The following is a 143,375-nucleotide window of genomic DNA, read 5'->3' on the forward strand; positions in this document are numbered from 1 at the left end:
TGCCTGAGGCTTTAGAGCGCTGATGACCTTCACTGTCTGCCAGCCTCCAGCCTGCAGCCCATGCTAAGGTGCGGGGGCCTGCCCAACACTGTCCTCGAGGGCAGGGCAACTATGCTGGCTTACCAAAGATAACCTGACTACCAAAGCAGTAATCAGCCTGTGTTTCACGGAAGAATTTTAACTGCAGTGCTCCATCCAAAACGCAGATGCCTTTGGGCTTTAGTTGTCAGGTAGTAGTTTTATTTAAAAGGAAAAAACTAGGCTTTGGAATCTCAGTCCCATTAACCCTCTTTTCACCTGTTATGTGCCAGTTTCAGAGGTCAAGGAAACACCAGACATTTTGTTAAGCAGTAGGAATGGACGTGGGGGTCAGAAAGCCTGCCATATATTTTACCTTTTCTGTCCTTGTCCACTGACTTTAACATTGTTACTCCTGTGGGTGTTAACTGACTAGCTTTAATGTGATCTTTTAAATTAGAAAGTGAAGAACTGTACTTAACCTGAACTGAGCAGATAGATTTCTTTCCCATCTCAGTGGATGTATTCTGTTGCATGCCTGTGGAAACCCAGTATGTGTGGTTTTGTTTGTGTGTTTGTTTTGTGTTTGTTATAGGCAGAGAAGTATGTGAGTTCTGATGACATCATGAGTAAAATGCTGGTGGAAAAATATTTTGCTAAGATGAACCCCACCCTGTAGTCTGGAAAAGGAAAAATAAATGTGAGAATTTAAGGGAGATTCATGGGAGGAGAATTAACAGGTAATAAGAGAAAGAAAGCCCAATACATTATAACATAAAGGACAGTTTATTTCAGATTCATTTGCTAAGAGGGAGCAATAAGGTTTATAATGGGCACAACTTCTCGGCCCCTCCTGTTTAGATTTTTTACAGTGATAATCAGGACTAATTCAAATAAATAGATGCAACTTTTAGGCCCTTTGGTAAAATGACTTTCCTCTTGAATAAATGCCCTTAGCGTGGCATATTCTCCCAGCCTGCATTTGGCTGGACTATTACAAACTTTCAGTAGACTAAAACACCCTCCTTCCGAAAAAATGGCTTAGGTGTTCTTTTGTGTGGTTGAAACCAAAGTTCGAGTCACTGGTCTACATTGAATATGACCAGAGGGAGGCTAGGATGCCTTAAATATTAACTCAGTTGCTTTTAACTGGCTGGAGAGCTATAAATTCAGAGAATCTTTATTAACTGGAGTCTAGTTTATGACTTGATTTACTTAACCTTAAACACTCTGAAACTTTGTGGATCCTAGAGGGTGTAATTCTGACAGAGAGGGCTCACAGACCATCTGAGTAAAGAAGTAAAACTTCTGAAAGTAGAAAGCATTCCTTTGCAACATTTCCAGCCAGTGATTTGGACTTCCATAAATGGTATGGGAAGTAAGAGCTTTGGGCCTTGAAATTCTTCCTAAGTAGAGAACTTTGAATACAAATGAAGCAGAAACTGATTGGGGCAAGTTAGAGAATTTAGGAGAAGGAAGGCAAAGCAGTATTAAAGAAGAGGACACTACAGTGCATGTGTTTTGGGGTGATTTTACTTTGGGGATTGTGTAACTGAAACACATTATATTTCTGTTTCAGGCATTTTGTACTCTGCGGCTCACACTTGGGTTTTACAGAAAAATTTTGATCTGATACTAACCTAGGAAAAGTCTTTTTTTGCTAACCTGACTCAACTGCTTTAAAAACATTTTTTTCATACAGTTAGTAATCTGATCTTTGAATGGCTAATGTACCCTTCACCATGGAGATTACAGCAAAGTAGACTGGAATATTGGGAAAAAGTTAGAGACCATCTAGTGTGGGCTTTTTTTAAGCTTTTTTTTTTTAAGCATCAAAACGTTCTTCAAATGTAACTTGATTCTGAACTGCAATATATGATATAGATAAAAGTGAAACTGTTCTGGTTGTTGGGGGGAGAGGTGAGAAGGAAGGAGAGGTTTGTGAAAGAAACCATGTGTCTCTTGGCCTCATTTTTATATTCATGGCAGTGGAGACCAAGAGAAGAGGCGATTTTTCACATAGTCACACAATGGTTTGTTAGAGACCAGGGTGGCATTCGTACGGCTATCCTCCCACTGTCTCTTGGTTGTAGGGACCCAATCATAAATATGATAGCAGGCATGGTATACAAAAGATTTTCCATTTCACAGACAACAGGGAAAGTGGTTTAGCATTTCTTACTCTGGATAAGCACTTGATTCAGCTATGTAGTTCGGTGGGCAGTGTTGTGTGTGAATCGTATAGAATGTTGTAATGAGCGGCCTAGTATATTGTCTGCTAGGGCCGGCATGGTGGGGTTTCTCTAGGTTAATTCCTGGGAGTGGAATTGCTAGCTCATATTGTGCCCATTCTTTTTCACGTTTAGTTGCCTTTGGAGGGCTGTATTCCCATCAGCAGTGTTTGAAAGGACTCATTTTCTTATACCTTGCCAATGTAGTGCTAAACTTTAGTTTTGGCCTGATGGGTGAAAAATAATATTTTATTTTGCATTTGCCTGTTTACTAATGAGATTGCTCACTTTTTTGTGTGCTTTGGCTGTTGTGTAAATTGCATTACCATAACCTTTTTCCTAACGTGTTGTCTTTTTTGTTTATATTTCAAGGTATTTTATTTTAATTTATTTATTTATTTATTTATTTATTTATTTATTTATTTATTTATTTAACTATATCTTTATTGATTTCAGAGAGAGGAAAGGAGAGAGAGATAGAAACATCAATGATGAGAGAGTCATTGATCGGCAGCCTCCTGCATGCCCCAACTGGGGATCGAGCCCACAACCCGGGCATGTGCCCTGACCGGGAATCGAACCACATTCTCCTGGATCCTAGGTCGACGCTCAACCGCTGAGCCATGCCCGGCCGGGCAAGGTATTTTATGATCTAGATCAGCACTGCCCAGTAAACCGTCTGTGGTGGTGGAAATGTTCTGAATCCGTAATGTCCAATAAGATAGTTACTAGCCACATGTGGCTATTGAGGACTTGAAATGTGGTTAATATGACAAAGGAACTGAATTTTGTATTTTACTTTAAATATCTACATATGACCCTGGCCGGTTTGGCTCAGTAGTTAGAGCATCGGCCTGCAGACTGAAGGGTCCCGGGTTCGATTTTGGCCGAGGGCACGTTCCTTGGTTTCAGGGGCGAACCCCAGCCCTAGGGTCGGGACGCATGCAGGAGGTAACCAATGTGTCTCCCTCACATTGATGTTTCTCTCTTTCTTCCTTCCACTCTCTGAAAATCAATGGAAAAAATATACTCAGGTGAGGGGGGAAAAAAATCCACATGTGGCTAGTGGCTTTTGTATTGGACAGCACAGACCTAGCTATTAAGGCCTAACTTTGTGTCAGTTCTTTGTCTTCAGGAAGGTAAAGAACTTAATACTCGACCTGCATGTATTGGGTGCCTACTATATGCTACATACCAACAATAGATGAAAAGATGATCTCAGCCCTCAAGAACTTCAGAACTCAGTTGGGGAGGGAAACGAGTAGATCAGTGATGCTACCTGAGAGATGAGCATAGAGAAGGGGCACCTAACCAGAAGGGTTAGAGAAAGTTGGAGGTAGGAGATGGTCTTAGGTGGTAATGAGCAAGGTGGAAGGGAGAAGAAAAGACGCGTTCCTGGAGCATTCTCAGGGCAAAAACCTGAAGCAAGAGAGAACATCCAAGGGACTGCCAGTAGTTACACATGGTTGATACACAGCATATATTAGAAATGGAGGAAAATAAAGCTGAGAGGGCAGGCAGGGCCTACTGAGAGCATACATGTCTCATTCAAGAAAACACCCCTGCACGGTAACAGCTCCCTTAGTCGATAGTAATTAAGAACCAGGTGAGGTTCCTAGAAAAAGTGACAGTAGAGCAGTTTGAAAGAGGAAAGCTAAGCGTCTTAGAAAAATATGTGGAAAAGATAAGTAGATTTGGATAAAGAGCCCTTAAGCCAACATGTAGTGAGAAATAAGACCAGGTGGGAGTGAGCCTTGAAGTTTGGTAAAAATTGTTATTCAGTGGAAAACATAGTTGTGAACCACTTAGATTCAAAGGACTAGCACAGTAAAAAAAACACCCATTTAAGTAAGGGACAGCAGAGACGGCAGGAAGGCAAAAAACAGGCTGTTTGTAGATTCTTGACTTGGGGTCTGCATTAGTTTGCTAGGGCTGTCATAACACTAGCACAGAATGGGTGACTTAAATAACAAGTTTATTTTCTCACAATTTTTGAGGGTAGAAGTCTGAGATCAAGGTGTTATATAGCAGCATTGGTTTCTTTAAGGCCTCTCTCCTAAGCTTAGAGATGGCCATCTTCTTGTGTCTTCACATGGTCTTCCCTCTGTGTGTGTGTGTGTCCTAATCTCATAAGGAGAACAGTCTGTTGGATTAGAGCCTACCCTAAGGACCTCATTTTAACTTAATTACCTTTAAAGCCCCTCTCTCCAAATGTAGGCACATTCTGAGGTACTATGGGTTGGGACTTCAGTTTTGAGGGGGACTCAGTTCATCCCATAAAAGAGTCCTTGGGAGGGCTTCAGGGGCTTTGTGAGCCCCAAAGTTTGATGCTGAACTCTGTACAAGTCTGCATTTGTCTGAGGCGTGTCCACAGCATGTAGCTGATTCCCAAAGGGGTGCATGATCCCCCCAATTGGATATTCCATTAATCCACTCTGGAAGGAGTTAAAGCTTTGGGACAAAGGCCTAGAAATACCATATGCATCAATAAACATGATTTGATATTCAACAGTATACGGAAAATGAGAGTTGAAGCTGACTCCAAGACTGCGAGTCTTATGAGATACTGGAAATTCTGTCAAAACTGATATTGGGGGGAAAGGGAATTTTTATTTTGGAACCTTATTTGAATTTCATGGCAAATTATGTTATTTCCATGATTGTCAATAAAAAACACTGGTAATTTTCCATAACTAAGTAGATTCAACGAAACTAACCTTCTGCTTAGTATGTCCTTGCTAATATTTTCCTAAAAAGAAAGTCACAGAGCTACAAAACTGTCACCAGCTGCTTCTCATTAGTAATGTGGTTAGCAGATGTGGGTTTTCATAGCCATAAAGCATGAGATAGTTAATCCATTTTTGTGGGTTTCAGACGGATAGTGATTTATCTTGGCGGGATGGATTTTAAAATGTGCTTGCATCAGCTAAAGGATATATGCACCTTTGCCTATTTCACTTCATGTTTGTGCTGGAGAGAAAAATACATTTTAGGATATTTCTCCTGGAAGGCAAAGGAGTACTGCCCATTGAAAAGGACAATTGATCTCACTGTCTTCTGACGGGAAGTTATGAGTGGATAATTTTTCAGAGTTGGATGTTGGGTTGGTTATCTTATAAGCTTATTTCTCCCTTTGGCCTCCTTAGTAGCAATTGAGCAGCTCTTGCTTTTGTTCCTCTGGCATCAGGCCGCCTTTGTGGTAGTGACCTTCAGGCTTGCTAAGGGCTGCAATTTTGCCTGGGGCCCTCCTTCCTTATGAAATTACACAACACTCAAACCTTGGAACAAGCCCCAGATCCACTAATTCTTTCCTTTGACGGACTCTTGGCAATATGTTCTCCCTTTCAGCCGAAGTGTAGCTTTATACAAGATCTGTTTGTCACCGAAATTAATTTGGCCATTTGCCCTTTAAGCCTGGAATCAAATGGTATCATGGCAAACTCATTCCTAGATAAAGTGTAGACTCTCAGCTCCAGAGTTTCTACCAAAGGTTTTATTGTTGCTGCAGCTGAAGGTCAACAGGTAATAATAACAGCAGTGGTACTTTTTATGGGACTCTCACAGTGTGGCAGGTACAGGGCTCCTAAGCGCTTGGCGTACGTCATCCCAGTCAACCCCCACAACCACCCTCAGAGGCAAAAGGTATCTGGATTCTTCCAAAGAAGAAACTGAAACCCATGACCTCAGCCCCTTGACCATTGTCATATAGCTAGTAAGTGGCCACCTGTGATTTGAACCTTGTGCTCTTAATTACCATGCTATATTATGCATCTACTATGAAGAAGGAAAAACAGACCATTGGGTTTTGAGAGGGCACAGAATCAGAGCCCGAGTCACAGAGTTGTAGGAAATTAGGGAACTGAGAGCCCTTCCAACCTCCTCTTTTTAAAGTAGCAAAGATCCCTGCCTTGTTCTGAGAAAGGTAACAGCTTGAGCAGAGGAGATTACATATTGATAGGTGACAGAAATGAGAGGTTATTAGGAATTATCTCAGCCATTTCCTTTTTTTAGAGGTAGATAAAATAATGTGGCTGTTCAAAAATTATCTAAGCTTGTCTCACAGTCCCTAAGAAGCTGTGGATACAGATGTGTACTCTTTTTATTTCAGATTTCATTATCCACAGTAAGTAGGTTTCCACTGACTACTTGAGATTTCCTAGATGGTAATTTTCACTCTGCAAGGAACCAATAACCTTCAGAGGGATTATTTGAAATGACTGCAGCCCAGGAGGCACTGAATGTCAATCAATCACAGTTTAATGAGTTCCTTTTCTGCAAGGCAATATTTTTGGAATAGTAGAGAATAAAAAGAAGTCCATGGGTGGTCCCTGCCCTCTCCTGTATTTTTAAATCTATTTGGGCAAACCAGCCAAGCATAAAATAAAATTGTTCAAAGGAAAAAATCCCAATGAATTGTGTAGACAGGGAAAACTTGGATCTTGGTAGGTGGGAATCTCACAGCCCTTAGCAAGCCTGAAGGCCACTACCACAAAGGCGGCCTGATGCCAGAGGAACAAAGCAAGAGCTGCTCAGTTCCTACTAAGGAGGCCAAAGGGAGAAATAAGCTTATAATCAATCCAACATCCAACTTGGGAGGTAGGTAGTGGTTGAAAGGGGCAGGAAGTGTTTGGAAGGATGGACTCAGGCAGGAATTTGGAAGGCATCATTGGGAGACACTGACTGAATGGGTTTGGCTAATCTGAAAGTAGTGATGTGATTGTTGAAAATTCACTTAGGTTCTCATGGAATACCATGTATTGGTTCTTTGTTTTTTGTTAATCCTCACATGAGGATATTTTTTCCCATTGATTTTTAGGGAGGGAGGGAGGGAGGGAGGGAAAGAGGGAGAAACATGGATGTGAGGTCTCTCGCATCTACTGGTTGCCTCCTGCAGGCACCCCAGCCGGGGCCAGGGATCGAACCTGCAACCCAGGTATGTGCCCTTCACTGGGAATCAAACCTGAGACCCTTTGGTGGGCAGGCTGATACTCTAACCACTGAGCCACACTGACCAGGGCTTTATTATTATTATTATTTTTAGGAAGGGGGAGAGGGGAGGCTGGGAAGGAAATGATTTGTTGTTCCACTTATTTATGCATTCATTGGTTGATTCTTGTATGTGCCCTGACTGGGGATCAAACCCTCAACCTCGGTATATCGGGATGACGCTCTAACCACATGAGCTACGTAGCCAGGGCCTCTGATGGAATGCCTTGTAAAAATAGCTTCAGAGTTTGGGAATTTTTTATGGATATATATATATTTTTTAAAAACCCAAGTAATCCAAATATTAGTCTTTATTACCCTGTCTCCTCCCAGGGTTAAATATTTTGTTATATAACTTACTATCTTATGTAAGTGCCCTCATTTACTATTTAGTTCAAAGATCTGTGACTTCCTCCAACTCCATGGACCAAAAGGTCTTGATACTTTGGGAAAGAATTTCCAGCACTTCCTTTTTGGTAATAAAGGTGTCCTTAAGTGCCCAACCTCTGGGTGATTACATTAGCAAAAGTGTTCAAAATAGTGCTCATATGCTAAGGAATCAGCTGCCAAGTGCTCTCTAATAAGCAGAAATTTCATATAACTCAGACCTCTGGGGGCTCACGCCTCAGCTGGAGCAAAGCCAGAAATGTCTGGGACTGCAGGTGCAGTTGGGCACATCAGGACCTGCTGGAACAGCGAGCTGGCCTCACTGCAGTTGATTTAGGAGAGGGCTGGAGGGTTGAGCTTCTGCTGACATTTGCAGCTTGGAAAATCCTGTTCTATTAATTGCAAAGCAGATTCTGTTGTAATGATTTTTTTGTAAGATAGTTTTCTCATTTTGAATTCGTTTGGGCTCTGGGTGCTTTCCAGTCTCTATTTTTATTGTTTTAACTCCTGGTATAGGAGGCTCTTTGGAAGTTTTGCCAACACACAAATGTGAATTCATAGAGTGGTGCATGGGCATGGATTACGAGCTTCAACATGTACTTCATGAGCAAGCAGGTATATGGCCCCTTTTACAGGAATTGGTGTACACTCCCTCTTGCAACCTCCTCCCCCCAATGAAAACATGGGGATTTTGCTTTTACTGCTGAAAGAGGGCGCCTTGACCACATGTTTTTGCTGAGATCTTTCTTTCTCAGCAGTGTGATTTCTGGACCCTCATTTTCGAGGTCTGAGGCATGTAGTTTGTGTGTGTGTGTGTGTGTGTGTGCGTGTGCGTGTGCGTGTGTATGTGTGTTTAAACACTGGTCCAGAAGGCTGATTTCTCTACTTCCTCACTGTGGACTTTGGGCCAGGCTTTCTGGGGCTCACCTTCTTCAGCTCTTCCATCCCATGAAGCTGGGAGAAGCGGATGGATTGCATCACCCACGTCTTTGGATAAAAGCTGCTGTAGGCTCTGCAGCAGGCGTACAATTTCTGAAGGTGCCCACCTACACTTGCCCCAACAAAAGGCCACAGCCCCCAGGATAAGAAAGTCAGATCTGCAAACCCAAGTTCAGACTCTTTGATATTTGATTACATGAGTCTTTTCACACTCATATCTTGCTGCCTCCACTGATCTTATGCTCTGTTCACGTTGGAATTTTGGCATCTTCCTAAGTAACCATCATTCTGCAAATACTGTATCTTTGAGGCCTACCAATAGTGGCTGCAGGGCTGAAGCAGACACAGGTGATTACAAAGCACGGTGACAGACAGGTGATTACAAAGCAGGGTGACAAATGCTTGGAATCCTGTTTCTGGATCTTTGCCTACGCAGTTATCTCTGCTCCACCTATGCACTTTCCATTGTCACCTTTCTGAAGCTGACCCCAGGCCTAACGGAATGTTTCTTCTACTCTGCTCTCAGGGCGTTTTCTATCATTTAACCACATTGTATCACACCAGGTTGGTTGGGTCTTCGTTTTCCTCCCCCACTAGACCGCTAGCTCTCAGCTGTGGTACGTTTTCTTCAGCTCAGCCCCAGGCCTTAGAAGGAGCACACCCGCGGAGCCCTCAGTAAGTAAGGAATGAACCAATCAATGCAAGAATTAACGTGCAACCCAGTCTTGCGGGCTTGCAAAGTGCCTCTCGAAGCTGACTTTGCTTTCCGTGCCCAGGCAGCTCCGGTGAATTGCACGGTGTAAAGGTCAGGAGTTGGGGGTGTGGGTGGGGGTTCCGTCGGAGGCGAAAGGAAGGAGGACCTGAGTCGCAGCACCACATGGTTCACGCTGCCCACGTCCAGTGAGCTGCTGGGGACTGGACTGCGGGCAACTCCTCAACCTTCCGGAAGCGGCTCGTCTCCCCGCCCCTCCGGGAGGTGGGCGTGGCCTCTTATGAATAATGAATCACCACAGGGGGAGGGGCCGGGCCCGCCCCCTCGGGCGGGAAGGGGGAAGCGCCGAGGCTGCCTGACTGGAATGAGGGTAGCTGCGGCGACTGCGGCGGCGGGAGCGGGGCAGGCCATGGCGGTGTGGACGCGGGCCACCAAAGCTGGGCTGGTGGAGCTTCTCCTGAGGGAGCGCTGGGTCCGGGTGGTCGCCGAACTGAGTGGGGAGAGCCTGAGCCTGACGGGTGACGCCGCGGCGGCTGAGCCCGAGCCCGCCCTGGGGCCGGCGGCTGCCGCCTTCAACGGCCTCCCGAACGGCGGCGGCGCCGGTGACTCGCTTCCCGGGAGCCCGAGCCGCGGCCTGGGCCCCCCGAGCCCGCCCGCGCCGCCGCGGGGCCAGGCGAGCGAGGCGGGCGCGTCGCCGCCCGTGCGCCGGGTGCGGGTCGTGAAGCAGGAGGCGGGCGGCCTGGGCATCAGCATCAAGGGCGGCCGCGAGAACCGGATGCCGATCCTCATCTCCAAGATCTTCCCGGGGCTGGCGGCCGACCAGAGCCGGGCACTGCGGCTGGGCGACGCCATCCTGTCGGTGAACGGCACGGACCTGCGCCAGGCCACCCACGACCAGGCCGTGCAGGCGCTGAAGCGCGCGGGCAAGGAGGTGCTGCTGGAGGGTGAGCGGGGCCGGCGGGCGCGCGGGCGGGCGGGCGGGCGGGCGGCGGGCCCACGCTCACTTTGTTTCTGCCACCCTGCCCCCTTTGCAGAGCGAGCCCGTTCCCTCCCCCTCCGAGTCCTCGTCGTCCCCTTTGCTGGTGGCCCGGCTCTCCCCAGGCCCGCTTTGCTGGGGTTTGGAGTATGGAAAAACTGATGCTCCTTGCAGGAAAAGTTGGGCAGTCGCCGAAGTGTGGCTTGCAGTCGCTAGGAAGAGTCGGTTGAGATTTAGTAAAAGCGGCCGCACTTGAAAGCCCCGCCTATGCACGATAAGCTGACACTAAGAACTTGGAGGGCTCGAGTTCTGGAGGTCTCCGTTTGCCTCCTGAGAAGTACCGGGTTAGCGCTTTTTTCCCCCACTCACCTCTGGCTCTCAGGGCGGGCGGATTTGTTTAAAAAAAAAATAAAAATCCACACGGATGCTCGTGGTATGTTTGGGCAAACCACCAACACGCCGGTTAATTTATGGGAATTTAACCCATCATTGGCTCTCAACAATAACCAAAGGAGATCATAGCACTTCCTTGAAGCCAGAAAGCTGAAACAGCAAGTCTGTGTGGTTAATGAGCCTTGTTTAACAGTAGAGGCTCACGTGTTTGAACATTTACTGCCAACTAGAGTTTTTGCCCCTTTTGCAAAAGACTGGTGCCAGCTTCCTTCCATTCACAGGCGTGCTGCTGCTTGGCTTCAAGCTTTTAGAAGCCTGAAATGTTAAAATGCAAGATATGTTTGAATAGCCAGGATTAGTTACTTTTAGTATATACATGTATGTGGTCTGTAACCTGGATCTCTCACGGTGAATTATGCGACTAAGGCATACTAAATCTCATCTTCTTGAAGGACTCATGCATGTTGGAGGTGATGAGTAGTATCTGTATTGTAAATGCGATGTGAAAAGCCAGCTTACTTCAGAAGTTTTTGAGCGATTGGCTTTCTTTCACTGGTGATTCAGCCATTCAGGAAGCATTTATTGCTGGCCGAATATAGAAGAGAATATAAAGGATGATGTGTCTCTGTTTAGTCTCTAGTTGAGGAAGTAACAGAAAAATGCAAAACTTACAAGTTACTGGTTATGTAGTGCAGACTATATATATATAAATGCCAAGGGAATGTAAAGTTGGGAAGTAGTGAAAATCAAGATTAGTCACAGAGGACTTTTTCAAGGAGCTGAATCTTGAACCTGGTCTCCAAGGATGTGATGGACATAGGCAGGGATGACTAAGGAGGGTATTCCTGGCAGAGGAAGAACAGAGGGAAGGGGTGGTGAGTAGGGGTAGAAAGGGAGCAATCCTCAAACTGAGAAGCCAGAACTCCTGCTTGGCAAAGTGATTTTTACTTTTTTCAAAATCGCTGGTAAATATTTGGAAAAATATTAGTTTGCAAATACTTGGTTTGATGTGTGCCAGTTGTGCAATTCCATTGTTCCACCTCTGTAACAGCCTATTTGTAAATCTTATTTATATATTACTTATAGATGGGGCTAGACAGTGCTCAGAAATTAGTGTTAATAAAGCAACAAATGAACAAACAAGAAAAACAAAAACTCATAGACACAGACAACAGTATTGTGGTTACCAGAGGGAAGGGGGCAAGGTGGGGTAGCGTAGTAAGGGGTAAAGGGGGTCAAATATGTGGTGACAGAAGATTTGACTTTGGAATTATACACTTGAAACCTATATAATTTTTTTAACCAGTGTCACCCCAATAAATAAATAAAGGAATTAGTATTAATAATTGGAGTAAAAATATAATTGTGGCTTCGGTGGTATGTATGTTGAAAAATTGTTATCTTAACTGTGTACCTTGAAATTGGCCTAACTAAGCGTTTGATTATAAATTCTTCGAGCCAGAATGTTGAATGCAGTACTACTTATGTAGTACTCGGTAGTGACAGGCAGACATTCCAACTCTTTACACCATTTTTTTTAAAAAACCCAGTTTTAGTTTAAATATAATTTCAACCTGGTATTCATACCAACTAAATGAAAATCATCTAGTAAATGTTTTCATTAGTTTAAAATAGGCCACATATGCTTTTAGAAGGTTTACAAACGGTAGCATAATTACATTTACTGAATGCCTTTTTACACAGATTCTACTTTACTTTCCCGTTTTGTAAAAGACACGCAGTTTTTGTCTTTATATGTGTGGGGAGGTATAAAACTGCACTTTCAAGCCAAGGGATATAAAAATAAAGTTATTTAGAATAAGCAAAAATCACTGAAAACAATGATTTAATTGATCCAGTCAAACTATTTAAAATTGAGAGCTGCTGTCCCATCCAGGTAGGCCACTTTTAAAAGATAGATTTTATATTTAGCTTTGGAACTGTATTGTTCTTTCATTAGATGTCTCAAAACTTGAAAAGCTGCCTTAACATAGCACAGCGATGCTCTTTTGTGGTACGGGCAGGGAATTTCAGGCATGCCCTCGCCACCCCCAAGCAAGGAAAGCTGCAGTCTCTGGTTGCCTGTGGTTAGGAAACTGAGCCAAAGGGTTCCTATTTATCTCATGGATTTGTAGGGATTATTCATTCATACATCTAGCATTTACTCAACTCTGCCATGTGCCAGAGGTATTTGAAGATACCTAATTTCTGCCCCTCAGGAAGTTTGAAGTTGAGATAAATAAATACAGCAAAAGGCTAAAGCAAAGGGCTATAATAATAAAACTCTAAGAGGACACAGCACAAAGGAAGGGGAGATCTACAGAAAATCAGAGATTGAGGATGCCCAGGAAAAGGCTGATGGAGAACTTGAAGCCTGAATTGAGCCTTTCCCTAAGAAGGGAAAGCTGCTACCAGTAAAGACACACACAGTGAGAGACAGTAAAAAGGTATTCTGCCCAGTGAAGGTAGAGTGCAAATGAGGACTTTGTGGTCAGACAGACATGGGTTTGTTTCTGGCTAGTGGTGTAACCCCTAGGCAAGTTACTCAACCTTGCTAACCCTTCGTTCCCTCACCTGTAAAACCAGGATGTTAATAATGCCTCCCTCAAAGGTGGTTATTCATTTGACAATTTATGTGCTGGGCACCTTTTAGGGACTGGCATACAGGGGTGAACAACAACAATAACAACAAGAAAAACAAAGTGTGAATGAGAAAGGTAGGACTGGGTCATGAAGGTGTGCCTTGAGTTAACAAAGACATTCTCAGAATAGCCAGGATAACAAGTTGTTAAAATCCAAGGCTCTATTTTACTTGAAAAGAAATACGTGATAAGAATAGGAATTATTTTAGGTGAACTTCAGGTTAGGAATGAGTTTTCATTTCTTGGATGCAGACACCTTTTTTCTAACTTTTTTTTTTCTGTTTTCCTATCATCTCTGGTCTAGGCCAACTTTTTTATCCTTAAATTTTGCACTTAGTTTTCCATACCTCTGATTTTTCCTCTGTGCATTTACTACTCTGAACCTTAAAACTTGCTATTAACTGTGTGCTTGTAGTTTTGGCTAGTGATTCTTAGCACTGATATTAAGCTATGCAGAGTTATACAGATTGTAAGCATAATGGGTGACTACTTGCCTATCAGATGTTGTATGTTTCTGGAATTTATATTTTTAGGGCTATAAAATTGGCTAAATGAACATTAATTAGACTATACATCAAAAAGTGTTCCATCAATTGAGGGGGAAAAGGGGACACGTGTAGTGCCTTCAACAGTAAAGATAAATTAAAAAAAAAAAAAAAAGTGTTCCAGAAAAGGTTAGGGAAGACAGTATAAAGTGTCCAGTTTAGAGTTTGATATTTGAGAAAAGATCTACATTTTTAAAGCAGTTCTCATTAGAAAATCATCTTTTATTGCCTAAATATGGTTTTTAAAGTATTGCTATTGAATGTACTGAAAAGAAAATGTTTGAGTTTATAGAGAAAGTAGATTGGTGTGAAATTTAACTTCAAAATTGAAAATAACTTTTGTATCTAGAATGGTTTGAGATTTTGTGTGTCATATGTAATATGGCTTGTTGTATATGTTAGGGGACATGTAACAAATACTGATGACATTATTACACTGCTAAATTAAAGAAGCTAGTTTAGGTTTCTGCACTGCCACTTTCTTCTTTGTATGTTGGACAAATTGAGAGTCTCCTAGGGAAACCATTTTACATTTTCATGGAGGCTTTGTGTGCATATCATTAATCTGTTTCTTAAAGAACAACTAAATTGTCAGGACATCTGTGTTTCTGTGTTTTTGTTGTTGTTTAACTAGCCTCTTTATGTTTCACTTGAATGATTAGACAGACATGTTTGTATGAGAAGCTGTGTCTTTATAATCAGATTATTTAGTATAGATCCCCTTCATGCTAAAACGTGCCCTTTAAATTATCAAAATATGAGAATATTAGCCCGGACGGCATGGCTTAGCAGTTGAGCATCTACCTAGGATCCAGGTGATTGCTGTTCAATTCCCAGTCAGGGCACATGCCCGGGTTGTGGGCTCCATCCCCAGTGGGGGGGGGACATTTAGGAGGCAGCCAATCAATGACTCTCTCATCATTGTTGTTTCTATCTCTCTCTCCCTCTCCCTTCCTCTCTCTGAAATCAATAAAGACTTTTTTTCAAATGAGATTTTTATTGATTCTAATACAGAGTGGTTGTAAAAATTCTCAGAACATTTTTAGAAACCATAACCAGGCTTTAATTTAGATCTCAACTGCTGACTATGTAACTTCAACTGATAGTTTGTGTTGTGTAATCCTTCTGGGATAAAATTTACTTTACTTTGTGATTCAATGTGTGTCTTTGTACATTAAGAAATAGGGTACAACCTGTGGCTATAGAACAGTGGTCATTCAAAGAATCAGTCACTTTCCTTGGCTAGGTTTTAGCACGTTATCCTAACTGAACAGCAAATAATGCCCCTTGCTTACATTTTCCATAAAATGCCTTGCATTTTTATGAGGATTTTAAAATTATCTGTGCATTTTTATCTGTATTTTCTCATCTGACCTTTACACCGTCCTTTGAAGTGGTGGGCTGTTTTATGTTTGTCTTACAGATGATTACACTGAAGTTCATTAAAGTTAAGTGAGTTACCAAAGGTCTAAGAAAAAAATTTAATGTTTCCTTTGGGCAAGAAGAAAAATCTTACCTGGAATTTCTCAAGTGCACGTGGGAAATTCTCAAAGATAGACCACATGTTAGGACACAAAACAAGTCTCTACAAGTTCAAGAAGATTGAAATCATATCAAGCATCTTCTCAGACACTTACACCATGGAGTACTATGCAGCTGTAAGAAAAGGAGGACCCCTTACCCTTTGAGACAGCATGAAGGGACCTGGAGAGTATTATGCTAAGTGAAATAAGCCAGTCAGAGAAAGACAAGTATCGCATGATCTCACTCATATGTGGAATCTAATGAACAAAATAAACTGATGAACAAGATAGATCCAGAGACATAAAAGCATGGAACAGACTGATGAATCTCAGAGGGAAGGCGGGGGTGGGTGGGAGATTATGCATATATGCATAACCCATAAACACAGACAATAGTGTGAAGGCCTGGGGTGGGGGTTGCAAGGTAGAGAGGATCAATGGGGGAGAAAGGGGACATTTGTAATACTTTCAACAATAAAAATAAAACATTTTTTAAAAGTCGTAAAGTCTCACCTTCCAGATGAGAAATTTATGACTCAGAGAGGTTAAGTGGCATGTTTTAGGTCACCTAACTAATTAGTGGTGGAACTTGGACTAAAACCCAGTGCAGTGCTTTACCTCTTAATACTGTGCTACTACAAGTAGTCAGTCAGATCTTTTAGCATCTCCTGTGCATCATCATGTTGCAATGTGTTGTTAAGAGATCAGTGTGCAAAAGAAGTTGAAGGTGGTCCCTGGCAGTTTCAGAACTTAGACTGAAATTGGGGAGAGAAAAATACCAGCGAGAGAGTAACTCCTAAAATGCATCGTGCTCACTCTTCAAGAGTTCTCTGAAGGGACTGATCCATCAGTTGGGAGACAGAAGAGTTGAGTATGACTTCACAGGCAAAGGACAATTTGATCTGAGGTGTGAAGGACAGGTTGCTTCTCTATATGGAAGGCAGTCCAAGTTGAGGGGGTAACCTGAGCAAAAACCAAAATGAGCACGACATATGATAGGAAGTGAGGAGAACAGGAATGGACTTGGGGAACGAAAATAAAGCTGGGTAGATAAATTGGAGCCAGATTATGCAAGGCCTTGAAAGTAAGCCAGAGGAATTTGGACCTTTTTCATTCTGTCAGTCAACATTTATTTTATTAGGTACCTATTGCAAACAAGGTGCTATGGTAAATGCTGGGAATTCAAAATTGGGAGTAATCCCTACCCTTTAGGCTAGTAAGGAAACAGTTATGGCAGGTTGTGATAAGTGCTTTAAAAGAGGTGAGAGCATGGTGCCCTGGAAGCAGAGGTAGAAGCTCAAAGGAGACAGCATATTAAAAATAAGAAAGTGAGCCCAGCCACCGTGGCTCAGTGGTTGTGTCAACCCATGAACCAAGAGGTCCCTGGTTCAATTCCCGGTCAGGGCACATGCCCGGGTTGTTGGCTGGATTCCCAGTAGGGAGTGAGCAGGAGGCAGCTGATCGATGTTTCTCTCTCACTTCCCCTCTCTCTAAAAAATCAATAAAAACATATTTGAAAAAAAAGATAAGAAAGTGGTAAGTGTCTGGTGTGTTGAGAGAAGTAAAGCATGGTAAGATATGGGAAGTGTGTACCTGGAGAGCAGGCTGGAAAGGTGGGCAGAAGCCAGATCACCAAGAGCCTTGTGTGCAGTGCCAAGCACTGGTCTCTAAGTGGGGTTTATACAGGGTGGGGCAAAAGTAGGTTTAGAGTTGCTCATATGGAAAATAATACAATAATTAATAAATGACACCACAAGAACAAACTCTGTTTCGAATACTCACAACTGTAAACCTACTTTTGCCCCACCCTGTATTTACTTTTCAACCTGAAAAAAGGTCTCGAGCTCTATTGATATTTAATGTATAGATGCCACTGGTTCTCTCACTCAGTCTTATAAGACCATGCCATTACACATTCGGTACACAAGTTGATGGATTGAGAGGAGACTGGAAATTCCTCAAAGCAGAGAACTGAGAGTGGTGACCTCACTAATATCATATTGCAACTTACTGCAGTTTACTTGAGTCTGATTGAGTGGATTTACTTTATATTATCTGTTTTTAACTAAATTAATCTTCACACAACGAACAAGTGGCTTAAAGATTTGCACAAAGAAGCCATGAGTTGAAGATAATTCTAATACAGCAACCAGTAACAGAACGGTAGCGCTGACATTTCTCCTAGTAGGAGCTCTTTGTCACATTTAAAGCTAATCAAATCTGTCAAGAAGTCAGCCTATAGATTGAAATTGCAAGTAGACTACGAAATGTGGATTAACACATTATCATTAATAATGAACTTCACCCTGAGAGTCAGAGTAGCTAGTGATAGTATGACTTCATCAGGGATATGTCTGTGTATTTATTCCATCTTTATCTCATTCTTTCTTGATTTCTATACTTTATAGGTTTTAAAATATACATTATATGAATTAGTGAATATTCATAGATTGAGGGTGTAGACTCACATTTTTACTGATGGGTATGTACTATTAAAAGTGTTAGGCCTGGGGCCCTGGCCCACGGTGTTGCACAGTGGTTAGAGCATTGGCCCACACACCAAAGGGATTACAGGTCAAGGGCGCATACCTGGATTGCAGGTTCTATCCCCACACTAGTTGAGGCAACCAGTCAATGTGTCTCTCTCACATCCATGTTTCTCTCTCCCTCTCACTTCCTCTCTCTCTAAAAATCAATTAAAAAAAAAAAGTTTTAGGTCTGGGGAGCCACTCAGGCTTTGAAGTGTTTTAAGTGAGGAAGTGCTTTGAATGAGGGAGTGATGTCTTAGAAAGGTCAGAGTGGCAGAGGGAACGTAGGAGCTCAAGACATGTGGTAAGGGAAAGCAGTTAGGAAACTGTTGTGACACTATAAGGATAGTGGCACTTGACAGCACAGTATGAAACTGAAAAATAGTAAGGACATAGAAATAACAGGTCTAAATGATCTGTTCGTTTGGGGGCAAAGGGAGAGAGAAAAGTGGAGGATAGCTCCTAGATTTCTGGCTTGGGAAACTGTATAGCTATGAAATAAAAATGAATGAGGGAAGAACTAGTTTTTTGGGTGAAGATAAGAAGTTTGACTTGGGCCATGTTAAATTTGAGTTACCTGTGTGACATCCTGATACAGAAGGCCAGTAGTTGTTTTGAAGTACAGGTCTGTAGTCAAGAGAAATATCAAAGCTGAGCTGAAGATTTAAGATGTCAGGGTAGCCCGGCCGGCATGGCTCAGTGATTGATCCAGGTGATCGCGGTTCGATTCCCAGTCAGGGCACATGCCCAGGTTGTGGGCTCGATCCCCGGTGCGGGGCATGCAGGAGGCAGCCGATCAATGACTCTCTCATCACTGATATTTCTCTCTCTCTCCCTCCCCTTCCTCTCTCTGAAATCAATAAACATACATTTTAAAATATAATAATAATAATATGTCAGGGTAGAGAAGGTAATTGATGCTATGTGTGGATGTAATCATCAAGAGAGTGCAAATTAAAAAGAGTAGAACCAAAATGGACCCCCGCAGAATCCCTCCATTTAAAGTGAGAGTGGAGGAAAAAGAAGCTGGAAAGAGATGATCTAGGAGGGAGGGAGGAAGTCTGGAGAAAATGGTGCAGTGGAAGTCAGAGAGGCAGGAGTTTCAAAAGGAGAGGTGATCAGCATCTTCAGATGCTACACAGAAGCCAAGAACGTCAAGAATAAAAAAGTAGTCTGTTGGACTTGGTAATCAAAGAACACGATTGTTGGGGTTCTCATAAGAGCAGTTCCAGCAGAGTGGCAGGAGCAGAAGGCAGTGAGCAGACCACGCTTTTTTAAAGCTTCTCAGAAAAATAAAAGAAGCAAAGTTGGTAACTAGAGTTGAGTGAAGTGTCCAAGGAAAGTTTTACTTTTGTGGTGATTTTTATTTTGTTTTGTTTTAAATGGGAAAGAATTAGGACATACTTGTACAACAAGGAGAGGCGGCCAACAGGGAAGGGTAGAGGGTTGAAGAGATAGAAGGGATGGGGAACTGATGCAATCAATTTTTGAGCCAGGAAGTGACAAGATGGGAACAGAATTTGGGGTTGGCAGCAGTGGATGTATTGGATGCAATGCAAGGAGAAAAGACCAAAGGTAGGAACACTACAGCTGTTGCAGTAAAACACAGTCCAAATCAGAGGTGATAACCATTGAAGGGGATGGGGGGTAGTGGCCGTGGCACTGGGAATAGAGAGGAAGATTCAATTGAAGAAACATTTTTTTAAATTGATTTTTAGAGAGGAAGGGAGATCTCTCTATTTGAGAGAAACATCTATTTGTTGTTCCACTTATTTATGCATTCATTGTTTGCTTTTGGTATGTACCCTGACCCGGGATCGAACCAGCAACCTTGGTGTATCAGGATGATGCTCTGGCCAACTGAGCTACCCGGCCAGGGCCTCAAGAAACATTTTAAAGCAGGTGATTCTTGCCAGGGGACAGTAGAATCCCACCCATACAGCCTCCTTCCCTCTGCCTGTGCACCCAAAGATTTGATACTTGTAGAGAATCTCTGGCAGTGAACCTGTTGCTAGTGCAAGCGTTGGATCCCTCAGAGACACTGGGGTGGAAGATTGAGAAGCATTATTTTAAAGAAAGAAATGACAGGATATGGGGGCAGACTGGATATAGTGAATTAGTCCTGAGATTTCTATGTAGGGACAGTAGAAGATTGGTTGTTGCCTGTGTGTGTCGGGGGTGGGGTAATGGAATAATTGGGAGGGTGTTAAGTGTATACATTCAGCTTTGTTATAAAGTACTTGGGCAGTGTAACTGTGGCTGTGGGGACTGAGAAGAAAAGTTTTAGTCTATAAACATTACATAGAGTCACAAAGCATGAGAACATATTCTTCCTTTAAAGGGTTTTGGTTTTTGTTTTGTTTTTCTAGATTAGAGAAATGAGCTTTTGGCTTCCTCTGGAGAAATTATGGTGTGTTCAGATAAGTTTAAAATTTTGTGTCTGGAGAAATACAGAAATACAGTTGATTTAGTTACTTTAAGTGCTGTTCTAAGGAAAATACACTGCTTCCTTTATCAAATTTGTGTTTGATTTCAATTTAAAAACAAAACTTATGAAATACCTGTATATATGAACAAAGTGCCAGTGATTATAGTTTCAGTAGATTTGCCTTTTAGAAAGAGTAAAAGAGTTACAAAACTCAAATCTCGTTTCGTTTCTGTGACCGGGCTCCCAAGACATTGCTAGAATGCTTTTGACATGTGACTAGGTAAGAATATGTGAAGTGCAGATTTTTTTTATTCCTTTGGCTTTTCTGCAACATTTTTTTCTTTCTACCGTCTTCTGCCCCTCTTGTTTTTGAATTTGCAAATTATTTAAAATGCTTTATGAAAAGTAAACTGAATGGGAAAGATGAGAAAGTTGAGTCCTGTATCTTTCCATTCCATCTGTCATCTGTATAAAATGTCACGCCTCACACTTGGAAAATGGGAAGCTTTGACTGTTCATTGAAAGAGGCTCCGGCTCTGGCCCCTGGCTCAGTTGGTTGGAGCATCGTCCTGTACACCGAAAGGTTTCAGGTTCACTTCCCGGTCAGGGCACATACCTAGGCTCTGTTTGATCCTGGGTCCGGATGTGTACGGGATGCAGCTGGTCCATGTTTCTCTCTCTTACTGTCCCTTCTTCTCTCTCTAAAATCAGTGGGGGGAAACCATATCCTTGGATGCCGGTTAAAAAAAAAGAAGAAAGTGAATCAGAAAAATTGTAGATTTATTTATTTATTTTTAGTAAAATGAGTTAACAACAAAAAATGATAGTTCCCGTTCCTTCTTCAAGGCTCCTTTGGTTTCAAAGCACAGAAACCTCTTCAAGCTAGTTCACACTGAAGGATGGAGGTACAGTAAAGATGCAGACAGGTCTCAGAGCCCAGGGAAAGCTGAGCAGCCAGGCCTCAGAAATGTCGGGAGCCACGGCATGCTGAGGACTGCCGCACTCACTCCCTCGTGTCTCCTCCTCTCAGAGCTTTTCTTGTTCTGTCTGAGAATTTCTTTTACAACAGCTTTGTTCTAGACTTTTTATGGTTTCATTTTTTTTACATTTAACTCTTTAATCTATGTAGAGTTTATTTTGGCATATGGTGTGCAGTAGTGATGTAACTGTTTTCTCAAATAGCTGATTGTCTCAGCATTACTTGTCAAATAATCCTAATTCTCTTGCATGACTGTCTGTTAGATTGATGGGGCTGCCTGGAATGCCATGTGGGGAAAGATTCAAAGCCATATCTACATTTAGCAGGAAAGCATGCTAGTTGGTTAGTGATGCCTGCAGTGAGTGTGCCGTGGTGAGGTACGATACACATGCTACCTGTCTACCTGTCTGCCACCAGAGGAATGGCCTGTCCTTATTGATTTGAAATGTTCCTTTTTTTATACACTTAATTTTTTTATATTCTGTGATCTGATTTTGGATTTTCTATTGTATTCTATTTGGGTATTTTGTAACATACTACACTTTATATTTATGTTGTACCTTTAACATTTAATATGTGATAACTCAAGTGGACTATTACCAGTCAAGAAAAATTTGAAAAATAACAATAAACAATGGCAGGCTGGTATAGTTACTTATTTCTCCAGATAGGGTTTAGAATGATTTTATCATTCTTTAAAAAAAAAATCCTTTGGGATTTTTATTAAAATTACATTAAATCCATAAATGAATATGAAGAAAACTAATGTGTTTGTAGTATCTTTCCCAGTCATTCTGCTAGAAATCTGGACCTCACTCATCTGTGTTCCAATCATGTGGCAAGGGCTACAGGATGTTCCGATTGGCCAGGCTTAGATCAGGCACTCACCTTGGAGCCAGGGAATAGGGCAACCTCTCCTGGTTCCACATGGGCTGCAAGTGGGCTCTTCTCAAAGGATAATCAAGATAATGTTACCAGAAGGAGGAGCATGGATGCTAAGCAGACATAAGCAGCTGATGTCCACTACGATGTTCTAAAACCATCAGGAGACTAGTATTAGAGATTAAATGAGAAACTACTATATTAGTTAAGAGATTTAGAAACTGTATAGACAGCTGTAAAAGGAAAGCAAGAAGAATAAATTTGCTTGGGTACAGGTGAGGTAGTTGGAGCTTTTCAAAAACTTTTGACACTCCAAAGTAAATAATAAATTATTCCCAGCATTTATTTTAGTACATTTTGAGCATCACTTTTGTATGAATTTCAAACAACTTTGCAAATATGCATTATAATTATTTTATAACTAGGACAACAAAAATATATAGACCTCAGGGATAGGCCTTGAAGTTAGATTAGGATGGAGAAAAATCATTGTCTATTAAAATAGACGTGCACAATTTTTTAGTAAGAAGTATTTTGGTTGCAGACACCCAAACCAAACTAAGCAGAAGTGGAATGTATTGCCTCATATAACTCCTAAGAGTGGGGGTGGATCTAGGTTTAGGTCCAGAGGGATCCAAAGGCTCAAATTATCTTGGCTGCAACACCTCCTGCTGTGGAGTCTAATTCTGTGTAGTCAGCTAAGATGATGCCGGCAGTTCTGGGAATATATTGCCCTAACTTAGTAACCCTGTTAAAAAAGAAAAGTCTTTCTCTTCTAGCATCCACTTTTCAGTCTCTGGGAACGACTCTGAGTAGCTCTGCTTTGTCTCCCTCTTGGACCTATCATTATTTCCAAGATGGTGGAGACTGATCTAGGCCTGGGTCACGTGTCATCTCTGGTATGTTGAAATTGGCAGGCTCACTACACTATGAAATGTGGAATGGGGTGGTGGCTCAGCAGACTTACGTCCACTACAACAATGCAGATGTTGAAGCTATAGAGCTTAAAATATTTTTGTAGCTAAATTATAAATTAAAAAAATTAAAACAATAGAAATAATGGCATTATTGCTGCTAAGCTTTACATGTATTGTGACTATTATCACCTGTGTGGCATGTAGCATCATGCCCATTTTAAATATGAAGGAATTGAGGCCTCGAGAGAGTAAATAATTCACCTAAGGTGACAGCACTTAGATGATAAGGGCAAGGTAGTTACTCAGATTTATCAGACTCCACAGCTCTTGATATTTACCATTATAGCAGATTGCTTCTCTGGTGAATCAGTTTAGGTTAGGAAACTAGCAAGTCTAAAGACCAACAGGATTTATTTATTGTTAAGACAGGCTTCATGTACAGGAACTTGTGCTCTGGCTTCTGTGTTATTGTGTCTGTCTGGAGGTTATTGTTATGGTCTCCTAGTCTTTTTGTTTCTGATTTTTCATGCTGGGCACAAATAGATAGCTGTACATGATTAATCAACCCATATTGAGTACCTACACTCTTTTAAGCACTCTGTGTACTTTTAATAAGTAGCCAGATGAGTTTATAAATCTTAATAAACTACATAAATTAATCCAAATTATTTTCTACATTATAAGTGATAGACAAACGCTGAGAGTTCTTGGAATAAAGGAGCTCCTAATGTTTGCAATACATTTTGGGTCAGGTAAAAGAAGGGCGGGGCAGGGAATGAAGGTGGGAAGTACCGAAGGTGGAGGTATTCTATGTAAAGGGAATGGCATGTCCAAAGGCGAGAGATGGGAACAAGTGACGTAGGGACTCCAAATAGCTGATCTTCAAGGCTCTGGAACACTGACTTTAATAATTTTAATGTTTTATTTTAAAAAATTACACAGGTGACTTCTTAGATATTCTTTTAATAATTTTGTTCATCATCTGCTGCTTTGTAATGCAAAATCAAATTTTCTTTCATAATTATTCTAGCCAAACACTTTTGTTAGCGCTTCCTTTTTTATTTTATTATTCTATTCTATTCTATTCTATTCTATTCTATTCTATTCTATTCTATTCTATTCTATTCTTTCATTTATTTATTTTAGAGAGAGAGAGAGAAACATTGATTTGTTGTTCCACTTACTTATACATTCATTGGTTTACTTTTGTATGTACCCTGACCGGGGATCAAACTCGAAACCTTGGCGTATAAGGGCGACACTCTAACCAACTGCACTACCTCGCTCTTCCATTTTTAATTTATTACTATGTTATTTTACTTTTGGAAAACATTAATTTTAGCAAAGTAGCACTCTCCAAACTGTATCCACCTTCACAAAAAAATGTATGCCCAAATCAAACACAGTCTGTTTCATTGAACACTGAGTATCTTGGGTTTGCCTCCTTAGTCTACTGTAATCGTTGGCTAGTAAAGGTATTTAAATTGTTAGCTATTTTCATTGCAATAAGGGCAGTCTACATTTTAGAAAATCTCTAGTAACCTGTACTACATTTTAGAGTACTAAGGATAAATATTCTGTATTAGTATCTTCAAAGATTAGTAATTACATGCTAGAATAAAACTACATTTGTTTTTACAATGAACATAAAGTAAAAGTAATTGAAAAAATTAAGCTAGCTCTGAGCAAATATAAATTCTGCAGAAAAACAACAATGAAAAGCTGAAGTGAATTTCTGAAAATCACTGTTCACCACATATGTTTTAATATCAATCTGTGTCTTCTTACACTGTCATAGAGTTGATTTTTATACTTGTTAATTTTGTTTTAGGATACAGATTAAGGACAATGGTCACAAGATTAATATTAATCATTTACACTGGAAAATAAAGAAGTGAAATACTTTTAAATGCTGCCACACTGGTTTTTAGCAGCCAGGTCTGGTAGGTAGTATCAGACAGCTGTATTTGTATGTATATTTTACATATATATTTTGACAACAAAAATGCTTTTCGATAGTGCGGTGAAGGCCAAGGGAGGGAGAGGGCGGGGGCTGGGTGGAGGTGGGCAAAGGCAGGGAGGAATGGGAGACATCTGCAATGGTGTCAACAATAAAAATTTTAAATTGAAAAAAGCCTGTTCTTAGGTCTCAAAAGAAGTCTTTAGGCTCCTTAAGGCATCTCTAACCCTCAGAATGTAGTTATAGAAACCACCCGAGTCTTCTGGTACCAAAAATGCTTTGGTTTCAGACCGGAGAACGAGAGGACAAGATACTCAGGGGAAAATACAGCAAAGCATTTCAACAGCCATTAGCTCTTAATGTGACCTTGGAAAAAAATAATTTCAGCATTACAAGCCTTACATTCCTCATCTATTAAAAATAAGTTGCCTTCCAGTTCTCATATTTTATCATTCTAAATATGAGATAATCAGATAATGAAAAATTATAGTTAATATAAATTGACTGTATACAAATACATGGGTTGTCAGAGAATTAGAATATAATCAAATTCTTTTTAATACTAAAGGTATTTTAAATATAATTGAAGTTTTGATCATTCCTGTGGGACCTCAGGATCTGTAATACCTTATTGTGATTTTACTGTTGTGATAGAGATGCACGAAGTGCCAGATAAGAGATTTTATGTTATAGATTTGCAGATAAATCTGTTTTTGCTCTTCCGCCTTTCATTATAACTAGTAACTAATATTGTTAGGCCAGCACAGGCAACTTGTTAAATGATCTTTTTCTCCAAACAGAAAAGAATCACTTAGAGAAGAGAGAAATAGTGAGCGATCTAGATTCCAATTAATTTCATTGCTGATTATAGTGTAACTTGAGGTTTCTGCATTGTTCTTTAGTGAATGAGGGTGAGACTCCCTTACTGAATACTGCAGAGAAAGGTCAAAGTCTAGGACTTAGATGCTGAATAATCCCTTCTTTGCCCTTTTTAGAGTGTAAAAGCAGTAGAAATGTAGAAATTATTTGCATAAATATTGTATTTACTTGTGTTGGCTATCGTTGAGCAATTACTCAGTGATTTAGGAATTTAGATGCTAGGAATATTTTGACAAGGTGGGGAAACAATTTCTTTTGCCAAGAAATTAATATACATCTTGTTTAGCATTAGCACAGTGGCATGAAATTATTTTTACGTCAGACATTCTGCTCTAGACTGTGTTCTTGGCACCTAGCAAAGTGCCAGTCACATCGCTGGTATTATGTATGTTTTGTTAAATCAAAGAAGGATGGAGTTATAGAGCGTCTAATCTTAAGTATAGAAAGGGCATTTAAAATATAGGTGACTTAACCAATAAAATATAGGCGACTTAAAAATGTTCTTGAAATACAATTTATTTTTCAGGCCCATAGAGTTAAAATATAAGAAAAACAACGAATTTGTGATACATTAAGTTCAGGATATGATTACTGCTAGGGCAGGAAGATGAATGGATTCAGGGAGAGGTTCAGAGGGACTTCTTGTTAGGAAATAAAACTAAACAGATATGACAGAAGACTGATAAAGTTGGGTATATGAATGTTCAAGATAGTAGATACACTGCAAAATTTTGGAGATCCTTGTTCTTGTAATGTCCTCATTTTTGGTAAGTCTGACATTTTCATTTTTATTATTTAATATTTAAAAACAACTATCAAAATGATCAAGTACTTTTAAAAATTCAATCAGTAGGGAAGTATAGAAAATTAAATAAAGATTCCCGTTTTCCCCAGATATTTTTCTGTTTATACAATTTCCTTTACTTGGGTCCTTTTATAAGATAAGAGAATGTATTACTATACACTTACAGATATACATACCTGGTATAGCCTAATGATGGTAGTTATAGGAGAGCATCCTGTGTTTTCACAGTGATTATTTAGGGAGGTTTTACAGAGTCCTCTCATCTACTGTGTTATGTAGTTCTGTAATATGAAAATGTTTACAGAGTACCCAATTCCTTTTGTGGTTAAAAATAAGCACAATAAGGATAAAGAATGTTTTAAATCAATGAAATAAAAAAAAGAAATCTTATACTCATTGGCCTGAAGCTTAGGGTAATAGTCTAGGATACTTTGGAGGGAATTTGTTTCCCTTAAATTCTTCAAAACTTTTGTTTCCTTAAGTACATGCACTATTGTTTGGAATGTGTATGTTTATTTTAATGTTATTTAATTAGCCATTTCAAATGTAAAGATCCTAATACTATTTAATCATTCTTTAGCTACTCTTCAATATAAACTTGAAATGTAAAACAAGTTGAATTGAAAAAGATTTCCTATGTGGCTTTTATTGTTGTTGGTTTATTTTATGTGTATTTGTAGATTAAGGCTAAGGCCAAATTTGAAATAACCTGTGCATGTATTTTTGGAGCGCATAGACACAACCCCTTTTACCTGATTATATGTTATTACTTGAGGTCAAGAGCCCTGTCATATACACCTTACACTAACCTGCTCACAACTGAAGTGATTTTTTTTTTGTTTGTTTGTTAATCCTCACCCTGGGATATTTTTTTTATTGCTTTTCAGAGAGGGTGGGAAGGAGAGAGGGAAAGGGAGAGGGACAGAGAGAAACATTGATGTGAGAGAGACACATCAATTGGTTGCCTCCTGCAGGAGCCTCGACTGGGGCTGGGGACTGAACCTGCAACCCAGGTACGTGCCCTTGACTGGGAATCGAACCTGAGACCCTTCAGTCCACAGGGCCTGAAGTGATGTTTTTGATGTGTGAGTGAGATCCTTTCTTTACTCAAAAGCTATCTTTAAAAATATACATATAAAAGAAAAAAACAAAAATAAAAATATACATATATCTATTACGAAGTTTTTGGTCTGTGTTTTAGCACTGATCTTAAGCTCTGCTTTGAGGGAAAAGTCTTTTATACTTTCTAGGGTACTTGTTTCCTTTTATAGACTTATCTTTGTAGTTCTTGAATGAGAAATAATCCATAACAGCCAATATTACCTTTCCTGGTGTCTGATAACACTTAATATCAACAACCTTTTAAGAGCAGATCGCTGCTTTTCACCTTGAACCCTAAACTCTAGCCTTTCCTAGCCACTTACATTTCTCTGAGTGTTTCAAATGTTTCTCCTTGCCTCTGTGCTATAACCCAGCCAGACTCAGTCATTTCCACCTTGTCTGCCTGGGGCACTTCTGCTTGCTTGCTTGCTTGCTTGCTTATTTATGTATGTATGTATGTATGTATGTATGTATGTATGTTAGGGCTTCCATATATTTTATTTAGTTCACTTACATGCAACAAGTTGCACTTACATGCAACATTGCTACATCTTCCAAGGGAGATGGTTTAAGTGGTGAGGATAGGACAGGCTTCATGGAGTTGAGGGGACCACAGGTGGGCTTTTAGGATCATCAAGGGAGTGTTGGGTCAGCATAGACACAGTGGCTAGTTTTGGCTGAAGGGAGATGAGAGAACAGGTTTGGAAAAGAAGCTAAAGACTAGCTGGTGGGGGACCTTGGACATTGAGGGAAAGGCATTTGAGCCTGATTCTTTGTAATATCTTTTGAAGAGTTTTGACAAAGGAGTAATGGATATGGAAGATGTCTTTTAGAATGAAGAGTCTCGAAGGTGTAGCTGGAGGGATTGAAAGGGAAGGAGCGTGGCTGGAGGCTGGGAGACTAGTTTAGATGATGCTCTAAATAGTGATAAGGGTGCCTGGGTCAAGTGCTGGTACTGGAATGAAGTTGTGTAACTGTTACTCCATTCTTTCCTCTGTCAGCAGTTGCTTGGACTATATCCACTTGAAAGTAATAAGAGAATGTCATATAGTACAGAGAGGACATACAGAAGGCCAGTAGACAAATGAAAGGGTGCTCAATATCATTAATCATCAGAGAAATGAAAATTAAAACCACAATGAGATAGCATCTCCCACCTGTCAGAATGGCTGTCATCAATAAATTAATAAACAACAAGTGTTGGTGAGGATGTGGAGAAAAGGGAGCCCTCGTGCACTGTTGGTGGGAATGCAGATTGGCACAGCCACTGTGGAAAGCAGTATGGAATTACCCTCAAAAATTAAAAATGGAACTGCCTTATAACCCAGCAATTCCACTTCTGGGAATATATCCAAAGAAACCCGAAATACTAACTCGAAAGACTATATGCACCCCTATGTTCACTGCAGCATTATTTACAATAGCCAAAATTTGGAAGCAGCCCAAGTTTCCATCAGTAGATGAGTGGATAAAAAAGCAGTGGTACATTTACACAATGGAATACTACTCAGCCCTAATAAAGAAGGAAATCTTACCTTTTGCAACAGCATGGATGGACCTGGAGAGTATTATACTAAGTGAAATAAGCCAATCAGAGAAAGACAAGTACCATATGATTTCACTTACATGTGGAATCTAATGAACAAAATAAACTAACAAAGTGGAGACCAGCCTCATGTATACAAAGAACAGACTGACAGCTGTAAGAGGGGAGGGGGCTGGGGGCTAGGTGAGAAGGGTGAAGGGATTAAGCAAAGAAAAAAAAGAAAGACTCATGGACACAGACCACGATATGGTGATTGCTTGTCTCTCAACGATCAAGGTCTCCTATGTGAAACCTCTCCTGACTGACTCCATTCTACTTCTCCCTTCAAAGTTGAGCACTCTTTTTTTTTTTTTTTTAAATATATCTTTATTGATTTCAGAGAGAGGAAAGGAGAGGGAGAGAGAGAGATAGAAACATCAATGATGAGAGAGTCATTGATCGGCTGCAGCCCACAACCCGGGCATGTGCCCTGACCGGGAATCGAACCCTGATCGCCTGGATCCTAGGTCGACACTTAACCGCTGAGCCACGCCCGGCCGGGCAAGCACTCTTTTATGTTACCTACTTTGTGTAATATATTTATATATATATTTCTATAACAGTGCTTAATGTACTGAGTTGTAATTATTTGTTCATTGGTAAAATACAGTAGTAGTTACATGCTTGGTCTTTCTTTTCAGTCTTTGCTATTTAATGGCATGCTGGCAAGTGGCAAGTTTTTGCCTTCTCTGAGACTTCAGTTTCCATTTGTAAAATGGGAGTAATAATGTACCTATCTCATAGGGTTGTTGTGAAATTAAATGAAATTATGTACATAAAGCACGGAGAGTTCATGCATGTGACTGGCCATGTTCAAACATAGCAGATTGCAATTCTTTTTACTGAATAAATCCTTTTTGGTGACAAAAAATAAAGAAAACACGGCTCTGTCTTTGGCATATATTGAGTATTAAATAAGTAGTGAAGATGGTGATTGCATATTTGTGTCATCTGTTATATTTTAAGCTTCTTGAAGACATGGGATATGTTTTCTTCATCTTTTGTTTCCCAGTATTTTGCCCCTAACAGGTTTGATCAGTAGGTGCTTATTCAGTGGGAAAATAACTGTCCAAAACCTTGAGATCTTTATGCCTATTTTCTTTTATGTTCTTCTGTACTTTTTTCTTTTTTTCTTCCTTATTCCAAAAGGTTATACAATGAGATATACTGTTATTTTAGGGTTTTTGTACAGTGTGTTGTGGCTTCAACACAAATAGAACTCTAAAAAACATCTATTTTAACCTTCAATAAGAGTTACTTTTCTGTGGCGATTGCCGGGGGTTGGAGGGGAGGTGCAGGAGGTTATGGGGGGGTAAATGGTGATGGAAGGGGACTTGATTTGGGGTGGTGAGTACACAATACAGTGTGCAGATGATGTGTTATGGAATCGTGCACCAGAAACCTGTATAATTTTGTTAACCAGTGTCACCCCAATAAATCCAATAAAAAGGAAAATAGAGTTACTTTCCAGTTAATTATCAGTTAAAATATGCTATGTTTAATATTAGGATAGGATTTCATGATTTAAGGGTCTTAGAAATTATGTTTAATATCTTACGATGTTTTTGGATGTATGACATACATTCATTGTTTTTAAAGATTGAAAGTTATATGTGAGAACAAGGAACCATATTTTTGTCTCCTGAAGAGGGTGTAGATGGTTGAGAAAGAAAACAAGAGAAAAGTGACTGTACTCTTCTAATTTTGCATGGGCCTGGGGAACCCAATACATATGTTTTATGGGATTTCCAGTTCTTATTTTTAACCCACAAAAAAAGGGAGGCATTTCCTATTAAAGAACCCATTATGGTTCAGATGCATATGCTTTACTACTCATTCTAGACATCTTGTTTGCATTGTTGATGGGACAATATTTGTTTCACACTTTTCTACTTTTAGGGTTTCCACCATTAGAAAATAAAAACACTGTAAAATTAGAGCACTGAGGCATTTTTAAAGATTTGTGTGTATAGTATCAAAACATTTTGTTCATTCACCAAATATTTCAGCAGAATAATGCAAGTTTAAGAATTATTCAAACAATTTTCTCCACCTCCACGAGGCTGTTATCACTACTGAAAATTTCAGCTTTATTTTGGCCTTTGTGCTATTGATGCAATAGGCTTATACATTCTAGAATGATGGTACTGAGCGGAGCTTGTTTCCTCAGAGCCCTGCTTGCGTTATGAGCTTTATCTCATTAACCCTCACAGTAGTTCTCTGGAGTGTATTGGTCAGAATCAGAAAGGGATAGTGGTCATTTTTCTGAATTCTCACCACATGTAATCCATTTTGTTATACGTTAATGCCCTTGGGAGGAGGTCTAACCACTTTGTACACTTACTCATTTAACAAACACGTATTGAGCACCTGCTTTTTGCCATATACCATGCTAATTTCTGAAACTGAAAATGACTGTTCTGCATTAGGTAATAATAGTAATATCTCAAATTTGTATAGCTTTCTAAAATTGTATTTCATTTAATCTTCACAGTATCCCCCCTAAGGATAGGTTTTATGATTTTACATTATAAACAAGCTGAAATACAAAGAAATGGAATTAAGCCAGTTCTATGGATGTAAGTTCTAAAGGGATGGATGGATACATGGAAGCACAATCTTTTCTAAAAAGTAATAACTTTCTTTGAAAAAACAGTATTTTTGCTTTATGCTTTTTATTTAGTTTTGAGTTGGCTGGGACTACTCTGCTGCTTTTCCAACCAGCTCCTCTGCACACTGCTGCTGCCAGGCCCATGACAGGGAGGGAAACAGTGGCTATGACAGGTTAGGCTCCTCTGTGCTTCTCCTGGCTCAGAAAGCACTGTTTGCTTTCAGAGTGGGCATACTAGGGAGTTAAGTAGTGATCCCTGATATTTTTCAAAAAGCCTTGTGTCTCATACAGAAAAAGTGAATTACCAAGGAACCTGGCCTGAGTTTTTAAAATATGTTAATGGTAAAGTAAGAGTAATAAAATGTTCCCTGTGAGGTTGTTAGTCAGCACTCATGTTTTGCCCTTTTTTCTTTTTTCCCCATTCTTGAAAAATGAATTGAAATGCTCACTTGCTCTCATACCTGGTGAGATTATCATGTCAATCTTAGATAAGAACTGATTCATTCACCCTGGCTGGGTAGCTGAGTTGGTTATAGCATTTGTCCCGATAGCCAGAGTTGCAGTGCAGGTTCAATCCCCGGTCGGGGCACAAGCAAGAATCAACCAGTGGATGCGTAGTTAAGTGGAACAACAAATCGATGTCTCTCTCTCTCTCTTTCTTTCTGTCTTTCTCTCTCCCCCCTCCCCCACCTTCCCCTCTCTCTCTAAAATCAATAAGTTAAAATTTTAAAAAAGAACTGACTAATTCGGTTTTTGGCTACAAAGACCTAGTAAGCAAGTTTGAGTGCTGACTCATTTGTACTGGCTCCTGAGTAATCTATACAAATAGTGTTTTATGATTTTAAGCTAACTAAAAAACCAAATGGAAAGTTGAGGATGTATTCAGGAAAAGATGACATGGGGTTTTAGCCATGGCTTTGCCACAGACTGACTGTGACTTAGAAAAACCAAGTTTTCTAATTTCTTTGGGCCTCATTTTTCTTATGGTTTCAGTTTAACATTTTAAAAAATGAACAGGTTTGACTGAACTATCTCGCTAAGGTCTCTAGCTCTAAAATTCTATACATGACCTATTTTTAGATTAGTATTTGCACATAGGACACTCTGGATGGGTTTGTGTGTGGAGGGGACAGAACATAATACACTTGAAATTATTAGCTTTTTTTAAAATCTTCTCTAAATATTGTCATTTACTTAGGCTATCTTGAGAGTAGCTCTGTAATTCATGTGTACTTACTACACTGGTGAATCTTTCTCCTTTCCTAGAATAATCTCCAGGAGAGAGAGGAAGATTTAGCATGCAGAAGACAAATATAATCTCAAGATAAGCACTCTTACTGATTATAGGAAGCTAATATTAACACAAATTGGCTGTCAATTTCAAGGACAAACTTTCACGTATCCAAAGCTGCTTTATAATATTGCCTTAATATTTTTTGACCAGAATATTTGTCATGGAATTTTGGAATTAAATGTAGATACATCTAGAATGACAATATTTTTTGGTTTTGTCATTATTCTAACATCTCAAATTTATGCTGGCTCATTAAGAATGAAGTAAAAGTGGGTGGGGGAAATGAGAAGATACTGGTGAGAGAAAATAAAAGGATCAGGTATTCAGCATGGCCACTAGTTAACAGTATAGAGTGTACTTAGAAGTTACTAAGAGAGTAGATCTTAAATGTTCTCATCACAGACAAAAAATTGTAATCATTTGAGGTGATGGATGTGTCAATTAATAACCTAATTGTGGTAATCAATTTTGAATCTTCTGCATCATTTTGTAGAATGCTTACCAATTTGGATTTGTCTTTTATTTTGTCAAGACTGCAAATATCGCATTAATCTTTAAACTTTCCACTAATTTTAGCATTCAACATTCAGTGGGCCTTGCCTACAATTATTACTGTAGTGTTCTAATGATTATTTTCCATTTCTCTCATTTGTTTGGCATTTATTATTTGGAATTCTTCTATAAGAGCTGTCCCTTCACCCCCATTTATTTGTTTAATTATTTATGTCAGTATAGACTCATGGATATTTACTTGTTTTATAGGTTATAATCCCACACCGCTATTATTTCTTTTGATGCTCAGGTTGTTCCAGCTTTTGTTTTCATTACATTTTAATTTGAAAAATTAATGAGCCCTGGCCAGGTCGCTCAGTTGGCTGGAGTGTCTTCCCATACACCAAAAGGTTGTGGGTTTGATTCCCAATCGGGGCATGTATAGGAGGCAACTGATCGATTTTTCTCTCTCACATCAATCCCCCCCCCTCAAATCAATAAAAATATCCTCAGGTAAGGATTTAAAAATAATAATAAAACAAATTATCAATGAATACAGTTACTTGAGGTGAGGTGAGCAGTGTATTTCACAGTAGCTTAGTATTCATTAGCTGATTTCTATGAACTTGCACAGTTCGCATCCACTATTACTGAACTCCTTAGTCATGTGTTATATAAGAATGAGGAAGGAAAGAACATGAGCCCATCTTTGTCTTTTCTCCTCTTCATGAACCCAGCTAATTCTGCCAGTTTGGTCAGAAAATCCCTAATGACAACAAAAGCTTGGCAGTTACTAAGAGCAGTTCTTTTGTACAATTAAAAAAAAAAATTACAAAGTGTTTAAAGATATGGAAACTCGGTGGTGTTCTCATTCCCCAGTGGTGACTCTGTGACTGGGTGTTCAGGATGGAGTGCTTGCTGACCCCTGGAACACAGCTATTGTGCTTGGTTAATACTGTGTTTCCGTCTGTAGTTTATCACTTGGGGTGCCGATCCAAAATAAACCATCCGGTGTATCCATCTAGTCCAGGACATACCCACTTAGCAACAAAAATACAGCTAAGGATTTCCTTGTGCTTGAACTGCAAGAGTTTTGAGTTTGGTGTGTTTGCGTGAGTGGGTGCGCGCGCGCGCGCGCGCGCGCGCGCGTGTGTGTGTTGGAAATGTTTTTTTGTCTAGTGAGAAACATTACTTTTTAGTATTTTTTCAGTTACTTCATTTTGTTTACTGTTGTTATTTACAGTTATGTGTAACATTTTATCTATACTTCTCTTGCAACATTGATCGCATTTTGCCTTTTATAATTTCTACTTTATGAGTTGGTCTATTTTTGCAGGGTGCACGTCTTCCTTCTCCTTCTTAACTGAGCAACATGAGGACAAAGTCTGTATATCAAACATTTCAAATATACCACATGCTTTGCACACCGTCTCCTGAGTTTGTGAGGCGAGGATTTTCCTTACTTAAGAAGAAAGTTCTAATCCATAATTGACTCCTCATAATAAGGTTAAATTGTTATGTCACTGCAAGAGCAAACTGCTCATACTTAAGCCACGTGTTTAAGCTGATAATAATTTATTGAGAAGAATTTTGTTTTAATGATAGATTGTTCTGATAGCAAATTTAGCTGAAGAGAACAAAGATCATACATTCAGAATTTATGTGGAGAGAGTATATGGAGAGAGTGACCATGTCCCACGTAGTCAAAAGACACATAATGGTGTTGAACAAGCAACCCTTTATCCAGATATTTGCAAAATTTCTTAATCAAGATATTATCAACATTTTTTAATTTTTATTTTAGACGGTGAGAGGAAGGGAGAGAGAGCGAGATATCCATCAATTTGTCGTTCCACTTGTTTACACATTCATTGGTTGATTCTTGTATGTGCCCTGACCAGGCATCAAACCCGCAACCTTGGCGTATTGGGAGGATGCTCTAACCAACTGACCTATCTGGCTAGAACCTGTTAACATTTAAAAACTGGGTTTTATTACATGCCATAAGTATTCCTCATGATTTCACCAGGACAGGGAAATTAAGACTATAAAAATATATCTGTATTTGTGACAGAATTTTTCATAATTCATCTAACCAATATTTACAGTGTATCTTCTGTGTGTAGTGATCCTTGCTATGAACACTTTATCAATGTACTGCCTAGGCCTAATGTATAAAATTCAGTTATGGTACAACCAAGTATGCATATTGTTACAGTGTTGTCATGTCGAGTGGGGTACAACTCGCTCTAAAAGTTTAGAGCAAGTGTAATGTCAAGCCAGAGTCACAGAAAGATTGTGTAGTACTTGAAAACCACGTGGATTTTACCTCAGGAATGTGCCGGAGCGTGTATGCAGGGCCTTAAGTAGCCCTGCACGAACCGCGCCACAGTTCTGAAGAGCGACTGGAAGAGTGGAAGAACCGTGGGTAGGTAAACATGATAGAAGTGATGTGTTGTAATTATTGGCGCGTGTGGTGTTTTGAGTCTTAATTCCTTCAGTGTAACTTGGTGACATGGAAACGACGGACGAAACAGAAACGGTGACATATGACACGTGCCATAATAGCGATATGTGGAGTGTAAGAATATCAATGAGGGAGGCTAAGTAAGTGCTGTCAAATTTGGCCTTCTTCTGACGGGGACAAAACAATTAGCTTGCTGTCTCTCTGGAGATATCTTAGCTACCATGTCCAGATACTCTTCCACGTTGCGTAATAATCCCACTCCGTAGGGCACTTCTGTTCCGTGCTTACTCTCTTCCCAGCTCTCTGAAGCAGTTTATTTTGTTAGTCAGTCTTATTCAGGCCTCTCAGTTACTTGGTAAAGTTGCTATTAGGGTTAGTATGACAGTTTTATGGATTAGAAATTGAGATTGAAAAGTGAAATTATTGGTCTAAATTACAAAGTTTTATAATTCACAGAAGTGAAATTCAAATCTGGTTTGTTCAATTTCAAATCTTAGACTCTGCCTACTAAACTATAATTCCTCCAAACTATACTCTATACTGTATTAATTGTATACACACACACACACACACACTAATATCCAGTGCCTACAGTGCTCAAGCACAGGCCTAGGCATGTTTCAAATATCATCTCACTTAATCCTCACAACAGCCCTTTGAGGCTGGTGTTTCGTTTTAAAAATGAAGAGACTGAGGCTCAGAGAGGTAAAATACGTACTTCAAACCTCCCAAAAGGTAAATGGTGATATCAAGACTTGAACTGAGATTCTTTTGACTTTAAGGTTTGTTGCTCTGCATTTATACTTTAATGATTTTACAAAAGAGCAGCAACTGTAGGTTAATGCAAGTGCATTGTAGGGTGTGAGGTATAGATCTAAGATAATTCCATACTGATACCCTGTGGTTCTTTCAGCACTTATTGAATAGTGACTTTCCCCTCTTCTATTGTTTCTGCTACTGAATCTATTTCTGAAATTACTTTTCTAATCCATTTTTCTTTATTATTTGATGGCCTGTATTTAAAAATTAACTTTAATATTACTTATTATAGAACACATGCTGATTATTTAAAAGTTCAAACATTATAGAAAGTTAACTTCAAAAATATAAGTCCCGGGCTCAGCGGTTGAGTGTTGACCTAGGATACAGGTGATCGGGGTTCGATTCCCGGTCAGGGCACATGCCTGGGTTGCGGGCTGCAGCCAATCAGTGACTCTCATCACTGATGTTTCTATCTCTCTCCCTCTCCTTTCCTCTCTCTGAAATCAATAAAGATTTTTTTTTTTAAAAAGTCCCTCTAATTTCAATGCAAATATAACTCTTATTAGCAATTGCCATATTTTCTTGAACACTTTATGAACATACTAACTTATATATAATTTTAAAATATAACTGAGAACTTGCTTTTATCACTTAGCAACTCCAATATCCTTAGTTTTATCGCTATGAGCCATTATGATGCTTTTAAAAACCTGGTGGGATTCTTTTTTTTTCCCTCCAAAAAACTAGTCTCTATTTTAATATTTCAGCAGGGACAAAGAGGCAATATAAATTATTCCTAAGCAGCCTGTTTCTTCTTGAGAAAGGCCTTTCTCATTGCCTCTGCTTTATGTGAAAATGAAATTAAAGTCTTGCCTTTCTATTTTTTCTCACCCTATAAGTGGTCAAGACCTTTCTAGTGTTGTCAACAGTCCTCTCTACTTTGTACGTTTTGAAGGAAGCAAAGGGAACATTGTTTCACATTAAGCAATATTTCTTTTTAGGGGAGGGAGAAGTACTAGGAAATGGAATTGACTTATAAAAATAGGCATGGCATAGAAAATAAATATAAATCTCAATACCAAAAGGAAAAGAAAATTATGTAATTTGAAGTAATTTTTCACATGCAGCGTCTCTCAGTTTGGGGATTACTTATATAAAAGCTTATAAACACACATACTTAAGGTACCGCCATTTCCACAGGGAAATTTGCTGGTAGCAAATTTCCTTACAAAAACACTTAAAAATGCAAACCTAAGATGTTTAAAACTTAAAAAAAAACAACCTTTTTAAATAAAAAAGTTGAAAATCTTGCATATTCTTTTGCAGTTTGAGGAAACATTCCTAAAAGAAACACTTTTTAAATTCATTTTTTAAATATTTACTTTATAGCCTAGCTGGCATGGCTCAGCGGTTGAGCATCAATTTATGGTCCGGGAGATCCGGGTTCGATTCCTGGTCAGGACACATGGCTGGGTTATAGGCTTGATCCCCAGCAGGGGGTGTGCAGGAGGCAACCAATCAATGACTTTCTCTCATCGTTGATGCTTCTATCTCTCTCTCCCTCTCCCTTCCTCTCTCTGAAATCAATAAAGATATATTTTTTAAAAATAAAAATAAATATTTACTTTATAAATGACCCACAACTAGTTTTGCCATATAAGATTAGTAGTTAAAGAAGACTACCAAGGAGAAATTATATACTAAATAGTCCTAAGACCCAAATTGTTTCAATCTAGCTTGTTCTGTGTTTGTATATATAAAAGCATGAAAGCGAAGACTTTTGTATAAAAGTAATAGATATCTGTGTTAGAATTTGGTTGAGGCAAAAAAATATATCTTTTTTTCCAGTTTACATAATTTTATTATAAAAAGCCATAATTTAAAAATACTAACATTTTTATTACTGAGGGGAAATTGTAGAACTACCTAATTTCTGGTGTATTTGGACCTGTTCCACTATAGTTCAGAGGTTTAAAGGGAAACTTGAGTTCTACTTGTAATCCTAATAGTAATTTGAGATCCTCAGAAAGGATATGTAACTCCTACTTTTATTGACTTGGACAGGCCTTGGATTGAAATGGAGAAGGAACGATGGGTAATGAAGTGAATTGAAAATCCCAGGACCAACATAAACCACAGCTGTTTTGTTTTGTTTTTTAAACCCCAAAATGTTGAGATCACATCTATAAACACATGTACTGCTTCTGAGGACATGCTTGGTTTCCTTGCTGGGGATTTGTTTTCCTCCTGATGACTAGCAAGAAGAAAGGAGCTAACTTCACTAAGTTAGGTGATAAGGCAATAACGGGAAATTAAGTATGACTTTGGAAACGCTGGTACAGCAAATCCAGAGAATTGTAACTCAAATTTTTTATTAGATCTGAGGTGCTGGTGATCCTCCTGTAACTCCTCACTGTTATAACCTCACAAATCATTCCTCCCATGTCTTTAGATAAAAAAAGTATAAAGAGACAAGGATTTCCTGCTGTTAAAGAAAAGAAAATAATAATATCCTGCATTTGTTGAGGCAGGAGATCAAGATTGAATAGGCATATATACATAACATTTTTCACCCATTAAAATAGCAAAGATTCTTTTAAATAAGGTTAACTTGCTGTTGGCAAGTGGACTGACATAGACATCATACACTGCTGGTGGGAACATAAAATGGTACAATCCTATTAAGAATTTACAGTATTTATCATGAACCTTAAATGTTCCTTGGACCCAGTAATTTCTCTCCTAAAAAAAATATGTTCACTATCATATTATTTAAAGTAAGTGCCCAATAATTAGGGGATGCCTAAATAAAGTATGGTAAACACATAATGGAATGCTGTCTAGATATTTTTTAAATAATGCTTATGTAGAGTTTGTATAACATGGAAAAGATATGTGTTACTAAGGAAAGGACTAAAAAGTGGAAGGAGCCTGGCAGGCGTGGCTCAGTGGTTGAGCGTTGACCCATGCACCAAGAGGTCTCAGGTTCAATTCCCTGTCAGGGCACATGCCTATGTTTCGGGCTTATAAATTGCCCTTTTATTAATCCCGTGCCATTCGTTTCCTGTTGAGACCCTGACTGATCTTATCCAGTCTCATGGCTTTAAATATCAACCACATGCCAACAATTCCCAAATTTATAGTCCCAGCCCAGACCCATCTCCTGAACTACAGTCTCATATCTCGGTGCCTGCTAGATTTGATTGTCTAATATATGTCTTATTGATCTTTCCTCCTAAACCTGTTGATGGCAACTCTGTTTTGTCAGTTGTTTAGAACAAAAATTTCAAAATCATCCTCAATTTTTTTTTCTCAGCCCCCCCCCTTATCCAATCTGTCAGGATATCTAAGTAGGTCTGCCTTTAGTAGAGAATCTGACCACTTCTCACCACCTCCTCTCCTGTCTCCCTGGCTCAACTACTGAAATCTCTCATCTCTAATAACTTCTCAGTTGGTCTTCCTGCTTCTGCCTTACCTCTTTCACCCTATTTCCAGCATAGTGAAAATGATTAAAATACAAGTTAGATCATGTCACTCCTCTGCTTAAAAGCCCCCAGTGGCTTCCCACTTCAGAATAAAAGCCAAAGTCCTTAGGATGACCGAAAAGGCCCTACATCATTTGCCTCCCACACCCTTTACCTCTGTGACCCCATTTTCTGCTCTTTCCCATTACCCTGCTCTAGTCACACTGGCTTCCCTTACTCCTTTAACACTGTTCTCTGTCAGGAATGTTTCCCCAGATATCTGCATGACTAACTCCCTCACCTCTGTTAAGTCTTCATTCAAATGTTATCTTAACGGGGCTTACCCTAACCAGCTTATTTAGAATGGCAATTTTACACACGCACCCAGCACCCCTGATCCATCTTCCCTTACTGTTTTTCCTTTTCTGCATCACTTAACATCTTCTAACATACTATATCATGTACTTATTTATTTTTTAATTTTTAACTATTATGCAGTAAAATTAGTTTCCCCCCATTTTTGTATACAGTTCTGTGAAATTTAGCACATGTATAAATTTTTATGTCCATCACCACAGTCAGGATACAAGACATTTCCATACTCCAAAAAAACAATCACCTCTTCCCCATCCCTAACTCCTGGCAACCACTGATCTGTTCATCTTATAGCTTGTCTTTTCAGTAATGGGATCATGCAGTTTGTAACATTTTGACACGGGCTTCTTTTACTTAGCATAATGCCTTTGAAACTTATCCAATTCCCTGAGTGTATCAGTAGTTCATTCCTTTTTATTGTCAAGTAGTATTCTGTTCTGCGGCTGTACTGCAGTTTATCCATTCACCTACTGAAGGAAATTTGGGTTGTTTCCAGTTTTTAGGGCACTTACGAACAGAACTGCTAAAACATTCATGTACAGATTTTTATGTGAGCATAAGTTTTTGTTTCTCTGGAACATAATTTACTTATTAATTACATTCACCTTCTTTTGCATGTTTTGTTCACAGATATATTAGTCTAGGTTTCTAAAACAGTATACCTGGCACATACCAGGAGATCAGCAAATTGGTGAATATGCAATGTTACTTTAACACATCCAGGGTTACTCTGAACACATCCAGGGTTTACATCACCAAGCCCTAGACTGCAGTCTACTCAGACCTCAGGTGGCAGGAGACTTGAGTTGAAAGACATCTGCGAATTGAGAATGTAAAAGGCTTTTTACTGAAAGTAATGCCTTCCTAATGTTTTTGGTGGCCATCTATCAGATTCCTGATTTGAGGAGGAGCTTGGGATGATGTTAAGGAGAAACCTCTTGGGAGAATACTTTAACAGTGATGTCAACATAACTCATTTGTGAGCAAAATGAAAAGCCAACTCCCTCCCTAAGGAGAACCCAGAGACCAACTTGCTTGCAAGGCAGGGGAAATAATGGCACCATTCTCCCCATACAATAAAGGTCACTAGATGGGATAAGAAAAAGATAAATTTAGAGATAAAGAGGAAAATAATGATTATATGAGAGGTTGACATTTATAAGGGAAGCTCATTGATTTACTAGAATATTGGGGTTAACAGGCATAGCCTGTGTCTGACTATGAAGTATCTTTTGGATAAGCTTTTAAATGACATTTCATTTGCTGCCTAATGTCCCAAACCATAGCAATGTACCTCGTTAAAATACATGGGCCCCCTATAACTCTATTCTTTAGCGGATGGATTTCAGTAAGAATCATTTGGCTCTTAGTGCACTGTAGTTTTTGAAGGCTAACAAGATTTCACTTTAAGGTGGTTACATGTTTCAAATTTGAGCAAGGTTTCAGAATAAGTTTTCATTCTTTAAAATGTTTCTTTTGGTATGAATGATATGGACTCATAAAAATTTTAAATATACAGAACTATATGAAGAAAAAAAGGCAATCCTACACCTATATATAAGCACTATTGATATTTTGATGAAAATCCTTCCAGACATCTTTGAGGTGGATGTACAGTACATGTGTATGTTTTTGTCACTCTAAAGAGAAGGGGCTGCAGTGATGCTTTTAGGGTGGAATGCAGCCCCCTTCATTTTCAATAAGAGTGACCTGAACATAGAAGAAAGAAGATTAACTTCAGTACCTAAAACATTACAAACATCAGTGTTTAATTGAACATTTTTAAGATGATCTTTTTCAGGAAAAATGAAATAATTCTGAAATATATTGAGGGTTCCGATTTGACTTGAGTACATGTGAGGGTATAGAGGCTTTGTTTATTCCTCCAGGTATCCAGGTTAAAGCACTGTGGCAACTTAGAAGGTCTAAGTATAGGACTCAGACAGCACCATTAACTTTCTATGTTCCCTATACCTCAGGTGAGTTAGAAATAGATGTCTGTTCACAGTTCTTCAGCCACTGTGGATGGCCAGTTAGATGGGGGTGGGCTTCAGTGTCATCAACTCAAGTGAAACTCATTGCTCTCTGCATAAAGCCATGCAATAGGCTGTGTATGTATGTGTTTTATTTAAATATGTGTGCAGTAACCAGTTCAGTGATGCTACTGTGTGACTGAACTTCTGAGTATATCATGAAGGGTCCTTTTCTAACCAAGATTAGTCATTTAGAATGTCTTTAAGTTCCCCCGATTGGTAGCCCAATAGTTGGTATACTGCCTTAAATAGTTGAAAAAGCAAGTCTCTGCCATTGGCAGTGACTAGAAACTATAGGAATTTCTGCCAAAGTTTTTGTGATCTAATCCTCTGTTGGAAGTACAAAGCTAAAGCATGTATTGAAATGCCTGAGTCAGCCGCACAAGGGATATATTGGCTGCAACCCTGCTCATTTTTCTAGGATGAAAAAATCCCCTTGGTGACCTGAGACAGCTAGCTAGCTTTAACTCTCTCCACCTAGAAATACACGTATTATAACTATGCATAGGAAGCACACATACATATATATAAACACACATAAACTATATCTAAATGCTGGCATAATTTAAAAAGGACCCTTTATGATCTCTTATGTTTTCTAGAATTATGCTTCATTTCAGCAGATCTTGTTTAGTAACTTACAAGAAAATAACTTCCCCCTTCTATTGATTGCTGTTTAAAAATGTTAACTTCTCCAACTTTCTAATTTAGGGAAGGAAAAGAAAACCAACTACTATTTATTGACTGTTTAGTATATGCCTGGAATTTTTACTTGTTTAATGTTAACTCCCATTTTATAGATGAGGACCTCAGAACAGGCAAGTGCGGTCACATAGCTCGGAGGTGGCAAGCACAGTTAATATTTGAGCCAGATCTGTATGACTCCAAAGGCCTCTCTACCACCACATCATGCTGTAGAATGAACTGTAGAATGCTAGGCTTATAAAAGACTATTATCAATGTTATTAAGTAAAAAATACAAGATGCAGAACAGTAAGCATAATATGTTGCCACTGTGTGAAATGTATGTATACATATATTCACGTGTGTCTGTTTTACATATGCTTAGCATATCTAGTATATCTCTGGAAGACCATACAATCATTGCCCCTAGGGATGGGAACTGGGTTGCTAGAAACCTAGATTTTTTATAATAAAATTTTTTATATCATTGAATTTTGTCTTATGTGCATATATTACCTATTCAAAAAGGAAACTATTTTAAAGACTGTTGCTAGCTATGTTTTTAGAAACATTTGATTCTTTTTTAGATTTAATAATCTATTTGTTGGTAAAATTTCATAGGCTTGTAAAGCTTCTGATGCTATAAAATGTTAATGCTAGTAATTATGATACTGATAAGCATTGATAATGATCATATCTTTCTAGTTTCAATTCCCATGATGCTACTCTCATGACTTACCAATTTGAGAGGGAGGTAGAATACTGATATAACATATATTGATGTTAGCAGAGGTAATGGTGACTTGTTCATCTACATTCAGCTATTTATTTAGCGCTATTTAAGATTTTAAGAATCTTTGGTTTATCTACTTTTTGAAACAAGAACATCATGTCTCAAATGACAGTAGTTGCTAGTCATGACTGAGGTAAAAGAAGTATTTTATGTGATTCCTAAAATTGAACTTAAAACGTTTCCTATCTACTAAAAGCTATATTTTAATTTGGGGCTACCATTAATGGAAATACCTTATCTTGAATATGCTTATTTTTGTACTTGTTTTCAAAACTGTAAGGATCTGTTTACATAGCTTTCTTTCCTTACTAGATTGGTCATTCCTTGAGGGTAGGGTCCATGCCTCATATGCTCTTGTTTCTCAGTGCCTAGCCTAATGCTTGACACTCAGTAGGTAACTAAAAATGTTGATTGAGTTGAATCAAATTGAACTAGAGATGCTGACCTTAGTCCAGAGGAGAGAGAGAATCTGTCTTCAGATATTTGAAGGTGTTCTCATGTGCAAGAGATTGTTTGTTCTGTATGGCTTCAGTAGACAGAAAAACCAATGAGTGGAAGTATCAAGACATTTCTAAACGTTGACTCAACTAAAGCTAGATGGCACTGTCTCAGGATTTACTGAATCTATCATCAGGAGATTCTTTCATGGCTGGTCAACAATCAAGACAATTCAAAAATTTAATTATTCATTTGTTCCTTCCCTCATTTATTGAAACGTTTACTGAACAGACACTGTTCTAGATATTGGATGCCAACATGGAATAAATCATAATCCTTCCCTCTGGGAATTCAACAGCTAGTAAAGGATTACAACCCAGGGTTCTAAGAGGTTATTACAGAGGTGTAATGTAATACCCTGGAGAGAGCGGACAGGAAAGGCTGCTGAGGATATGACTCTTGAGAGAGTTGACTAGGCAGACAAAGGGAGAAAGGAGTGTCCTAAGTAGATAGAACAATACATGCACAAACTCAGAAGTTAAAATTTTTAGAATAGAATAATGCTATTTAATTTGGATTATGTGCCCTTAAAGGACCCTTCAGTCCTAAAATTCTGTGTGCTGGCTCTTTAACATAGCGTACTTTCTTTTTTAACTTCATGCCAGATATTGCATGAATGTGTATGTATTTTAGTTGTCATTTTTTATAGAAAGCAAAAATACTAATCTCCTTCTTTGGTTTTTGTTCATAGTCAAATTCATCCGGGAAGTAACGCCATATATCAAGAAGCCATCATTAGTATCAGATCTGCCATGGGAAGGTGCAGCTCCCCAGTCACCAAGCTTTAGTGGCAGTGAGGACTCTGGTTCTCCAAAACACCAGAACAGCACCAAGGACAGGAAGGTCATTCCTCTCAAAATGTGCTTTGCTGCTAGAAACCTAAGCATGCCGGATCTGGAGAACAGGTGAGCTGTACCTAAGCAGAACATCATACTTAAAGACATGTTGCAATATTACTTATGCATATTATTTTGCAATAATATGACTGACTAAATTACAAAGAGGAAAATATCAGTCTGAGATGAGAGAATAGTTTTTGGTGTCCCATATTTAAATTACTTCGACATATATGTACAGTACATATATAGAAAAATTTTGGACAAACACACATTTGGAAACTTAATGGTGGATATTGCTGGGGAGTGAAATGGGATTAGAAGGAAAGAAGGGGCTTGTGGTCTTCATTTTATACCTTTCTGGAATGTTATTATTACTTTTTTCACTGTGAACATTACTTTGTAATTGAAAAAATCTTACTAAGAAACTTTTCAAATGTTTCTTTAGATGGAAATTCCTTAGGCGAGTCAGAGATCTGAATTATAGATCTGACTGTATCAACTAATAATGTGACCCTGGCAAGGTAGCATCGGTTGACTTTAGTTTACTCGGTAAAATGAGAGAGTTGGATTGAATCATTTCTAATGTCCCTCCTAGTTCTATAACCATTTGGGTTCTATGACTTTGTCTTCATTAACTCCATGAAGTGGTACTGGTAAACCTATTGTTAGATTAGGAATTAGGTGGGAAAAAGAGATAAACTTGTCCAAAGACATAGGTAAGGACAGACTTTTTATAATGAGATTTCACTTTTTAAAATTTTAAATATGTCTTTATTGATTTCAGAGAGAGGGAGAGGGGGAGAGAGAGATAGAAACATCAATGATGAGAGAGTCATTAATCAGCTGCCTCCTGCATGTCCCCTACTGGGGATCAAGCCTGCAACCCAGGCATGTGCCCTGACCAGGGATCAAACCGCAGTCTCCTGGATCCTAGGTTGATGCTCAACCACTGAGCCATGCCAGCCGGGCCCTTTATCCATTTTCGTATTGATAGGCACCTGAGCTATTTCCAGTTTGGAGCTAATATTAATAAAGTTACCGTGAATATTTTTGTACAACTCTTTGTGGGCATACACTTTAGTTTCTCTTGGGTAAATTCTTAGAAGTAGAATTGACAGGTCAAGGGGTAGGTAGGTATATGTTTCGTTTTTTTAAAAAACTGCCAGACTTTTTCCCTAAGTGGTTGTGCCATTTTACATTCCCACCACCAATAAAGGAGAGTTTCTGTTGCTTCATATCCTCACCAATATTGGTGACATCAGTTTTTTTAATATTAATTCTGATGTGGTATGTAGGTATCTCTTTGTGGTTCATCTTTTACCTTCTAAATGAAAAACTTATTTGACCTGAGAGGGAAGCATCTTTTTCTTCTGTTTTACTATTTTCATTTAGTTTCATATTCACTATCCAGAGCTGGGGGGGGGGGGGGGAAGTGCTGACCATCAGAATGAGTAAGCAAGGAGGAGGAAGTTTATTCTCTTCCTCCACCTTGAGTTCTCAAGACCTAGAAGATGCTTCTGATAGTTATAAACAGTTCATTCTGGAAAGTGAAAGCTAAATAAATAATGATGAAGTTCATGGAGAGAACATGAGCCCATTCCTTAGCAAACAGCATTGTGGGCAGTGTGGAGTTTAGCAAGGACAAGGTGTTCTTAAACACTGCTTTCAGAAATGTACATCTGTTTCCTTTGAGCTGGTTCACAATGTCTTGTTCATCTTCCCATTGGCTGTTTTCCATGTAAAAGGTAAATTTTGGCTTTGTGACATATAAAACAATATGATTATTACTAAATTGAACACATAAATTATGTATAAGACTTTACTAAACAGAAAAAATAAGCAGGCTAGACTTACAGAATCCTGCACTTCTGTTCTGTACCTAAACGTTGATTTGATTCATATGATCAAAATGGAATTGCATTTCTCAGGAAATCCTGAGTGGTTTGACTAGAAGCCAAAACTCTTCACACTGTAGCTGTTTCCTCCTCTCTGCTGTGGACCCAAACAATTACTGGCAGACTGCCTCCAAATTTGTGTTAGAAGCGTTTTCATATGAATTTTTCTTTTAAAGCAGCAGTAGGCTTTAGGAAATACTTTGTCCCCTTTATCAGGTGTTGGGGAGCTTCCTCTTCAAAGGCAAATTCTTCTGCATCATAGGATCATCAGGACTTTGAAGTTTCTTTTCTGTTTCTTCTCACTTAATGTGCTACTTCACAATTCCTTTTTTAAAAACACTGCAAAATTTCTCTTTTCATGAAAAATTGGTGATCCTGGCCTGAGAACTAATTTACTGCCTGTTTTCATCTTTTTCCAGCCTACTGGACTTGTTAATCGAGTTTAGTTTTATTTTATTACAGATTTACTTTCCGTTCGTGCAGTTATTAATAACTAGGGTCTTTGGCATTGGAATTTTCAGAGTTTAGATTGTGTTGAAGGAGCTGTGTCTGAGAGACTGTCCCAGGAATCGAATGAGGTGAAAAGGCGTTTTCAGAAGGTGAATGTTTTGTGCCCAGGGAAGGGTAAACTGATTCCTATCTGTAGTGCTAAGTAGGCCAGGAGGAGGAGTGAAAGAAATTTCTTGTCATGGTTTTACGACTGAACTTTTAGCATGTGTCTAAAGGATGTTAAGCTGGTTACAGTGCCAGAGCAACCAGGTGGAAATAATTAGCCCTTATAGAAAACAATCAGCCCAATAGAGGGTCTGAAATAAGGACATCACCGGCTCTTCCTCCCAGTTAGGTAGGATGAAGGATTTTAAAAATTCTTAAAACTCAACAATAAGAAACCAACCGAGTTTAGAAATGGGCAACAGATCTGAACAGACACCTTACCAAAGGAGAAATACAGATGACAAATAAGCATATGAAAGGTGCTCAACATCATATATCATTAGAGAAATGCAAATTAAAACAATGAGATACCACTGCCTATTAAAATGGTCAAAAATCAGAGAAACAGGAACCTTTTTTTAAAATCCTCACCCAAGGATATGTTTCCACTGATTTTTGGAGAGAAAGAGAGCAAGAGAGACATCAATGTGAGAGAAACATCAATAGGTTGCCTCCCATATGCATCCCAACCAGGGATGGAACCCACAACCCAGGTATTTGCCCTGACTGGGAAGCTGACCCACAACCTTTTGGTATATGGGACAATGCTCCAACCAACTGAGCCATCTGGCCAGGATAGGGCAACAGTAACTCTTATTTGTTGCTGGTGAGAATGCCAAATAGTCCAGCTACTTTGGAAGACACCTTGGCAGGTTCTTACAAAGCTAAACATGGTCTTACCGTATGACCCAGTAATTGTGCTCCTTGGTATTTACCTTCAAGATTGCTAGATGGGTAACTCCAGTGGGAGGGCAGGTGAGTGGGTGAGTAGGTAGATGTGTTTATAACCTGTCTCATAGCATGATACCTGTTTGGGGGATGTGCCCCAGAGGTATAGAGGCCTCTATTGCAGTTCTGCTTTCCTACTACCATCTTGGGAGTGCCTTTTTAGACAAAAACTTCATAAGTCATCACAGTCCTTAATAGAAGCACTTTTTAACCTGTAATTGTGTATTAATTAATTGTTAATTTTCTGCCTTCTCCTTTAGACTACAGACCCAGTGAGGGTAGAGACTATTTTTTTTTCTATCTTTTTCATCACTGTATCTCTAATACCAGTACCTACCACAGTATCTGGTATATAGAAGGTGCTCAGTCAATGTGTATTAAGAAAGGATAGGCTGACCACAGTTCAAATGAGTATGAATATCTGCCATATTAAATGTGGCAAATTAAAATATTTGGTGAAAGAGAGGGATGCAAGCTTTAAGGCAGAAATGCTAGTATACATGTAAATTGCTTATCTTTGGCAGGAGGTGTTGGATCTGATGACAATGCTTCAAGGCAGCAAAAACTGTCATTAGAAAGATGAAAGAATAAAGGGATCTCTCCTTGGTCAGTGGCAATTTGTCAATTTCTAGCCTCCCCGGAAAAATGCTCCTAAGAGCTTTTTCTTTTCCATTTTGAAAGAACTGTTAGAACACGGCAGTGTATATATGTTAGTCATTTATTTATTTGGCTTTTTTAACTCATCTTGACAAAAACTTTGGCAAAAGCACAAAACAGTACCCTGTAAATTGCTGTGTAAAGAATTTGATGTACTTTTAAAAAATTTTAGCTAATTCCTAAAGGTTACTTTTGAAGTATATAGATTGTTCTCAGTTGATCATTAACAAATAATAGTCATAGAGTTGAAGATCTCTTAACTGTTTTTCTACTATGATTCAGTGGATGATTTAATCATATGTTACCCAGACACTAAAAAACAACTGTAAATTTTCATAAAGAATCATTCTTCCACTATTTTCTCTTTCCTTTATTTCACACAGTGGAAATTTCAGTTCACTGTTTGGCAGTAGGTTTATTTACCTAGCAATACCTTATAATGATATTTTATAAGGTACTTCCTATATATATATTTTAAATATCCTTCTTTACATTAACAATTCCTTCTTTACAATGTGCCTATCAGATTCAATAAGCATGCTTTCTATTTCTTTGACAGGGAAATTAAGGCAAAGTAAAGTGTTCTGTTATAGACTATACAACAAGTTTCCTCGTCTTAGGTTATTATATTAACAGATTGAAACAAGAGACCCAATGGTTAGTCTTTCTGATGATTATTTTACCCATGTGTGGTTTTCTCTGGAACTATGGAATTAGGAGAAAGTTCTCTATTCTGGAATGTAAAATTAAAGTAGATTTCCAGTAATGTATGTTAAACTCTGCCAGGTTGGATGACTTCTGATCTAGCTCACTTTTTCCTTTTCTTTTTCCACACAGATTGATAGAGCTACATTCTCCCGATAGCAGGAACACGTTGATCCTACGCTGCAAGGATACAGCCACTGCACACTCCTGGTTCGTAGCTATCCACACCAACATAATGGCTCTCCTCCCACAGGTGTTGGCTGAACTCAATGCCATGCTTGGTGCAACCAGTACAGCAGGAGGCAGCAAGGAGGTCAAGCACATTGCCTGGCTGGCAGAACAGGTAGGCTGAGAGGCAGGGCAGGGTTGCCATTCAGAGCCAGGATGGTTCCCCCATTTCGTATTTATCATGCAGTCAGGTTCTGGACATCTGGCTTGCAGAGTTCATGTATCTGTAATATTGATCATGCAGTCAGGTCCTGGGTACCTAGCTTGCAGATCTTGTTTCTCCTCCCTACCATTTAGCTATTTCTTGCTAATGATCACCTCCACCAGAAGAACTGACCATCATGATAATCATCATCACAACATAACTAAAAAGAGGTTCTTATCATCTCTGCTCTTAATGACAGAGAATCCTTTTCATAATTTTAGAACAGGGTCAGCAAACTGTTTCCGCAAAGGGCCAGCTAGTGTCGCAACTACTTGAGCTTGCCATTGTAGCAATAAAACAGTGATAGACGATATGAAAATGAATAGGTGTGGCTGTGTTTCAATAAAACTTTATTTACAAATACAAGTAATGGGCTGTATTTGGCCCACAGGTCACAGTTTCTCAATTCCTGTTCTAGTCTGTTGACAGAATTTCAGGGGCAGTAAATTTAATCCCTGCTCTGGGAAAAGTATAAAATATACAAAATATTTTACAGGCCAGTAGACAAACATCTTCCACAACTAAAAAATGAAAAGAAGAGAAATAAGAAAACCTAGGTGGATATTGGCTGAAGGGAAAGGAAGAACTTAATCCAAGTTCAACCTAAGGGAAACTAAAGGTTCTATGCGATGTTGTATATATATACTTTTCTTTTGGATCCTTCACTATCAGCTGGGTCAGAAGGAGTTGAAAAAAGAAGACTGGACTTGGGGTTCAAAGATGAGTATTTAAGTGCTCGTTCTGTGTTTCACTGCTTTTAGATCTTTTTAAAAGTTCCTTCATCTCTTTGAATCCTGGCCCCTTCATGTATATGCGAGGGGGCAGGGGTTGTGTCAGTATCAGCACAGGGTGCTTTTGTTCTTTTGTTTTTGTTTTGTTCTATGTACAGTTTTCCAAGCCTGGCCCCCCACCCTTCCACCTCAGCAGAGTTCTGACTTGGTAGATCTGTCATGAGGCCTGGCAGTCTTGCTTGGTCGCTTTCAGTGACTGTGTTGTGGACCACTTTGGACTTCACTCATCTATTTTTTTCAGCTCTGAAGTTTTGTAAACATTTCAAATGGTAATTATAATAAATTAGAACATAGAATTAGCACTGTGACCATTTCTAGGAAGCGTAATTAGAATGACTAAACAGAAGAAACGAATGACAATCATGGTATAAGTACTTAAAACTTATGGAAAGTTTTAGTGTTTTAGTTAAGTCTATCATTGTTTCTATTTTTTTATGCGCTAGTTGAAAAACTCGATTGAGTGGTAATTGTTTGGTGATCTCAGCAATGTTAGAAATCTTCATGATTTTAAAAAGGTAACACATTCACATGGTTCAAAAATCAGAATAAAAAGTTAAGAGGTGAAAAGTCATACTCTCTTTCCTGTCCCCCATCCACCTAATTCCCTCCTACCTTCTGTTTCCCCAGAGAGGTCATCAGTTTCATTCCTTTCTAGTGATTTGTTTGAGAGTTTCTCTATGGAAATAAAAGCAACTATGAACATATGTCCTTCTTTTCTTTTCTTATGGAAGAAGATAGCATATTATGCACATTATTTTATACCTTGCTCTTTGTTTCATTAAACAATTTATCCTGGAGATTTTTGCATATCAATGAACAGAGGGCATTCTTTTTTACAACTGTATAGTTTTCCATTGTGTGGTTATAGTTAAATAAGCACTCCCCCAGTTTTGTTGTTACAAATGATGCTGCAATGAATAACCTTGTAGTTTGTCCTTTTACACCTGGGCTCTCCTAACTCTGATTCTCGAGTTCCAATAGATCAGATAACAAGGAAACCCGCGTATCTGAATATATTTGGTTCTTAACTTTGTATTTGTGAGTAGTAAAACTTTGGTTAGAAAGGGATTTATCCAAAAATTTACATCAGTTCCTGAGTTTGGGTAATGACAGTTCAGAGAATAGGGGATATTTCTATATCTGTACGATAGTTCCCCAGAAGTGCTAAGTTAAAGGTTGTATTAGTTACGTTGCTATATAATAAATTACCCCAAGATTTAGTGGCTTTAAGATAACGAACATTTACCTTACACAGTTTCTAAGGCTCAGGAATCTGGTTACAATTTGCCTGCGTGGTTCTGGTCCAGGATCCCTCATAAAGTCAAGCTGTCAGCCAGGGTGGCAGCCATCTGAGGGCTTGACCGGGGTTGGCAGGTCCACATCCACCATGATTCATTCACATGGCTGTTGACAGGAGGCCTCAGTTTCTTGCTGCCCGTTGCAGAAGTCCTCAGTTCTTTGTCATGCAGGCCTTTCCACAGGGCTGCCTAAATGTCCTCAAGACATGGCTGCTGATCTTCCTCAGAGTGAGTGATCTGAGAGAGAACAAGATGGAAGCTACAGTGCCTTTTATGACCTAATCTCTTCTGCTTTATTCTTTTCATTAGAAGTGGGTTACTAAGTTCATTTAGCCTACATGCAAGGGCTTCGCCTCTTAAAGGGAAGAGGAGTCAAGAATTTGTGAATGTATCTTTAAACTACCACAAAGGGTATATGCACTTGTCATTTTGATAAATATTGCCAAATTTAGATTCCCAGCAATGTATGAGAGTTGCCAGACTTCTAAAGTAAACGTAATATGGTTTATGCTACATACAGATAAGCAGAAAGGAGAAAAAGCCACCAGTTCATCACAGTCTGTCTTATAAGGACTGTGTTATATGTTTCCTCCACACACTTTTTCCAAAACTTAATTGCCACCAGAGAACTTAGCCTTGTGCTTTCTATATAGTAGATGCTCAGTAATTTTTCTTTGTCTCTGTGTATGTATATATATATATATATATACACACAAAAAGCAAGCAGACAAGCCACTAATTATAAAATCTTGTCTACGAAACACAGCTTTAGGATTGGGAAATAATACTAAAGGAGAAAAGTTTCAATCACTTAAAAAATAGTACCACTGAACTCATTGGAAGTACTGTTTCTCAAATACTCTTGAATTTTCCTTTTCTGAGTTAGTTGTCTGGGTTACCCAAATTAAATATCACCCTCAGAATAAGATGTTCAAGCAAGACTGGATACTGTTTCTCAGACTATTATGAGCTTACATCTCTGATAAAGGTTGGACTAGGTAAATGCCAGAGCCTTCTCTCTCAGATTGTTTATGAGTGTGAAATGGTCAAGATAATTTCAGCTCCTGTCATCTGTTTAATATAGGTAAGCATTTCTTTTGGCAAGAGGTATAGCTCCTGAAAAACTTGCATATAAATAAAACTGTGTTCATTGTATTTAGAAAAAAATAGTTATGCCCTGGCCAGTTTGGTTCAGTGGTTAGGGCATCGGCCCTCAGACTCTGAAGGGTCATTGGTTCGATTCTGGCCAAGGGTGCAAGCCTCGGTTGCAGTCTCAGTCCCTGGCCCTAGTTGGGGCACATGCAGGAGGCAACCAGTCGATGTGTCTCTCTCACATCAATGTGTCCCCCGCGCCCCCATCCCTTGTACTCTCTCTGGAAATAAAAAATAATAAAATAAAATAAAATAAAATAAAATAATAAAATAAAATAAAATAAAATAAAATAATAAAATAAAATAATAAAATAAAATAAAATAAAATAATAAAATAAAATAATAAAAAAAATAAAATAATAAAATAAAATAAATAAAATAAAATAATAAAATAAAATAATAAAATAAAATAAAATAATAAATAAAATTAAATTAAAAATAATAAAATAAAATAATAAAATAATAAAATAAAATAATAAAATAATAATAAAAAGATGGCCAGTTGGGGCAAGTAATTTAAGAAATAATTTAAGAAAGGATCATTTAACTTTAAATGACTTCTCTTTCATTTATCCTTTTTTTTATTTTATGTTGTCATAAATTGAGTTTGTTTGAAACAGGGAAAACCTGTAGTACAGATATTTGGTAACTGATGAATAATCTGTTTTATGCATAGGGACTTCAGCCCTCTAGTGATACTGATTTTTATGTGACTGATAGTTTACCTTTTAGTTGGTTATATTCGTAGAGGGAATTTTCTTTAAGTGCACCAAATGGGGGAACATATTATCCATAAAACCAGCATTTTAAAGCATTTGAACATAGGTTAGAAAAACCAATAAAGCCAAAGAAAGCTTTGTTCCCACAGTTCCTACTTGGTCTCTGATAACTCCCCAAATGTATAAAGACTCAAATTAGTATTAGTGAAATGGTTTGTTTAGTGTTTGCTCTGTGTTTTCTATTATAAAAATAAAGAAAGAGCCCAGCTGGACGTGGCTCAGCAGTTGAACATCGACCTAGGATCCAGGAGATCGAGGTTCAATTCCCGGTCAGGGCACATGCCCGGGTTGTGGGCTCGATCCCCAATTGGGGGTGTGCAGGAGGCAGCCAATCAATGACTCTCTTATCATTGATGTTTCTATCTCCCTCTCTCTCCCTCTCCCTTCCTTTCTCTGAAATCAATAAAGATACATTTTTTAAAAAATAAAAATAAAGAACAGAAGTACATCACTTGTCAAAAAGATTTACAAGATTAAAAGATTTAGGGAATGAGTAATAACTATTAGTATTTTTTCCTCTTTAGTGCTATCCAACTTTATTTATTAGAAAATAAAAGTTGGCGAAGGCTCTTATTTGGCCAGTGTATGCATGCGTATGGATGTGTGGGTGTTGAAACACAAGCAAACAAGAACCCTAACATTAGTGTCCCTTTTTTCTCCAGCCAAAACCTCAGTAGTGGAGCCCCAAGGCTGCTTGCACTGATACCACAACTGAAAACACATGCTATATATAGCAGGCAGCATTTGACTTCAGTAAAAGCAAACAGTATTTTTATAAGTTAAGGCAAATAGGCAAACAGAATTACTTAAATTGAGGTTTTATTTTCCTCCAATGATAAGTGGAAGAGGGAAAAGATATTCTTCAAAAACTAAGGACTCAAAAGAGCTAAAGAATAAACACTTTTTAAAAATTTTTAATTGAACAAAAAATTTTCTCTCTTGAAATTGGATATTACTTTTATTGACATTAGCAGTTTTCCTTTAGAGCCTAAAATCTCTTCCTTGGGAAGAAATACATTTAATTTAGGTTTTCCAAATCCACATGCTCTGATTGAGCCTTCAAAATCTATTTCTTACAACTTAGGGGATAATTAATTTTTTTTAAATCAGATACCATTTTAACCCTTTGGGAAGATAGATTTTACATTATTTTCCCTATTAAAATAGTATCCATAACAATCTCAGAGACAAAGACTTAGTAGTGCACATAAACTAGAAATCCCTTTGGGGGCACCCATGACCCAAAAATGTAAGAATACAGAGAACCTCTTTAGAAATGATCTTCTCCCTCCAGATATTACAGAGTTACCCATGAACTAATACAGAGTCCCAGAAAACTTGGGTTCACTGATAAGAAAAGTAGAATTATTTCTGCGATACTCTGCTTGAATTGTGAACGTCAGGTCCTATATTTTGTGCTTTCAGCACATGGTAGAACAAGGATTACTTCGCTGGGTGGAATTCATTTCCCATTCCTGGAATCAGCTGGGGGCTCTAGCTAAGAGAAAAGAATCTGGGTGGTAGATGTTGTAACACTGAACAGAACCACTTAGGCCACTTTTCAGATTACAGATATGTTCATAAGGTGCTCTAACATGTCCAGATTGCCTTCAGAAGTCACTAAGGAGGAAAAAATAAAAAGTGGCTCTGAGACAACTCTTTTAAGAGACAAGTAATTCATCAATTTGGATTTCCTTAAAGCCACCCCTTTCTATGATGATAGTGAACTGAAGGATCAGTGTTAAAATACACTGTTGGTAAGCATTGTCTGTTTAAAGATCTTATCTCATTAGGGCAAATGTTTTTTTATAATTTATTTACTTACTGATTGATTTTAGAAAGAGAGGAAGGGAAAGAGAGAGAGAGAAACATCAATTTGTTGTTCCACTTATTTATGCATTCACTGGTCGATTCCTATATGTGCCCTGACCGGGCGTCAAACTTGAAACCTTGGCTTGTCGGCACAATGCTCTAACCAACTGAGCTACCTGACCAGGACCATGAGGGCAAATATTTTGATGATACCAGAGCTTTTCTTGAACATAGTCTTTTGCTTATGGGCCTTGGATCCTTGACAATATGGATAAACAGTGGTTGTTTTCCTACATTTTAAAACCCTCACAGAGAGAACTGAACTTTTTGCAAGTAAATGCAGTGGTACGTTTGAAACTAAAACATAAACTTCCTAAGTATAATAGGACTTTGACAGTAGTTTATATGAGTGTTTTCCAAAATACAACATAGTGGGTCATCAGCATTTTTAAAAAAATTATCAGAACACTACATAAAATATAGGGATTGTATTGTTTTGGAAATTTTTAAATTCAGTTATTTATATATGTTATTGGGTTACAATGTAAAATGTATTTTTTTTAAATATATCTTTATTGATTTTAGAGAGGAAGGGAGAGGGGGAGAAAGAGATAGAAACATCAATGATGTGAGAGTTGTCATTGATCGGCTGCCTCCTGCACGTCCCCAACTGGGGATCAGGCCCACAACCCGGGCATGTACCCTGACCAGGAATCGAACCACAATCTTCTGGATTGTAGGTCGATGCTCAACCGCTGAGCCATGCCCAGCCAGGCTAAAATGTGTTTCTTATAAAAATATTTGAAAAATACTGATGTTTAGAGTATATGGATGGGGAAACAAAATGGAGACTGGAGACCTGCTATGTTAGACCATCACTGAAGGGACTTTTACAATTACATGCCGTTATAGTTAGCTCTGCTTTCTGGATTTCATCATTGTAACAGGCAAAACTAGATGGTGGAAGACAACATTGGAGACCTGTTCTCATGGCTGTGACTGAGAAGGATTTGCTGCTTTATGACTGTATGCCATGGACAAGGGATGCCTGGGCATCACCATGTCACAGCTACCCTCTTGTTGCCACAAGGTAAGACAAAAGATAAAAAAAGAAAATTCTGTCCTACTCTAGATCTTCTAAAGAGTTTGAAAGTGAAATCTATTGTCTTAGTTGCCTAAAATAGGCACCTAAATAGGATTTAAGTAGCTGAGATAGTTGATTTAGACAAAAACTTTTCTTTTACAACCTTATTGATTATTTTGCTTCTCCTAGCTCAGAATAAATGGTTTCTGTCATTAGTATTTCTGTGTGCATTTTTTAAGTTGTTGAAGCAGCTTCCTAACTGCTCCCTTCAAGACTTGCTTAGTCATGAATATAAGTAAATAGTGTGTGTTTTTTCCCTTTACTTTATTGACTGTGACTAGAAAACCACTGAAATTGTGGCAGCCTTTTGACTGAGTGATGAAATCATTTAAACCAGAATGTGGTACTGTGGATAAACCACACAACTCAACAAAAATATTCTTCAATTTCTCTTTCTGATATAAGAGCACATAATTTTTATTCCATCAAATAAACATTGATTTGACCTGAAGCAATAGGCTGTTTCTAGCATGCTAGAAGTGGAGAGTTGGAAGTACATAGAACAGAGAAATGTAGATTTGGGTGCCAAGATGTCTTAAGAGATAACTGGAAAGTAGTTATCTAGTGTAAAACAAGAAGAGATACATTTAGTTTTATTGGGGCTTAAAAAAGAATCAGGTTTTGATGTAACTCAAAAACTACACATTAAAAAGGAGCCCCACAGAAAAGTATTTGGTAGTCAAAAAAGCTAAATTATGAAACCACGTGGTATGTCCCACAGGGATCAGTATGGGGGGGTAGTAGTTCCTGCTTTAAGCAAACAAAGATTCATGTGAGGAAGGGTATTCTTTACATTACAGGAAGACTTTCATGTTATATAGGATTTCCTGCAACTTGCTCAGGTCTTTTACATAGTTTTTCAGGAGTTTCTCTGTAATTTAGAGCTGGAGCACTTAGATCACAGAATAGAGACAAGGGATTTGTTGAGCCTCAGAATTAGAGAGGTGTGCCCTCATTAATTCCTTCAGGATGTGTAAGGGTCCTGCAGGATGACTGGATGTAACCGTCAGTTTCTCTGTTTTTGTTTTTTTAATCCCCACTAAATTATAACCTTCTTGAGTTCAAGAACTTTGACTTAGTCATCGTAGCACTTCCCATAATGCTTTGCATATAGTAGGCCTCAATAAATCTTAGTTGAGTTGAATTTTTTTAAGTTATAGTTTCTTTGTCATGGTTACATTGGGAGCATGGCAGGAATCCCATGAAAACATGTGGACATGTCTCAGTAGTTAAAGTAGAGCAATTAAATTTATATTTTCCAAAGAGTTAGAGCTTATGAATATAACTGTAGAGATCGCTTAAGTTTAAATTTCATGGAAAAAGCTTGTTCTCTAGTTATGATCATAAAATGCAAGGTGGGCATTTTATCCTTAGATGTTTCCTTAACTGTGTGGCACTAGAGGGATGGAGCAGAAACCTGTGACATCCCAGCCTTTGTTTAATACTTGAAATCACAGTCCCATGAACAAATAATTTCTGGCCATAGACCAGACGTGGCCTAGACCACCAAAGCACTTTGGTACTAAAGTAAAAATGGGGTGGATGTGTTTATACCATCAGTGTGGTATTAATTTGCAACTAGAGAAAAGATACAAGTAAGACTTAAGAGTTAAAACTATAACAGGAGTAGATCTTCATGACCTTGGCTTAGGCAGAGCTTTCTTAGATAAGACACCAAAAGCATAAGCAATAAGAGAAAAAAGTAAATCAATTGGACTTCATCAAAATTAAAAAATTTTTGTGCTTCAAATGTTACCATCAAGAAAGTGAAAAGCAAAAAACACACACAAAAACAATAAGAAAGTGAAAAGACAACCCAAAGAATGGGAAAAAATATTTGCAAATTATGTATCTAAACTGGGACTTTTATCTAGAAAATATAAAGAACTCTTACAACTCAATAATATAAACATAAAAAGGATCTGAACAGACATTTGTCCAAAGAAGATATACAAATAGCTAATACGCACATAAAAGGACGCTCAAAATTAGCCATCAGGGAAATGCAAATTGAAACCACAGTGAGATACCTCTTTCTATCTACTAGGATGGCTATAATTAAAAAGACAGATAATAACAAGTGTAGACTCGGATGCGGAGGAAATGGAACCCTTCCTTATACACTGCTAGGGGAAATATAAAACAGTGCAGTCGATGTGGAAAACAGTCTGGCAGTTCCTCCCCTATGTTGTATACCCAAGAGAAACGATAACTTATGCCCACCCAAAAACTTATACATGAACATTTATAACAGCATTATTCATAAAACCCAAACAATGGAAACCACCTGAGTGTCCATCAGCTAATGAATGGGTAAATAAAATATGGTATATATCCATTCAATAGAATATCCTTCGGCAATGAAAAAGAATAAGGTTTTAAAAAGCTCTGCAACATGGATGAACCTTAGAAACATTATGCTAAGTGAAAGGAGCCAGACACAGAAGGCCACGTATTATATGATTCTATTTGTATAAAATGTGCAGAATAGGCAGATCTATAGAGGCAGGAAGATTAGTCATTGCCAGGAATGGGGGTGGGGGATGGGAGAAATGAGGAATGACTGCTAATGAGTATAGAATGTCTTTTGGGAGTAATGAAAATCTGCTAAAATTGCCCGGCCGAGCGTGGCTCAGCGGTTGAGCAACCTAGGATCCAGGTGATCGGGGTTCGATTCCCGGTCAGGGCACATGCCGAGGTTGCGGGCTCAGTTCCCAGTCAGGAGCGTGCAGGAGGCAGCCGATCAATGACTCTCCCATCATTGATGTTTCTATCTCTCTCTCTCCCTCTCCCTTTCTCTCTCTGAAATCAATAAAGATATTTTTAAAAAAAAAAAAAAAGAAAGAAAGAAAATGTGCTAAAATTAAATGTGGTGATGGTTGTATAATTCTGAATATACTGAAATCCATTGAACTGGACACTGTAAATGGGTAAGTGTATTGCATGTGAAATTATATCTCAGTAAATATGTTACAACTTAAAAAAGGATACGATTTAATAGAAGGGACTCAGGCCAACCCTTAATAAACTTGAGTTTGAATCCCTATTCTGCCACTTTTGGAAGGTGATTGGGAGCATGTTACTTAGCCTTTCTGTGCTACAGATTCTTCATTTATTAACGAAACCCTAATGAGCCCCAATGAGATAGGGCAGGTGTGAGTATTAAATGAGTTAATACTTGTAAAATGCCTACAGTTGTATCTGACACATTGTTAGCTGCTTTAATTATTATAATAATAATTTATGATTAAGTGAAAATATGTCAAAGAAGAATTCTATGTAAAAAGTATAATTGGTTTAATTTGGCTATTGTTAAAAGAGGAGCTTAGTTCTACAACAGTTTTTACAAGGAATGAAAGCTTCATATTAAATGTGAGGAATTCGAATGTATTATTTGGATCAACCTAGATATGCAATTGAAATTGACCATTAATAAAATGGATGGGGCCTGTAGCTCCCTGAGCATATTTCTTACTGAGTTTAATTAATGTAACAGCAGGGAATTAATGTAGCTCCTTGTTCAGGAAGTACCAGTGGATTAGGAACAAAGATGACAGGCAGATGAGAGGTTTAGTTTTCCCATGTGGCCATGTCTGCCAGGTGGAATTGATTTAAGTCACTACATGATAGAATTAAGTGGGACTTAATCATCCTCTGCCTCCCAGAGGTGGTAGAGTGTGGCCACTGAGAGAGGCCAGAGGATGGAACCAGACCAGGAGGTTTGCCACAAAGAAAGGCAAGACCAGAAAGTGGTGTGCTTGTATCTTTAGTGTGGGGCAAAGAGAGGGTTTGAGATTTATATGAGTAATGAGAAAGGGCTGAGTGTTCACTTTTTACTAATTCTGTCTCTAATACTTTGGAAGATGTTCTTATGAATGAATGGATGAAACGAAAAAAGATGACATAAACACATAGGGAAGAAAAAATAAATTAAGGACCTTGATTATCCACAAAAGTAGATAGACAAAAATCAAACAGCATTGTTAGGGTGCTGTAAATTAACATGAGTTATCATTTATATTGGCCTGCACCTTTACAGATTCTTGGAGCCAAGGGGGGTTTGTGTGTGTGTGTGTGTGTGTGTGTGTGTGTGTGTGTGTGTGTGTGTGTGTGTGTGTGTTAATAGCTGATATTTCAGGCTGGTGAAGAATTAGGTAAAGTGTGAAAGTGGTAAATGAAGAAGATTTTTTATTTTTATTTTATACATGTCTTGAGATTAAAGCCAGATACTTGATAGAGGTGTAGAACACATTGGTTTTAAAGGTGCTGTGGATTTTGCAGGATGCACATTTTGTCTTCCAATAAGCTTTCTTTGACTGGAGGAGAAAAAGATTCAAAGGAAGTGTGACTGCTTTACAGTGTGGAAAAGTGAGTGGTGTTGTGCTTAGGGGACTTATGGGGCAAAAGCTGCTAAAACGCCCTTGCATGAGCTCAGCTGGCCTCCCCACTAATGGGGCCTTTTGGCGGCGTGTGCTAACCAACTGCTCACAGCAAGACTCCAGCAGCTGGTTTGCATTAGATTCCCTCTGCCAGATATTTCATAATCACATCTGTAGGAAAAATTTTCCTAGACTTTGTATTTTTTAATGTCTCACTTGGGATTAACAACCAAACTGAATACGGTAGACTACACCCTGTCACTTTCCCCATGCTCTGTCTTACTTGGATCATATGTGGAGTAATTTTGAAACTTATTTAACTCTTGCTGAAATAGCTAGTGTTTAAGTGGCCTGTTGGTTCTCTGGGAATCAGCTTGGTGAGGTGGTTCTCAAAGTCCACTTTCACGGACATCTGGGGATCCCCTCTTCAGGGGATCTGTGAGTTCAAAACTGTTACTAAGATATAACTTGCTTTTTTTCACTGTTGACATTTGCCCTGAGAGTTGGTAAAATTGCTGCCATAGCATGAATCAAGGCAGTTGGCACCAAGCTATATGGACTTGGAAGGAATGGGAGTGGTGCCAATTTAACCTCAAAATGTCTTTGTTGAAGCAGTAAAAATTGTTAGTTTTATTCACTCTCAATCTTTGAGTATTCATCTTTTTAATATTGTGTAAAGTATGATGGTTTTCTCAAAGGAAAAGCACATGTGTATTTGAGATGTGAGCCAAACTAGCTGTTTTTTTCATGGAACACCATTTTTTACTTGAAATAACAACTGACTGACAAACTATGGTTAATTAGACTTGGGTATTTGTCAAACATTTTTCTCTAAAATGACAAAAATGATTCTGTCACTTAAGAAAAAAAAACACTGATAGTATTTGTTGCCAATTATAAAATTCTAGTTTTCAAACAAAAATTAGAAGTCTGGAAAACTTGTATCTGTCACTGTGAGTTGACAGCTTCCCAATACCTAAAGAATTATTTGATGACATCAGTAGTGGTATTAGCAAATGTGACTTTTTGATATTGTATAATGAGATGCTTTAAACATTTGGAAAACCTGCATAGCTCAGTGAAAAAATATTTTCCAAGTGACCAATACATGGTGTTACAAAATCATGCAAGCATATAAAAAAGATCCATTCAAAGTGCAAGAGAGACCAGTCAATTTTTAAAGTAACAGGATATTAACTTTATTGATAAAGTTTCAGATCCTGCATTGCAGCTGACCTTTAAGAAACCACTTGAGTTTTGGTTTGGTGGACAGGATATCCACAAATATCTCAAAAGGCTATTAAAATACTTCCTTTTCTAACTACATATTGTGTAAGGCTGGGGTTTCTTCATATACTTCGGCTACATACTGCAACAGAATGCAGAAGCAGATAAGAATTCAGCTATCTTTCATGAAGCTGGATATTAAAGAGATTTGTAAAAAATTTAAAACAATGCCACTCTTCCCATTAAATTTTTTTGTTTTGGAAAATATTTTAATAAAAAATAAGTTATGTTGACATGTAATAGGTTTATTATTATTATTATTATTATTATTATTTGTTGTTGTTGTTGTTGTTGTTGTTGTTGTTAATCCTCACCCAAGGATATTTTTTCCATTGCTTTTCAAAGAAAGTGGGAGGAGGAGGGAGGGAGAAGGAAGAACATCTATGTGAGAGAGACACATGGCTGCCTCCTGCTCATGCCTCCACCGGATCCGGGGATGGAGCCTACAACCAAGGTACATGCCCTTGGCCAGAATCGAACCTGTGACCCTTCAGCCCAAGGGCCGATGCTCTAACCACTGGGCCTAACCGGCTAGGGCTCCATTGATTTTTTTAGAGAGTGGGAGGGAGGGAGAAGGGAGAGAGAAAAACATCGATGTAAGAGAGACACATCAATTGGTTTCCTGCTGCCCCTGCCCTGACAGGCCAGGAATCAAACCTGCAACCCAGGCATATGAACTTGACTGAGAGTTGAACAGTGCATCGATGTGGGGAGCCGATGCTGTAACCACTGAGACACTGGTCAGGGCTATTATTTTTATTTTTAAATTAATATTTTTAAATTTCTCAGTTTTAATTTCTAATTATAATTAATATCAATAAATATGACTGATATAAACAAAAGCATTTTAGAGTACTCAGTAGTTTTTAAGAGTGTAGAAGGGTACTCAGACCATAAAGTTGGCAAACTAGTAGTTTAGTGCTACACACTTGAATCATCTGGAAAAATGTTAATAAAATAAGGTTGAGCCGCACCCTAGTCCAGGTAAATATGAATTTTTAAGGATGTGAGCCAGGCATCAGTCATTTTTAAAAGCTTTTATGTGTCAAGGTCAAGAATGTTTTTGGATGAGATTAACATTTAAATCAATGAATTGTGAATAAAACAAATTATTCCCCCCCCAAAATAAAATAAAATAAAAGCTATGTACCAGGTGATTCTAGTGTACAGCCAGGGTTGAGAACTATAGTAATTAACTTGACTAAACCAGTTGGTGGATTAGAAGAAATTGTCTTTTCTCTGAGAGAGACACTCTTGCTTTTTATCTGAACCAATAGTGACTCCCTGACAACTAAAGGAAATGTAAAGGAGCATCCACTTGTTCTTAGATGTGTTCTTGCTCAGGTTGTTATTAGAGGAGTGAAGGAAGGCACCAACACATTTGTAGAAAAATATTATAGGTATACAGCCTACAATTAAACCAACAAGCCATTTTATTTATTTCTCTTTGCTGTACATTTCTCAGCCAAGTTTTTAAAAATTCTGTATGGAAAACGTATTCTGCTGGATTTCTAATAAGTGAGGAAGTATGTTTGTTCTGTTATACTGATCTACTTAGAGCTTCTTAAACACAGGGAAAATATTTTTGGAAGAAGTTAATAAATTGAACTATTTATTAAGTGGTTGCCATGAAGCAAACTGTATTAAGTGGTGGCCATGAAACAAAATGTTGAATAGTTTAATGACCCTAAGGAAAATTACTTTTCTCTTGTTTTGTCCAGATGTGTACTTCACTGTTTTGTTTTTTTTAGCAGTTTCATTGAGATATAATATACATACCATATAAATTACCCATTGAAGTTTTAAATTTAATTATTTTTGGTATGTTCACAGAGTTGTACAACCATTGCCACAGTCAATATTCGGACACTTCAGTCACCCCAGAAAGAAACTCCTTACCCATTAGCAGTCACTCCTCATTTTCCCTTCCCTCAGCCCTAGGCAACCACAAATCTACTTTCTGTCTCTATGAATTTGCCTGTTCCTTATAAATGGAATCATACGTTTATATCTTCAGGGTTCACCCATGTTGTAGCAGGTGTCACAACTTCATTTGTTTTTATGGCTGAATAATATTCCATTGTTTGGATATACTATATTTTGTTTATCCATTCATCAGTTGATGGACATTTGGGTTATTTCTGCTTTTTGGCTATTATAAATAATACTACTATGAACATTTGTGAACAAATTTTTCTGCTAACATGTTTTTAGTTTTCTGGGACAAACCTAATATCTAATACCTACCCTAGACTTAATATTTCTTTAAAAAAATCTTGTGTTTCCCTGACAAACCTGTTCTTCCTGCACTCTTTTCCATTTACTAAATGGAAAAATCTTTTCATGTGCTTATTTGCCATCTGTATATTGTCTTTAATGAAGTGGCTGTTTAGACCTTTTGCCCATTTTTTTTTTCAGTGTTGTTAACTCCAAAGATTTTTTTAAATTGTTGTAAAAACTACATAACAATATTTACCATCTTAACTATTTTTAAGTGTACAACAGTAATGTTAACTATATGGACATTGTTGCACAACAGATTCCTAGAACTTTCTACTCCTGCAAAACTGAGACTCCCATTTCCCCATTCAACCCAGCCCCTGGTAACCACATTCTGCTTTCTGTTTCTCTGATTTTGACTACTTTGGATACCTCATATAATCAGAGTCATGCGGTGTTTGTCCTTTTGTGACTGGCTTATTTCACTTAACAGTGTCCTCAAGGTTCATCTGTGTTGTAGTATATGACAGGATTTTCTTCTTTTTAAGACTAATAGTACCCTATTGTATGTAGTCATTCATGCGTCAATAGATATTTAGGTTGTTCCCACCTCCTGGCTGTTGTGAATAATGCTGCAATGAACATGGGCATGAAATACCTCAAGAGCCTGGTTGCACTTATTTTGGATATATACCAAGAAGTGAATATTTGCCCATTTTTTAAACTGGGTTTTTTGTTTTCTTACTGTTGAGTTTTAAGAGTTCTGTGTATATTTTGGATACCAGTCATTTATCAGATACATGTTTTTCATATTTTTGCTTCTCTGTGGCTTGTCTTTTCATCCTCTTATCAGTATCTTTCAAAGAGCAGAAGTTTTTAATGAAGTCCAACTTACTGATATTCTCTTTCATGGACTGTGCTTTTAATGTATTATTTTAGATCACCTACATTTTCTCTTAAGACGTCTTCTAGAAATTTTATACTTTTGCATTTTACATTTAGATGTAAGATTCATTTTGACTTAATTTTTGTGAAAAGTCTAAGGTCTTCCAAAACAGGAAGCGCCAGACCCAGATAACTTCACTGGTGGGTTCTACCAAACATTTAAGGAAGAAGTTTCCTATAATCTCTTTCAGAGGATAAAAGCAGAGGCAATGCCCTGGCCAGTGTGGCTCAGTTGGTTGCGTGTCGTCCCATGCACCAAAAGGTTGCTGGTCCAATCTTGGTCAGGGTTCGTGCCTAGGTTGTGGGCTGCATCACCAGTAGGGAGTGTGCAGGAGGCAGGCAATCAATGTTTCACTCTCACATCGATGTTTTTCTCTTTCTCCCTCTCCCTTCCTCTCTCTAAAAATCAATAAAAATATTTTTTAAAAAGAAAGCAGAGGTAATACTTTCTAATGCATTCTATGAGGCTGGCATTGCCGTATTACAAAAACCAGGCAGACATTACAAGAAAAGAAAGCTAAAGGCCAAGGTCTCTCATAAGCATAGATGTAAAAATCCTCAACACAATATTAGCAAAGCAAATCCCCAGTAGGGAGCATGCAGGAGGCAGCCAATCAATGACTGTCTCTCATCATGGATGTTTTTCTCTCCCTCTCTCTCTCTCCTTCTCCCTTCCTCTCTTTGAACTCAATAAAAAACATATTAAAGAAAAAAAGAAATGAGTTATCAGGTCATAAAAACATGGAGGAAATTTAAATGCATATTACTAAGTGAATGAAGCCAATCTGACGAGGCTTTATACTGTATGATTCCATCCTGGAAAAGGCAAAACAGTGGAAACAATAAAAAGATCAATGGTTGCTGGTGGGAGAAGATGAATAGGCAGAGTTCAGAGGATTTGGGGGGCAGTGAAAATACTCTGTAAAGTATTATAGTGATGGATGGATGTCATTATACATTTGCCCAAACTATAGAACATACAATACCAAGAGTGAACTCTAAAGTGAACTATGAACTTTGGGTGATTATGATGTGTTAGTGTAGGTTCATCCTTGGTTAAAAAAAAAAGTACCGCCCGGCCGGGCATGGCTCAGAGGTTAAGCGCCGACCTAGGATCCAGGCAATCGGCGTTCGATTCCCGGTCAGGGCACATGCCCGGGTTGCGGGCTGCAGCCAATCAATGACTCTCTCATCATTGATGTTTCTCTCTCTCTCTCTCCCTCTCCTTTCCTCTCTCTGAAATCAATAAAAATATATTAAAAAAAAAAAAAAGTACCAATCTGGTGAGTGATGTTGATAATGAGGGTGGCTATGCCTGTGTTGGGGCTCATTGTTTCCTAATAAAAATTGAATCTATTATTGATATGCATAACCTCTTGGGAGCATAAAAATGCCAGTGGGAAATTGGGACCTTGGCCCACCAGCCCAGTATTCTGCCTGTGACATCAAGGGTCATTTTATGGGGAAAAAGAATGGTATCTACTTAAAAGGCTATAATCTTATTTTGAAATGTACTTTTCCAAACATTGCTGACGGCTTTTATAATTATCTGCGTATCAATCAGCATAAATTGCTGACATCTTCCTCTAATAATACATTAATTACTTTTAAATTTTGCTTTGTTTGTGGTCCTAGGTTGGTTCATTCTGGCTCTGGATGTCGGTCACCCTCACTTGGTTCTGACCTTACATTTGCTACCAGGACAGGCTCTCGGCAGGGCATTGAGATGCATCTCTTCAGGGTGGAGACACATCGGGATCTGTCAACTTGGACCAGGATACTTGTTCAGGGTTGCCATGCTGCTGCAGAGCTGATCAAGGAAGTCTCTCTAGGTATAGATTCTGGCATTTCATTCTAATAGTCATTAAACAGAACTGTTGTTATATGTAAAGTAAAAACCATTATCATGTGTACCAGACTTAAAATGTTCTGAAATTTGGCAGCTTAAAGTGATAATGATGGGAAGAAATCTGGTTTGTTTCAGTAGCAAAGTTTTTCTAAGCCTGTACATGGCTCTGCACACATTCATGAAACCCTCTGTACAAGATGACAGTTTTACTGTTCATCGTTTTAATCTGAATGATAATATAAAAGGGCTCATTTACCAAGTACTAGATGCATTGACCCTCTAGTAGATTTGGAATCTAAGATATGGGTAGATACCCTTAAAATAAGAGTCTCTGGCAAAGCTTATGGCTAGAGAAAAGTTTGGAATAGGAGTTTCTCTTCAAAAGTTTCAAGATGTATGCCCAATACTTACTGTAATAATCTAAAGGAATTAATTCTGGTGGTCTCTTTCCATTCTTGAAGCGCCCTCTTGTGGCTAGCCTATCTGAATTGGGGTATGGTTTCATATGTATGTATGTACAGTATTTGTGTATGTGTTATGTGCTGTATATACAGGGTGTCCCCCCAAAATGTATATACACTGAATAATTATAAAGGCAGTGTTTATTAAAATACATTTTATTTCAAAATGTAATGGAATCAGCTGTTAAAGTCTGCTTTTTTTTGGACACCCTGTATGTATAGATATTTCCAGATTGCTTTCCATTTTAATAACAGAGAATAGTCAAAATTAATATACAATTATAGTTTCTAGTGTAGTTTAAATTACTTTAAATATCTTGGTTTTAAGTTAGTTTACTTAATTTTGCTTCTTTTATCTATGATTTTATTTTATAAACCTAGTTTTATAGAATTTATAAAAGGGAAAATGTTTCAAGAACAGAATGTCTTGTGATCTATCCTTCTTTCTTTATTGCTTTTTGAAAGTGAGGGAGCTCCGTGGCTTTAGAACTGCATGAGCAGCATTTCTATGGGTCACCATCTAACATTGGCACAGGGACAGTTTTTTGATGTTGTCAGACAGCGCAAATCTTTTCCATCTATTTAGGACCTGCTTAGTATTTTCCTCACAGCCACAATGACGATTCAAGTAGTGACACCAATGACCAGTAAGAACCCACCGTGGATTTTGACCAAAGCCACCACATCCACACTGTCTTTCTCACTCATCTGTCTCCTGCCTGTTTCTCTGTGAAGTGGTTGATTGCCACATTAAGGGCTGTGGGGCCCTGGTTTTCATCTTGACCATAGAATGTGCTTTCTGGGATGGGCCATTCCACAGTTTGAAAGTCTGTGATGCTCTGTGTTCCTGTGGGGAGCCAATCAGGCCAGCACACCCATCAGGCCCTTCACCGGCATCTGGGGTCATCATATCTTCAGGGATCCAAAGAGATATGCTTCCCAAAGAGTTCAGCTTGGATTTTTAACATTTTTTAGTTTTGGTTTGTTTCTGTGGTGTCTGGCAGCTAAATTTCATATCGCAGAAAATAAAAATCTATCTAGTCCCTGGCTTGCAGTTGTTTAAATAGAGATGGCTTGAGGAGAGGGAGCATAGGGACCGGCTGGTTCCTTATATTTTTAAGTAGACAAAAGAAATATTTTTAGGTAATTTTGAACTTTTTTGTTTTCATTCACAGCTGTATTTTAACAGCTATATTTTAATATTGCCGTTGTAATACTTTCATTTTCACGATTCAGGTCAACTGATGTGCTGTACCTGTTAATCACTTACTCTGTAGCTAGAGCTGTGCCTGATATATTAAACTGGCTGAAGGGAAACCACTCTGATGAAAGTCAGAGTTTCTTTAAAACGTGTGTGTATGTGTGTTTCTGTGTGTACATGCACATACTCGTGTGTGCACACTTAGTCTGTTATGTCTTAATATGTGTATGCTTAGTGTGCACATACACATTTGCACATATACACACACATATACATAAGACAAGCATGTCCTTCAGATACATGTTACTACCTTCTGTTCCACTGTGGGAGATTTAGAAAGGTTCATTTAAAACTGTAATTATGGCATGTTGTACCACCTACCCAAATATATGTGGCCTAAAGAAAGTTAGATAGTTGACCCAAAAAAATCACTTAAGCTCTGGTTTTTTATGTCCTATGTGTTTTGGTTATTGATTATCCATTTAGAAAAATTTCAGTGACTACCTACACGATTTGACTAGTAAATGTAATATATGATCTTCATAATGTTCATTTAGTTTTAAACCTTGATTATAGTTGCAGTAGAATTGATTAGTGATCCTTCTGGAACGCAAGGACTTTTTTTTTCTAGCAAAGATGAACTTCAAGATGACTAAGCAGAGAATGCAGTTAACTCCCTCGGGTCAATAAAACCATTTCCATTAGTCACAGGAATTGAAAGTATGTGTGTAGTTGTTTGAACTTTAATAAGTATCCTTTTAAAGGCTTAGTTTCATTATACCAATTACCCAAGCTATTAGAGTTTTTAAATCATGCAAGAACTTTTTGAAGATACTTTATATTTCTGGAACTTTGGTGATATGGACTAAAAAGTCATAGCTATAGGTAGTAATTGCATTAATAAATCTGCAGAAAATCTGCAAGAGGAAAAGAAACGTGGGCATTTAAAAGTATTTATATTGTTAGATTATGGGAGTAAAGAATTTGCTGTAACCATGTTCTTCTCAGTTTTGTAGAAATTTTCTAGTCCCTTTTTTTCATGTACTCAGCAGATATTGGTTGAGTGTATTCTCTGTGCTTTTACTGGCTATACTAAAATAAACAAAACAAGGTAGAGCCCCTGCCTTTGAAGTAGGAAGGACAGAAACAGAAAAAACAATAGTACAGATCAGGGTTGTCATAAGCCATAAACGAGATACATGTTATCTCACCCTGACACACAACCCTCTAAGGCAAATTTTATTACCTCCATTTCCAAGACGAAGGAACTGGGTTAGTGTGGCTGGGACTTGAACTGGGGAATTTCTGACTTCAAAACCAGTGCCTCTAGCCCCTGCATTAACCTCTAAATGACTCATTCTTTTTTTTTAATAATTTCTTTTTTTAATATCTTTATTGATTTCAGAGAGAGGAAAGGAGAGGGAGAGAGAGAAAGAGATAGAAACATCAATGATGAGAGAGTCATTGATTGAGCCCACACCCCGGGCGTGTGCCCTGACTGGGAATTGAACCCCGATCGCCTGGATCCCAGGTCAACTCTCAACCACTGAGCCACGCCTGGCCGGGCTACATGACTCATTCTTATGGCCAAGTTAAACTCCTGGTGGCGTATACATTATCGGTTTCTCTTAATTCATTAAATCAACAAATATTTACTGAGTATTAGTTACAAAGCCCTGTTTGTTAATGAGAGTAATAAAAATAAATAAACCTCATGCCTTTGACCAACTAGCTATAAGAAAGGAATATAGTGTCATGTTCTTTGTAACCCTGGGTATGATTAGCCTGATGATTATACTTGATGGACTGGCTTTTGCTATGCACAGTAATGGAGAATGTTGCCACAGTCTTTCTCTGAGAGAGTCCTGAGCAGTCCCGCCAAGTTGAAGCTGCAAAGCCCATTCCTTCTTGGTGGTTCTGAATGCCCAGAGGAGCCCACAAAGTCCTATAGCTGCTAAAGGGTCTTGCTGGAAACATTGGAGCCCCCAGAGCCCTCTTCCCAAGTAACTTACCGCAGAGCAGCAAAAACAGGATTTGCAGGATAGAATTTATTTGCCATCAGGGTCTTTGTCCTTCATGATACACTGGTAACCACCAGCAGTCTCTCATTTGGAAAGACACAAAGAAGACACAAGTTGTATTTACCAGTATTCATCTTGGTGTAACACTAATAGATTTATTATTAATTAATGAGCTTTTTTTTCCCTCTTAGCTTAAATTTTTTTTTTCCTATCAAGGGAGCTGCTTAGAAAGTTGTCTTTAATGTATGTCATTATGCTCAGCAATATCCTTGTGGTTTGAAAAAGCCAGTGTCCCTTCCACTTAGCGGATTGTGAAGTAGTAGCCAGAGCAGTAAAAGGAAAACCAGGGCAGGTGGTGACAGTAAGTTTCACGGAAGTCAAAGGAAGAATATTCAAGGAGAGGAATAGGCAGTAGGGGTAAATGTATCAGTTGGCATGATTTAGGGTGCAGTTAACAGAAAACACCCTCTAAAACTACATTAAACATTGAAGAAATGTATTCTCTCACATAAAAGAGAGTAACAAGTAAAAGGAGGGCGGGTGGTATTTTCTCTTCTCAATCATAGTTCTTTTCAATCTGAGCCAGTTTGGTTCATATGCACATCCTGGACCAATGCCAATCACCAGGAGAAAGCCACGCTGTCTGCCCTTGACGTTGAGGTCACCCTTCCCTAAAACACATTAGGAGAAAGTAGAAATCTGAATAAAATTGGGGTTTGGCTGTAAAGGAAGAATAGATAAATAGAAGCTGTGTAGACAGCCAACAGTGTGCACTACAAATATCAAGTAAGACAAGGGCTGAAGAAGCAGGTCAGATTTAGCGACATGCAAATAATTGGTGCCCTTGGGGACAGGCGGCTGGTGGTGTGATGGCAGATTGCAAAGGGCTGAGGATTGACTGGGAGGTAAAATGTGGATAAACTGAGTGTAGACAGCTCTTTCAAGAAGTTTTGCTGTGAAAAGGAGGAGAGAGGGGACTGGTAGAAAGAGGAAGGTAAGGAGTTGTATAGGAGGTATTACTTTTAATGAGAGAGACTTGAACATTTTTAAAAGTTAATGGAGGGATCTGGTTTAGAGGGAAATGTTGAACATGGCAAGAGGAAAAGAGGAATAATCAGTCTTGTTCAGTTTTTGAGAAGGTGGGAGTGGATGGGACCCAAAGCACAGGTGGAGGGATTGGCCTTAGCCTGGAGAGGGACAGATGGGAGAGGGGAAAGGCTGGGTGGAGCTGTGCATCCACATCTTAGCCGTTGAAGTGGGCATTGCCTTTTCCTCCTGAGTAATTTGTGCCATAGACATCCTGGCTTTTACTCCATCCCTAACTGCAAGTGCAATTACAGGTTACTTTTATATTGTTTGAATTTTTAAAGTTGCATCTTACTTGTATAACAGGACAACTTTTTTTGCCTAAGAAGCCATCAGTTAGTCCCATATACCAAAACCATCACTACAAAGAATTTTACAATATAATACTACTGAGAAGCTGGGAGAAATAGCAGAGTTTTAGTTTGAGGATTTCCTGTGAAGTCTAGGGCTGAAAATAATGGATTTTGCTAGGGCCCAAATATTGGTCCTCTTGTCCCAATCCCAGTGTCTTATATTTGCCCAATTAAATAAGGTTAGCATAATCATCAGGAATGGTACCCCCCAAAAAAGCCAGGTATTAATGCTTCAGATCAGTGGTTCTCAGCCCCAACTGCACAGTGGGATAGCCTGGAAAGCTTTTTAATCATTTCGATGCTCAAGTGCTACCTCCACACGTTTGTTTTGGTTTTTTGATTGATTGATTGATTGATTGGAGAGAGAGAGAAGAAAGGAGAGAGAGAGAAACATCAACTTGTTGTTCCACCTATTGATACATTCATTGGTCTGACTAGGGATGAAGCCATCAACCTTGGCATATTGGGAGACGCTCTAACCAACTGAGCTACCTGGCCAAGGCTACCTCCACAGGTTTTAATTCAGTTGAACAGGGTGTTAAAAGGTCCACAGATTATTTGAACCTTTAATGGTTTAAGAACCACTACTTTATATTTTGAAAATAAATTTTAAAATTTTAAATTAAAAAAAAAAAAAAATATATATATATATATATATATACACACACACACACACACACAATTTTGAATGTACTAAAAACCACTGAGTTGTATCCCTGGTCGGTGTTGCTCAGTTGGGCATCATCTCGTACACCAAGAGGTTGCAGGTTTGATTCTCCATCAGGGCACATGCCTGAGTTGCCTGCTCGATCCCCAGTAGGAGGCATGCAGGAGGCAGCTGATCAATGTTTCTGTCTCATCAATGTTTCTATCTCTCCCTTCCTCTCTCTCTAAAACCAATAAAAACATATATTTTTTTAAAAACATTGAGTTGTATACTTGAAATGGGTAAATTGTAGAGCATGTGAATTATATATCAATAAAGCTTTATTTTATTAAAGCTTTATTTTATTAAAAAGATAAATCAGTTATAATAATTGAAACCTTAAAGGTAAAGTCAGAATTTCAAGTGCAGTGATTCATGATACAGGGAAAGACTCATCAGGGAACTATGTTTAGAATGATTGAGCTTGGATGAGTACATATGGTAAACTCAAGATTCCTGGTTTTATGTGGTTGGTCTGCACATAGGCCTTGCTTCCCCACTATCTCTCACCCCATCCCTGGTCACCACCTTGTCCTTGACCCCTACCCCAGTTTGTGGGTGGGTGTTGAAGTAGATCTCAGCAATGAGATGTATCTTAGGCAAGAGTTGAGGATGTCTCTTTTGCATATTACTTGGTAATAAATTTTCCCCCAAACCCTGAAAGCTTATTATTTTAATTTTTAGATGAGTTAAAGGTTATAATTAATTTTGGTATACAGTACACACTTTACAAAGTATCCATTGTTGTTTGTTGTACTTTTTATTATTGTTTAAGACTCAACTGAAATAGCACCTCTGTTAAGGCTTTTTCAATTTCCCAGAGTTAATCCACACCCCCCTCTTCTGTCCTCTCACGGCATTTGGTCCATCTTTCTGTTATAGCACTTCTTTCTGTATTCGTATTTCCTTTTCTTTCTCTCTCACTTGTCTGAATAGAAGCCATCTTTTATTCAGCCTGTATCTCCCATCACCTAACACAATGTCTGGCACATAAGTGCTCAACACAATCCAGTATAGATTGGTTGTGATTAGCCGTCTGTCTTCCCTGCTACCCTGTCAGAGCAGAGAATTTAAAACTATATGAATAAGTGAAATAATGAGCAAACAAACCAATGAAGTAAGACATAATTCACGATTCCACTGGACAGTCACTCTTCACGTATGTTTTCTAATTATTCTGGATCCAGGCTCATGAAGTTGCTTCCCTTTATCTTCAGCTCTGCCCACCATCAACGCACGTTGTACGGGACAGAAGGAACACAAAGCACCCAGTGCTGAGTGCTGAGTGTTTATCTCCCTCCGCTGATTACCTCAAAAACTGTAGTTTTCTCTTTTAAACTTCAGTAACTGAAGTCCTGAGATTGGCCCTGAATGCTGCTGTTGTGTGTCTTTTTCTATTTCTGATAACAACCCTGTTAAGCAAAATGAGTATATTAAATTTTTTACTGACTTATCTATAAATTGAGGTGGATTGTAGTTTTATAGCCATCTGAAAGGATTTTAGTTGACTCAAAACATCAGGATGGTTATAATAAGCCACCTGGACCAGCTCAGAGTTTTGCTAATAATTAGTCCCAGATCCTGCCCTATCAGAATAGGGCCACTTGTCACAGGTGTCTGCCCTACACAAACACACATATGTGCATGTGTGCTGTCTCTGTCTCTGTCTCTCATTAAATCGGCGTCAGAGGCTTATTTATCTTTGGTTCATTTCTCCTGCGACCCAGTATGGGTGAGGTGTGTCCAGTACTTGATCAACATCGCCTCACTGGTTTTTCCTACTACTTAGGGAGAAACCATTTAGCCAAGACTATTAGGCACAACAGCTTTATGGCCAGTTCATATTCTCATTCAAAACTGTCTGGTATTGATTATAAGTTTTAGACTAAAACAAACTCAATTCTAAACCTAAACATATTCAGTATGACCTTTACTTACTCCTTCTCAAAGGTGAGGTAATCATAAACAATATTCTGGTTTGTTTTTTAAGTAACACACACAGACACTGACATTTCAATTTCTTTCCTTCCCTCCTGAGGGGAAACAGTCCTGAACAGAACATTTTAAGAAATCTCTTGCTAGACAAGCTTGTTGAGGGGTTAGTGGCCTGGCTTTGCTAGCTGTGATGGTGGATCTTGCCCCACTGGGAGTGCACCTGCACTGCACCTTTTTCAGCCGGTGCTGCAAGAACTTGGGCAGGTCCTTGCTCTTTGAGCGTTTCTTTTCTAGACTAGAGCTGACCCCTCTCTTCTCATCAGATCTCAATTCCCTTGACTATGTTATATCTTCAGGGATGTTAATAGAATACAATTCTCTTGAAAACTACCCTGGTTGCCTTGATTGGGATCTGTCTGTTCTTTCTCTAACCCCCTCAGCTATTCATTTAGAGATTGTTGCACTGAATTACTTCTACAGGGAGTTAATTTTATCCATGTGCCTCCCCAAGGTTTCCTTTCCGAGGGCAACTAGTGTTTAAAGTCCATTGTCCAAAACTCTCTTCTTTGAGTAGGGCTGAGAATGGACAGTGCCAATATTTATATTATTCATTTTCCTTATTTCCTGAACACACCAGCTGCCTTGACCAATTGGATGTTTTTACACGTCCAGTGAAAGAACCTGTTTAAGTGTGAGCACTTGCTTGTTTGGGAGCCATTCTTTCTGTTTAAGTGACCAAGCATACTCGACTCCGATCCTTCAGATGATGTTTTAAGTTCAGCTGTCAGAAAGCTGTGTTAATTCCCAGGTCTTACATGTACCCCTGTACTGACAACAAAACTGTGCTCAAGCGTTAGTGAGACAGGGATTTCCCCAGTCTCTGACAAAGTTTTTTTATCCTATCAATTCAAATGTGTCCTTTGAATTTTATCTCTGATAGGACGGACAGTACAGCTTTTGCTAACGATAGCCTTTATGTTTGATAAACATTATCTTTACCCTCTTCCCAAAGGCCAGCCAAACCGTTTCTGCCCAGGAAAGGCGCGTCCGCCTTTTCCTCGGTTGTCCCTTCTCGCCCACAGGAAGCTCTCTCCCTCGCCCTCACTGCCTGCCCAGTTTGGCCTGTTCTTTAGCACCTGCTTGGAGTCCCATCTCCCCCAGGAAGCCTTTCCCTGGCTCTGGCCCTACTCAGTTTGGTGGTTAGTCATGTTCTACACGGTCTACTTTGCACAGTTAGGGATTTCATGTTTATGCCTATTCATTATGAGGCCCTCGGGAGCAGGCGCTGAGCCTCTTACTCCAGCGCCACGCACAGGCTCCTGCCAGCCCAAGTGTCCAGTCGATACTCGCTGAATTGAACTGAATCAGGTCGGATGTCAAGGGGAGTTAGGGCCATTTCTTCCTGATCTCAGTCAAGATGTTGACTTGAGTGACCAGAACAAGCCTTGCTTTCGGAGGCTCCAAGTAGGTTAAGGATCACATATTCTTCAGAAAAGATTCCGTTCCCTATTTTGAAGTCAGAAGAATCCTTTTCCACTTGATAACTGAAGTAGGAACTTTATTCATGTTTTTGCTTGTCTTCAACAGGCTGCACGTTAAATGGCCAAGAGGTAAGACTCACTGTCCACTACGAAAATGGGTTCACTATCTCCAGGGAAAATGGGGCCTCCGGCAGCATGCTGTACCGCTACCCCTTTGAAAGGCTGAAAATGTCTGCTGATGACGGCATCAGAAATCTCTATCTGGATTTTGGTGGTCCCGAGGGAGAACTGGTAAGAGAGTTTCTGAAAAACATGTTTATTCTAATAGGTATTCTCTTTCTTATTATTGCTTCTTACCCTCTTGTATAGAAATATTATGGGCTGATATTCCATTTTTCTTCAGTTTTCAAGATGCATTAGGTTTGGGTTCTTTTCTTTTTCTTTTCCTCACATTAGGAAATCATTCCCTTTTTTAGAAGTTTTGTTTGAATCTTAGAAAGAAAAAGTAGCCCTTCTAAGAAATAGGCTTTTATAAAAAATAAGATCATAAATACTAAACATATCAAATACTAAATTCTATTAATTGCTATTTAGCAATTTATTGGAATAAGAATTAAAATAGGATGACTTGGTTGCTACAGAAATTCTGCTGATCAGAAAAAAAAAGATGAAGAGCCCAGGCTAGCATCTCAGTGGTTACAGCATTGGCCTTGAGGGTCCTTGAGGGTCTCGGGTTTGATCCCCAGTCAAGGGCACACACCTGGGCTGCAGGTTCCAGTTGGGGCATGTTTGGGAAGCAACCAATCGATGTGTCTCTCTCACATCAATGTTTCTCTCTCTCCTCCTTCCCCCCCATCCACTCTCTTTAAAAATCAATGGAAAAATATCCTCACTCCTTGGGCCAGGATAAAAAATAAATTTTTAAAAATGAAGAGGTATGTGCATACAGCCATGATTTTCTTTTATATCTCCTTGTCCCTTAAAGGAAATATCAACAGGAATTCATGACTCCCCTTTAAAAACTAGAGAAGTGTGTCGAGTGTACTTCAGAAATCATACCTTGTGCTAAAGAAGTAAAACAATGCCTTTCTCTTTTATCAATATTGAACCAGTAGTTCAGGTCTTATATGTGAAATCTGACGTCCATAGGCAGTCACAACAGGTGTAAATTGGAAAACAGATTGTTGACATTTTAGAACTGAAATGTATCTTAGATGAGAAAACTGGCTAGAAACCTTATTTTAAGTGATGAACCTTTGGGAGACTATGGATAGGCCATGGACCAGGGCTTTTCAAAAGCCTGAAGCATTAGAGAAAGTTAAATGCTTTTATTAAATTAATCAGTTATTAATATCAGTTGCCATTTAGCAAGCAAGGTGTTAGATTATCCCTGGCTATTTATATATTGTTAATACCTGCAGGTTTGATGATAAATTTGGTACTTATAACTAGATTCTCCATAAAAGTTGTTTTTTTCTTTGCAAGGCATAATTGAGCTATGTCCTATTCCTGGTTTCTGTTATCAGTGCCAATGATTGATGACCCACTCGACTCATGCAGTGAGCCAGGTCTCCTGTTCATCTGGTGCCAGGTGTGCTTAGGAAGGTATAATAGCCCTCCTTACTGGCCTCAAGAGTTGTCATTCCCACCACAAACATATATGGGATGTCAAAAACCGTACCACAGATGGTCACAGTTCAGCTGGGTTTACTGTGGTTCCCGCTCAGAAACGGTCTCCATATAGGCTATTCCTTTTTTACGTCCTCTGCTTTTTAGTTCTACCAGGCGTGGTAGAACCCAGTATACCACCAAGTGCATCCCAGTAGTGGATGTGAAACCTCACACTGATGTTTAATTATAACGCAGAATAGTCTAACTTTCATTTGTGGCTTTCAGTTCCCAAGAGTTTCTGTAGCTCTGGCACATTCTTTATCTATGTTCTTTTTAAAAAGTAGAATATCACGCCTAAATTTGTTTCTTTTACCTGTTTGTTTATGAACGCATCTATATGTGGTCGTAATAAATAGTATCCTTTCTCCACAGACCATGGACCTGCACTCTTGTCCGAAGCCCATTGTATTTGTGTTGCACACTTTCTTGTCAGCCAAAGTCACTCGCATGGGACTGCTTGTATGAGCAGCAAACAATCAGAAAAGAGCCTTGAATGTCACAAGAAGTATTTCCACCTCAAAAAAAAAAAGCACAAAAAGAAAGCTCTTTGCTCTCCTCCAGCACAGTGCCTTGATGAGGACCTGACCTGCGAATCACTGCTGACCCATAACCGTGTTTAAAGAAGAGCCTACCTTTCACAAGCTACCTTGGCCAGAATTTCTAGGACTCTAATAAGCTCCAAAATTAAGCTGTTGATGTATTGTTAGCTTTCTAATGTGGTTTTTAAGTAATTCAGTTTAATTCTTCTGTTAAGAAGGGTGGCTCATTGTTTTTCCTTTTGAACATAGTCAAATATCCAAGAAGTTAGGGTTTCTTCCTGTAGGATTTATTTCAGACTTAGCTTTGATCTCTTGCTTAGGATGACTATCTCTTCCCAGGTGCTAGTTTGCAGCAACCCATGCTTCTTGGTCATTCCAGATAGGTTGTACATCGTGTTGGAGTTTACTGTCCTCACTTGCTCCTTCCACCCTAGGAAGTCCTCTAGTTGGATCACCAAAGCATTCTCCCATCTGTCCTGGCTCTCGCTACGTCCCACCATGGCCGTCCCTCCCCACTGCCTCACCAGCTTCGCCCCTCCTAAGTGCTAACTGTAGACTTAGAACTTGCAAGATTTGATTTGCCTGGCCATCCACTCCCTTTCTGGTGGTGACCACATTGAAAAGCAAGTTGGAAACCACTGTTTTGAAAGAAAAGTTTTACTTGTTGGAGGGTCTTCTGATTTTTATCTTTGGTAGGAGCCAGGGAATGTGGTAAGATTTATTTTAAAAGAAAATCCTCACTCTATTTTTTCCCCATCAATTAAATATAATTGATATTTACTTTAATGAGAAAATCCTCATTTTAGCCTAAGCCATTTTTTATTGCTTACCAAATGTGCCTTTGGTTAGGGCTAGGAGCTTTATTAGCCACTATTTGAATAACTGGATATCACTGCCATTCCAGGGAGGTCATCTGTCCTAGTTTTGAAGAACAGTCTTTGAGGCAGGTTTCCTTAGTGGCATCTTCTCTGATAGGCAGATATCTTTGAGGAAGATAAATCCTGGAGAGCAAGCTTGTCTCAAGAGGAGAATTTGTGGATGAAGCCAGCTTTGCAACACAAACAAAATGTTGAGTTGCTCTGGGCTTTGTGCACCCATGTGGGATCCTGGCCCTGGCATCTCCCCTTGTGGCAGCAGAGTGGCGTGGACGAGCAGCTGCTAATCAAGACTCAGTGTAGCTTAGTAACACATCCTACAGTGAACAGGGTGACGACATCGCGGGTTTTGCTAAGCATTGCCAGATGTCATCTTTAGGACACGTTAGCAGTAAGACTGCTGGTTTCATGGAGAGAACACATTCAGCATGTTATTTCTAATATGAAGGAGGTGTATATCTGAAAACATTTGAAGTAGTATAATAACTATATAAAATGTCAAGATGAGCACAGTCCTTGGAACTGAAAGAAAAGGTAACATTGACTTGGATGTTCTCTGTGTTCTCTGAAGAAAGGTCTGGGTTAGTTCTCATTTACTAGATTTATCAAGAGTGCCATAGAGGCTGTGAACACTGCGGAGGCTGGAAGAGGGCGGCACTCCAAGGAGAACAAGAAGGCGCAGCAGTACAGGCAGCACATGAGCTATTTGGTTTGCGTGCAGACTGACGTGGAAAAGCTGCCTCTTGAGCAGAAAGTTCTAGTCAGGCATTCTAACCCCATTGTCTTCACTCCTGCCCTGTGTGCAGTGAGATTAACCACATACAGAGGCTGGGAGAGATGTCTCTTCTCCCCCCACCACTAGTCCCAAAAGTGAATTGTCTGATCCACTTGAAACTGGAAATTGAAATCTAGACTAGAATATGTCTTTCAAGAGCTTTTGTTTTGCAAATTCATAAACCCAAGTTTGGTTCCACCTGGAGTAAGTTTACAAGTTAGGGAAAGAAAAAAAATATCTTGAAGGTACAGCTATGATTTCTGGAAGAAGAATTTGAATACTTAAGACCCTCAGATAAGGGAGCTTAGACATTCTTTGCTGTGAGAGTAGTAATCTGAGATGAATGATGTAATCACAGACTTTTGCAGCAAACCATTTGGTTGAGGTTTTCTGTGTTAGTGTGAGAGGCTAAGCCACTGAAAAGATTTTCAGAGGGTTACTTTTGAGCCACCTGCTCATTAGTAATATGAAAAAGTTCTGTAAAAAAGGTGTGTTTAAAATGTGGGCAGGAGAGATAAGGCAAGTGTGCATTTCGACTCCTTTTGTTCAGCCTTAAGCTGTCAAGTGTAGCCCCAAGGTCCATAGGGTTTTAAATATTTAATAGGATCTTGAGTCTTGGAAATGAAGTTGATGGGAGGTTCCTGTGACCACTAGTGCCCCCAAGAGCAAGAGCCCTTGAGCTGCTTGTTTAACATACTTCAACAGCTTTTCAATCACAGATGACCAGGTGGTTCTTCAATTTAGTGTGTTTGAAGTACTTTTTATGAATGAGACAGCCTTGATAAATTCGTGCGTATTTTCAATCCACAGTTGGGAATCTGCATATGAGGAGGGCTTACTGTATCCATTGTTCTACACTGTTTCATGTAAGGGACTTGAGCATCCGTGGATTTGGGTATCCATGGGTGGTCCTGGAACCAATCCCTTGTGGATAACAAGGGACGACTGTAGTTAAGTGTTTGGGGAGTCAAAAGTTAATATGTGGATTTTCAACTGCGTGGGGAGTTGGCACTCATAATCCCCATATTCTCCAAGGGTCAATTTGTACTTTGTATTTAGATGCCAAAATATGGCAAATTATTTTCAAATGATAATTAAAAATGAGCATTTTTCATATTTCACATATTTTACAGAACAGCTAATTTTTCATTTCTTTTTTATTTTGAATTAGGAAAATTATTGAGAATGTTGTGAGCTTCTATGTGTAGAATGTAGAGGAATTGCAGAGTAGTGACCCCTCATTCCGATGGACCACTTTCTGTGCCCCTGAGACCTGGGCTTAGACATCTTCTCCATACTCCACACATATGCCTATAAGAGAAAAGGCTCAGTTATTATTTTTCTGAAAAAGGTAAGTCCTTTTCTGAAGTCACCAAATGAACCTTACCTGGAAATTAGTATCTAATATTTTATATGAAGAAATAGTTTAATGTATGTTTATACAGTATTTATTAGATAGTTGTAACTGTAAACTTGCCTACCTAGTAGACAGAGTTTCAGGTTAAATATTGGGACATGTACAGGCAATCAAAAATATTACTTTAAATGTCACTCTCCTATTTTAAAGCTATGTTTTAGCACTTTTGGGGCTAGGTAAAGTCTGACAGTGCCTGTTTTTATCATCTGTAATCTCACAAACTTTGTTACTGAAAATTATTGCATGGCAGGAGAGATTGAATTATTTATTTCTTATATTTTTATAAGTGGAAAAATCTCTCTAACCAACAAATGATAAAAGTTGTTACTGATTTGTTTTCTTAACCTCCTAAGCAGAATGGTAACAAAGCTTTCTTTTCAGCTGATTAAATGCACTTAGCTAATAAACCAAAATTTGTTCTTTAAAAAAAATTGAGCTGTGTGGAATCTGGATAAGATTATGTTTCTCCCAGAAAGACAAGTTTTACTGTAAATGCTTTTGATGGACAAAAGTGTGACCACTTTTTAAGAAAAGGTTATGATGATTTGTTTTTTTTTTAAATTTCTGAGAACCTCCAGGTCTTCGTGTTTAATTTATATGCATGTGGATAATTTGTATGTTTTCAAAAACATAGAAGAATCTCCATATTTTTTAATGCAAATTTTATCTTGTAAGCTGCTATGCAAATTGTATTAAAAGCCCTACCTACTTAAAGAGTTTAACATTTTCGAAGCTTTCAGGGAAGACCTGTAGACGTAAGCACTTTCTCTGCTTTTTTTGTATCTTATCTTGGACACTTACGCTGAATTATGTTATTGTTTTCACTGGTTATAAGCTATTGATTGTACATAATATGTAAACCATCCAAATATCCAGCATACGTTTCCATGTCGCTGCCATCCACTATTGACACCATGAATGAAATGGCTGGTTAGAAAGCCAAAGGTTGTGTTTTTTCCATCCTTAATGAAGAAGTAAAATACCAGATCTCTTTGGTCTCAAAACATTGTTCTGGTCTGATCTGACCATCTGTATAAGAAAAGAGACTTATTTAAATTTGGGATGCTTAAACTTTTAAGTTGAATTTGACTATAGTCATATTCTGTTTATATATCTTTATCAGGTATATTATGTGGCAGGTGATACTATATTCTACCTTGAGTTTGGAAATTTCTTTCAGTTAAGTTTGAATTGTTATAGTGGCTGCTGAAGATGGAAAGCAAAGGAATCTGCCATCTGCTACTATTCTCTCTCTGTGTCCCGCCTTTAATTGCTCAGAAATCTAGAATTATTTTCACTTTCTGTATACTGTCTTTAAAAGCAGACAGCAGAAGTCTTCCCCCTCCCTCTCCCCTTTTTAAGCTACATCTTTGTGCTGAGTATATAGACACCCGATAAATGTGTGATGATAGACTGTTCTAAAATAATTATGCTTTATATCAAGATGATGTTTTCTTGAGCAGTATAGCTTATTCCTATGGAGAGATTTATTTTACTCTAGTAATAGACTGCTTACGTGGCTGATTTGAAACCCTTTCTCTAAAGAACAAAAACATCTGGCAGATAAGCACTTCCAGTTCATCCTATTAAAGGATCGAATCCCAAGTCAAGGTAAGGTACAGGAAATAGGCACGTAGAGCATATCTGTTCCCTTGTCTCTCTTTGACACCAGCTAAACTGCCAACTGGAAGAATGATTGTTGTATATTAACGAGAAGAAATATTTTAACAAGATTTCTTCTGTTGTTTCAAAGCTGATAAACTTGAACTTAATGTTGTGCCACTTACTCCTTTCCCCTGCAGGTGGCTGAACCAAAGCATAGTCTGGTTTTTAAAGTGAATCTACATTTGGTATAATACATAAATATGCTATTTCCAAATGACTGCTTCTTCTCCAGTGAGCACTTGGTTATAGTCAGCAAAAATCTACCATATGAACGCTGAGCCTTGAATTCCTCAGAACAGATTAGTCGAAACTAAAAAGCTATAATTTATTGATACTTTGTTATACAGGAGTGGACAGAAGTAGATTTACAGTTGTTTGTATGAGAAATAATATAAATAATAATAGAAGCTTAGCCCTGGCCAGGTGGCTCCGTTGGTTGGAGTGTCGCCCTATACGCCAAAAGCCTGTGAGTTCAGTTCCTGGTCAGGGCACATCCCTAGGTTGCGGGTTCAATCCCCAGACAGGGTGCATACGGGACGCAACCGGTCCATGTTTTTCTCACATTGATGTTTCCTTCCCTCCCCTTTCTCTCTCCCTCCCTCCCTCTCTCTCTCTCTTTCTCTCTCTCTCTCTCATTCCTCCCTTCCTCTCTCAAAAAACAAAAACATATCCTTGGGTGAGGATTTTTTAAAAAAGGAATAAACTCTGTTTCACATACTCCCAACTGTAAATTTACTTTTGCCCATCCCTGTATTGTGAGATTAGGTGTCCTGATAGATTTCTATCTTCTGAGTCCTCCAAGTACTTATTCAGTTTTGCAGTAATCTTAACCTCCATGCCATTGACACCAATGCTTTTTTAGTTTCTGAGTCCCTCTGAATCCCAGTCACATACACACCCGGAACCTGATGGTTCTGTCACCTCATCCAAAGTGATAGAAGCCTCTTGTGAACAGACAAAAGTTTCTTTGGAGGCTTGGAGAAATTTTCAAATTGCAGGGCTAATTAATGATACAGTAATTCATGTAGTCTTTCATCTAACAAGCATTTATTAAGGTATGGTTCTTCACAGGCACGCTGAAGGGCCCAGAAGAAACTTCTTGCCCTCAAGTAGCACATAACCCATTACTTCTCGTTCACGCCACGCCACCTATCAGTCAGAGGTTGTCACTAACCACTCCATATTTTTACCAAGGTACATCTGAAGGTCTCATCTGGCAAACTGGAAAATGTTAAAAGGTGGCTCGGCCTTTGGTCCACGCCAGCATGAAAGAATCCCAAGCACATTTAAGTAGGCTGGTCTTTTCATCATGTATACTTTTTTAAGTGCAAAATTAAGATTTTAGTTTGGGAGAGAGAACACTTCAGAATATCCTTAGGAAGATAAATCACAACAGCAGTTAAGCTCTGTTGCCCGACGTGGATCAATAGGAAAGTCTTTTTAAAGAAATGCTCCTTTAAACAGCAAAGCTAAATGTATATTTTCATCTACCCCCCATTTCTAAGTTGCCCTGACCAGTTCACTTCCACACTTACACCCTTGAAACATCTCATTGGCTGAAAGTCCTTAAACATGGTAGGTGGAGTATTTCTTCATAATGAGAGATCAAAATGAAGATATTTAAAACTTAGTAAAATACCATTTATCCCAGACACTCTGGCATTCAAACTCAGTAAAAAGGGCACCTAAAGAAAATGAAAGATGATTAGAATGTTTCCATATTTTTTGTATAGTAACCGTCCTTTTCGATCCAACTTGCCTTCCATTTATCACTAGGGTCAGCCTTTCAGGTAACATCCTTCGTCGTGCTCAGAAAGTACCTGAACTATGTGATTGGAGTGGCGTAACAGACTCTCATGGGCTCCTTCCCCTTTGTTTTCAAACGTCCTGGAGTTGTGCACACAAATTAGGTCATGCCTCCAGTGTCTTGGTCTTTCCTTTAAACCTACCCTTTGACAATCAGGTGCTAATGATTATATATTATTGGAACCAGCACATAAGTATTGTCATGTAAGTGTCCGCTCTTCCTAGGTTGGAAGAAGTGCTTTCCTTCTGAGTCCTCTTCAAGCGGATGTCAATTATATTTTTACCTGTTTTGTAAATTAATAGAATCTGGGGGAGAGGAAATTATTAAAACTAAGTTCTGCGTTTGGCACAATCCTCAATCTTGATGCTACACTTCACAACTTACAGCAAAGCTGCCCTTCTCATGAGATCCAGTTTCAGAATTTGTTTTTGCTCCGGTATGGGACTCCAGTATTAGGCTTACAACCTGTTGGATGGGTTCAACATGATACGACCTTGGTACCCAAAGAATTGTTTTCCTCCTGGTATCAGAGCCAAGGCCTTTTAGAAGAGAATGAGGCAAACTGCTGCCCAGGAAGACCTATTTTGGCTAATCTCTGCAAACTCTGATTAGACCCACTTGTTTGTATTCTGTCCTATACAACTTTTATTTTTTGTTAAGTATTAAGACTTAGAAAGCTAGAATAATACTTCTACAAAGAATTAAAAGTATGTGGTATCCGGGGGGGGGGAGGGTACTTCTTTTTAGAACCCTGTATTTAAACAAGACTTCTTTTTAAGTATTGTTTAAATTTTAAGTTTCAAGTCTTCTGGCATCACCAGACTACCAAATCGAAACCTGGGGCGTAAAACAGGGCAGTATTTGTGTTCTTAATTAAAAAAAGAGAAAAAGCTTTATGTATGTGTGCTCTATAAATACAAATGCATAGACAACACTTTCCCTTGAGTTGCACATCAACATATATAGCATTGTATATTACAATGGAAATTTGTAACTTAAGGGTATTATATATATAAATACATATATACCTTTGTAACCTTTATACTGTAAATAAAAAATTGCTTTTAGACTTGTATTTTTTCTTTTAATGTTAAAATAGTTCCAAACCTACAGGAAAGTTTTAAGAACAGTACAAAGAACTCCTACATCCCCAAATTTCCCAGTTGTTAATATTTTAGCACATTTGTTCCATCTTTTTCTGACATGACGCCCTGTCAGCCTTAAATTCTCTAGCGTGTACCTCCAAACACAAGGACGCTCTCCTGCATCGCCACCACACAGCCCTCCCAATGAGGAAACCAACATGGGTACGACACTACCTCCCCACCCAGACCCCATTCAAATGGTACCAATGGTCCCAGCAACTTCCTTTTCCTTTCTTACACAGGACCCTATCCAGTACCACATGTTGTGTTTGGTTGTCATGTCTCATCAGTCTTTTCTGGTGCCACTTCTAAGCAGATTTAGGGCAAATCCAAACACTTTAAAAACTTAATTTTGGTTCTCATCCCACCAGTGACTTTCTGTGTGATGGGAGTTTAATCATTGGATCAATCTGAGCTTTATCATACTTTGAGTCACACAGAGGAGTGAGAGGGGAGATGGCTTCCCAGGAATCAAACTAAGAATCATCAGTGCTCCATTTATTTGGGTGTCAGTCACTCACTTCGTGCAATATCTTAGCAAAACTTTGCCCTGGCCCTACCTCTCCAAAATGTTACTCACCTAAATCTGGTTTTTGTTCACAAATCTGGTTTTTGTTTTGGGTGGCTCTTGGCCCCACCCAAGGGGTTCCCTAACAAAGTGTTAGGAACGCATTCCTTGGCACAAGCCCTAGAATGCTGGAGTTTGTACAGTCTGATTTTACTAGGTCGTATTGCTAAGCAGAGTTGATTCACTGGTCCAGGCTTGGGTTTACAACAAGTGCCACAGTCTGAGCATCATGATCCCATCTAGAAGAGTGCTGTGCGAGAAAGAGCAAAAGGATTTGAGCATTTAAATATCAATGACTTTCACCAGTTGGGTGTGGCTCAGCGGCTGAGCATCTACCTAGGATCTAGATCACAGTTCGATTCTTGGTCAGGGCACATGCCTGGGTTGTGGGCTCCATCCCCAGCCTGGGCGGGGGCCTGCAGGAGGCAGCTGATCAGTGATGACTCTCACCATTGATGTTTGTATCTCTCTCCCTCTCCCTTCCTCTCTCTGAAATCAATAAAGATACTTTAAAAAAAAAAAAAAATTACTTTCTACCTAAAGTGTAGAAGCTTACAGTATGGGAACTGAGAAAGTTAGAACATAAAGGTACTGATCTGATTCAGAATCATCAAGCCTAAACATGCTCCATGTGCCAGCCCACAAATAACAAATTGAGTGCCTTTATTTCCCCCTCTCCTTACTCAACTTACTCCCCCATCCCCAACAATGGCAACACCACTGCAGAACTGAGGGGTTCTCAGAGTCTGTTTTCAAGCTCTTCCAAGAAGAAAGTCAACTGTGGATGATCAAGTGAGAGGGGAGGAGATCCCATTACCTGTCATCAGAAGCAGCAGCTCAGGACAGAGCTTCTGGGAAGCTCTACCTTGGAAGCAGGGTCAGTGTCTGGATGGCAGGCTTGTGAAAAACAGAAGCAGAGCAAGAGGTCCAAGAAAATTGAATAGGCAGAACAAAGATGCACACAGCCAGTGGATCGCAAACCCGGCCCTCATTACGGGCTCAACTGTGTGCTGCCAACATTCGTATGTTGAGTCCTACCCCCAGCACCTCAGGATATGACTGTATTTGGAGATAAGGCCTTTAAAGAGGTGATTCAGTTGAAATGAGGGCATTAGGATGGGCCCTAATCTAATACGACCGGTATCCTTACAAGAAGAGGAAACTTGGACACACATCCCGGGGTTTGCAGGCACAAAGGAGGGACCCTGTGAGGATGCAGCAAAAGTGTGGCCATGTGCAGGATGCAAGCCAAGGAAAGTGGCCTCAAGAAACCACCAATAACACCTTGATCTTGGACTTCTAGCCTCCAGAACTGTGAGAAAATACATTTCTATTGTTTAAAGCAACCCTGTCTGTGGTATTTTGTTGTGGCAGCCCTACAAAACTAATATAGCCCTCTTCTAATTGTAGGGACTTTTCATTTAATTCCATCTTTCAACTCACACAGCCCATCTAATAGGTGGGGTTAATGCGTTCTCAAGTTCTCTGCCTCACTCTCACCCACCAGTTAAGAGTCCCTCTCTTTTGTTTGCTCATTTATTAATTCTGAGTAAGTTAATTATTAATTCTCCCAGCACATATTGAGTGTGCTAGGCCCCTGGAAAAGAACCAGCCCTGCCCTCCCAGTGACACAAAAAGGCAGTGACTATGCCGGGTGCCATAACAGCAAACAAAAGCTTCCCCACTCAGCTCCGTCACTGTCTAATCGAAGACTGGAAGGTTCAGGGTAGAAGCTAAGAAGTCACGACTTACAGGTTGTGTGCCCCTCTCTCACCCAGACTCATCAAAGGCCTTGCCCTGCCACTCCAGTCATTATCCTGACTCCAGTCATCAGGGATGCTCAGCACTTGGCCTTTTGGTTTCTTACCTCCCTGTGTGCGATGATGGGCCCCTTCGCTTCATCTCACCATCTTCCTGCTCCCATGGTCACCCCCTGGGCTGCATTATTGCTGAAACAGCCATTTCTGAAATCAGTAACTGAAGCATCCCTCTCTGGCAGACTCTCAGCATGACTATCCTTCAACCTTCTGAGTTCTCAGTCCGTAAACTCCTACCTTCTCCCTCTGCACTTCCTACCTTACCTGCCCCCTCTCCGACTTCTAAGACATTCTTCTGGCTACCCTACCTCTCCAGCTGGCTTTCTGAGCTGCTTTTGCAGGCTCATCCTCTGGTTGTCCAACAAACCCCCAAGCTCTGTCCTGGGCTCTCCCCTACACTCTGCTCTTCCCTGGGAGGCCTTCTTCACACAGCTTCCATTCCCACCTATACCCAGATGTCTCACAGATGTGCATCTCCAGCCCTCATCTGTCTTCTGAATTCCAGATGCATATATCCGACACTCGATATTTCAAAGGTACTTCAAACTCCTCACCCTTCCTCCACACGCCTCCCCCAAACCTGGTCTTTGTCCAGTATTCCCCATCGCAGTAGCATTACCACTGGTCCAGGTACTTAAGCCAGTAACCCAGGAGTTATCTCTGCCCCTCCTGTCCTCACCATACCCCATATCTAATCCACTTCCAAGCCGGTCTTCACACACAGGCCTCAACATGCTTGTTACATAATTTTTCCTGGTGTACATCATCTCCCTCCTCAGACTGCAGGCTCCCCCTAGAGCTGTTTTGATCATTGCTGTATCCCCAGAAACTTCACAGAGCTCTGAACATAGTATATATTGATGAAATGTTGTTAAATGAATGAACGTGGCTCAGTTGGTTGGAGCATTATCCCGTACACCAAAAGGGTTTGACTCCTCAGGGCACACATCTACGTTTTGGGTTCGATCCCCAGTCTGGGCACAAACAGGAACCAGCCTGATCGATGTTTCTCTCTCTCCCTTTCTCTCCCTCTAAAAATCAATAGAAACATATTCTCGGGTGAAGATTTTTTAAAAAACTACTTCTAGACAGAGCCACAGGCATCAGTTACCAGGAGCTGATGGTGCTGTGGACACTCACAGCTAGCTCATTCATTACCCTGAAAAGCCAGAAAAGGCAGATACTGTTAGCACACCCTATTAAACATCAGGAACAGAAAGCTCTGGGAACCAAGGTTTAGCTAAGGTTTACTGTGCCCCTAGAACTGCCCGACAGACGCTATGTTATTGGAAGTGGGGTCCAGGACTTGAGGATTCTACCCCGCCCAGCCTCCCGCCCGGCCCCATTGTTCCGCCCCGCTCCTGGGCCCCAACGCAGCCCCCGCTGGGCTCTCGGCCCCGCCCCCGACACGCCCCCCGCGACACGCCCATGGCCCAGCTCAGGACTGGGCGGCCCGCGGCCGCGGAGAGCGGTGCCTGCAGTGCGGGCCGTGGCCGCCGGGGGGCAGCCGCGCTGCTCGGGCCCGACCGCTCTGGGCCGCGCTCCTCGCTCGTTCTCCGGCTCGGCTCCGGCTGCCAGCGGCCACCCTTCCCCGCGCTCCGCGCGGACCCATCGGGCTCCCCGCGCCGTATCTAGCACCTCGGCTCTCCGAGGCCGGACCGAAGCCGCAAGCAGCACCGCGGGGTGTGAGGCGGGCCCAGGAGATGAAATGACAACGCCAACCCTCCAGGTATCTCGGCGCGGCCCGGCCGGCTCGCGGAGGCCGAAGGAGGCGCGGCGGGGCCTGCGGACCGGCAGCCGGGCGGGCGGGGGCCTCCTCAGCCCAGGCGCCCCGCCGCCGCCCCCGCCGGTTTCTGTGTTTACGCGCTCGGAGCCGAGGGCCACCTCCGGTCCAGAACGCCCGGGCCCAGTCGCCTGGCCGAGCCCCGAGGCCCCTGCGTGCAGCCGGCGCCCGAGTTCGGCCGTGGGGCTCAGCCTGGCGCGGGCCTCACAGGCGCCGCCCGGGAAGCTCGGGCCCGCGGGCCGGCTGCTCGCTCTCCCTCCTCCCGCCTCCCTCCCAACAGCCCCTGCTTCTTCCCTGGTCTCCGATTTCCTCTTCTCGGCCAGCGACCCTTCATTCATTCCCTCTATTGTGCTGGGTGGTGCCGGGGTGGCGCCACCTGGATGCATGACTGACCCGTCCTCCAGGTGCTGCCAGTCCTGCTGGGCCCGAAAACATAAACATGCTCGGCCTCAGACCTGGGTTTGAATGTCGACTCTGCCACTCACTAGTATGTGACCTTGGGTTAGTTACGTGATCCTGGAGTCTGGAGTAGGGTGGTTGTGACGGTGGCTCTTGATTAATTCTGGTAAAGCATTCTTAACATGGTGTCAGCTACATAGCAAGTGCTCAGTAAGTGATGGCGGGCGCAGTGCTTGCGGGAGTTAGGCAAGACTTCATGGAAGAAGTGGCGTTTGGCAGGATTATCAAACCTGTACTTTTGTTCTGAGCCCCACCTTTCAAAAGGACAGACCTAAGCAAGAAGGCATTCAGATTCCTGGAGGTGGAGGAGGGATGGCCTCCACTTCAGGTGGAGGAAGAAGTGGCAACAGTGGGTAAACTTCCACCTGTAGATCCCACCTGCCCAGTTTTTGTATGGCCTGTGAGCTAAGAATGCTTTTTTTTACATATTTTTAAAAAAAAACCATTTATTAAGGTATAACTTACACACCATACAATTCATTCATATAAAGTGTACAGTTCAATGTTTTTAGTATATTTACAGTGTTGTGCAACCATCACCACAATAACTTTTAGAGTATTTTCACCACCCCAAAAAAGAAACCCTGAACCCTGTGGCTGTCATTGTCCCCAGCCCGCCAATCCCTCTATCCCAGCCTCTGGCAACCACTAATTTACTTTCTGTCCCTACAGATTTGCCTACTCTGGGCATTTTATATAAGTAGAAATTATTCAATAATGAAGTCCTTTGTGACTGGCTTCTTTCCTGTGACGTAATGTAGGTTTTCACATTTTTAAAAGGCTGAAAGGATATTTCATGATACATGAAAATCATGAAACTCAGATTTCAGTGTCTATAGATAAAGTTTTATTGAAACACATTCCTGCTCACTCATTTATGGCTGATTTGGGGCTACCAAGGCAGGGATGAGTTGTTGCTACAGAGACTGTGTGGCCAGGAGTGTCTAAAATATTTACTGTCTGGTCCCTTGCAGAAAGCTGGCCAGCTCCCTGTCAGCACACCGCCGCAGCCCTTTCACCCTTATCCTTTGCGATACGTGTTACTAGAGATGAAGCTGGGCTGGCAGTTTTGTCACCTTACTCTCCTGTTATGCAGAGTGTTCCTCTCCAAATTGCAGCTGAGGCCTCTTGCACTTGAAAAGCTGTATGTGGTGGCCGGGAAAATCTTAGGCGCATTAATTATCAAGATGTGGGGAAGGGATGGGCCTGCTCTGCCACATGGAGGACAGAGCGTACCTGGTCTTTTGTTCTGAGCCCCACCTTTCAAAATGACAAACCCTAAGCAAGAAGGCATATAGAGCAGAGATTTTCAACCTTTTCCATCTCATGGCACACATAAACTAATTACTAAAATTCTGCAGCACACCAAAAAATACATTTTTTGCCAGTCTAACAAAAAAAATAGGTATAATTTTGATTCATTCATACTGGGTAGCTGCTGTTGTGTTGGCTGTTGTCATTTTTTAAAAATATATTTTTATTGATTTCAGAGAGAGAGAGAGATAGAAACATCAATGATGAGAGTCATTGATCAACTGCCTCCTGCATGTCCCCCACTAGGGATTGATCCCACAACCCCAGCATGTGCCCTGACCAGGAATTGAACCACGATTTCCTGGATCCTAGGTCGATGCTCAACCGCTGACCGGGCTGTTGTCATTTTTTTATTTGACAGTATAAGAGAAAAGAGGTCAGTGCCCCTGACTGAAGAGTCAGGTATTGCATGTTTTAAAATTCTGGTGGCACACCAGTTGAAAATCGCTGGTATAAAGTGAAAAAGTCCAAGGAACTGGGGGTGTTTGTTATAGAGAAGGGAAGCCACCAGGGACAGGAATACCCCTTTCATGTGTTATCTGAAGGGCCGTCATGGGGGAGAGGGTAGACAAGTGAAGCTTGTGTTTAAGCTAATCATTCAGAAGGTCCAGGGCTCCTAGCCATTCTCTATTTGTAGGTAGTAGAGGGAGCTGAAGTTTGAAAATTGTAACCTGCACTCTTTCACCTTCCCTCATCTCTTTAACCTGGTGAGTTAACATCAACCTGGCCTAACCTACCCATTTGTTAGTTTTGTAGAACTAGCTGTATCTTTCTTTCTGAGACTCCTTGCTTTCACATGCAGAAGGGCTGCGCAAATGCCTGGGCCCTGCCAAGAGCTGGTCAGTAGTTTTATTGTTTGCTGTGGACAGAACTGTACATATAACAGTGAGATCTGTCCGCCTGGTGTCTAGTGCTGTATCAGCTTGAGGAGGATAATTCTGGTAACGCTCCCTGGGTGGGTGAAGCCATGGTTTCTAAAACTGGACACGTAGGTGTGGGGCAGCTGCCTGAAAGATCCAGCATGCTTCAAGTTCAGTCTAGAGCACAGGCCTACAGGATTTATAAGACACACAAAGACACTCTCACAGAGTTCTTGAAAGATTCCAGAGGGCAGCACGAGTATGCGTGTGGGGTAAGCAAGCACTTTTTGTAATGGAGATACTGGCGTATTGGCTCATGTGTCTTAAGTAGTCTTTCCCTAGGTATCAACTTGATTAAACTGTCTTCTCTTTTGAGCCTAGAGAGGCAGGTTGGGCCAATAGATCCCTTTAAGTCCGTCTCATAAAACCCAGGTCGATGAGGGACTTTCCTAGCTGACTGGCTCTTCTCTGGCCCTTGGGGTCAAGTGCTATTTCTGGCCTCCCTGCTGAACATCACAGGAATCAGTGGGTTTTGGTGTTTCCCTGTTTCAGGCTCTGAGTCAGGGTCTGTTTCTCTTCCCCTTGAGGCACAGAATAGAAAGCGAACTTTCCCTTTGAGCCCTAGCCTGAGCTACTTCACCAGGTTTTCACTTGCTGAAATCCAGAGTGAGGACTGAGAAGAAGGTTGCTTTCATTGTACTGAGCGCATCATGAGGAGGGATGGCTGTCTTTTAAAAGCATGCTTTAAGGCCTTTCTAGTTGCTGTTGGAAAAGCAGGCCAACGTAATGGTCTGCGACTCACTAACTCCCAGGCCTGGCAGCACCTCTCATCAGTGTATTCCTCCCTCCTGGGATCCCGAGGGCTTTCTGGGCCCCTTGGGAAGCACTGAGCTATTTGTTTTGCCTTTCCAGAAAGCCATTGATCTGGTTACCAAAGCCACAGAAGAAGATAAAGCCAAGAACTATGAGGAGGCGCTCCGGCTCTACCAGCATGCTGTGGAGTACTTCCTACACGCTATCAAATGTGAGCCACACCACCTCCGGTGCCGAGGCCCGCGCCACGGGTGCGTGCCCCGGCGGCTCACGGGCCCCTCCGGTTCCCCTCTTGCAGATGAGGCACACAACGACAAGGCCAAGGAGAGCATTCGAGCCAAGTGCATGCAGTACCTAGACCGGGCGGAGAAGCTGAAGGATTATTTACGGAACAAAGAGAAGCAAGGCAAGAAGCCAGTGAAAGAGCATCAGAGTGAGAGCAAGGGGTGAGTACTGAGGAGTGGAGAACCGGCCGGGGCCAGAACCCCCACGAGCATGTGCCCTTTTCCTTTGTTGCTGTTATTTTTGGTGCTAGTGCAGCCTTGGACTTCCACGGCACCTTCTTTTGGGGAAGTCTACTCACAGCAGCCCATAGCTGCTTTTGTCAAGCACTTTACAGACTACTTCCACGCGCACTATCTCATTGGGTCTGGGATGGGGAGCCAGTGCGGAGGTTACTAGCCTTGGACTCTGCAGCCAGACTCTCCGGGTATAACCTGGTTCTGCCACTTCCTAGCTGTGTGACCTTGGACAAGTGCCATGACCTCCCTGTGCCTTCAGGCTTCACATCTGTAGGAGGAGGAAGATAGTGGGGCTTCCCTCCTAGTGTTGCTCTAAGGAGCAGGTGAAATGATAGGGGGAAGCCCTGAGACTAGAGCTTGGTGCACGTAAGGATTAAACAAATGTCAGCTACTGTTGTCATCAGTTATCCTCTATCTGATTTATGAGGCAGCAGACTAGAGGTTCAGAGATTGCCAAGGTCACAGAGCTGGGACTTGATGGGGTCTGGACCCATACCCAGGGTCAATGTTTCTGACTCCAAAGCCAGTGTTCCCTCTGCAGTTTTCTCCTCACGTTTATGGTGTGCCCACCATGGAGATTCCAGTTATCTGAGCACAAAGTCCAGTGGTGTCCTGGAGGTGAGGGGAAGATCCTGGGCAGGAAGGTCATGGAGTAGGAGAGAGGTGGGTGCTGTGTCAGCTGCATCACCGGAGGTGAGAGGCTCTGCTCCTGGATGGAGAGGATTCCCTGGAGTGAGAGACACACCAAGGAAGGGGCAGAAGGCCAGACATCTCCAAGAGAGCTGCAAAAGTTTTGAGGATGGTATATCACATCCAGACAGGGATTGGCCAGGGACAGGTAGGGGATGGTCAGTGACTGTTCCTTTTCCAGCTGCTCCCCTGTAGACTTCAGAGGACTTACCCCTTCTCCAAGTCAGAGCCACTTGCTATCTGGTTTTGAGTCTGTATGAGAGCTGCAATTGATTGCCTTGCCTGGCAGCTCTTGAAGTCCGGCCAAAGCACATGTCCCTCACCAGTCTCTAGAAAGGGCATATGTCTCTATTCTTAGTCCTTTAATGAAAAAACGAGGATGGGTTACGAGAGTTTCCTGGAGGATCCACTGTAGGCCCTGAATGTCCTCGGGGTACCTGTTTGTGGATCTCTCACCATTGTTGAGAAGGGAAAGCATCCCTTTATCACTGTGCTGGCAGCCAGAGCCTGGCCTCACTCTGAGAGCCTCCTTACCAACCTCCTCTTGCTCCAGCCTGTCATCTTCTGTCTCCTTTCCCAGCAGTGATAGTGACAGTGAAGGGGATAATCCAGAGAAAAAGAAATTGCAGGAACAACTGATGGGTAAGAGGTTGGAGGCCCCATGGCTATGGGAGGGGGATGTGGTGAGCGCCCCTGGTGGGTCGGGGCTCTGGGTCCAAGGCTCTGCCTCCTTCTTCAGGTGCCGTTGTGATAGAGAAGCCCAACATTCGGTGGAGTGACGTGGCCGGGCTGGAGGTGGCCAAGGAGGCCCTCAAAGAAGCTGTCATTTTGCCAATTAAATTCCCACACTTGTTCACAGGTAAGAGTTGAGCCACTATAGGGCCAGATGTAAAAATAACAGGCATTTACAGAGAGAGCAAGCTCTGAGCTCTCACTCCGAAGATGTCCAGGAGCAGGTGGCGACTCGACTCCCTTTGCCCTTAATGGAGGAGGCCTGGCCTTCCCATGGGCTTCCACTTGGGAAAGGCCCCAGGGCCTGCCCATTGCAATCATCTAATCCTTGGCTTCTCTCTGGTGTCAGAAACACCTTTATAACTAGAACTTTTACTTGGCCATCCCAGTGGGTGGGCAGGGTCAGGAACCAGTGCCAGCCACTGTCACTTTGCAAGGTCACAGGGGTCATGAGCCAGGGCTAAGACAAAGCCTAGGCAGGTAATTTAGTTCCCTTTATTCCTTTGCTCTTAGAATCAGTTTTCTTGTAGAACTTTTCATTTCCAACTGTATTTACAGTGACTAAGGCCCCTCTGCTTTTTTCTGTTCCTCTTCCCCAGTCAGAAGGAAGCTCAGTCCAGTTTATTCTTTCTTGCAGGGAAGCGTACCCCTTGGCGAGGGATACTGCTCTTTGGACCCCCTGGCACAGGGAAATCCTACCTGGCTAAAGCAGTGGCAACAGAAGCCAACAACTCCACCTTCTTCTCTGTGTCCTCCTCAGACTTGATGTCTAAGTGGTTGGGGGAGAGTGAGAAGTAAGTCAGCCACCAGGCTCTTCTCTCTGGGCATCCCCAGCACTCTCTGCTGGTGGTCCAGCTTCCCTGGCCTTGGAGTCACCTCCCAGAGAAACTGCTCTTGGATGTCAGGGAGAAGTAGCCAGCAAAAGGGTATCTTGCTAGCTCATTGGGTGGGACACTGTCCTGACCAAGACAGCTGAAATTGGAAGGGAACTTGGGAGAGATGAGTCTTCATGAAGGGAAGAGAAAGGCACTCCCAATAACTGGGTATCAGGTGAGTATTCGCTGTTGGGGACTTTATATAGTTAACATATTCCCCACACCAACTCCCATTTTGAAGATGATGAAACTGAGGCTGAGAGGAAGGAAAGCAACTTGTCTTAAATCCAGAGTTAATGAATGGGGTTGCCAGGATTAAAGCTGATACCAGGCTTGCTCTTCCTCTTGGTGTAGTGCTGCCAGAGGATTTGTCACTACTATTTTTTCTGAAATCCAAGCATGACTATAGTCTTGACCTCATGGCAAGGGCGAGAGAAGTGGTGACTGGGACCCTGGCTGGGCGTGTGTGTGGCTGTCCAGGTCCCAACCCCATTTTTCACCTTCACAGGCTAGTCAAGAACCTGTTTGAGCTGGCCAGGCAGCACAAGCCTTCCATAATCTTTATCGATGAGGTGGATTCCCTCTGCGGATCCCGCAATGAAAATGAGAGTGAAGCTGCCCGAAGGATCAAAACAGAGTTCTTGGTCCAGATGCAGGGTGCGTGTGCTAGTTCTGGGTTTCCTCCCTGGTTCTTGGTCCACCTAAAGACAGCCCAGGGTTTTGTTAGTTAGCTGCAGCTGGATATGATTGTCCTTGGGGTGGAGGGAAATATCAGAGAAACAATTCTCAGCTCCATCTCCTCGGGCCTTCATGGTGGAGAGGTCCCTGCAGTCTTTGCCACCACCCCTCTGCCCCTCCCAAGGCAGTCAGGGTAGCCAGGCTTTTTGCTCCAGGAAAGCTGGTAGGCCGCTGCTGGAGGTGGCACAGGGATGGCTTCAGGTCAGGTTAAGACACCTGAGGGTCTTCCCAGGAGGTCTGAGCGATCCTTACAGGTGTTCTGAGTCAGCATCTGTTTCCTTGTCCACAGGAGTGGGGAATAACAACGATGGGACTCTGGTTCTTGGTGCCACAAACATCCCATGGGTGTTGGATTCGGCCATTAGAAGGAGGTGAGTCTTCCCCAGTAGGAGCCAGGGTCTGAGGTCTTTTCCCGCCATGGTCAACCCCCTGCTAGCAGCCAGGGATGCAGCCTGACCCTGTTTCTCCGGAGGCTCCTCGTGTCTGCATAACGAGCAGAGCCCTGAGTGAACCTAGCTCTGGAGGGCCCCCTTTGTGCCTTTGCATTAAGACTGCTCCTCCGTCTGCTCTCAAGTCCAGCCATGTGCTTGGCTCTCTAGGTTTGAAAAGCGGATTTACATCCCGTTGCCAGAGGAGGCTGCCCGTTCCCAGATGTTCCGGTTGCATCTGGGTAGCACTCCCCACAGCCTCACGGACGCCAATATCCACGAGCTGGCCCGGAAGACAGAGGGTTACTCAGGTGCCGACATCAGCATCATTGTGCGCGACTCCCTCATGCAGCCTGTTAGAAAAGTACAGTCAGCAACACACTTCAAAAAGGTGAGTGAGCCAGCAAGAAATTGCTGAGAAAGTGTCGCAGGAAAGGGGATACCAGCTTTCTTTGCCAGCTGACACATCGTGGGTCTCTTGGAAAACCAAGGGCAAGAGCAAAGTGAGCCCTTTGGCTCCAGGGGCTGGGGTGGTACCTGCTCTCCCCTTCCCCGTAGTTCTTCCTTGAGTCTGATAATCTCAGATTGTGTGAACCTAGAGGACAGCACCATGGCAGTGACCTTTGCCACTCCCGCAGTCAGTGCTGTGCTGTTGTGTGTGGTGGGCCCTACTCAGTGTTTGAAAGTGGTGGGTACAAAGTCACACACCCTAAGGAGGAACTCCATTCACACAGATCTCTGTCAAGTATCACCAAGGGTCCTAGTATGTGTCTGATCTCGTTCTAGATGCTGAAGAGACATTTGTAACTGACCACAGCAGACAAAAGTCCCTGCCCTCCAGGAGTCTCCTTTCTAGTGGGCGAGACAGGGAACAAACAAAACAGACTCATTTCTCAGAGGGTGGTGACAGGGTAGAGCAGGGAAGGGAGGTCTAGCATTTCTGAGGTTTGGAGGGGGTGGAGCAGGTTGCACTCTTCAAGGAGAGGCCACACTGGGTGGCATTTGAGTCAAGAGTTGAAGAAGGTGAGGGAATGAGCCTTCAGATATTTAGGAGAATGTTGCCAATGGAACACATTTCAGTTGGAAAAACATTTTTAATGTCACTGCATTTGTGGTGAGATTTGAGTTAATGAGGAAGAGGAAGATACCAAGATATCTGGGTGCCACAAAATGAGGTTCTGGAGGACCAGTGGCTAGAATTCCATAGTAATCATGAGATTCTGAAGTCAGACTTCCAGCCACTTTGACTACTTAGCCCGAGAGTTTTGAAGGAGCCCATCCCTCCTCAGACTTATGACCTAGAATCCCAGGCATTTGTTCCCATCCTGCCATTACCTTCTCTTCAGGACTCAGAAATCTGAGGTGTTTTGCTCCTTCCCCAAAAACCAAGCCAATCAGATTTCTCTTTGGTTTCAGGTCTGTGGCCCTTCCCGCACCAACCCTAGCGTTATGATCGATGACCTCCTGACCCCATGCTCACCAGGGGACCCAGGGGCTATGGAGATGACTTGGATGGATGTCCCTAGTGACAAACTCTTAGAGCCCGTGGTTTGCATGGTAAGTGGCCAGCTGGCAAGGACTGCACAGTCCAGAAAATTGGGGGCTTGCATCCAAAAATAAGCTTCTCCTCTTTTCTGTCCTAGGCTGTTGTGACTCCTAGAGAATGGCCTTTGGGGCTTTGGGTAGCTGAGGCTCCTGCTGTTAGACTCAGTGAGGGCACAGGATGGAAGCCTTAGTAATAGCATTGTATTTTCTTCAGCAAAAAGAGAAAAGGCTAGGTTATGTGACTGCCTCATTCCATGGATTTGGCTTGTTTTGTACACAGGAAGAGCCAGCGAATGTATGTCAGCACGTTGTGATTTGATGTAGTTGAACAGGCAGCCTCTCCTGGCTAGTCTTAACCTCTCCTTATCCTGGTCTTGCCGATGGTCTTGCCCATTCTATATGGCGAGTGTCTGCCTTTGTGGCTGGTGTGGTGGGTGTGCAGTTAGAAAGAGCTTCTCATGAGAGCAAGATCATTGGAGCTTAGATTCCCTTGGACCGGCAGTAGGCCCATCTGGAAATGACAGAAGCTGCCTCAGGAGGGAAGAGATCTGTCACAGGAGGCATTCAGGCAAAGCCAGGCAACCAGAGGGAGATCTGCATTTGGGGTAGGGCTGACCTCCCAGGCAGGCCTCTTCCCTCCCTAGACTCCATGGGTGTGTGATGCTGGGAGGCCGAGGACCTGGAGCCTGGCTACTCCTTAGCCACATGCTCTTGTCTTTGCAGTCGGACATGCTCCGGTCTTTGGCCACCACCCGGCCCACCGTGAATGCAGAAGACCTCCTGAAAGTGAAGAAATTCTCAGAGGACTTTGGACAGGAGAGTTAAAAGCTTCTTCATTCTGGTGACGGTGAAGGTGGAAAGTTGATTGTGGTAAATTCATGCACTCCTCATGTCAGTGGCCAGACGGGTCTCCAGGGCTCCTCCTAAAGTCACTCCAGTGTCCCCTGTGCTGTCTGGCCACCAGCCAAGGAACAGGAAGGAAGGGGCTCCCTGGCCGCAGAGACGCAGAAGCACGCTCCGCAGCCGGTGGAATACTGGCTCTTCCTACTTCTACTCCTCTTTTGGATGCTCGCCAACTCCTTGTCCCACCACACTCCATGTTTGTTTTTGTAAAACCTTTTTTGTTCCCCTAAATTAATGCTGCTTGGATTTTCCTCTTGTTTATAAATAAAGTTAAAATCACCTGGAAGCATCAAGGAGTGGGAGCAGCCCGTGCTGTGGGGTTGGTGCAGCAGACCTGCAGAAGTCCCCATGGCCTGTTCCTTTTAGACCCAAGTTTTGCTCCTTGTGAACTGAATGGCTGATGCCCTGGATCCCCAGCCCAAGCTCTGCCTGTCAAGGCCAAGAGTAAAGCCAAGCCATTCGCACTCCTAGGCCAGCATCCTGAGCCCTGTGGCCTCCCTGCAGGAGGAGAAGATAGTCTGTGAGCACCAAGCTGTGTAAATCAGAACGAGCGAAGGCAGTCAGGCGGGTCCCACTGCTGCCTTTTCTTCCCTCTGAATGTGAGAACGCCGCACCCAGCCACCAGCCCACGTCCCTGACCTGGAGGTGGGCCAATAAACCCTTGTCCCTTCTTGAGCCACCTGAGTGATTGCCTCTTTGACTCTTGGGCTCTTTGAAAGCATTGCTTGCTTCCCATAGAAAGACCTGGTTTTCTCTGCTGTCTTCTCTTCAGCAGACTAGGTGGTAGGTTATGTCACCAGCTGCCACTGTGCCTAGGCCTATACTCCAGTTAGGTTTGTGAGAACTTTCTTCCCCCCAGAGCCTCGAAAGTGTGGCCAGGGGTGTTTGAGGGGCTTGGGCATTTCTTTGTATTGTCCAGCCTCTAGATCAGAGTCTCAAACTGGGAGGCCTGTGGGCCAGATGTTGCCTGCAGCTGTTTGGTTTGCTCTGCTGCCAACATTTAAAAATCAAGAGTAGACATAAAAATTCAGATTAGGTAATGCTGGGCCTGGGTCCCCATGAGGCAACTTACCAGCTGCAGCTGAGCAGGGGTGGCCCTATTCAGATGACAACATGCTCTGCAGCTCACTATCCCCATGTGGCCAGTTCACACATTTGCATTGTCTGCCTAGCCCCTCTGGCCATTTGAATTTGTGACCCCTGATTCTGAGACACTCGGGTGTCCAGAGCTGGCAGACCTGGAAATGCTGCCTGACAGAGCAGAAGCAGTAGAGGCTGTCACATGTTGACCATGAGAATATGAACACAGAAAAGGCCTGGCACAGGTGGTTCAGCCTTCCCCTCCCTCTGGTATTTTCAAACCCGAGTGGTCTACAGCTGAGTGTGTGACCACATGGCCAACTCTTAGATCATGTTAGCCTTGCACTGTGGTCATGGTGTTTTGTTTGGTTTTTAATCCTCACCTGAGAAAACCTTTTTCCATTGCTTTACAGACATAGTGGAAGGGAGAGAGAGAGAAACATCAGTGTGAGAGAGACACACTCATTGGTTGCCTCCTGCACACGCCCTGACCCAACCGGGATTGAGCCTGCAACCAAGGTACGTGCCCTTGGTCAGAATCAATCGGGCCCCGTCAGTCCTCGGGCCAACTCTCTAACCACTGAGCCAAACCTGCTAGGGCACTGTGGTGTTTCTTTGATCTGGTTAGGAGTGCTGAATTGAGCCAACTTTTGCTTGGTTTCTTGAAGGCTTAGGCTCGGTGCTCCTCTCCATTGCTGGTGGGTTAGCCCCACTTTGTTACCTGGAGTGCCAGCCAGCCTGATGCAGCAATTGTGACTGGAATTTTTGTTGCTTGCTCTGGAGTTCCCACATGTGTCTTGGTTAGTTATGTTCCCTCAGCCACCAATTATGTTTGTAAATGCTGGACTAGAAGCTAGGATAGGACACTGCCTCCTGCCTGTACTTTATGTTTAGTCTCACTTTCTTTTCTTTTTTTAAAAATATCTTTATTGATTTCAGAGGGGGGTGAGGGGAGAGAGAAACGCCAAGATAAGTCATCAATGATTGGCTGCCTCCTGCATGCCTCTACTGGGGATCAAACCCACAACCTTGGTATGTGCCCTGACCCGGAATCGAACCTTGATCTCCTGGATCCTAGATCAACGCTCAACCGCCGGCTAGTCTTATTTTCTTACTCTACCTCCAGTTACCTTTATTTGAATCAGGAGGTCCTTGCTTTTTTTTTAAAACCTGCTTCCTCATTTCTGCTGCTTGAAAACCTAGACAAGCCACAGGGGTTAACAGAAACCTTATGGCTGCTAGGGTTCATCCCCATAACTCTAGTCATAGCTTTCCCAGAGCCCCCGAGGCTGAATTAACCTGACTAATGCTGTGGCCTTATGGTTTCTGTTAATTAATATGTGCAGAGGAACTCCCTCCCCTAAGTGCTTACTCTGAAATCCACTTCTTCCCCACTTGGAATTCTTTTCTAAACTTTCTGCCTATATTGGCTTTCACTGTGGAAGTCGACTTCCATTCTCATTAGCTCCAGATGCTGATTTGTGTGTGTGGTTTTTGTGGCTATCTGCCTGAGGTGGAAGAGATTTTATTGGAAATGGAAGGATTTGCCTTTGGGCTGTAGTGTCTTAACTAGTAGACCAAATCCTTCCTCCTATGTGGATTTGGTCACAACAGTAAATCTCATATATTGTCAGCAACAGATAGTCTCTGGCTTTCTCCAAGGCCCACTCTGAGCAGTCATTTACTCTCGGGCCTTCAGGTCAGGAAGCTGAAGTCAGATGCTACTGAAGTACATTACAAAGGCATTACTAAGGGTTGTTAACCTCAGAGCACTGTAAGGAGGCATCAGAATGTTCTTTTTTTTTAAATTGACTTTGCGGTGGGGGGGGGGAGTATGACAGTGGGAGGGAAACATCGATTTGTCATTCCACTTATTTATGCATTCACGAGTTGCTTCTTGTATGTGCCCTGACTGGAGACCCAACCCGCAACTTTGGTGTATCCAGATGATCTAACCAACTGAGCTACTGGCATAGGCCCAAAATGTTCCGAGGCCACCCTGCAGGAGCTTCTGAACATTGTCTAAAGGAAAGGAGGCTCATGAATTCTATTTTCCCTAAGGACCCATGTTTTCAATATTAATGAGAGCTTTCTACAGACTTCCCTCATGGCTGGGTGTCTAACCTCACCTTGGAGTAGTGTTAGCTCCTGTTCCTCTCCAAAGTTTAATGCACAGAGAGCCAGTTCACTTTTGCTTAGCTTCATAAGCCCCCCAGACTTGGGCTGTTTAGAAAAAGTGGTAGAGGAGAGTGGGTCTTTCCTGGGTTCATTTAATGAACTGCTGTTTAAAATTCATTCTCTTTAAACAACTTACTGGACTTCTTACTATATGGGTACTTGTACTTTAAGGACTTTGGTTAAGAGTACCAGCAATGCAAAACAACATAAAAATGAGGTAAGACAAGTACCTAAAGAAACAAATTCCTTCACCTCTGACAGCATCTTAAGGTTAAACACTGGTTAGTCAGTGCGATGCTAATTTATTTTTCCAAAACAAGTGTGGTGACCAGGAAGCACAAGATCTGCTTTCAGGAAGAGGCTCATTGGCTTTTTCTCAACTTCCACCCTCCCCCTAGCCCTGCTCCATGGTCTCCACCCAAAGAACAAGCCAGCTGCCCAAGAAATCTCAGAAAAATCTTCCCTAAGTCTGATAAAGGTAGAAAGCAAAAGGTGGAAACCTAAACTGTATCTGAACCTGTTAAAACATGTGGGTACTCATTTATGTTGATATTCTCACTAAACACTTCCATGAACTGGGGCCATTCTGTCCTGTGTTTAATTCCACAAGCACAGTGGTGTCCAAGGTAAGAGGGAGGGAGTCTGTAGATAAGACACACAAATCCCTTGTAAAAATAAGAATTTGGTAAAGAAGGTCAATCACAGCCTTAACCTCCATTTTTAAACACAGCTTTCAGATATTTTGGGACTACATTTATTATCAAATCTTGGCTTTGGGAATAGATTGCACAGGTCTTACGAAGTCATGTCTACTGAGCTACTGAGAGTGGTTATTGCCCTGCTCATCCTCCATACAGAATTACCAGGAAATACCCACTCCTTTAGAGGAATTCGTTTTCTTCTCAGTTTGAAGGCAATATTTCATAGCTCATTTTGGAGCAATCATTTTAACACCTTCTTCCAACTCAGTTCAGCATGCTTTGGAAGTCCATTGTTTTCCGTTGGAGCCAAGTCAATGCCAAGTAAGACATGCCCAGCTCAAAGCCAAAGTGTCTGTCTCCTGGTTTTCAGAATCCTCAGATGTAGCACGAAAGCTTTAGTCATTCACCTCCATCCAGTGGATGTTTGTAAATGTCTTGCTATCCATTTTGTCAATGAACAGGCAGCCCTGCAAGTGGTCCATCTCGTGCTGGATGATGCGTGCTGCCCACCCACTGGCCTGCCATACCATCTCATCTCCTCTGGGGTCCAGCCCTGCAAAGGAAGTTACAGTCTGGGTGAGGACATGCTGAACTGCATCATTCTCAACCTCCTTACCAACTTTCCCTGCCCTTGGATGTTCCTATTTACATGTGGCAACATCAGAAAGGAACTTAACACCTCTTCTCCTTCCTGGAAAAGATGCACTCTGCCTATTATCAAGTAGTTAACCTGGTTCCCAGGTTGCTCTGCTTACTATGGGGATGAGATGAGAAATAATCTTCCTAATAAGGTATTTCTCTTCTGAACACTCCTCCCACTTCTGAAGTATTGCTTGTTTGCTTTCAATTCCTAACAAAAAGTACTTCAGGTTGGTACAATATAAAGTAACAGATACCACTGATTTCTAACCCTCTTGAACCAAATGACTTGCTCAGGAAGAACAACCATCCCAACCCTAGCAAAGAACCACATTCCACAAAACATCCTGGTATGACAGGGAATGACTTGTCACCCTCACCGGGGCTGGGCAAAGCAGGTCCCACTTCTCCCACTCCACCATGATAGATCTCAATGGGGCAGAAGTGTGTGTGTGTAATAGACACAGAGTGAGCGGAGGCATAGAGCAGAGGGCCAGCATAGAACAGCGAAATCAGGCCACCCTAACTAGGCCACCCTAACCCCCACTCTACACCTCCCTCCCACTCCCTCGGCATGGCTGTGCTCTCACAGGGGCTTCATTCCCATCCCAGTCAGTCAGTCCCGAGTCCTGTCCATTCCCAGGTCCTTTGTTCATGCCGGGAGGTTCCACTGACCAGCCATCAATGTGTTTGCACTTGAACTAGAGCTTTACAGAAACTTTCGTGGGATCCGAGGCCGTAGCCTCCACTGGCAGATGAGAGGCAAGCGCTTACCCAGCCGCCCCAGGGCCCCTGCCGTCCCGCACCTGAGATCTGCACGGCCTGGAAGCGAGGCACGCAGGCCAGGAAGCCGGCGACGCTCTCGCAGCCCTCGGGAAAGGTGACCAGGCGGCTGTCCAGCACCCGGAGGCTCGGGTTCACGAACACGCGCAGGGGGAAGGGCTCCATCTGGCGGGCCTCGCGCAGGCGCGGCGCGCAGGCGCGGAAGAGCGCCTCGGGAAACTCCAGGGCCAGCACCTGCAGCGGCACGCCGAGCTGCGGCGCGCTCAGCCCCACGCAGTGCCGGCGCCGCATCACCTGCACCAGCCGCTGCACCAGCCGCTGCAGCTCGGGCCCCGCCAGCTGCGCTGGATCTACTGGGGCCGCGACGGCCCGCAGCGCCGGGTCCCCGACCTGGCACACGCGCGGGTACGGCGGCTCGGGCGCTCCCTGCACCAGACGCCGCAGGTAGCGCCAGTAGGAGCGCTGGCGCGCCGGTCCCTCCAGGCCGTCCTGGGGGAGCGTGGAGCTGCAGGCCCGGGCGCCGCCGCCCGCCAACCCCTCGCCCCACGGTAGAGCCGGCGCCACGAGGCGATGCGTCCGCGCCAGCAGCGACCCCAGCAGGGGCCTGGCCGCCAATCGGCCCATGGTGCGCTGCAGTAGAGCCGCCCGGCCGTATGGGTTCCTCTCTTGGCCCTAGTAGCCAAGCGTTTCCGCCGCCAGGGACGCCGGGAAGTGTAGTTCTCACGCGCCTTCCCGCCTACAGAATGCTGTCCGCTTCTAGGTAACCATAATTAGCTTTATTATTTTATTTCATTTCTTATAGTGTAAGAGGAGTGACTAGGAGGTTTCCCCCTTTCATTTCCTCTCATGCGTGCCTTGGCAGCCTCTCCCCTGGGCTGTCCCACTGGGCGCTGCAGTAAGCTCCCAGGCCTCCCAGACCCTGGGTGCTGCGCCTACTTCTGGGAGCGGGGAACCCCTGTTAAGTGCTCCCACTGGGTACATCGTCCTTCAGTGGTTCCGTTGATTCAACCTGCTCTTGCCCCTCCTCAGGGAAAGCCGGAGTGGTGGGTTCGAGGTTTGACTCCTCGGCCAGGAGTTCTGGTACTGGAGCTGTGAGCTCTGGCACTGGCTCCTTTTCATCTAGACAGAAGACCATCTCTTTCTTCGGCAGGATAAAGGCGAGAGGTTCTTGGACGATGCCAGTGTTCACATGCCCAAGGTTTCCATACTTGGAAAGCTGAGTGGGTGGAATGCCTGACCCAGATGTAGACAAAGTGAAATGGAAAAAAAACATTTAAAAAGTGTAAATACTGATGTGTCACAGGAAGTAACAGTCACAATTACCATATTTCAATATATAAGTCATCTTTGTGATACGAGACACAAACCTATACTGTAAAGCGAGACTCTGAAGGTAATCCAGAACAGCACAGTTCAGGGCGGATAAAGTAAAAGTCAAGAGAACCTCAGTAGGCACTGGCTTTCTTGTGACAGGCCCAAGAGAAAAGCTGGAGAAAAAGTGGCCAGCCGTTTGCTGGTGTGATTACTGGCCCATTGCCCTTGGGAAGTTCTGTCTCAGAGTGTGTGGATACAGGGAAGTGAAGGCAAATTGGAAAATCATACAATATGTGGTTCTTGTGATTAGCTTCTTCCACTTAGCCAGATATACACATATGTATGATTCCATTTATATGAAATGTCCAGAAAAGGCAAATATTTTGCATCGGAAAGTAGATTAGTGGTTGCCAGGGGCTAAGAGTGGGATTGGGGAATGATAACACTGGGCATAAGGGATCTTTCTGAGGTGATGGAAATGTTTAAAATGGAGTGGTGTTAATGATTATATACCTCTGTACATTTACTAAAACACGCTGAATTTTACAAATGGGTGAATTAATTAGTATATGAATAATATCAAAAAGTAGTTTGAAAAATCTTTTCTCCTTTCTCTTACCTAAAGTCTGTGCTATCTGAGCTGGTGGAAAAAGGACTTGGAGGCAGCGATTTAAATAAGGAACGAGGTCCTCTAGGAATACAGTGCAGAACTGGACAAAGAGCTCTCGCTCCCCATTGGTGAAGGCAGCCTCTTCAGCACGATGGAAGGCCAGGATTACTTTGGTTACCTAAGAAACAAAGGTACCATCAGTCACTGCAATAGCCCATCATACTATGATAGTAGTATGTCACTATCAGCAGTGCATGAAATTAAGCACAAATGTGCAGCCCTCAAGTTTTCATGAAGAAAGTCATTCCAAACAGTACATTATATTACTGTCTTGTTTAAATTCAGAATTGTGGTCACTCTCCACAATTCTGTCACTTCATTGATGTATTTCTAACCCAACTTGTTTCATTATTGGTGCTTTTTCCAGTGGAAGAGTATACATGGTTCTTGACTCCCATGGGAGACTGTCCAGAACTATGTTGGATCCAGGAAAATGAAGCAAAAACTATAAAAGGTTATTAGTGAGTAAGGCCTGGAGGTTCCAGGAAGCTACATCAGTAGAAAATTGTAAAGAAAGGAGGAAACAGAGCTGGAAAAGAAGTCCCGAATACAAAGAACAGAGGGGCCTAGCTGACATTACAGACAGGTGTCATGCTAACAGGGTTAGTAACAGACTCTGGTGCTAGATGTCCTGGTTCAAGTCCTAGCTATGCCACTTATGGGTTCTGTGACTTCCATCTGATTGCTTAAGCCCTCCATGCCCTCTCTGTCTCAGTTTCCTCATCTATAAAGTAGAGTCAACAACAGGATCTAGGTCATAGGGTTTTGAATCAAGTCTTCATGAAAACTTGAGGGCTGCACATTTGTGCTTAATTTCATGCACTGCTGATAGTGCATGGAGTAAATTCTATATAAATGTTAGCTGGTTACTATTACTTGAATTTTATTGATGTGTTGTGGAATTGTGTCCCTAAAACCTATGTAATTTTGTTAACCTATCTCATCTCAATAAATTCAATAAACAGTAAAAAAGAAAAAAAAAAGAATATGACAAAGGTGAAGGATTTTGCAGTTGTAATTAAAGTCCCTAATCAAGTGACTTTGAATTAATCAAAAGGGAGATTATCCTGAGTGGGCCTGACTTAATCAAAGAGCCTTTTAAAAGAGGGCTGAGGATGTCTCTAAAAGAGATTCGTGCAGGAAAGACTCCTCCATTGGCCCTGATGCATCAAAAAGCCACAGTATGAACTGCCTATGGAGTGGGGTGGCCTCTAGGAACTGAGGGGAGGAACAGAAATCTGCCAGTGAGAGTGAGCTTGAAAGGGGACCCAAGCTCCAGATGAGACCACAGCCAGACCAACACCTTGATTGCAACCTTGTGAGATCCTGAGCAGAGGACCCAGTTATGCTGTGCCTGGACTCCTGATCCACAGAAACTGGGAGATGATAAATGTCCGTGGGAGTTTGTTATGCAGCAATAGAAACTAATACATTACAGAGACATTATTATAGGTGAGCCACTTCATGGATTGTTTTAGGTTCCATGAAGGGGGACTAACTGGTTAAGAGCTGCTCATCTATTAAAAACCTCCAAAACCACCTTAAAGCTCTCTAAGTCAGCAGTTACCACTGTCATATGGACTCATTTATTACCAAAGCCTGGCCTCCTGTAACCAAAGAAGACTCCAATAGAGAGCCAACAGTATGGGCTCACCTTAGCAAGGGCGTCCTCCAGGGCCCTAGTCACATCCTGTGCCAGAGCTATGGGGCAGCAAAGGCGAAGATCATTGAAGGCGACCAGAATATTGTTGAGGAAGCAGGCAAGGGGTGGGAAGTCTAAGAGCACCATGGGTGGCTGCAGGGTCCCTGGCTGAGTGACTGGCACAGCAGCAGGCAGGTTACTGCTGCCCAGGATGGCTGGAGCCAAGATGAGGGTGTAGGAGTTCATTTCATCTTGGAACTTCTCCACCGCTTCCTGAATTGCTTTCTGGAACGTACTGATAGCTACCCGCTGGAAAACAGGAGCCAACTGGCCCCGGAAATCAGCCCCCACCCGGCTGAAGGACAGCCCAAAGTACATGCACTGGCCCAGCAGAGAGTCCAGACGGCCACCTATCCCCCGGTGAAGGTCAGTTTCCAGCACCTGCAGAAACTGAGAGACTTTCTGCAGTACCCAGCCATGGAAGATGGCACTCTCATTCACCGTGTGCTCACCCATGGGAGGGGACAGCAATGGGTCCTCGTCTGAGAAGATGGCACGGTACTGAGTGATGATATCAAAAAGGTGGACACGGCAGGCCTCGATGGTTTTTGTGATATGGAAATAGGGATCATCATTGGGGATGGCAGTCAGGATGGAACGGAGCCATGCATCTCGGGCCTGAAGAAACTTCACCCTCAACTCAGCTTCAGTGAAGATGTCCATGCGCCTCAGGAAGCCAATGACACGGAGGCAGGCAGGGAGCTGGATATTGGTCCTCAGTTGCTGGATCAGCTGGCTCAGCATCAGCTGCATCGACTGGCGCACTTCATTCACAATACCCTGACAATGCAGAGAGTGAGTCACATCATGCTTGTAAAGACACAGCCTGGAAGCCATTCCACTAACCCTAAATATTATAGATCAGTATTCCCACTGCTTTCCTGACATACGAAGTACATTTCCTAAAGCTGATACGTACAGGGCAACTGTGGCCTATAGGCCCTGTCTGCTTCTCCTACCTCACTGGCTTCCTCCCCTTGCTCACTGCAGTCCAGTCCCACTGGCTGTCTTTGTATTTCTTAACACTCCAACTTCCCTCCTCAGCCTGCTGTACTTATTCTCTCCACTTTCTGGTTTGTTCTCTCTCCTCACATCTGCGTGTGGCTGGGTCCTTATCATCATCTGGGTCTCAACTTTAATGTTCTCTCTCCAGAAGAGCCTTTCCTGACCACCCTCCCTAGAGTAACTCACCCTGGTCTCCTCCTATCCTGTTCCCTGGTTTGTTTTATCCAGACACTTAATCACTATCTGAAAGAATCACATTGTTTATGTTTATTTGCCAACTATCAGCTTTCATTCATGAGAGCCAGGGCCTTGGTTTGCTTTGTTCACATTGCATACCCAACACCTAGATCAGTGCCTGGTACACAGATTCACATTTCTCAGTTGAATGAATGAATGAATGAATGTATGTTTTATGTTCAAGCCTGTCTGGCCAGCAGAAACTGATGTGAAACATGCAAAGAATTTTCCTAAGGTTTCTGCCTAAAGGTTCAGTGATGATCACAAAATTACTGATTGCAAGAATATCAGTTTGAGTCATCTCTGGGGAGATTGGCTACCTGGATGACAGGGATGGAGGAGTATTTCCTTTCCAGTCGGCGTACGTAGGCTGCAAGCTCCAGGGCCTCTTCATAATAGCTGTTCCGGACACAGGTGTCCATGAGCTGAGGAATCTCTAGGATTTCCAGGATTTCTGTGTGCCGGTTTAGAGTCAGTGTGTTCATCCGACGGTTGGAGCTGATCTCCTCAGCCTCTTTCACAAAGTTCCTAGTAGAATCAGGAGAATGTTGGTTGCTCACTGCTCTGCACCCAAATCTTAAACTGAAATTACCCAGCATTTACTATGAACTGGGCACTGGGATGGATGGTTTATCTGACTTAATCTTCACACCAAGTTATGAAGTAAGTACGGTCGAGGAAACTTTAATCTTAGAGAGGTTAAGCAATTTGTGCAAGATCACACAACAAATAAATGATTAAAAAGATCTGAACCCAGATCTGCCACTTAACTGGCTGTGGCAGGGTACTTAGGCTTTCACAACTGTTTCCTCATTGGTAAAATAATAGGACCCACCTCATAGGCTGTGAGGATTAAATGAGATGATATGTATAAAGTAGCACAGAATCTGACTCAGAGTAAATGTTCCTTTAATAATAGCTATATTTATTAAAAACTATTGTCAAATATCCAAAGACTCAAAAGAAAACTTAAAACTTTTATCGTGAAAGGCTAGAGGGCAGAATTAGGGATAACATGTTGAGGATCTAGGGAAGCAGAACATGACTCAAAAAGGAGGGATTTTTTAAAATAATTTCTGCTACCCCCAAATGGAAGGATTTCCTTGTCAGCTTCCTATCAAGGAAAGTTTTGGAGCAGATGACTCCTGGTCTAAGCTGTTGTAGGTGTTGTGTCTATGTGTGTGTTTATGTATATTACGTAAATGTGCATCTATATTAAGCTGCCAGTTGTTGATAGCTAAGCATGTCAGGCCCAATTCTTAGTGCTTTGCACGGATTCTCTATTTAGTGTTCACACAGCCCTCTGAGGGAGGGACGTGCTGCTGGGTTCCAGTGCTGACTTCGAACCTTACTGGCTGTGTCCCTGGACAGTCGCTAACCTCTCCCTGTCTCCACTTCCTCTTATATAAAATGGGAAAACCAGTACCCACCTCCAAGAGTGTAGTGAGGTTTAAACGGATTAATAAAGTGCTCAGAGGAGAGCCTGGCACCTGGTAAGCGCCACGTTAAGTGTTCGCCGCCTCTACCACGGGAAATGTCACTTACTACCGTTGTTTAAAAGCCCCTTTCGCACCGGGCCCACCGCACCTGCAGCTCTGCTGGAAGCCGGGCAGGCGGTCCAGCAGGCGACCGAGCGACGCCTCCACGTCGCCAAACAGGCGGTGGATGCGCTCGGTGCACTCGGCGCCGCGAATGAAGGTCTTGTAGTTGGCGAAGGCCAAGTCGCGCGTTTGCTGCAGCAGCTGGGCCCGCTCCTCCGCCAGGCGCTCGGGCTCGCGCCGCAGCCGCTCCAACCCGGAGCCGCTCAGCTCCCGGAGGTAACGACCCACGTCGGGCCGTTCCCGCCACTGGGCCTCCGGGAAGCGATCCCGGAACAGCGATGCCAGGAGCCCTTCATCCTCCACCTCCCCGAGAGCCACGGCGGTGGCCGTGGCGGACGCCGACGGGCAGGACGCAACCGCCGCCATCTTCTCGGCAGCAGCGTCACTTCCCCCTCCGGCCCAGAGAGGGCGCTGACTCCGACGCTGGGAGCGGAAGCGACACGGTTGCGCTTTCGCTCACGGCGCACTCTCCCCGACAGTCCTCGAGGCTGGGGGGCGCTGGTGTGGGGAACCAATGGAAAGCGGCTAGAGAGGTGGGCTTTGGGGTTGCTAAGGAGAGGCTGGCGGCTGACTTCCGCTTCCGGCGGCTGAGGCACGAGGATCCGGTGTTCCAGCAGCGGGAAAATGCGGCCTTTGACTGAAGAGGAGACCCGTGTCATGTTTGAGAAGATAGCAAAATAGTAAGGGCACGCGGGCCAGGAGAGGGAGGGTGTGTACGGTGGGAAGGGCGGGGGTGGAGTGGCGCGCAGGGCCCGGACCGGTCCACTGGGACGCGGCCTCCAGTCCTCCTGTTGCCTACAGCATCGGGGAGAACCTTCAGCTGCTGGTCGACAGGCCCGACGGCACCTACTGTTTCAGGCTGCACAACGACCGGGTGTACTACGTGAGGTGAGGAGGGCCCGGGTGGGGGCCTGCGTCCCACCAGCAACCTTATATGACCCTTGTTTTGCCTTCCCCTTTTATGACACCTCTTTCTTCCTTACCCTTTTAGTGAAAAGATCATGAAGTTGGCTGCCAACGTCTCCGGTGACAAGCTGGTGTCGCTGGGGACCTGCTTTGGGAAATTCACTAAGACCCATAAATTCCGGTTGCACATCACAGCTCTGGATTACCTCGCACCTTATGCCAAGGTTTGTGGGGTGGTTTCCAGTCGGCCGCTGGGGATGGAGGAAGTCAGGGATGAGGGCCACCTGAGAACGCGGATAATTGGGCAGCTTCTCTGCCACGGAGCCGCTGACAGTGCTTGGAATCAGTGCTAGCACGTGGAGGTGCTTGTACCTCTTGCTCTTTGGGTATGGTTAGGGCTCTGGAGCAGCAGTGCTGTGAATACTGGTTGTAATTATCTCCAGCAAAGTAGAAAAGCCTGTGCAAACCCAGCTGAAGATCGAAAAGCAAATAGGTGACTGATGAGGAGCATAGTGTGTCCAGAAAAAGAGCTGTTTAACTGTCCATGGGAGAATTGGCCTGTAGAGTGGAGGAAAGAACCTGGCAGTTCTGTTTAGGGGGTGAACACTTTGAAGGAAACATGCATCTTTGAAGAAACTAATAGATCCAGCAGCTAGCTTATCTGCAGGGATATAAGTGTTAGCATTTTTATGTTTCTTGGATTTGATTCTCTTTTTTTATAGTACAAAGTATGGATAAAGCCAGGAGCAGAGCAGTCCTTCCTGTATGGGAACCATGTGTTAAAATCTGGACTGGGTCGAATCACTGAAAATACTTCTCAGTACCAGGGAGTAGTGGTGTACTCCATGGCAGACATCCCTTTGGTGAGTACAGATAGTAGCTGTTAGAAAAGTTAAGGATCTTTTTATTTTCAAGAACGATGTATTTTCAGTCTGTGGGCTGGAGAGATTAAATCCTGAGCACCATTTGAGTTTCTCAAAGAACTGTACTTTCTTTGTTATTTCCAGCCTTCGGTGTGTGCTTATTGAATGATTTGAGTGAATCACTGTTTCTTCTTTTGAATCCCAGGGTTTTGGGGTGGCAGCAAAGTCTACACAAGACTGCAGGAAAGTAGACCCCATGGCGATTGTGGTATTTCATCAGGCAGACATTGGGGAATATGTGCGACATGAAGAGACACTGACTTAAAAGAAATCATCGCAAAGACTTATGGTTGTGTGGAAGGGCCTAGCTTTGTTTCCTGTGTCTGTGTAGGCTCCACCATCATGTTGAATTTTGTCAACACTTTGACCTCTCCAGGGACTTCTTAGTTTAATATTCTCTCAGCTATGGACAAATGCAGGCTGGATTCTTATTAAGCAGAAATGGGTCAAAAATGGCATTTCGGATGTTTGTGTTTGTTACTAAATAGAATGTTGTGTTTTATATTTCAATTAGAGGGCTTCTTATTTTCAGGGAAAGGTTCTAAATCATTGGAATTGACAAGAATAGCTTATTGTTATCTGTGATAACACTGTTTTCAAACTCATAAGAACACAACAGGTTTTTTTATTTATTAATACTATGAAAGATAGATATTGCAGTATGAGAATAGTAGGCCATGTCTAGGATTTTACAAATGAAATTTGGATAAAATATTAAAAGCAATTTATTCTGCTAATTTTCCTTATGGTAGGTGCTGTGTGGTTTGGAAGAAAACTTGGATTCTAACCCTAGTTTTTATACCTGCCAGCTCTATGATGCTTTAGATGAGTCATGAGTCATTAAGCTTTAGTGTGCTTCATTTTCTTCTGTTTCAAAAAGCAGCTTTGAACATCTACCTGAGAATGGTTTTTGGAATTAGAGATCGTGATTGTAAAGCAGCTAGCACAATGCCTGGCAAATGACAGGTATGGAATAAATGGTAAGAACTATTTTTAGGTTGCATATACTGAGTGTGTCTGCTACTAAGAGTAGGATCTAATATGCATAATTTGATTATATTATTTTTGTTTTTCTAAGCTGTTTTCTTAGTCTTTCTTTCCCCTGGATGGTAGGATCTCAGGTTGAATGTTATTTTCATCACCTTTGTTTCCTAAAACATTTTCCTTATGAACCTTTACTTACTTTACTTGACTGGACAAAAAGCACTAATCAGAGACCCAGAAATAATTTTCCTCCTTCATTCTCCCCCATGCTTCTCAAAATCATTTTTAGAATTATTAAAAAAATTTTTTAATGAAAAACATTTCAGAGAAGTATTTTTAAAACTATCTGTATTGAAAAACAGTGTCTCTAATGAATATACTATTTATTTTAGATTCCAAAGGTGACATCTCTAAAAATAAAACCCTTTTTAACTACCAAAAAAGCATTCTACCAACTCCTGATTTTGTATGCAACATATAAAACCCATATAAAAACTGGGTTTTATATGTTTTTGTCCTATTTTTTTCAACTCTTCGCCCTTCCAAGGTTCTCTGTTAACCTCTAAATGGACTCTAAATAGGTTAAAGGACCACTATATGATGAACAGTATTTTGATGGTAGCATTTAGTGCATACTTTAGAAATAGCAAATGTCAAAACTTACACATTTTTACTCTTTTATTGCCATTTTGCCTCTGTAGATGAGGGCAATAGACTAAAACTTTCTAAGAGGAGAAATAGATTTTTCCCCCAATAACTTTACAAAATTGATTTAACCAAAGCTTTGACAAGCTTCTGCCCAGAGGCGGCGCCAGGGCACTGTAGTTATTTTAGCTTAGCATTTTGGCTTCTTTGTGTCTGTAGTCGTTGGGACATTGAAGAGACGCTTCAAGAAATGCAGTTGCAGGATCCCAGAAAGAACTATAACAAGGCTTTGGGCCATCGACCACCAGTTCACATAGTTATAGTTTGATTGGAGAAGGAAAAAGTCAGCCATTTTCCTCATGCGGGCAAAGTTGTAGTAACGCCACATGTGAAAGATATTTTTCTGTACCTTTCGTGTACTTTCCTGTTGGACAGACAATGAGATAAGGAAAGGGCTCCTCCCTGCCTCCCTTCTAGCTTCCCCTGGGTGCTCACCAGTACTAACCTAAGTTATTTGGAAGTTGAGTAACATGATTTTGTGATAAGTAGTAAGTTAACTATTGTAGTTGTTGATAAATGGTAATTTTGCTGTATATGAAGAAATGGCCTGGACTTAAGGTTAATTTTTTTTTTTTTTTTTTTTTAGTGAAAAACTTCAATTTTGAAATTAGAGAACTCTTCCAGGCATCTCTAGGTTTAGATACGCACTCAACACATCATTTTCCTAGGTAGTATCTTCAGCTCTTGTACATGATAGAAGACAAGGGCCTGCAAACTTACAGAGCCAGATAGTATAGTAAGTATTTTAGGCTTTGCAGTCCTACAGTCTTTTACAACTACTGAACTCTGCCATTGTAGCACAAAACAGCCATAGACAATATGTAATTGTCAACTGAGCATGGCTGTGTCCCAGTAAAACTTCATTTACAAAAGTAGGCAGTGGACTTCAGTGCATCGAGATGACTACCATGAAAGTGCAAAGGCATCCCACAGAATGGGAGAAAATACCTGTAAGTCATTTATCTGATAAGGAACTTATATCCAGAATATATTAAACTCTTAAAGCTCAAAAAACAAAAAGACAACCCAATTTTAAAGTGGGCAAAGGATTTAAATAGACATTTATCCAAAGGAGATATACCAATAGTCAAAAAGCACATGAAAAGATGCTCAGTATCATTAGGGAGACAATTCAAAATCAGAAGATACCATTTCACACCCACTGGGGTGGCTAATAAGACAGCATGTTGGTGAGGATGTGGAGAAACTGCAACCCTCATTCACTGCTGGTGGGAGTGTAAAATGGTTTAGCCGGTATGGAAAACAGCATTTCTTACAGTTAACCAAAGTCACTATATGATCCAGCAGAGTACACTACTTCTATATACACAGAAATGAAAACACAAAAACTTGTATACAAATGTTCATATCATTATTCACGATAGCCAAAAACCAGAAATAACCCAAATGTCTGTCGGTTGATGGTTGGGTAAATAATGTACATTCATACAGTGGAATATTATTCAGCCATAAAAAGGAATGAGATGCTAATACGTGCTACAATGTGCATGAGCTTTGAAAACACTAAATGAAAGAAGCCAGAGATAAAAGGCCACATTGTATGATTTTACTCACATGAAATATACAGAATAGGCAAATTTATAGAGACAAAAAGTAGACAAATGAGTGAGTGCTTAGAGCTGGGAGGCATGGGGAATGGATAGTGACTAATGGGTATGGAGTTTCTTTTGAGGGTGATGAAACTTATAGAATCAGATGCTGGTGATTGCTGCAGGACCTTGGGAATATGCTAAAAACCACTCAATTGTACATTCTAAAATGGTGAATTATATATAAATTAAAACAGGCAGTGGACCAGCTTTGGCCTATGAGCCATAGTTTGCTAGTCCCTGGTATAAAACAAATGAGGAATTTCAAGAGCTCCAAGTCATAAAAACTAAAGGCTTCAAATCCCTTTGCCTGTTTGGTTTCTACCCAAATGAGTGCTCAGCTCAAATGATATTACTCCCATATTTTTAATCTTTTCTCCAAATTTAAAATCAGTTTCCACAGATGTTTCTCTCCCACAAAACAATTACCTCAATTGCATCCAGAGTATCATTCATTTGTTTTCTTTCATTCTTCTGTTTGTGGTCCATCTCAGGCCCTTCATAAAAGACTCCAAAGTTGAGGTACACTTGCACAGAACCAAAGTGATTTTGCTGATTTTTTAGACAAAGTTGATAAAAACCTGTAGGAATCCTTAGATCATTACCAAGTCTTGGTCTCCCACCCTTTGTTTATCTTTCACTCTCTAAGTTTGAAGATGTCTGTTCTCCAGTGGTCAGTATACTACATTAGCACCTTTTTTTTACTTAGCAAGTACAAAGATCCAATTTCTGATCTTTGAAAGAAAGACACCCATCTTACATGAAACTTATTTTACCAAATATTATTTATAATAATTGTTTTGCCAAATATTACTAACTAGTTGTATACTGAAAAGAAAACAATGTTTCCTCCCTCTTTTTCAACCTATTATCTCTTATTAAGGAATTTCTCAAATTGAGTTGAAATTAAGAGCTGGAGGTATCTTGAACTTAAACTAGGCAAAAATTGATGTGCTGTGAATGAAACTATCCTGCAGGTGTAACTAACTGCAAGGTGGTCTGTACAGGGACTGCTGGTTTTGGACATGTACTGGTGCTGGTTCTTGGCTGGGGTTCTCTCCCCTTGTGAGGGAGTGGGGGAGGAGCGGGATTAGAAAGGCATGACAGTGTATTTGTCGAAATCATTGGAAGGTACTACTGGCATGTAGGGGCCAAAGATGCTAACTGTCCTATAATGCTGAGTATCCTGTGCTACATAATGAAGGATCATCTTATGCTCCTGTTGAGAAAAATCTTTTTTTGTACACCTGACTGGTAGAGAGTGCTGCTGAGTGGCGCTGTCCCGGGTGGGGACAGGTTCGATCTGGCTATGGAATTTTCTGGTGACCGGAGAAATGCTTTGTTGGGAAACATGGATATTTTTCGTGGCCGTGTGTTTCCTCTTGTTCTGAGTCTGCTTTTTGGTAACTGGCTTAAGTATTCTGGTGACTGGAAAGAGATATCATCCTATAATAAATGTATTGGAATTCTGTATCTTAAATGGGTCTGTTTTGGTCACTATCCCATATTCTGGTCAGTTGGAGATGAGGTAAAATTGAGCTTCTGGACACTGCAGTTGTAATTAGTCACCTGGAGGCTTCCCCCACACTGCCAGTTGACTGCCACGTAGACTTTGGCAGGCAGTCTCCAGGAAAACTGGTTGTTGGTGTTCTAGGCTAAATTTCTTTCCTACTGTTTCACCATCCGTGTGTGAAAAAACCAGGGTTTTTACATCTTAGGTTCTTAATTTCAATACTTCCTCATTTTCCTAATTTAAAAGAAACATTATTATAATAGCTGTGGTGATTAAAAAAAAACAAAAAACAAACACACAAAAAAACCAAAAAACCCAGACCTGTCTCATGGGTAGCGAAGTTAATCTGGCCCCGAACATTCTGAGAGGTTTCTATGAGAAAGCCTTGTGGGGTATGTGCAGTGGCAGCAATATGCCGGTCATGTGACATTCCCAGTGTCCGCTGAACCTGCCAAGACACATTAAAGAGGGAGAAAAGCCCCTGGTACATCACCAAGAAGCTAGGTAAGTGGTAAGATTGACTTCCCATGTGGTTCTCAGTCAGAGATGGTACTACACAGCCCCTTCTGGGAATCTGGGTTGAGAAAACAATGGTGTCAGCCTGGGGTGAGGTGGGGTGGGGAGGGACAGCAAAGCTGAACATCCTGCCATGTTAGAAACAGTACTGCAGGACAAAGAACTGCCCCAAATGCTGATAGTACCCATGTAAGGACGACATGTCACAGACCCTAAAGCAAGTGTGTATCGGTTGATGTGTAAGATTCTGGTTGTAGAGTTCTTGACTGAACTAGCTTGGTTTTGAGCTCCCTGGTGTTCTTGCACACACGGGCTTACTTCATGCTTGACAGCAAATAAGGCACTTAATAGGCGCTTATTGCCCAGCTGGGTCTTGGTAAGGCCAGGCTACAGTGAGCTGAATATAGCTACTCTTCTGTCACAATTTAGAGATAAGGCTCTGATAAGTTCATTTAAAATAAGTTTTAAGTTATAGTGAAGTCAATATACATAACCTATTACTATGTAAACAAAGATTAGAAAGTTAACAGGTTTCTAAGATGAAGAACAAATGAAATGAACAGCCTCTAACTTCACTATTGAGCAGACCATCCTTGGACCTTTGCTGTAAGATGGCAGGATGGATGAACGTACCTCGCCTGCGAACAGGCAACTTGAAAACATTTACCTTCCTACAAACAGGACTGGCCGAATAGAGAAACTTGAGCCAGTGATTCTCCAGTTTGCCAGAATTACCCCCAAAGCAAGAGAGTAAATGCTCTCCCAACCCAATCAACTGAAGTGTCTTTGAAATCTCTGGGTCTGTCTCTGTTCGGGTGACTTTCCATATCTGTATTATTTTAATATTTTAAAAATGTACTTCTCTTCCTTCTCATCTCCAAATCCAAGTAAACATGATGATTGTTTCTCCAGGAAAAGGCACCCCGTTTGTCCCATGGCTTTGCACACACTTCCATTGCCCCCAATTTGAGAAGCCAAGCAAGCCATATGTTAGTGATTATTCATCCATCAGGAGTTTCCATCTAACTGCAAGCCCATTTCATTAACAGATGGAGAATCACAGCATACAAAGACAGCCAGAACCTCGTGTTACTCTAGAACTTGACCCACTTTACAAAAGGAAACAAAAATCAAGTGCCCTGTATGGCCAGAGGAGCCCAGTTACCTACCTCATAACTGAAATAGAAGTATCCAGCCTGGTGGGCAAATTGCCAAAAGCATTCTATCCCTCCTGGAGGAATCATGATGGCAAAGTCATAGCGATCTGCTTCCCGGAAGAGTGGCTGGTCCCCAGAGCCACTAAGGGGTTCTGTTTTCTGGCTCCTGGCAGGGGTCACTAGGTTCAGAACCACTAGTCCAGCCCCAACAAACAAAGGGAACATGCTGGTTCCTGGAGACTCCTCTGCAGGTGAGCTGCCTGCAGCCCAGTGGAACCAAGCAGTTTCGACAGCTGCTGGGGTAATCATTAACTGCATGACTCTCACGGGCGTTTCAGGGCCATACAGGTATTCCATAATAGACCGGCGTGATACCCCATGCTTCCTTACAGGAAGTTTTCGCTTTCACCTGAAATACTCAGGGGCTTACCAAACCTGCTTCATGGGCGCTAGATAGAATGCTTCAGAAGAGGTACTTCCATTCTTCCTATTGGTTGTCATTTTTTAGTTCTTCCTTCTTGGGGATATTGTTTATTTACAGCCATCTGAATATACAGACAGAAGTTGGCTGGGGACATTTTTCTTACTCATATCAAATTGCTACATGATACCTATCGCTCCAGTAAGACACATGGGGCAACATGTTTCAGTGGACTTCTGCCCAGTGCAGATCAAAGCCCATGAGAGTGTGAGCAAAAGACAGGAATGGACAGAGATTCCAGCTGGCACAGCAGGGGCCCTGAGTGCCTCACACTCCTACCTACCAAGACAGTGTTTCTGTCAGCCTCTGAGTAGTGCCAATGTCTAAATGTTTTTATTTCAGCCATAAGCTTAAAAAACGAAACAGCATTAGCAGCTTCTAACCAAGTCTTACTTCAGACGCATCGCATTGACTCCAGGTGGTAGTATTTGAACTATCACAAGCAAACAGCAAAGAACAGACTTCACAAGTGTGTTCAGTTCAAGCGGACACCAAATGATGTCACAGCACTCTGGAGCAAAGTGGCTCTGCAGCAGTCCCACTAAGGTGGAGGTGGGAGAGACTGGGATCATTTCTTAACACAGTGGCACAGGCACCCCCACCCGAGTCCCACCACTGCCAGAGCTTTTGCACTACTCATGTCATGAGCAGCGACTTAGATTGAGCCAACCAGTCAACAGGACACGGTAAGTTTTCTAGCAACCCTAGGCTGTTTTTTGTTTGTACACATTTTAGTAACACTATGACAACACTGAAGTTATGTTTAAAAATGTTAATGGACCTGTGCATTTTCAATTTTGAGAAACACTGATTAGGATATTTTGGTTCCCTAAATGCAGCGCAGTGTCTCTCTTCTACCCAAAGAGGCCATCTTAATGAGGTGAGAGTGAGGGAGAAAAGCTTCTGGATCAGAACTCAGTTTAGAGGGAGGCCACACTAGCTGAAACCAGATCAAGAGGAGGTAGCTGTATTGAGAGATCAAGTTCTCACTGTAGTTTCCTTTGGGGTTAATTGACAGAAAAACAGTAGTACCAAACCCCAAAACACGTAGTTAACAGGTAATTAAGCTGTACAAAGTTTCCAACTTGTAACTACAAGATAAATTTGAAAACTTTAGCATTTCTTTACATCCTTCATTCAAAAGAGAAAACGAGTGCGACACGGCTTCCAAGGATTAGAATATCCAATACAGTTTGACATTGGCTTTTTAACAGTCAGTGTGGCTCAGCAAAATTTGTTTAACATTTTGCTACCTGTGTGATCCTCATGCTGTGCTGCAATTAAACAGCTAATTACATTTGAGAGAAGCAAGACTTTAATGAAGAATGCTACAGGTTATGGACAATAATTAGTTCTCAAATTTTAAAAAATGATTACAGAAAACACTTTACTGAATTTTTTTTTTTTTTTTTTTTTGCTAAAAAGACAGTCTTTAAGGATGTCCAAGAGAGACAGCAAGCACAACACAGTACAAAAGGAGGAGGAAATGTTGAATTCCAGTGCAAGACACTAACACAGCACAATTAAGGAGTCAGGTGGAAGCAATCATTTCACAAAGAATGGAATTAGGCATTTATATTCAATCAGGATTTTTTTTAAGCTTTGTAAGTCCAACGTAAGGGAATCGGGAAGAGAGAATTGGGGGAGGGGCTAAGCGTATCTACAATCACCAAAGAACACACTGGTTTAACCACATAAGTGGAGGTTAAACCTGCCTACGTAGCCCAGCAAATATGAAGAGCAAATGCCAAGACTAGGTCTAGGTGTTGATGTCATAACAGGCTAAACAGTTTTTAAAGGGATCCAGATTCCACCAGGACTGGTCTCTCATCAGCCTGGGCTCTGACAGACGAAGTTCCTTTGCATTTGCACCAGAAGGCTAAAGTTTTACCTGGAACAAGTTCACTCCAAATAATGCTCATGTTGCTGGTTTTAGCAGGTCATGGAGTCATAAGTGCTCCTAACAGACTCCACAGTTTCCTAGGAGAAGGTTCTACTGATTACTGGGGATTTAAATTCAAGCAAACCACTGAAAAAGGGAAATACTAATGATATTCTGGCACTGTACAAGCTGCCTGCCTGTTGTCTCTGCCAAGGACATGGGGTAGACTTGGCTTTGTCTTTCAGCTCCATGATCTCCAACAGTGATGAAGTGGAACTGGGACCTCCTCCATGTCAGAGGAGGATGCCCAAAGTTTTCATCCCAGCCCAGCTTCTGAAAGAAAGAGCAGACTATTGGGGCTATTATTAGGAACCATGCTCCTGTGAATTCTGTGGAAATGAAAGCTGTTTCAGTTCATGCCAAGTCTTTTCATGGTCCGCCAGCGATCCTTAATCATCACAGCTGTTCGGTTAACAAATGGGTAATTTTTAGAAATGGCAGCCCAGTTTCCTTCCCCAAATTTCTGCACTCCAGCCTTGATCCACTCACTTTCTTCTACAGTCCACTTCTGCAAAAGAAAACCAAAAGATTGATCACAACCTGTCTACTTACTCACATTTTCATACAGTGAGGAGGTAAACGCAAGAATTCTAGGAGAATAACCTGAACCCAAAAGAAGGTTTATATTTTTAAAATATGATACAGTTAATAAATTAACACTGGACTTGGACATTTAAAAATGTCAATGTCCTGCCATTTCATCTTCAACTAATAATCAAACTTGTGCATTCAAACTCCAAACATGTATTGTTCATGGTCAGGAAAATGTGTCAGGTTTTGGTCCAACTAGATTTTTCTTCCAGAGGATAACTATAGTAAGTCCTCATTTAATGTGACTTTAAGCAAAACGACATATAACAAAACCAATTTTACCATAGGCTAACTGATATAAACAAGAGTTAAGTTTCTACAGCATTGCCCCGCCAGCATGGCTCAGTGGTTGAGCATTGACCTATGACCCAGCAGATCGCAGTTCGATTCCCAGTCAGGGCACATGCCCAGACTGTGGGCTCGATCCCCAGCAGGGGCGTGCAGGAGGCAGTAGATCAATGATTCTCTCATCAGTGATGTTTCTAACTCTCTCCCTCTCCCTCTCCCTTTCTCTGAAATCAATAATTTAAAAATTTTTTTTAAGTTTCTACATTATCTAATCAACATTAAAACAACGTTGAACAAAAGGAAGCTATTCAAGGACCTGCTATATTTAATTTAGTTTGGATCGTCAGAAAACACAACTTTTTGCCAGGTGCACGGGTAGTCTATCTGTTCTATTTTACCTCTGTTCTACCCACATAACCAGAAAAGATCAGAAAAGAGAATTTTAAATTACCTGCTTTTTTGTTATACTGGCTGAACTCTCATCATCTGGAGCTGCTAGAAAACATTAAAAGTAGACTCATTTCAGAGTTTGCCTTTCTCTGCACAAACCACCAGAAAAACACACAGAACATCCCTAAAGGAAAAGCTTGATTCAAATTTCACAAACTTTGAGAAAAGACATTACTAAAGGATAATTTGTTTTTGTCCTTTGTTTGCAAGATATCAATCATTTCAGCCTATGAAAATCTGTATACAACAAATACTTAAAAGGCATTCAATAAATGGTGGTTAATGATGGATTTGGGGCTCTTTAATAAAACTAACATTTCCTAAAATTGCTGAGGGACTGTGGTATTTAAAACCCTAATATATGCCCTGGCTGGTGTGGCTCAGTGGTTAGAGCGTTGGCCTGCGCACCAGAGGGTTGTGGGTTTGATTCCCAGTCAAAGGCACGTACCTGGGTTGCAGATTCAACCCTAGGCCCTAGTTGGGGTGCATGTGGGAGGCAACCAATCGAAGTGTTTCTTTCACATTGATGTTTCTCTCCTCTCTTGCTCTCTCCCCCCACTTCTACCCTCTCTGAAAATCAATAAAAGACTATCCTCAGGTAAGGATTAACAAAACAAAAAACCTAATATATATACATGTTTATACATATATAATTGCTTTATAACCCTTTGCTTGCTAACCATTTTTTTGAAATAACAGTTTTCCTGTTTCATGCCAGAATTTTCAAATCCCTGATCATTTTATATAAGAAAAATTAGGTGCAATTCCTTAAACAAAAGAACAGGGTAATAACATGGCTTCCCACACCAAGAGATCATGTGAAATCTGCTCAAGCTCCACCCTCTCACCATAGAGAAAGAGATTATGCCTCAACAAACAATGACCAAGATAATTTTTTTAAGGGCCAGACAGTTACACAAGCATAAAAGACATGCCAATTCAAGCCAATGAGAGCTAGCTAAAAAGCTGCAAGAAAAGGGAAAGTTGCATAAACATGAAACTTGCTACATGTCTCAGTAGATGCCTCTGTCCCAGCAGTGCTTCCGAAACAATGGAGGACGGTGGTTTAGGGCAGATTATTTATTTTTAAATTATGAACTATTTCATATTATAGTGGAAGCCGATTTCTAAGGCTGACAAGTCTGGACTGCACTGGAAGTGGGTGTTTCCTAGAACTTTTATACCCTGTTGTTTTTAACTATTTAATGCCAGTTTTTTATTTTGTTACTTCTCCCGTTTTGCCTGTGATCTTGATCTTGCCAACTACGTTTTTACCACTGAAGTTACTTTTTAAAAACATGACCTAGGGATTGGCAATGATTAATGCTGTGTGTTATAAAAGTGCTTAGCATCCCCAAAATTAAGGTTTAGCACTTAGATATTCCCATTAGAATACAAATACGTGGTGGGACAGAGTCTAATGCAAATGCTATGAAGTTCAGTAATTATGGAAAAGCAAAATTTCTCATCTTAGAAAAAAACATGCAGAAACTGGTAAGAGATTTTTTTACTTAAACAAGAATGCAGGGAATGACCACTTCTACCTTTCCTAATTGAAAGACTACAATTAAAGATAGGATTTATTAAAACCAAACCAGGAATTTTCTTTAAATACAAAGTGCTGCTTGGACAGTCTCCATGGTTTAATGGGAAAGGACATAAAACTGACTCCTCGTGAGTCACAATGAGGAACTTACTGGACTTTTCTAGCTGGGAGACAAGCAGTGCCTGGAACACTGCTGTGACAGTGACATGCATCTTACACGTCAGCAGGTGCCACGAGACCAGGGAGAACCTCCGGCTTACCCTGAATATCAAACAGTTCGTCTTCCTCAGCCCAAGTCTCCTTCTCTTCAACCCCGTTAGAGCTGTTCCACTTGCCCTTGGGTAGCCTGAGGAGAGAGCAGGGAGACAAGGTGTGAAACGGTTCGTCCCGGGTCATCCCAGTCTGTCCTTGGCTCACTTGCAGCCCTGTATTTCTTCTTCCGCCGTGACGTTTGAGATTCACCTACACACAACTCCCAAATCCAGACCTGGCCAGGTACCTCCACATCATCTCGCCCAGGCTGCAAGACCACCTCTCAAGCTCAGCACTGAGGATGTCTCCATCCCTCAGAATATTTATTTTTAAGGCTCTCTGGTTATTTTGCAAATGATTAATGAAAGCAATTTGCTTAATAAGTGCATAGGCTTGAAAAAAATTCCAAGTTCCATGAGTTTTCTATGAAATTACCCAATTAAATGGCTGTACTGTTTACTTTCCTGTTTTTAAATTGGATCATATCCCTCAAAATATTATTTCTGAGAATAACTAATTTGAGACAAAGTAAAGCATGTTTTTCCTTCTCAGGATATTAGTTGTGTTAATTACTATTTATCAATGAAAGTTAGAAAGCATAAGTTTTCTACCTACTTATCCTAGTGCTGGGATAAAAAATGATTTTAACCACTAGGTCTGTCATTTTCACCCAAGTAGCTGTTCCCTCTTCCTGCAGACAGTCTTTGCAGATCAGTGGTAACCTCCTGCTCCTCCTCTGAACTTGGCATTTACTTATGTGTGCAAATGTTTTGGTACTTTGTAATTTCTCATGCTGTGGAAGGGGCTGAGATCTGGGTCCTCATCCTGTTAGTGGCTGTGCACTCGCAAGCAAGTCAGGTCATCCTCACTGGTAAACTTGGAATTTGATGAGCAGTGGTCTAGAAGGGTTGGCAAACTACAGCCTGTGGATCCTGGTTTTTGAACAGTCCTTGAACTAAGAGTGGATTTTACATTTTCAAAGGGTTGTGAGAGAACAAAACAAAAAGGAACATGCAACGGACACAGAAGTGGTCCGCAAAGCCTAAAATGTTAACCTTTTGCTGGCCTTTTATAGAACTTTTACATGTAATCCCTTAAATTGCAAAAACCAATAATTATTTTATTTGGTTAATAAATACCCAGTAAGCACTTGTTCGTGCCAAGTACTATGTGGGATATAAAAATCTAGTCAGTTGTGGCCCTGCCCTCCAGATGATATACCCCAATCCTGCCTTCCCTTCCTCTTCCACCAGCCCAGCATCCCCCAGGTTCTGACTGCTTGCCTGGCAGTGTCTGGCCACCCTCCTCTCCTTTCCCTCGGTGCCTATTCAGAACCCTCAGTGGTGTCGTATCAGACCTTCAGACTAGTGGGGTTCAAATTATTTGGGGCATAGTTAGAAAAGCAGATTACAGAGCATCCCCCGGCCCCTTCTAATTCAGTAGTCAGGAGCCTGGGAATATGTATTTTGTAAACATTCTACAGGTAATTTCGACATGAAGCCTGGTTTGAGAACCTCCGCCTGATAGAATAGGAACTCAAATTCTGGCCTATTTATCCATCCAGACTCTTCTCCCTCTCCTTCACCCTCTGTGCACTGTATTCTCCTGCCACACAGACTGACATTTTTTGGAGCATACCAGGCTTTCTGATGCCTTTATGCAAGGGGTTCCTGCTACCTAGGACTCCTAGCCTCCCGATATGCTTGATGACCTCTTATCTTTGAAAGCCAGCTCAACGTTGCTCCTCTGCAAGGTTTGCTCCACCAGTTCTGCTTAGCAGGCTCAGCTCTTCTTCCCTGGAGCTCCCAGGGCCCCTCACACACACTTCATTTAGAGCCAGGGTTATGGGACCCCTTTTTTATAAAGGGCCAGATAGGATCTTATGCTTTGTAGGCCTTAACTGTCTCTGTTGCAACTACTCAACTCAATGTAGCATCAAAGTAGCTACAGATAATACATAAGTGATAGGTGTGGCTGTGTTCTAATAAAACTTCACTTTATTTACAAAACAGGCAGCAGGCAGATTGGGCTTAGGGGCCGTAGTGTGCCAACCTCTGCTTTAGTGTCCATCATACTTCCTACCCTTGGCACACGAGAGAGGTGGTTATGTCTGAAACCTTCACAAATCCTCCCATTAATAAAACCACTGTAGTCATGCACTCTCTGGCTTTGTCATCTGTTCATGGGACAATACCTACACTTCACAGGATCACTGTAAAGAGTCAAGGAGATCATGTATAGACTGAGAAAAAGTGTGTCGAGCTGCCTCTGCTTGCTCGGCCGTGACTCGCTCACTTCCAAATGCAGGTAGTGGTGGATATAATGCACATTAGTGTCTGAGTATAAGTCACCTATCAGGTGCCACACCCTGCAGGGCACCTAGCACATGCTGCCAGAGCACAGGTCCCCAAACAACTACAACAGAGAGCAATGGTAGAGATGGCAATGGCCTCAGAGAGGTGATCACTTACAGCAGGGTGACCAGGGGACTCATGGAGGCAGAATTTTTAAGAGGCAGCCTGCTCAGTGAATGGTGTACAGGCCATGGGCCTTTGAGTCCAGATTGACCTGGATTAATAATCCCACAGCCCAACTTTGCCATTTTTCCGCTGTGTGACTTAAGGCTAGTTAATAACTTTTCTGAACCTTCCTCATTTATAAATGGGACTAATAATAGATCACTGAGGACTGTAGAGATTCAGTAATATAATACACAAATATACTTGGCCCACAAAAAGTGCTTCTCTTCCCTTTGAAGGACGGACGGGATTCTGACAAGCAGTGATGGAGGGAATGATAGTCCAACCGCGGGGAGTGACAGGGAGCAAGAATACAGTAGTAGAAACAAACAGTGTGTTCCAGAGAGAGCAGGCAGACCAGTCTGCCTGGAAGAAGGATCCACAAGAGAGCACAAAGGTAGCAAAACTTGAAAACCAGGTCAGGGGTCATGATGGGGAGCAAAATGAAAGTTTTCTAACAGCTGCTCCACAGAACCTAGCAGAATGTGAGAGATTAGTAAATATTTACTGAATCTGCCAAGTCTCAACAGCTCATAGAAGGTGCAAAGCTGTAAACTCTTAAATCTCTAGTTGGTAGTCAAGGTACTCAGAAGTCTGCTAAAAATGAAAGCAGCAATGAGTAGGAGGCTCCGAAACCCTTCCATCCTCACTCATGCCCTAGTGCAATGCCTGGAAGCCCACATGTGGGGCTTCAGAACTGGCAGGGGTGGCTATGTCGTCACTCCCCACTCCCGAGTCACATTCTAGCAGTCTGAGCAAGCCTTGGTGGTGAATAACTTAGTTGAAAGTTACTTCATTCACAGAAGCAATATCAGGCCCAACCAGGACCACCAACCAGCCCCCAAACTCCTACAAAGGTCTTCATACTTGGGATTCTTCTCCCTGGGGAGGGGTTGGTTGAGAACTGCAGGCTTGGATGGCACCGCTGGAATGACTTCCTGAGAGGAGCTGAGGCCTGGGCATAGCTCAGAACTCTGACTATCCTCCTCCAAAACCAATCTGCTTATTGTCATACGCTTGCTCCTGGGCTGCAGTTCAGAGCCACCCTCTCCCTCAGCAGGGGCTGAACCTTCGTTTTCATCTCTTCTCGGTCTCTTGTTTTTGAGGGCTGGCGATGGCGGGGATGCTTTATTGGGAAGTACCAGATCTTTCTGGTCCAATTTCGAGAAGACCGCCTCAGAATCTGGGGAACTGCACAGAGTCTTGAAAGCTGCTTTCAGAGTCATAATTCCAAAGGTGATTGGAGTATTCCGTGGCTGCCTACAAATAAGGCAGACATACAAAGATCAGTTTCACCATTGTTGATGCTCATATTAGCAGAAGACTCCTCAAATTGAAGACTTTTCATTTAAAAAGAGAGGTTGCTTGATACCACTTTTATTTATAAAAGCTTCCCTTTAAGTTGAACTATGGAGTTTAAACTCCAAGTCAGAGAATCTTAAAGGAACTAGGGCTAAGGATACTCCCTCCAGACACCTCTTTAGCCTGTATGCAGTCAAACCCACTAGTCATTGTTCTCCCTTCTGTAAGCACTCCCTTCTGTATGCAGTCAAACCCCCAAAGCAGTGTTCTCCCTTCTGTAAGCACTCTGCATAGTGACCAGCAAGTACAAGGCCATCTGGACAACCTCTTGATAATCCAGCAATTTCACTGAAGACTAAACTCTTCTTCCAGCTGTCCCAGTCCAACCCTCATGTAACAAAAGAGAAAGACTGGTCTCCATTCTGCCCATTTTCTCCTACAATACACTTGTGAATGGGATCTTGAGAATTCTCAGAGTTAGCAGCATGCCACACAGTCTTGGAATAAGAAACTGCCTTTTCAAAATGAAGTTCATCTGTCATTTGGAACAGCTAGTATGCTTTAAGTAAAAACTGTTAGGGGAGGGCAAACTGGCAGCCTATAGGCCAAACCCAGCTGGCAGATGTCTTGTTTTCTAACCTATGCAAGTGTTTTTTAAAACTGGATAACCACCAACATTCAAAAATTGAGAAAGCTAAAAAAAAAAAAATTTTTTTTTAAAAATGGACATCTCACACAAAAATTTGAACTGAAGCTTGGGCATCCTGGGATAGTCTCACACAGCAACACAAAGCTGAAAAGCATGCCCTCTCTAGTTCAGAGTCCCATGCTCTCACTTATTCTAGACTCACTGCATTCCTCTAAATTTTCTACCAGGCCCCAAAGGCGACTAAATTCGTGACCCCTGCTTTCACAATTGGTCTTGGGAATCTGATGCACAAGTCTGAACACTGTATTAGGAGGTAAGACAACAAGGAAGTGCTGAATAGATATGGGCGAGGTGGAGAGAGATACAGGAGGTTAAAGAACCTTTGAGGGACAGCCAGTCAGGAACTTCCCTCAGGGATCTGACATCCAGTCTTCAATACTCTAGTTTTCCCAGGGTGTGCTGTCCACCCACAGTGCCTAGTATAAGTAACCCAGTAACATGTTAGGGAGTCAAATCACCAGGAGGAATGAACTGATCTTGCTCTAAGGAGGAGACTATGCTTCCAACAGACCACCCCAGTGTTTCACCCAAGATCACAAAAGGGCATCCCTCTCACCTCGCAGGTTCTCTGGGTGGCTTTTCCACAGGTTCCGGCACTGGCTGTTTATCTTCCTTCACTGTAGCTGAGGCAGCAGACTCATATTTCAAAGCCTTTTTGGCCATCTGGGAAAGGAAGGATGTCATCAGGAGAGGAAGCCACAGAATTTCATTAATTCTCTTCTGCTTTAACCATGAACATACTCAATATGCAAACATGTTCACCTACAATCCAATCTAGGCATAAAGTAAAGGACATAAAAAGGAAGAGAACTTATAAGAATGATCTCAGATTTCTTCCTTCTTTTTCAAAAAATGGTTCACCGTTTCTATGCTGAAGGAGAACTCAGTTTGAGTAGTGCTAACTACCTTCACATTGCAAAAATTCTTTAATTATGTGATTTTACTTCCCATTTCCCTTCCATACTTCGTCTCATCCCTAATCTAGTTTCTGAATCCCAAATACACCTTTGGGGTCATGTATAAAAGCCAAACTTTTTTTTCAAATTTATGATAACTAATGTTTATATTAATGTCTTTTAGTTTGTGTATAGAATTTTTATGATTGTATTTCCACAAATATGTTTTGCCTTTCAACAACTCTGAAAATCCTTACTTATACCACACATAAAGCCCTGAGTAGCCAATCTTCTCTAACTCTGTGCTCATCTGTCTCCCTCTGACTGAAGTTGTACCCATTTCCAATCAGCCCAGTATATTCCCTTTCAGATGTGTATCTGTATCGAGTGATGTCTTAAGAGCTGAGAGTTCTATCCTCACACAAACAGTGGCAGGTTATCCCCCAGTTACCTGGAATACAAAGGAAAGGACCCTAGGCTAGCTCAAGTATCCTGACACTAACTCCTTAATTATTCCAAGCTATCTGCTTTACAAGTAACTTGACATTTGCTAAATGACTGCGATATAAAAGCCTTGCACATCTGTTGTTATGAGCCACCTTTTCAATACTCTCAAAATCCTGGCTTAGTAAAAACCCCCTCACTCAGTTTCCCCTTACTACCGGTCCACCTTCTAGGAAAGACTGGGTTCTGACTCTTCTACTGTCTTGAGCCTCATTGTTTCCCTGCTTTATGCTTATCTCTTTGATCCAATTAAAGAATGTCTGCATTTGGCTCTTCTGACTTATACTTCTAGTCACACCTTTTCTCCAGTTATGCCTTCTTCCTGTTAACAACCCCATCATACTATAGCTAATAAACCACTCTTCCTCCCAAATTTAACTATTTCATCTCCTCTGGGAACCACCACCAATTTGAAGATGAATGTTCTCCTGCTTTAACCACAACAGATTAATGACATGTAGAGGAGGTAAAAATGGGAGATAAGGGAGATGAGTTTTGTTCCATTTGCCTCTGCCGCGATCTCAGCTTCTGTATATTTAAGGCATTTAATTAAGGAAGATAGTACATATAATTCAGTCTTTTCCATACATTTACTGTTGCACTTCTAAAAAGAACTGTCCTTTTCTAATTGCCTGCACATCCTCAGGGCATATCATGGTTATGGGAAGAGAAGGCCAAGGCCCACCGTGAGGAGGTAGGGCTCTGCATCATCCAGGTGACTCTCTAGGAAGCGCAGCATCTTCTGCTGGAAGGTCTCATAGGAAAAGTTCTGGATAACAGGGTGGGCCAAGTTCTTTTCACGGATAATGTTCAGGAGATCATTTCTCAGCTTCTACACAAAGGACCAATATGAGCAACATGAGAAAAGAGAACTCTAGTAAAAATTCAATGATAATGAGTTGAAACAACACTGTTGGAAATTTCACAGCACTCAGTGAAGACCACTGGTACACATACAGGAAGGAAGCCTACCACAAAGGATAGGTCAGTAAATGATGGATCGCCACAATGAGTTACTATACAGCTATAAAATAATGATGAAGAACTTAGGATCTAAAGTGCCTTTATACATTTACATAAAGATTTTTAAACTTAAAAAAAAATCCCCAAAACACAAAAAGGATAAAGAAGCTCCTTATGTGCTAATATAGAATGATCTCCAAGATACAGTAAGTAAAAGAAGCAAGTTACAAAAATTCTCAAATTAGTGTGTAGAACATGCTCACATATTCTTATGGGAATAACAGGAAGAATGGATATATGTGTATGTCTGTATATACACACACGCACTTATTTGCTTACATATACACAATATCTCTGAAAAGATAAAAGCAAAAAATACTGGTTGCCTCTAGAGAGAGGAACGAGATGGCTGAGTCAGAGATAAGAGAATTTTCACTAAGCAATTTTGCTGTACTTCTTGAATTTTGTATTATGTACATGCTACCTTTTCAAAAACTAAAATTTAAAGGGGGAAAAATAGGAGGATACCAACAGAGCTTTTGACACCAGAAAACAGAGGAGTTAGTCCTTACAAAGGCAGATTCTTAAGTCTACAGAATCAGCATTTATGTAAGTAAAGTCAGAAGTGTTATAAAACTTGATAGCTTGATACCTGGTGCTGATCATTTAAGTAAAGTTCTGTCACTAACCAGACAGAAATGGGCAAGGAAACAACTTATGTAAATATATCTAACAGAAAATAAAATTTTAAGAGCCAATCTAACAGTAAGTTATCCAGGATATAAAAGACAACAAGCTAAAGCTGCTGAATATTAAAGATGCATATTTAGGTAACATTCCTAACAAAGAACCCTTTCCCTGTTTTCCCACAAAAAACAATGAAAAGGATTTAAGTCTTACAAGCAAAATATCAAATTTACCTGAGTTGTGGGGTCCTTGGACATATGTTTTTTCAAAATTTTTGAGGCCTTTTCAAATTCTTTATTTTTGATACAAATAATGACAGCCTACAAAAGGGGGAAACAAACCTTTAACTGTTGTAATAACAGGAGTAATGAGAATATCAAATATCAAAATACACTGTACTAAAAAGTAAAACTGAGTCTTATATACCCAAGAACTTTTTCACATTCTATCAAATTCCTATACTTAAAAACTACCAATTATTGTTCAAGCCGTCGGTATAAACAACTGTAAGCTCTATTTCCATGTATAGGGTATAGATTTTCAGCATTACATTGGATTTTTTTTTTTTTTTGACTGATTTCAGAGAGAGGAAGGGAGAGGGAGAGAGAGATAGAAACATCAATGATGACAGAATCATTGATCGGCTGCCTCCTACACCACCACTACCACCACCACCACCACCACCACCCCACCCCACCCCCCACCTCTGGGGATCAAGCCCAAAACATGGGCATGTGCCCTGACTGACCAGGAATCAAACTGTGACCTCCTGGTTCAAGGGTCCATGCTCAACCACTGAGCCATACCAGCCGGGCTACACTGGATTTTTAAAAAAGATGCTGCTATAGCAAAATCTGATCCCCTGGATTATAGACCATTTACCCAAATAGGGCCTCCTAAGGAAAGGCAAAATGGACTCAAGTCATTCCAGGTCCCCAGAACAATTGGTGGTTCTTTTTAGATGCAAAAGCTTTGATGTAATGCAGGGGGTGTGGGGGGGTGATATATTGTGGGGAAAAATTGCTGATTACAGAGTTCTGTGCTAGTTCCATTCAGGAAAGGCCTGAGGCTAGTTATGTAGCACTAACACAGCCTCTCACTACCGTATACCCCAGCTGGCAACTCCAGTTGAAGTGTGCAGGGAATTACTGAGACAGACAACCCCAGCTCATCCACAGGCAGCAATGAAAGAGGACAGAGTTCCAGTTAGGATGACGTCTTATCAGCCAGAGAAAGAGTCCTTCAGTTAACCCCCCCCCCACACACACACACACACAAATCCCCAAGAGACTGTAGCAGAGGGAAATTAACAGTAATTGAAAATTAAAAAGGATATTTTAAAAACATGCATTTTTTTTTTTTTAATTAGTAAGGCCAGGGGAAAACTGGGAGCACTTAGAGTTATCTAATAGGATAAAGTAGCTACTTTAGATCCTGTGTCAAGAGAGGTATCAGACATTTCACATACAAAAGGAAGAAAAATTGGTTTCAGTCTTCACAGGGAAGAATTTAAGGAGAAACAGATTAAGAGTAGGAGGAAGAGCAAGGGAATTTATTAAGTACTGATCTCTGGTGATCCTGCCAACATGCTAAGCACAGCCCCACAGGGCAAACTGTAGTCAAATGCTCCTGAATGTACAAGCCTAAGTTCTTGCTGCCCAGGAAAGGTCCAAAATAAGTCTTTTCATTTTAATCAGATGGCCATATTCACTTTTACATCATTTTCAGCACAAAAACTAAACTAAAACTATACTTACTTTCTTGAATACAAAGGTTTTAGTAAAACCTTTTTACAAATCAGTTAGGTCCTATTATGTTTTTAAATTTTATTTACCTTGCATATAGTAAAATTTTCTTGGTGTACTGTTGAATTTTAACACATGTATTGCCTCTTGTAACCACCACGATACAAAAATCAGATACAAAAACCTCCCTTGTGCTGTCCCTCTGTAGACACTCCATTCCCCATCCCTAATCTTTTCAATGTTTGGGCTCTTCAAGAATGTCATAAATGGATTCAAACAGTATATAGCACCTATTTTTTAAAGGACATAGCCTTGAGACTGGCTTTTTTCCCTTAGTATAATGCCTTTGAGGCCCATCTATGTTGTTGCTTTATCAGTAATTCCTTTTTTATTGCTGAGCAGTATATCCTATTGTATAAATCTACTAGTTTACCTAACATTCATCAATTGGGGGACATTTTTGGTGATTATGAAGAGAGATGCTAGAACATTCATGTACAGATTTTGGTGTGAACATAACTTCATTTCTCTAAGTTAAACACCCAGGAGTGAAATTGCTGGGTCATATGGAAAATGTATGTCTAACATAAGAAATGGCCAAACGGTTTTACTGGGCGATTATACCATTTTACGTTCCCATCAGCAGTGTATGAGAGTTTCAGTTGCTCCACATCTTCACTAGCACTTGTTAGTTTTTAAAGTTTAGCCACTCTAATAGGTATGTCCTAGTATTCATTATGGTTTTTACTTTGTATTTCCCTATTGACTGATGTTGAGCATCTTTTCATGTGCTTATTTGCCATCTGTATCTTTGGTGAGTCTTTTGCCATTAAAATAGGATTATTTCTTTTCTTTTGAGAGTTCTTTATATATTTTACTTTTTATTGAATTTATTGGGATGACATTGGTTAACAAAATTATACAGGTTTCAGGTGCACAATTCTAAAGTTCTTTATATATTTTGGATACAAGTCCTCTGTCGGATATAAGATTTGCAAATATTTTCTTCCAGTCTGTAGCTTTTCTTTCTCTTAGCAGCATTTTTCTCAGAACACAAGTTTTAAATTTTGATGAAGTCCAGCTGATCAATTTTTCCCTCTTCTAGTGTCATATCTAAGAACTTTTTGCCTAAGTCCAGAACATGAAGATTTTCTTTCATGTTTTCTTCTAAAAGTTTTATAGCTTTACACTTTACATTTAGATTATGATCCATTTTGAATGAATTTTTGTATGAGATGAGATTTAGGCCAAGATTCATTCTTTTGCATGTGGACATTTGTTTCAGTACCATTTGTTGAAGACTATCCTTTTTCCATTGAATTGCCTTCACGTTTTTTGTAAAAAATCAGCTAGTCATATTTGTGTGGGTCTATTTCTAGACTCTCTTCTGTTCCACACTAATCTACATGTCTACAGTCATGAGTACTGTAGCTTTACAGTAATTCTTAAGATTGGGTAGTGAGTCTTCCAATTTTATTCTTCTACAAAATTGTTTTAGTCCTCTGCCCTAACATTTTAGAATCAGTTTGTATCTACAGAACATCCTGAGATTGTGATTAGAATTATATTAAATCTATAGGTCAACTGGAGAAAAATGACATCTTAACTATATACTATAAAGTCTTCCAATCCACGAACATGGTATGTCTTTCCACTTATTAGGTCTTAATTTCTTTCATCAGCATTTTGTATTTTTCCACATACAGATCCTACACGTTTTGCTGGACTTACACTTAAGTATTTTTCTTTTCTGGAGCTACAGTAGTTCCCCTGTTATCCAGTTTTGCTTTCTGCAATTTCAGTTACCCATGGTCAACTGCGGTCCAAAAATATTAAATGGAAATAAACAATTCATAAGTTTTAAGCTGCATGTTGCTTTGAGTAGCATGATGAAATTTCAAGCTGTCCAGCTTCACCCTGCCTGGGACATGAATCATCCCTTTGTCCACCGTATCCATGTTGTACATGCTACCCACCTGTTAGTCATGTTGCAGCCATCTCGGTGATCACACTGACGGTCATAGTATCACAATGCTTGCGTTTGAGTAATCCTTATTTTACGTAATAATGGCCCCAAGGACAAAGTAATGATGTTGGTAATTAGGATATAGCAAAGAGATGCCATTAGTATATATGCACAGGAAAAAACATAGTATATATAAGGTTTGGTACTAGGCAAGTTTTCAGGCATCTATTGGGGGTATTGGAATGTATCTCCTGCCGATAAGGGGGACTGCTATATTGTAAATGGCACTGCTTTGGTAATTTTATTTCAAATCCTTTACTGCTAGCATATGGAAATATGATTGATTTTTGTGTTGATCTTTTTATACATGGTGATAGCATCTGCAAATAGGGACAATTTTATTTCTTCCTTTGTAGTCTGTTGCCTTTTATTTCTTTTTATTAACTTACTGCACTAGCTAGGTCTTTTAGTATGATGTAGCATGGAGGTGGTAAGAATGGACTCCTTGCCTTGTTTTGGATCTTAAGGACAAAGCAGTCATCCTCCACCATTAAGTATAATGTTAGCTGTAGGGTTTTTTTATAGATGCCTTTTATCAGGTAGAAGTTACCTTTTATTCCTAGTTTCTGAGTGTTTTTATCATGAATATTGAGTTTTGTCAAATACTTTTTTGGCATCAACTGATATGGTCATGGGATTTTCTTCTTTAGATTAATAGGGTAGATTATGCTGATAGATTTTTAAATATTGAACCAGCCTTGCATTTCTGGGCTTTAGTTTCCCCACTGTGCCACACACTAACTGCATCTGTATCCAGTGCTAAGCAGCAAAATGTACAGTGAAAAAACACAATGGAATTTGCTCCAAGTTGTAGGAATCATAGCTCTACTGCTAAAGAGAAAAGAGGTTCTCTTCCTTCAGTTTTAGGTGCCTGCTCTGCTGCCACTATCATCACTGGGCCACTGCTGCCACCACTATAGTACTGCTTGAGTGCTGGACCAGAAGAGAAGGGAGAAAAGGAAAACACAAAAAAATGGAATTTCTTCCACCCTCTCTGATCCTTTGGAGATCTCTTTCCTGCTCCTAAGACCAGAGAGAACCTCTCTTAGAGTTCTTTCTGTTTATGCCTGGACTGCACTTCCATGTTTCAGGAGCCAAGTTCAGGCTGAAGATACTGGAGAGGGAAAAAATGATAAACTACTCATCACCAGTTTGATAGACTTTCAAATTCTGGAGCTCTTCACCATCTGCTTTACTACCATTTACCATTTCTGAGTCCTCAGAGAGCTGTTCCACACATTTTGTGCAGGACTTAATAAGGGAAGCAGAAGAGAGCATCCTTAATCTATCCCAGAACTGGAACATAGGTCTTACTATATTTAACTTGTTAAACAAGAAAGGAAATGCGAATGCTTTCAAAAATCCTAAAGTCTGCCTCCAAAGTTTGTGCTATGAGCTTATCTTTTAAAACTAAGTATTAATTTCCTGTGAAGATTTCTTTTAAAGAGATGAACCACTTTTTCACTTGAGAATGTTCAGAAATAAGTGTAACAACTTCTTTCATGTGTCTGTTAAGGTTCTTGGGGTGTAAGCAGTGGCAATGGTCAACTAACTTAAACAATTCTAAGCACAGATTTTCAATAGAGGTGAGACAGATGCACAGGAAGAGAAAACCAAACTCAAAGTAGTGAAGAAAGGCTAAAGCAAACTCAGAAAGAATCCAGTCTGTTATAAGAAGCAGGCATGCTCAAAGCCCTAACAAAGCTTTGTTTCAAGAATTAAACTTCTAGGAGTGTGTCTGATGCAGCAGCCCTGCAAATGGGTTAAAGCACCAAAAGAAAATCACGGTGCCGTTACCAAGGTTCAGGGGAGAATGCTGCAACAGCAAAAAGCAACAAGTAAGTGCTTCCCCAACAACATGCAATATATGTTATTCTCTCCTGTTTTCGACAGAAATCTTAACTGAGGAATATCTTTTTGAGTTGTGAAGAGAAAACCAATGTAGTCTTAGTATCATTAACAGCTTACAGAAGCAGTTCTCAAACTCTTTGGTCTTGAATTCCTTTATACTCTCTTAAATGTTAATGAGGAGCCCAAAGAGCTTTTATTTATGTGGGTTATATCTGTTAATAATCGCTGTATTAGAAATATAAAACTGAGGAAATTTAAAGATATTTATTAATTTGTTAAAAAATAACAAACTCATTACAGGTTAACATAAATAACATATCTTTATGAAAAATTACTATATTTTCTAAGACAAAAGTTTAATAAAAAGGGTGGCATTGTTATACATTTTTGCACATCTCCTTAATATCTGATTTAACAGAATAAAGATGGAGTCTCATTTCTGCTTCTGCAATTACTCTGTTGTTTTGGTTGTAGTAAAAAAAATAATAAATCCGGCTTCACACAGATAAGAAGTTGGAAAAGGGAGGAATATTTTAATAGCCTTTTCAGAAAATTATGGCTATACTTCTTCAACTCTACACCAGACTTTGGCAAGTGAGCTTTTAATCACCTGTTACATTAAAATGTGTTAGTTTATCTTGTACTTTAAATGGATCTTTTACCCACAAATGATTCTGTAATACAATGCATTAATCATTTAGAAAATATTGGTTTATCCAATTATGTAGATCTTCAAAATACTGACCCATTCATTAAAAATATTTTTAAGTCACAGTTGTTAATACCACCATCATTGTATATCAGAAAAGTTGAAGAATTAGAAAGCTAACAAGCACATGAATACAAGTTTTCCAAAACTCTTTCACTTGAAAGCTTAAATTTTATCATCAGTAACAAATACTGTCAATGGTTTTCCTAGAAGTGACAAGTTCACTTTGTTCTTTCTCAAGAAACTGACTACCAAATACCCAGCATTTGTCAGTTCTTTCAAGTAAAAATGGTGTTCCATTAAAAAGGCAGCTTGGTAAGCCTGCAACTCAATCACACAAGTGCTTTCCTGAAGACAACCATCATGTTTCCAGCAGAAATGCTTTAGGCAAACTTTCTATTTTGTCACACAAAATAGTGAAAAGATGTTTGCTCAAGGGTCTAGATTTAATAAAATAATTTTTACTGCTTACTCAGACATTCTTAATTGAAACTGAATTTTTTTAACTGCACGCATGTGGCAATGGAGAATACAATGACTACTAGTACAATTTACCACTACCCTGATCATGCTAAGGCACCAGCCACTTTACCCATCACTGTTTTTGCACCATCAGTGCAAATATCAATGCACTGAAAAAGTCAACGTTTTGGCATTGTTATGAAAATTGTTTTTGACCCATTAAAGGGTCCTAAAGAACTGTGAGAGATCCCCAGACCATATGCTGAGAAGATCTAACTTAAAAAATAACTCACCTGATAAACTTTTTAAAAAATCTAATATACTTTTAAATAAATTATCGTGACACTTTACAAAGCTTAAAATGCACCAAAAAGCCTCACTGAGCCTTGGCATCCCAAGGTATTTTCCCTATGACCACTAACAGATTCTATGACTTGAAATGAGAAATGGAAAAAAAAATAAAAATAAATGAACAGACAAGTGATATAGTATCACTTAATAACTCGGAGATCAAGATGATTTTGGTAGCCAGACTCTATGATGGGCACCAACGATGCCTATCTCCTGCATAGTCCCATTCCATACACTAAACCAGAGTTGGTCTGGTCTATGTAACCAATAGCATACAGCTGAAGTGATATGTTACTTCTGGGATTAAGTTATAAAAGTGCAGCTTCTGTCTTGGGCTCTTGTTCTCCTGGATCACTTGCTCTAGGGAAAGCAACCTACCATGACGTAAGCAGCCCTATAGGAGGCAAAGAGCTGAAGTTGAAGTCTACAGCCAACAGCAATCGAGGAAGTGAGTCCTGCTAACTGTGTGAGTGAGCATGGAAGTAAATCTTTCAGTCCTAGTTGAATCTTGAGATGACTTCAACCCTAGTAGCCAGCTTGACTGTAATCTCATGGGAGACTTCGAACCAGAAATACACTGGCTAAACCACTACCATACACCTGACTCTTGAAAACTTGAGAAAATGTTTAATGTTTTAAGCTGCTAAATTTGGAGATAACTTGTTACACAGCAGTAACAGCAATACAGTTAAGTATAACAAGAGATCCTGTACCTGGTGGAAAATGGAAAAGCAGAGGGGAATCAACATAAGAAAATGGTTAACTATTTTAAGGGAATTTAGATATTATGAAGATTTTTCCTAATGAAGCTCCTAAACAAAAGATCTATGAACTTAAAATAATACACAGTTGAAAGATGAAAGCCCACAAAGATTCTTTCACAAAACAAATCTATAGCCCTTGTGTTCTGAAGTTGTATTTCTGAATCACCCAGCTACTAAACAGCAGTTACACGAATTAACCTCACCTGGTGCCATTTCTTCCCATTCAAAAGCTACTCCCTTGCTAATATGTCTTTTCTGGCATTTTCCCTCTAACACAAACCTGACTTATTAAACCAAAATTATATCCTTGGAACTGGAATTATCTAAGCATTCTTTGCAAGAGAAAAAGTAGTTCCTTCCAGTGTCCTTAACTGAATAAATATCTGCACCTCACACACATTAGTTGTTTTTT

The 143,375-nt window shown here is 41.0% G+C and overlaps 6 protein-coding genes and 1 long non-coding RNA gene across 11 annotated transcripts in view; 4 read left to right on the top strand and 3 right to left on the bottom strand.

Moving 5' to 3' along the window:
- The first annotated feature begins 9,600 nt into the window (after window positions 1-9,600).
- Window positions 9,601-80,696, top strand: SNTB2 (syntrophin beta 2). The gene is made up of 7 exons (XM_081118906.1): window positions 9,601-10,217; window positions 45,581-45,794; window positions 50,561-50,771; window positions 57,641-57,783; window positions 68,304-68,500; window positions 77,868-78,052; window positions 79,805-80,696. Exons 1-7 carry the CDS (start codon window positions 9,638-9,640, stop codon window positions 79,895-79,897), a joined length of 1,623 nt encoding a protein of 540 aa, XP_080975032.1. The 5' UTR covers window positions 9,601-9,637; the 3' UTR covers window positions 79,898-80,696.
- A 10,820-nt stretch (window positions 80,697-91,516) lies between these two features.
- Window positions 91,517-102,378, top strand: VPS4A (vacuolar protein sorting 4 homolog A). Its single transcript, XM_081120132.1, has 11 exons — window positions 91,517-91,769; window positions 95,369-95,480; window positions 95,568-95,715; window positions 97,061-97,122; window positions 97,220-97,339; window positions 97,850-98,006; window positions 98,596-98,744; window positions 99,115-99,196; window positions 99,425-99,644; window positions 100,670-100,810; window positions 101,522-102,378. Exons 1-11 carry the CDS (start codon window positions 91,749-91,751, stop codon window positions 101,621-101,623), a joined length of 1,314 nt encoding a protein of 437 aa, XP_080976258.1. The 5' UTR covers window positions 91,517-91,748; the 3' UTR covers window positions 101,624-102,378.
- Window positions 102,379-102,572: 194 nt separating this feature from the next.
- On the top strand, window positions 102,573-107,089 carry LOC308548531. Its single transcript, XR_013997619.1, has 3 exons — window positions 102,573-103,300; window positions 106,122-106,236; window positions 107,005-107,089. It is a non-coding gene; the product is annotated as an uncharacterized lncRNA (long non-coding RNA).
- Window positions 105,456-113,997, bottom strand: COG8 (component of oligomeric golgi complex 8). 3 transcript variants are annotated; one of them, XM_081120126.1, is made up of 6 exons: window positions 113,598-113,997; window positions 112,331-112,538; window positions 110,721-111,548; window positions 109,016-109,184; window positions 108,139-108,315; window positions 105,458-106,213 (listed from the first exon to the last, which is right to left on the bottom strand). In XM_081120126.1, the coding sequence occupies exons 1-6, from the start codon at window positions 113,975-113,977 to the stop codon at window positions 106,056-106,058; spliced, it is 1,920 nt and encodes a 639-aa protein (XP_080976252.1). In that variant the 5' UTR covers window positions 113,978-113,997; the 3' UTR covers window positions 105,458-106,055. The 3 variants fall into 3 exon arrangements, with proteins under 3 accessions (XP_080976253.1, XP_080976252.1, XP_080976251.1); XM_081120125.1 differs by lacking the exon at window positions 105,458-106,213 and having other exon boundaries at window positions 107,732-108,315; XM_081120127.1 differs by lacking the exons at window positions 108,139-108,315; window positions 109,016-109,184 and having other exon boundaries at window positions 105,456-106,213.
- A 150-nt stretch (window positions 113,998-114,147) lies between these two features.
- NIP7 (nucleolar pre-rRNA processing protein NIP7) lies at window positions 114,148-121,575 on the top strand. 2 transcript variants are annotated; one of them, XM_081120133.1, is made up of 5 exons: window positions 114,148-114,291; window positions 114,413-114,499; window positions 114,603-114,741; window positions 115,240-115,380; window positions 115,586-121,574. In XM_081120133.1, the coding sequence occupies exons 1-5, from the start codon at window positions 114,236-114,238 to the stop codon at window positions 115,703-115,705; spliced, it is 543 nt and encodes a 180-aa protein (XP_080976259.1). In that variant the 5' UTR covers window positions 114,148-114,235; the 3' UTR covers window positions 115,706-121,574. The 2 variants fall into 2 exon arrangements, with proteins under 2 accessions (XP_080976259.1, XP_080976260.1); XM_081120134.1 differs by lacking the exon at window positions 115,240-115,380 and having other exon boundaries at window positions 114,192-114,291; window positions 115,586-121,575.
- TMED6 (transmembrane p24 trafficking protein 6) lies at window positions 117,260-122,230 on the bottom strand (the record flags this gene model as incomplete). Its single annotated transcript, XM_081120137.1, has 4 exons — window positions 121,938-122,230; window positions 120,574-120,700; window positions 119,169-119,320; window positions 117,260-117,493 (listed from the first exon to the last, which is right to left on the bottom strand). Exons 1-4 carry the CDS (start codon window positions 122,148-122,150, stop codon window positions 117,260-117,262), a joined length of 726 nt encoding a protein of 241 aa, XP_080976263.1. The 5' UTR covers window positions 122,151-122,230.
- Window positions 122,231-123,703: 1,473 nt separating this feature from the next.
- Window positions 123,704-143,375, bottom strand: part of TERF2 (telomeric repeat binding factor 2) — a 21,971-nt gene continuing 2,299 nt past the window's right edge. The window contains exons 4-10 of one of the 2 annotated variants that reach the window (XM_081120131.1): window positions 135,289-135,375; window positions 134,091-134,237; window positions 132,562-132,668; window positions 130,862-131,254; window positions 127,484-127,569; window positions 125,679-125,719; window positions 123,704-124,856 (exon numbers count right to left, since the gene is read on the bottom strand). In XM_081120131.1, coding sequence (XP_080976257.1) covers window positions 124,698-124,856; window positions 125,679-125,719; window positions 127,484-127,569; window positions 130,862-131,254; window positions 132,562-132,668; window positions 134,091-134,237; window positions 135,289-135,375 — 1,020 coding nt within the window. In that variant the 3' untranslated portion in view covers window positions 123,704-124,697. Of the gene's footprint in view, window positions 124,857-125,678; window positions 125,723-127,483; window positions 127,570-130,861; window positions 131,255-132,561; window positions 132,669-134,090; window positions 134,238-135,288; window positions 135,376-143,375 lie in introns of both variants that reach the window. The other variant, XM_081120130.1, reaches the window with a different exon arrangement.

This window comes from Miniopterus schreibersii (genome assembly GCF_964146895.1).
Source record: "Miniopterus schreibersii genome assembly, chromosome: 18".
NCBI lineage: Eukaryota > Metazoa > Chordata > Mammalia > Chiroptera > Miniopteridae > Miniopterus > Miniopterus schreibersii.

Bases quoted from the DNA above. Each gene is read 5' to 3' on its own strand.
- NIP7 (XM_081120133.1), top strand. From the start codon at position 114,236: ATGCGGCCTTTGACTGAAGAGGAGACCCGTGTCATGTTTGAGAAGATA. The intron at 114,292-114,412 runs GTAAGGGCACGC...TGTTGCCTACAG, and splicing joins TTTGAGAAGATAGCAAAATA to CATCGGGGAGAACCTTCAGC. The intron at 114,500-114,602 runs GTGAGGAGGGCC...TTACCCTTTTAG, and splicing joins GACCGGGTGTACTACGTGAG to TGAAAAGATCATGAAGTTGG.
- VPS4A (XM_081120132.1), top strand. From the start codon at position 91,749: ATGACAACGCCAACCCTCCAG. The intron at 95,716-97,060 runs GTGAGTACTGAG...CTCCTTTCCCAG, and splicing joins CATCAGAGTGAGAGCAAGGG to CAGTGATAGTGACAGTGAAG. The intron at 97,123-97,219 runs GTAAGAGGTTGG...CTCCTTCTTCAG, and splicing joins ATTGCAGGAACAACTGATGG to GTGCCGTTGTGATAGAGAAG.
- SNTB2 (XM_081118906.1), top strand. From the start codon at position 9,638: ATGAGGGTAGCTGCGGCGACTGCGGCGGCGGGAGCGGGGCAGGCCATG. The intron at 10,218-45,580 runs GTGAGCGGGGCC...TTTTGTTCATAG, and splicing joins CAAGGAGGTGCTGCTGGAGG to TCAAATTCATCCGGGAAGTA. The intron at 68,501-77,867 runs GTATAGATTCTG...TGTCTTCAACAG, and splicing joins GATCAAGGAAGTCTCTCTAG to GCTGCACGTTAAATGGCCAA.
- COG8 (XM_081120126.1), bottom strand. From the start codon at position 113,977: ATGGCGGCGGTTGCGTCCTGCCCGTCGGCGTCCGCCACGGCCACCGCC. The intron at 111,549-112,330 runs GTAGCCAATCTC...CTGCATTGTCAG, and splicing joins CCTCCATCCCTGTCATCCAG to GGTATTGTGAATGAAGTGCG. The intron at 109,185-110,720 runs GTGAGCCCATAC...TTTGTTTCTTAG, and splicing joins TGGAGGACGCCCTTGCTAAG to GTAACCAAAGTAATCCTGGC.